This window comes from Anticarsia gemmatalis, chromosome Z (genome assembly GCF_050436995.1).
Source record: "Anticarsia gemmatalis isolate Benzon Research Colony breed Stoneville strain chromosome Z, ilAntGemm2 primary, whole genome shotgun sequence".
Lineage (NCBI taxonomy): Eukaryota > Metazoa > Arthropoda > Insecta > Lepidoptera > Erebidae > Anticarsia > Anticarsia gemmatalis.
The window spans coordinates 3,465,604-3,596,811 of record NC_134776.1 but is presented as its reverse complement, the minus strand read 5'-3'; the positions used below and the strand labels follow the sequence as shown (position 1 = coordinate 3,596,811).

At 34.7% G+C, this 131,208-nt stretch overlaps 1 protein-coding gene across 2 annotated transcripts; it reads left to right on the top strand.

Moving 5' to 3' along the window:
* The first annotated feature begins 12,588 nt into the window (after positions 1–12,588).
* Positions 12,589–130,978, top strand: LOC142986291 (ecdysone-induced protein 78C-like). Of its 2 annotated transcripts, XM_076134715.1 has the most exons (9): positions 12,589–12,668; positions 18,103–18,149; positions 103,955–104,067; positions 117,416–117,557; positions 118,717–118,989; positions 122,745–122,923; positions 124,106–124,219; positions 126,462–126,641; positions 127,603–130,978. In XM_076134715.1, the coding sequence occupies exons 1-9, from the start codon at positions 12,610–12,612 to the stop codon at positions 127,945–127,947; spliced, it is 1,452 nt and encodes a 483-aa protein (XP_075990830.1). In that variant the 5' UTR covers positions 12,589–12,609; the 3' UTR covers positions 127,948–130,978. The 2 variants fall into 2 exon arrangements, with proteins under 2 accessions (XP_075990830.1, XP_075990829.1); XM_076134714.1 differs by lacking the exons at positions 12,589–12,668; positions 18,103–18,149 and adding an exon at positions 30,599–30,824.
* The last annotated feature ends 230 nt before the right edge of the window (positions 130,979–131,208 follow it).

The following is a 131,208-nucleotide window of genomic DNA, read 5'->3' as shown; positions in this document are numbered from 1 at the left end:
TACCTATTTCTATTTGTGTGTTACTTTATTTTCATTTGCCATTGTCATATTTCCTTAAAAGATCATCTTGATAAATCTAGGTTCGAGTAAGTAGATACCTATTAAGACGTATAACCTATCAGCAAAGGAATAGAATTTTACAATGTTGACACATTGTTAGGATAATTATTTCTCGTTTTATCAATAAAATAAATAGGTGCGTCTGTATGTTTATCTGTTGAAGATGTACTATCGAACAAACTGAATCATGACCCACCATGTGCTCATTTTCTAAAACACGTCTATATACGCGTAGGTCGAAATTGGCTTGAACCTACGTTTCCTTGGTGATGAATTTGTTATCTGTCATTATTGCGACAAATCTTTGTGCGTCAATATAATAATGCTTTGCTACCATTTTCAACAGGTTCCGTGGCGTAGTGGGTTGATGTTACGACTGTGAAGCGTCAGGAGTGGATTCGATACCCACTCAGGACATGGTTTATTCGGACATTGTAGGAAAAAATGTCATTGTAACTATAAAAATTAAAATAATATAGGGTAACCAGCATAGTTATTACCCGGTTAAGGATTTGATACACAATTTTGGTCAATAGTATCTTTACCTAGTTATGCGTCCCAGTCCCATACATCATACGATACTAGTAAACTGAAACGCATCACGCCACTCGCCATAGCAACGCAAGCTGATCCATTTCTCAATAACTAATAAGACAAATAAACATTCGATTCTTGCTACTGGTCATATTGCCTCTTAACTAATAAAACTAATAAACATTCGATTCTGGCTAATGGTCATGAGACTCCATGAGGTGAGGTCTCACCGATACACACATGTAAAGCTCGTAATCGAATATAAGTGCATGTCATTTAGACCTAAGGGTTCTGTTCCGCATCTCACGTTCGACTGTACACTCGTTTAGTATTAAGATATTTTAAATAAAGTATTTTTTATTAAGAAACGCGAGTGTTAATATTTGACTGGCGCAGTCGGTAGGATTGTTAAAGTCGCGAAAAGTCGTCGTTTAACGTACACACGAATCGGTCGTAACGTCGTTCTGATCGCATAGACTACAGTCCGTATAAGAATCTACAAATTAGTCAAAAACGCAAGGCGAGCAGCGGCAGCACCGGCATGAGATCGAGCGGTATATTGTGAGTAGACCCTTTATTCACTCCGTTCCCATGTCTATCCATCCATACGTTTAACTGGACTGAAAATTGCCATAAACGTATTTTTAAGTGAAGTTCTGCCCAAATCGCGAGCTTTCACTATTAGAGTAAGTTCATAAATATATTTCCAATATCATATTTATTTATTTGCCTTATTATTTTTGTGTGTGTATAATTTTGTGTGTTTTTGTGTAATATTATTGTGTAAAATGGCTCAACAAATTACACTTATCCCTAAGGAAATTCAATGCATTATTCCACGATATGATGGAGATGAGAAACTATTGAATCTTTTTATTAACAAATGTGAGTACGTTATAAGGAGCTTTAGGGGAGAAAACAATCCCGTTCAGGCAACTTATTTATACCACTGCGTAACGAGTAGGTTAGTAGGCAAAGCAGCTATTTTAGTTAGTGAACGAGAAAATATCTCCACTTGGGAGGAATTAAAAGATCTATTAATTCAACATTTCGGGGATCCTAGATCCGAGGCTTGTATCGCCATAGAATTAGAAAATATTAAAATAAAACCAGGGGAATCTTACATCGATTTCTGTCATAGGATACAAAATGTTAGGAGTTCTTTAATATCTAAAGTGAATCTTTTAACAGACGAAGGCATTAAAGCCGCTAAATATATAATATATAATAACACGGCATTAAACGTTTTCATTTATAACCTGCCCGAAGATTTACTTAAATTTGTAAGATTAAATAAATGCACAACACTAGAATCCGCGCTAAGTGTTGTCACTGAGGAAGTTAATTTCCAAATGAGATATAATTGTAAAAACAAAATAAAACCTTCTAACAGTTTTCAGGCACAACCTTCCAGTAGTAATAATTTAAATCAGCCTAATTTTAAGGTAAACCCCCAACAAACTAATTTTAAGTTTGGAATCCCACAAACCTCGTTTAAACCTCAAACGAGACCTTCTTTTATTCCACAAAAGCCTAATTTTAATAACAATCAAAGGTTTGGTATGCAGCCAGCTTTTAGCCCTAGGCCAAACTTTAATAGGCCACAATTTCCAAATCAACAACAGCAGTTTCCTAGGACAGTAAATAACTATAAGCAATCGGGTTTCTTTAAGCCGAACCCGAACAACCAATTTAGATTTGGTTTAAATAATAATCAAGCGCAGTATAAGCCTAATACTGACGCAACTATGCGCACCGTGCGAAATAATATGTTAGGTGAACCGGAAGAATCTTATTTTGTACCGGAACAATATCGGAATAACAATTCTTATGAAAATTTTCAGGAGGAAGGCCCTCCAGAGGACGTGAAATAATAAAAATCAATTATTGCGACGCGTTACGTTTACCACATATTGGATTACCGGAGTTAGACGTAATTAAGGTAGAATACGATAAATGTTCTTTAAATAAGTTAGATAGTAGTATAAATTATGAACAAATATTAGAGGAAAAATCGAGCATAACCAATCTATGCACCGAATTTAAAGATGTTGTCCATTGTGATAAAATCCCTCTATCATTTTCCAACCAAACTAAACACACTATTTCTAAGGACGGTTTAAAACCTAATAACGATAAGATTAAAGCAGTATTGCAGTTTCCATTACCTAAAACTACAACGGAAATAAAAAGTTTTCTAGGTTTAGTAGGATATTATAGAAAATTCATTAAAGATTTCTCGAAAATAACGCAACCGCTAACCAATTGTCTTAAGAAAAAGAATAAGATAGTTATTAATAAAGAGTATATAGATGCATTTGAAAAGTGCAAGGAAATTCTTACGAATGCACCGTTATTGCAATTTCCCGATTTTACAAAACCATTTTTACTCACTACAGACGCTTCGAACTATGCGTTAGGCGCAGTGTTATCACAGGGACCTGTAGGCAGTGATAAACCAATCGCTTTCGCTAGCAGAACGTTAAATGACGCTGAAACGCGGTATAGTACCATAGAAAAAGAATTATTAGCCATTGTTTGGGCATGTAAGCATTTTAGGCCTTATTTATACGGTAACAAATTTACAGTTTTAAGTGATCATAGGCCACTAGCGTGGATGAACTCTTTTAAGGAACCAGGCAGCCGACTAACGAGGTGGCGCCTTAGGTTAGCCGAATATAATTTCGACATTCAATATAAGCCCGGAAAACAAAATAATAATGCGGATGCTCTCTCTAGAATTAAAATAAACGCTTTAGAGGAAACGTCATCTATGATTGTCAATACGGGACAACGAGACGACACTATAATTATCTCATCGGACGATGAGACGCGTTCGGTTCGATCAATCGAATCACAGTATCCCGTACCTTCTATAAGTAGTGGTACACTTACGGCATCTGAAAAACCAGATTCACAAATTATAACAGTTCATTCTGAAGAAAATATGGACTCATCGGATATACCGATATTACACGAGGCTATCGATACAAAGCCGAATCAAATTCTAGTATTCACTTGGAATAAAAACGAATGTTTTGTTAAAAAGTTATCAAGAGATAAACAAAAGATTTTAGAAGTTCATTTACCAATAAATAATACAGATTTAATAAAACAATTCTTAAAGGAATATATTCGACCAAAAATTACATATTTTATTTATTTTGAGGATAAGAAACATCGCGAACAGTTTTCTAATATTGTAACAAATATATTTAAAAAGGACTCTATTAAAATTCGCGAATGTACGGAACGAGTAATTTACGTTGAAGATGAAAATGAACAACGCGATATAGTATTAAAATACCATCAGGGAAAAACCTGCCATCGCGGAATTAAGGAAACAATCGCGCACCTTAAACGGACATTCTGTTGGAATAATCTAGATTCAACTGTCTCTAGTATAATTAATTCGTGTGAAACTTGTAAAAAGATGAAGTACGATAGAAAACCCTTAAAACCGGAATTACAACTAACACAAACTCAATCAAAACCTTTTGAGGAAATTTTCATTGATTTGTTTTCAATAGAAGGTAAATACTTCTTAACAGTAGTCGACGCATTCAGCAAATTAGGACAGGCGTTTGAAGTATCTAATAGATCCACACCGGAGATTATTAGAGCATTAATAAAATACTTTTCAATTTACGGCATTCCAACCAAAATAAGCGCTGACCCAGGTAGCGAATTCAACAATAATTTATTAAAGGAAATGTTAACGTTTTACAAAATTAATCTTCATATAGGGACACCTCATAACCCTAATTCTGTGGGAATTGTAGAAAGGTTCCATTCTACTATTATAGAGATTTATAGACTCGCGAAATATGATAGGAAAATTACGGACGCAGCAACCGTAATGACTTATTCCATAATGTCTTACAATCAATCAATACATTCAACAACGGGACTTACACCATTTGAAGTCGTGTTTGGTCACACCGAATCGTCTTCTATGTTTAACGTAGATTTTAACAAAAGTTATACGCAACAGTTAGTTAAGGAACATGTTAAGAGAACCAAATATTTGTATAATTACCTCCATGATAAAATGCTACAATCCAAGCAGAAAATAAAGGAAAAACGAGGCGGTGAAACTAAATTTAGCATTAAAAAAGGAGATAACGTGTTTATTAAAGGTGTTAATACCAGACGGAGCAAAGACAAACCCCGTTATCAACCCGCGAAAATAATCAACGAAATGAATAGGAACACAGTCACTGTTCAAACGCAAAACCGTACGCATAAAGTTCCTATTAAAGATATAAAACGTCCTTCGCAGGTACGTCCTGTGGATGATGACCCATGTAGCCCTAAGCCAGGCCCTTCAACTGCAGCAAGTTGAGGACAATCCCGGCATCCTTCCCGTGAAGGAAGGTCAAGCTTCGCTTAGTCTTTACGACTGGAATATCATTAAGAAATTAGACTTAGAACTAGTAAGTAGTAGTTTGAAATATAACGTAGAAAGATATCACCAATTAATTACTTATATAAACGATAAGTTAGCTTTATACACATTAGATGGTAGTATTGTAGATGCTCATTTACAAACCGAATATCTTATGAATTTAACTATAGACAAATATAACCAGTTAGTTCCTAGTGTTAGAATAAAACGAGGATTGATTAACCCCATTGGCTCACTTATAAAAGCTATAACAGGTAACTTAGATCACCAAGATGCTTTAAGATACGATCATTTGTTAAATAAAATAGAATCAAAGCAAAATGCACTTGTTAACAAAATTACTCTTATTTCCGAAATAGTTGATACTTTCGTAAATACCACAAATTCCACAAGGAATAACTTCATAATTCTTGATAAGACTATACAGGAAATAGAAGAAATTTTTAATGCGACTCAATTCCAAAGGAGTAAGAATTTAGTCTTAAACACTTTTAATTTGTTGGTACCTACATAACTTCGAAATATTACTTGTGCGTTTAGACGAGGTAGAAACAGCCATAGCATTTAGTAGACTGAATGTACTGCATCAATCGATATTAGACTCAGACGAATTATATAATGTTTTAAAGGATATTGAGAGCACAGATAAGTTGATTTTCCCAGTAACTAAGGAAAACTTAATTAAGTTAGAAAATTGTATAAATATTAAAGGTTATGTGAAAGGCAAACAAATAATTTTTATAATGACAGTTCCTACAGTTCAGTTAGATGTGTGCAGTTATTATAAACTATATCCATTCCCTATGTATAATCCTCACATAAACCTTACCTTCCTGCTTACCTCCAAACATTCCTTCATCCTAACAAAAGGGTCGAAAGTATTACCACTCTCTCAGCCATGCAGAGAAGTCGACGATGGAAAGTTTCTATGCTATGAAACTTACATATCACCTGAAGCAGATAGCCAGTGCATCGAAGACTTAATGAAATTCACAACGCCGATTACATCGTGTTCTCCATTATGTGTCGAAACATCCGACATTAAGATAAAATCGATTCAACCAGATTCTTGGATCATATACACAGGTTCGCATACAGTTCTCACGGAAATCTGTGAAAACGACATGAGTCAACACGTCATCATGGGCACTTATCTCTTAAGCCTCAACAACGCTTGTGAAGTTAAAATAGGCAAGCTCACACTACGGAAACGTCGTGTTCAAACAGGCGAATCAGTCTTCAGCAGTACACCAAAGATACATCTGCCAAAGATCACCACGCCGCAAGACATCACGCATAAGAAGTCAATCAACTTGGACCAGATCGATTTAGAAAATCTTCAGTTCCTGACACATGTGTTGAAAGACAAAAGTGCAGTGCTAAATAGTGAAAAACAATTTGTGAATGTGCATAGTATAAGTTTAGGAACTATAATAATTTACCTCATTTTAATCATTGTATTAATTATTTCTGTGTATCGTTATAAGAATGTATTATTGTGTCAAAATCGTCGTCCTAAAGAACGTGATTTTGAACTTACGGAGGGAGGAGTTATGCGTCCCAGTCCCATACATCATACGATACTAGTAAACTGAAACGCATCACGCCACTCGCCATAGCAACGCAAGCTGATCCATTTCTCAATAACTAATAAGACAAATAAACATTCGATTCTTGCTACTGGTCATATTGCCTCTTAACTAATAAAACTAATAAACATTCGATTCTGGCTAATGGTCATGAGACTCCATGAGGTGAGGTCTCACCGATACACACATGTAAAGCTCGTAATCGAATATAAGTGCATGTCATTTAGACCTAAGGGTTCTGTTCCGCATCTCACGTTCGACTGTACACTCGTTTAGTATTAAGATATTTTAAATAAAGTATTTTTTATTAAGAAACGCGAGTGTTAATATTTGACTACCTATTTAGTAAAACATTGACTTAAACTTTGTTATAAACGCAACTTAAATATTCTTTCTAAAAGAACATCAGTCGTTTGTTTCAATAACTTTATACTAATTCAATATAAAACACTTAAATACAAGAAATACTAGTGAATACTGTTAATTCAAATGTGTTATCCTTAACAAATATTGCAACAAACTTATTTTTCTTTTCGAACTACATACCTGTCGCACAAACGTCGGACATGAGTTCTATAAATTAAAAGTGTTACCAATATTCTAAAAGTGACATATATCGCAATTAATTTGAACTGGTTACTTTAGAAATTAAAATAAACGTATTATTCCTTAACATTGGCAATCACTGTATGATGGGCAATAACTATAGTGGTTACCCTAATCGTTTCACAGATTTCTAAATGACGTGCTATTTGATATTTGTCATATTTGACACAAATAGGTTTTTTCGTAGTGAAAAGAGTTTATACTATTTACATTCTAGATTCAAATGAAGAGTGATTCATCGAAAACGTATCTACGTACTGTAATAACAAAGGTTAAAATTGTCTGTAGTCGTAATACATCATAACACAGTCGTATGCATGTTTAAAATGTCCTAAGTGCAACTTTGACAATAGAGATGAAATTCTTACTGTTTTGACGGTGTTAAGCGAATTGTCGGCAAAATGGGTCATGATTCAGTTGGTTCGATAGTACATCCGGTGTTACAATAGATTTTTTTTTCATTCGCATACAAATTTCAATTGCACAATATTTTTGCGCAGTTTGATTTAGTTTTTTTGAACTAAGGCAAAGAATTTCTGAGACAAGCATAGATGACTATTCAATATTATTATTAGTTATTTAAAGGATAGGTTTGACGCAATTATGCGTAAGTTCTTGACGTGTCGGCCGGGTACGATCGTAAAAAAGTAGTTCTGACTTCAGCTAGAGACTTTCTTCTTATACCTATTCTTTCTTTTTATGAGCAAAAGCTTCTCCTAAAAAGTTAAAGTAAAGTGTTTAACAGAAGCGTCTACTGCAGTCAGGACTTACGTTTGATTAGTGATTTTAGACCAACGCAGAGAGTCTAGCAACGACGTATTGTAGTCCATTTTGAACTGGCTGTCAGCGTGTCCTGTGCTTATTGTACGCCATTCCAATTAGTAAGCTACCCCCTATTGTAACGTCGTGGTATTGAGGAACGACGGGCAACGTGACGTCATAATTGGATAGGTGATCATTGTGATGAGCAGAGCGAGAGAAGGCACACTAACATAACCGTATCTGGTAATTCAGTAAACTCTCATTTTGGATGGGGATTATAACTTTTCTTTTCTTTCAACTTTTGCGTTGCATGCTTTGGAACGCCCGTCGATTGCCTGACAACCTTTTTCTTTGCATCACGAAAATGCATTTCTGTATGACCTGCTTCAGGGAGAAAGCGGGGCTCCGTCGGGCTCTCCCGCCGTCTAGACGTTCTGGCTTTAAATTTGGGCATACCGTACCGACTAAAAACCTGACGGTGTTCCTTCAACATACATCATGGTGAGCCCATACCCAGTTGCGCTCACCGGTCGGTAAACGATCTGTGAGTTAAGCAAACCTTGGCGCGGTTATTCTATGGATGGTTGACCGTATAGTGGTATTTGAGCTAGGCGTCTCCGTGCTTCGGAGGGCACGTAAAAAGTCGGTCCCGGTTGTTGTCAATTAAGATAACAGTCGTTAAGCCACGTCAAAAGCCTTCAGGCGGCTTGAACAACTTTGACACTAGGTTGACCACTAACCATACGATATGATGATGAACAGTCACAGGTGGTCAGGACGCGGTACCTTCAATTGTATACTCAGCGTCCCGGAACGTCTTCTGCATTACCTGACAGCCGCCAGAGTAATCAGGTAAAATGCGTGTTCGCGTTAAGTGGTGTTATTCCCTTCTCCTAGAGTAACAGATAGCAGTAATATTAGAAAATTTTGATCATAGTTTTTTGATGTTATGCCTTAGTGTATTTACGACACAAAGGCCTCTTCTTTTAGATACTAGGTAGAAAAAAGCTTTTTTTATATTTAACTAGCCAGGATAACCAAACTATGTTAATAGATAATTTGGTAGGTTTTCTATCTACTCTAGGAAGAGTACTCTTGCTCCTAGAAACCATTTAACTACTAAACCCACCACTTCTATCCAGCTCGGCATCTATTAAAAGCGAGTCTAAAACTAATCTCCTTGGATGTCAAACCCACTGACCCAATAGCGGAAGGTTCTTGAAGCTATGAAGTCTGAAACATCCTTAATATAGAATTATTCAGATCGCACCCTCGACCTGTATTTAAAATCGACAACCTTAGAATAGTAGGGTCAATAAACTAGGCCTAGGTCTATTTTTGATATTATTAATATGACTGTATGAATTGATTGAGATATATGGGCCGGAGACATTGATACAGTTTGCATTTTTTTGCAATTACGATTACAAAGTTATTTCTTACTACTTTGGTACCTACACAAAATGTAGTAGAAAAGCGTGATCAGAAGTATTGATCATGCAAAACAGGGGTCAGTTATACACTCATAAGTTTCGGAAGCCTATGAAAAAGCAATATGGGTCCACCCAGTTATAGGTTTGTTCCTTGCCTGAATGTACTTAGATTAGGGTTATTCCACTTAACTCCAAAAAAACGTTCCACTTTAACTCCAAAACAGTTTTAATAAATATTTTATTTAAATATAATTCATTCCACTTTAACTCCAAGAAATCAGCAGAAGCAGAGTCAGCAGCTTAAAATATTTAGCCATACGGATGAAATTTATTTATTTATTTCTATAAATTTAGTGGAAGCATGGCACCGAAGGCTCAATAATGAAATAAAAAAAAACCTAGGCTGCTAGAGCTTTTGTACAAATTAATGGAAGAAGCACAATACTTCGACAATTATCGCAAACCAGTCCTTCGTAAGCGCCAATCAATAAATAGAGATTTGAAATTAGAAATTGAAATTAAAAAATACGAAACGGGTAATTCAAATTTGATTGAGATCATTAATAACTTAAAAAACATATGAAATATAAAAACCCGTGATTTATATTACTTTAGCTAAGTAAAAAATTCTGATTAGAAGTTGTAATAATACATTTAATATTAGAATATAGGTATATTATGTTAAAAAACTTATATCTTATACATTAAAACCTGCGCTATTTATTTTATGTTAACTTAGCTAAGTAAGAAATTTAATTTTTATTTAGAACTTTATTCTAATATAACAGCTTAATCCCGTCCTTGACTTTCAATCTTTTCACCAGGATAGCACTTTTGATCCTACGGTGTTCGTTTTTTAGGACGATGAACTGACTAACCTAATTATAATAACTTAAATCAAAATTACTGGTTTGTGAAAAATTACTAGGACGTTTGGTATATGGGCTTACACCAAAATATCGTCAAGATATAATTTTTGCTGCTGACTCTACAAAAACTCTTTTGGAGTTAAGTGGAATTGATGTAGGGAAATATTTCTATCTGTAATTTTTTTTTTTTATTGCTTTGGAGTCAAAGTGGAAATAATGTATGGGATGTTAAAGTTTAGAGAACAATGGATTTGGAGTTAAGTGGCATAACCCTTAGATTAATAACGGTATATAAAGGTCCAGAGAAAGAAAGGCGTCTACCAAGAAAAAGTACACTCATAATACATCATCAGACTACGGGCAAGCGTCCTGGCTTTTGGATAGCTGTTTTAATACCTATCCAATATGTGAACTGACAGCAAATACACGAAGACAACTGCCAAGATTCTACTAAATTAACTAACCGATACTTATTTGCCAGTAGTACTATAGTACTTATTATTCTGTGCCAGTAGTGAAACCAGGACTAAGGTATCTAAAGATCATTTAGTAATTCAGAGGAACTGCTCAAAATCGTCCAATTTTTGCGCTGTTTAGCTTGAAATCCATACAAAAAATGGGTCAGATGTGTAGTTACGTGTACGTGCGGCAGAATGACCTAGAAGTCAGGTGACAGCGGCGCACCACTTGCCCGTGAACCAGGAAGTATTATTCAGGGTCAAAGTGGGGCATGCGCGGCTCGCACCCCTGCCACTTGACATAACATTGTACGAACGGCCACCCCTTCAAGGTCACATCGTATTTTCTTAGAGTTTTCTTAAAAATGTTGTAATTTTAAAAGTCTATAAGCGTGGGTGCTTAATTGTGTTATGTCTGCTTTTATGAATTTACAATGGCGTTTGAAGTTTAGGAGTTCAGTAGTACGAAAATACAACCTGTACTCACGACCAACATACAACGTAACGAAAACGCCACGGAGTCATAGCTTCTTAAGCGTCACATAATAGGTTCTGCACTTGCTTTCTTCTATGCCTTTGCCTTTTTCTGGTATTGCTGTTGAAGTAGGCATACGTATATTGAAAAGCTACAGTACGGTAGGAGATGATAGCAGGATTGAACATGGCATTAATATTCAATAAGTGCCTAGGTGGTGTAATAGAAGGGAACAAATCTACGGATACCATTAATACTATTAGAGGGATCTGACGGACAGCATCGTAATTCCAAATATAAAGATTTAATTCAACAAAAGTTAAGGGCAACATCTAAACTGAGGTTCTTCTTATAGGAAATAAATAATAAATAGGTTTAAAGGGGTCGAAAACGGCACGAGCGTGGTCCACGGGGTTGCAGGCGACGGTAGCCGTTTACTATCAGGCGGACTATGAGCTGGTATGCCACCAGTGTTGTATAGAACAAAACAACCGCGGTATTGGAAAACCAACCAACTAAGTACTAAATAGAGCTCACAGCTATCCGTATCTAAGCTCAATTAAGATTTTTCTGATTGATCTTCAAAATCATGACTATAACATTTTCAATAGAACTGTTCGAAATCCTATTTCCGTATCCTGATAAGTAGTAATATAAAGATTCTAAAAAAATGTATTCCAAGACCCGCGTACCAGCCTACATAGATTAAACATAGACAAGGTCTATGTCATCATGTTCTCGACTATTTCTTAACTGGAACTTACAGTCGCCGATTTTCCCATCACCATTAGAACTAATTACACACATAAAATAATCGTCTCACAGGTTTTAAGATTCATAGAAAAACTAAATATCTGAATTAAGTGCAAAAACTAAAAATACTGCAAAATAAAAGCCTTATGGAAAATGACACTGCCTATATTGGTACCTATTTTAAAATTTTCGATTTTTCGTCACCATAATGATGATGATAATTCCTTAAAATCATCATCAACCTAGGTTTTCTTCCAACTATGCTGGAATCGGCTTCTAGTCTCACAGAAAGCTGATGAATACCAGTATTTTTCACGGAGCGACTGCCTATCAGACTTCCGCAACCCGCATATTATAACACGATATTATACCCATTGGTTATTCCTAGTCAAGTCTTTAAAAGTAGGACCACTCATTGTGAAACAAAAGGAAACCTCGGACGCCGTACAAAGTCACACAGCCCGTCACATTCGTGTTTCTAATACTTATACAGATTTGAACAGCCACAGCCTATTCTATTCAGTAATGGAAAAAAGACCTTTCTACTCACACAATGTACATAATATTAGCTAACGTTCAATATATTTTATAGTCAATTTTGTATATATTATTATATAGTTTTAATAGATGTAATTATATAAAGGTGCTATTAAATTATCGCAATGAGTTCGTTGTTGACGGAAGCAACGAGTTCGTCTAATTCCGAAGATGATTTGTATACGTAAGTATTTATTAATATATTTTTATTTATAATTATTATAATTATCTGCATATAGTATATAATAAGATTTAAGTTCATGGTAAAGGTATAAGCTTATTTTTATTTTAAATATTCTTATTTTAATAATTATTAAGTCATATTTATGAAAATAAATTGGTTATGTTGGCAAAACTGCTCTCTCTTTTCAACCATATGTGCTAGAAATTCACATTTTTGAACGAAAATAAATACAACATAACTAAAACAAACGTTTTAGTTAAATTGTATTTATTTTCGTCAATAAATACTGCTTTACACATATATTATTAGCTTCTCAAATAATTTTGCTGCTAAGCGAAAGGTCTTTATTAACAAGCTTTGCGAACTTTTTTCTATAACGTCATAATACAAAGAACTACTGAAATACACCCACATACACCTTTCATAGTATTTCACGAACAATATTGTAGGTAGTGTATAGCGTATGTTAAGTCCAATTTGTTATACTTATGTAGTAAATCTTTTTAGTATAGAAATACTGACGTTATGACGTTACAATTATAGTATTTTCATCGGTAGGGTTCACAGGTTTCCGTCTTTAAGAATTAAAAAAAAATATATATATATAAATAGATAATTTAACATACTTTCAGCATTAAGGATGTACATCTATACATTTTTCGATGTCTCAGTAACATGTCCTGTTGTTTTATTTTTGTTAAGTTGAATTTTGCAACACGGTTGCTTAGCAGTAGAAATAGTACGACTTATTTTTTTGTTATTGACATAATTCGGCATGAAGCTAGGTACTAACTACAATATTTCAATGTCCATTGCTGTATATAACACATACATAGGTATAACAGTGGCCTTTAGACCGTCCTTGAAAACTGCGCTTTATGTTTTCAATCGTTGTTAAACAGAACCGCTTAGTTTCGCAAGTTGGTTTATTTATGTATTCAATTCCTTTATGTAACATGCTCGTAACTATGTTCAAGAATAGTTTATTATTTTTGCTAAACGGTCTTTGAGAAATGCTATCTATCTTTACTGCTGTAACACGAAAGATAGATGGATTGAAACTTAAAATTTGGTCACGACTTTTGTCAACATTGATGACAGTCGGAAAGCCAAGTTAACAGGATCTTAATTACTGGTAAAAAATAAGAGAGAAAAACTTTGTAACATAAATTACATTTAGTATTAATCGCACTAGCAATTGATCGTACAAAATACTGTAAATGTCGTTAGATTATTGAAAAAAGAATGAAAATTTGGAACATCTAAAAAAAAATTTTGGTTTTGGTTCATTTCTTAATGAAAATCTTAACGAACTTTTCCATCACGGCTGTGAGTATATATAAAAAAGACATCATGAAAAATCAGTTATCACGAAACACGCCAGGGGTGCTAAACAGTTTTTCATACAACTCTTCGATAGCAAGCTACTCAATTGTCGATAGTTGTAGGAAATCCTCAGACCCTTAAGTACCAACTGAGCCTAGACGCGATCGTTCAAACAATGAACAAAATATTTTGAAAAATTCCCGTAATCTCCTAACTCTGCCTACGTCCTTATAAACGCTTCACCTAGTTATGTAGGTGTTCTTACATTCGCAACCTCATTCTGAGCATCCACAAAATCGATGTTGTCCTTGAAACGCGGGAGTTAGGCTGCTCTTATACTGAGAATGAACGAACTTACGAGACGAGAGCTAAGCTGAGCTGCGAAAGTTGGAAACAAGCTAAAAACACAAAGAAGGTGTGCTTTTCCCGATTTTCATACAGGACGCTATTTATATAAACATATTATAATATAAACAATGGCAACTTACTTTATGATTTGTTGATTCGCCGAGCTCCTCTATTGTTTTTTAATGTTTCTTTAAGATTACAACACCAAGAAATTTAGCAATTTTTCGAAGGCAATTTCTTTAGTTTACCTCAACTTACTAACGTCACCACCTTCAATATAGCTTTTTTAGCACTACCTTTTTACCAACGCTGTACATATGATTTTTGTTTAAAAGAAAAGTATGAGTGCTATCATTTAAAGCCACATTCAATATTCAGTACAGGCCTTTCTTCTGACTAAGGTCTTATATTTCTGTATTCACCGATCTTGAATCATCCTCTGAAACTACGAGTAAATAAAATTTAATACAGCCCATTTATTCTCTGTCCCACTGCTGGGCAGCGACTGCTTCCGGAGAGCAGCGATGTTTTGAGTCCATAATGTCTCTTCAAATGCTGGTTTAGGAAAAAAAATCTATGACTTTAGGAAAATCAAACAGTTATGTTAGTTTTCGTTTTCTCGTACATCTCCAATGTAAATACAGCCTTATAACATATCTACCTACGTACAGAAAACCCGAACATTTATAAAATGGCTCGTTTCCTAGCAAATGGGTGTGATTTGTCGCCATTATTTATTGGTTGGTTTATAACAGCCTTACTAAGAACAGCTGGGATTATGGGTTAAGGTTAATTTAATGAATACAGATCAAATTATATAAAGGAATGTAGACGGGGGTTACAGATGGTTCATTTATCTAGCTTTATAAATAATATTTCACCGGTTATAGCCGAAGACACTGGGCAGAGATGCATGAGAAAACATTCACTTTTCATCATCTGCAGTTTAAGTCTTATAAAAAGGGGAACCTCTTGCCATACACCAGACCACTCATTAAAAATAGTCGAGTAGAATTTTGAAGTACATTGTTAGCCCGCCCCGGCAAACAAACCTGCGACCTCGCGATCAGAAATCATATACACTGACGCCCAGACCACAAAGGCATAGAAGAAATATTTTCTTACTAGCTGACCCGCGCAACTTCGCTTGCGTCCAATAAGAGAGAATGGGTGAAATTTTTCCCCGTTTTTGTAACATTAATTACTGGTACTCTGCTCCTTAACCGTTAACTGATGATAACGTGATGATATATAGCCTATGTCCTTTCTCGGGTATCAAAATATCTTCATACCAAATTTCGTGCAAATTGGTTCAGTAGTTTAGGCGTGATTGAGTAGCAGGCAGACAGACAGACAGACAGAGTTACTTTCGCATTTATAATATTAGTATGGATTACTAAATAACGACTAAATTATTGCATCTAAGACAGTTACTATGCAATAACAATTACAAATCGTGACGTCATAATGCTGACGTCATGCTTGCGTTACTGATGCTGATGTATCTAGACGAGTATTCGATAAGCTACAAGGCTAGGTCATCCATTAATAAACAGACAATTGACGTGTTCACAACTTTCCCTCACACGTGTATTCAGCTGTGAATAACGTTTAAGGTTCGGTTCTCGGGCTGAGTTAAATGGGTCTTGGTAAGGGATTTTTCAGTCGCTGTTCGAAGATTTCTTGATTTAACGGTAAATAATAATATTATTATGTGTTCGTGTTAAAAAATTGTTTTGTTTATTTGTGCTTTTTAAGTATTGATGTAGTATATCGAGATTCAATTAAATTTTATAATGTTATTATAATTAATTTGAGTCTTTTTACGCTGTAAATAACCAGCAATACTTTGCTGGTTATTTACTGCGTAAAAAGACTCTAAGTTATTATAAAATATATTGGTTTTAGCCATTACTTTTTAAAAGGGATTTTCCGGTATCCGTCTACTTGACTTACCTAAAGCCTAGATTCACCCATTCCCTTTATCTCTATGTCAAGATATGTTATTGAGACCAGCTGTTTATTAGTCAAGTTCAAAGCTAACTCAATCTTTATCAAACAAAAAACCGTTTACAATGTACCGTTCATACAAAATATCACGAAACACGTCTATTTCGGCCATTTGTTATTGTAATTCTCGCCAGAGGTCGCGACGATCGCATAAAAGATTTTTGTCATTTCACTTTGAAATTCAAATTTGTTGTTGGCACCCATCGTCTGCAACGCGACCGTCGAAAAACTTGAATAATAAGATGTCCTTGAAAGTACCTACGATGCCCAATAACCTAGTGCCCGTGATTATACGATGGGGGACAATAATACGACGAAAACAATGTACCTACTAGATCATACGACTATTTGTTATTGAAAAGTTTGAAAACTGACAGGATAAAAACCTAGTTTATAATAATTGACGTAATTATACGTCAGAGAGAATTTATAAAGTGGTGTTTATCGCCTTGAAATAATAAGTTTCTGAGAGATGACTTGGGTTAAAACGTACCCTATGACGTAATAATCAAGATTATTACCCGTAATAGCAATCCATTCCCCAGTTTTAACTTATTAGTACCAAATCGAAACAGTAATATTCTGGAAGCCATGTCTATCAGTTAAAGGAAATGGAATGCTTGGCCACAAGAAACAATTATCAGCCCTAAAGCCACAATTCGATAGCGTACTCCATCAAGGTGTAATAAGTTTTGTGGCATGCATGGGTGACTGCTAACTAGCCTGTATTGTGTACACAAATTGTAGATATGGCTTATTTGAGTGTTCAGTGGCAAGATTCTCTCCAGTCGGTGCTATTTAGTATCGTGAATTTGACATGAAAAATGTACTGCATAGTTCCTATGGCTCCCGCTAGAGGCGCTGAACAGAATTTCATATATAACTTTTTTTGATAGCTATCAATCGTGCTACTGGGTGTCGATTTGTTACTGCTGTCGAATAACCGACTAGTTTGGGAAAAGTGCCTCTAAGGGTGCCCTTGGAACTAATTTTAAGTGTCAAACTCTCGATACTGGATGGTATTGACAATAGAAAATTTCGCTACGGATGTCATTATACTGACTTAGGATTGATTGTTTTCGGAAAAAACTTTGTTTAGTAAATAACGTTGTTGATTTGAAAAATGTAAAATGTGTGTAATAACGGATGTGTACATATTTGATATTAATTTATCTTGTTATACCTATAATTACATAATGATTTACTTTTTGCGCAGCTAAGTAAACAGATTTCTCTTGTACTAATGATTTAGTTATTGCGTAGTTTAACATATTTCTCGTACAATACACACTAATGAAAATTGCTGTTTTTCTTCTTTAGGAACTATATCGCATAACATTCCTATACATTAACTACTAATGAATGTAATTATTTGATACTTTATGTTATTTTACAATTTGTAAGTAGTTAATGAGTAAAAGGTTCCCTTTTTTTTGTTTTCAAAACTTATCGGTACTGGTCTTTTATTGGTATACTCTAATTTACAATAGAATTTTTGTATTGTAGCCCGGCGGTTGGTAATGTACCCGATAAATAGCAATAAGTTCGCCCCCTATTGCATAGGACTTACAATGTTAATGGCGAAACTTGGGTGTATTTCATGCACCTCTGCCTAAACCTTGTGGTATAAAAGGCATGATAATATAATGTATGTATGTACAGCATAAATCTCATGACGCATACTGTAAAAAATGTATGAAAAAAAAGTAAAGTATGAAAACTGCCCTTCATAATGTTTAATTTTTTTCAGGTTTAAGGAAGAGCCATGTTCTCCCGCTGCAAGGAGTTCGGCTACAGGTAAGCAGATTTTATTACCTGACTTTAAAAGAGGCGTTCTGAGATTGAACTGTATGTTTGATGGTCCGCGATTATATTATTGAGAAAATGAGTCAAAATTTTCCTCGTTTTTGTAACATTTTTATTGGTAGGTGCTCTGCTCCTATTGGTCGTAGCGTGATGATATATAGCCTAGAGCCTTCCTCGATAAATGGACTATCTAAGACTGAAAGATTTTTTCAAATCAGACCTGTAGTTCCTGAGGTTAGCGCGTTCAAACAAACAAAGACTTTATAATATTAATATAGACTAGCTGACCCGTGCAACTTCGCTTGCGTCACATAAGAGAATTATAATTTTCCCCGTTTTTGTAGCATTTTTCACTGGTACTCTGCTCTTATTGGTCGTAGTGTGATGATATATAGCCTATAGCCTTCCTCGATAAATGGGCTATCTAACACTGAAATATTTTTTCAAATCAGACCTGTAGTTCCTGAGATTAGCGCGTTCAAGCAAACAAAGAAACATACAATCAAAGAATTAAACAAACTTTATAATATTAGTATAGATTCAGACGAGAGTACCTATAGACCGGCTATGACGCAAACTGAAGGTGTTAGCAGGTCACTATGTACTCTAATGACACTTAATTAATTAATTTTCTTAAGATGTATAGTTTTGTACTTGTTAAGGTCAGACGATAAAGATCATAGGTTTGCAATGGAGTATTACTGCCCCCAACTAGGCTCTGAAACTACTCGTAAGGGTTGCTGGTGCAAAGACTTATTATAACTATAAAAAATTATGTAAAGTAAAGAGTATAACTTTTACGTACAGGGGGATTATTTCAATTGTAGAAAGCGGTGGTCCGCAAATGGTTCAAATAGATCAATATTCAAATTTTGACGTGGTATGATTCCTTATTATTCCTCTTTTGACATAAAGCATGTCAAAAGAGGAATAATACCTAATAAATGTTTTCTATCCAGCCTTTGCCGCATGTTTTGAAACTATATTGTTATAAATGTATTATTTTAGTTCACGTTTTAGGTGTTATATTTCGATGATTATAAAATGTTTGCGGTACCTTGTTTATAATTGCGTCACATTGTAGTAAATTGATGACATATAGGATTGGTCGATATGTCGAAGTACTACGCTCACATTTCATACAAATATGAAAAGGTATGGGAAAGTATTTGTTATTTTATTTAGATACTAGATTGTTTGTATTTCCTTTCACATACGTTAAAATCAAGATTCAGCAGTAATGCATGAAAAAGCTATAGATACCAGAAATGAAAATTTTGGGAAAGTATTTTTTTAAATACAGGTCATGTTCATAAAAAAACATTAAATAATCTTGAAAGGTTAGATGCTTTGTTTATATGTTTGTAATTTTCTCCGGTCACTACCAACCCCAATGGGAAAAAGGCGTGATTTTATGGATATATTATTATATTATGTGTACGTATATATCCGCGCTCACTAATTGCCCTACTCCAATGATCCATATTCACTACAGACCCACTATCGCACATATAAACAAAGTTACAAACATAATGTTCAATGTAACACATCCAAAATATCGACAGATCGTGCGACATGCGCCACAGGGGTAATTAGAGCGATCAAACACTAACTGAGCACTAAAAGCATTCATGTACTAACTATACGCTAATGTTAACTATGAGATTAGTAGGTTATGCAAGCGGTAACTAAACGTTTATTTACGTGAAATGTATATACAAAAAATCGCCAAAGACCATAGAACGCCACTTGGTACGATCCTTAGTGCTCATTCACGTTGACTCGCGGGCGCGGTGGCGGGCGCGGTCGCGAAATTTCAAACATATGGCGATGTACCGAAGTGTTCACGTACAAACCGTTCGCGCGGTCTAAGTCGCGGGCGAGCTAGCGGCGTCGCGCGCGGCCCGCGTGGCGCGCTCGCGCCAATATCAAACAAGTGAAGATGTTCGTGTGTGTTCACGTCGAACTAGCGGTGGCGGGCGCGATTCACTCGCGATGTCAAGTAAGATCAACCAGTTTGAGCCAGTTTGAGCCGAACGCCCGCCTGGCGGCCAACGTGAACACAAATCGCCACGTCCCCGCGCTCGCGACCGCCACCGCGCCCGCGAGTTCCAACGTGAACAAGCACTTACATGCTTCCCTCGCTACATTCATTCATATTCTTTGCAGTCGGACTGTCGAAAGTTTGACATTTAAAATGTACTGCCAAAATAGTTTCTGCGACGTCCGCTAGAGGCGCTGCTTATATTTTCATACAAAACTTCTCAATATCTAGTCGGTTGTCGGTACTCGACAGTTGTACAGAATGAATCGCGCTAGATCATAAAGGGCCGCCAGTTACGATACTAACTCTGTAGGCAATGGCAATATGGAGTCTGTAAGACAAAAAAGGCTTTGCCAAATCGAACACCTTTGACTACGGTTACGATTCTCAGACCTACAACGAATGGATGATTATGAAATAAAACATATTTTATAATATACACACACATGATATACAAACATATCTTATGTTTGTATTGTTACTCGAACAAGAAACAAGGCAAGGTACTATTATAGAATTATGTAAATCTCGTTGGAAAATTCACAAGACAATCGGAGGTAGCGTGCCCGGTATAAGGCCACATACTTGTCCCTATTATACCAAAATAGCACCAAGCAATTTGCAATAATTTCAATATGTATAGCTTTTGAAGGAGCTCGTGGCTGAGTTAACAACAACCACGAGCCGAAATTGTTTTTGTGGATGGGTGACCATCTTATAAATTTCGAGTTCCTCCGTGTTTCGGAAAGCACGTTAAATTGTAATTCCCAGCAAAGATCTTTGACACTCGTCAACAATAAAGTCTGACAACCAGTCTTATAGAATATCAGAGTATCATATTATAACCCAGGTAACTGGGTTGTGGAAGTCCGATAGGCAGTCGCTCCATGTTAAATCAAACATTTGACGTTTAAGGCGTATGAGTAGGATTTTTGATAGAAAAGTTCAGAGAAGCGTATGTTGAAAATATTATTCTAATTATCTGGTAAAAATTGCGAACTTATGTAACAGTTTGATATTCGGTATTGTAACAATTAATAGCAGTAGGCTCTCTTTCCAATTTTTTGCTTTGTGCTTCTTTATTCCTAAATGTTGGACCTCGTTTTCTTCGTATTAAAGAAGAAATACTAAATAATAGTTTTACAAGGTGCATTCTCTAGTGCGGTTTCCGATAGTCGATACAATTAGCGAGATAGCCGCATAATTATCTACGGTCTACAGTTTTAAAAGGGGATTGAGTTTTAAATTAAAAATTAGTTCCTACGCCTCACGCTAGGGGCGCTGATCAGTTTTAAAAACTCGATAGCTTCTCAGTAAGTGTAACTGTTGCTCGATTCTCTACCACTATCGACTAGCGATAACCGGCTAGCTATAGAAACTTAGTTTGAATTAAATTTCGTTGTAGGAACTAAAATATTTTGGCAGTACATTTTAAATGTCAAACTTTCGATACTCGACAGTACCGACGCCACTGTAGAGAATCGCGCTACTTACCTTATAGATATATAATGCACATTATTTAACTAGAATTATTATTCCATAGTGAAATTAATAACACTCTCAGCTTGTTATTTATCGATTAACGTAACAAGACAGGAACTTGTCGATTATAGGCTGAACATCACAAGTAGATAATTCTTAATCTTTCGATTAGAAAATATCTTATGAATAAAATATATTTTATGCCTATTATAGGCGTTAATAGAGAGCTGTATTACCGGGTAATAATCAGAAAGTTAAGCAGCCTTTCACACCCTCTAACTAGTAGTTTGGGTGTCCATTGACACTTAGTAGTTATATTCAAAACTTGTCGACCATTCGTTGAGATATTTTTATACCACCGGATTCCATTTTGCTTTAAGCTACTAACTAGTTAACGAAACCTAACTCACCCAGGAATCTAAACCAAGAACTATGGAAATAACATTATTTTTTCTCAAAAAAAGAGCTTTCAAATTTTCTTTTAGCAAATACACAACGTAAAAATAGGTCTTCAAGCCAATTTTACGAAGGTTTTTTAAAGTCCAAGGTTTTACAAAAAACGGGCACCTCCGTTTTAAACGTATTGGGGTAAAAAATAAATTATACTGCACATTAGTTCATGTTTCCCCTCCCTCGTATGCAACGTTTTTATCATTTATTCCGTTGCATATGGAGTGCAGCTCGCCCTTGACCTGATACTAAAGAAGCAAATCAATTCAGACCTTTGGGACTCAATAACCATATTGTGTGCAAAGAAGGGTGTATGTTAAATGAAAATAAGTCTACTTATGTTCTTTTTGTACTAAGATAGTTGTTGAAAAGCAACGATATTTTCATTGAAATCTTCGAAGCCAAACCCTGAAACAGATTTTACAGATTCGAAAACATGTTCATAAAATATTTTATTTTGTGTGGTAATGCAAAATATTTCGCAGTTCCTAAAATCTTAAACAGATAATGCGCACTTTTTACTTGTACTATCTTCATTAATACTAATATGTGTAAAAATCTTTCTGTCTCTTTAGATTTCACAGCTAAACTGCCTAACTTATTTCATGAGCAAGAACATTTATTTATAAATGTAATGATTATGTGTATATAATCTGTGGTACAATTGGGGCCTATTAAATCCATGTACAATTTGCTTGAACAGATAACTTAGCAGTTATTTAACCCATTCGTATCCCACTGCTGGGCAAGGGTCTATTCCCGATCACTCTTGAAACTCTCACGCCAAGTGCGGGTTGGGACTGTGTACCCTCAAGAAATGCGTTAAACAACTTTAGGACATCGTTTCACCATTACGTTTTCGTTCACCGTTAAAACAATTATCTCTGTAAATTTGTATGTCACTGAACTTCTCTTAAACGACTGGACCGATTTTGATGAATTTTTTTGTGTGTGTTCAAGGGGATCTGAGAATGGTTTAGATTCACAATTTTGTCCGCTGGACAATGTTTTTTTATTTAATTTTTATGGCAAAACAACGTTTACCGGGTCAGCTAGTTAGTATATAAAATAATATTACGATCATTTTTCAACCTCAAAGATGTAAGATGGGCCTCTTACAGCAAAATGGCTTAGGATATTTAGGTCGACTGTGCGCTGTTGGTGACAGTCAATTTAGAATAATAGCTCTACAATAATGTTTAGCAGCCTTGGATAGATATTGAATTTGTAATAATACTTATAATATACAAAACATTATTTTTATTTTAATATTGGCTTACTGGCTTTAATAATGGGAGTTAAATGCAACTCCCATTTGATGACGATAAGCGACAATGAAGATGAAAATGCTATCTGCCTATTCAAGAGAGTTCCTCGTGGATTTGTATCATACATTATGGCATTATATTGTGAACACAGGGGGCGCCCGTAGCCTGTTGCGCTCACCGGTCAGTAAACGATCTGTGGGTTAAGCAAACCTTGGCGCGGTCATTCCATGGATGGGCGACCGCATAGTGGTATTTGAACAGGGCGTCTCCGTGCTTCGGAGGGCACGTAAAAAGTCGGTCTCGGTTGTTGTCAATTAAGATAACAGTCGTTAGGCCACCTCAAAGGCCTTCGGGCGGCTTGAACAACTTTGACACTAGGTTAACCACTAACCATACGATAAGATAAGAAGAAGAATTGTGAACACAAGCTTTTCAGCTATACCGTTGGGGTTATGGTTAAAGCTAGATTTCTAAACCATGCTTGCAATATTAAAAAAACACATTATTTAAAAACCACTATTTATGTTAGACCAATGTAATAATCCTATTGCAAAATACAGGGCACGTTAGAAAAATAATTGCTACTCTATTGAGATATCTAATATATAAAATTCTCGCGTCACAGTTTTCGTTACCGTACTCTTCCGAAACGGCTTGATCGATTCTCATGAAATTTTGTGAGCATATTGAGTAGGACTGAGAATTTTTCATGCCCCTAAGTGACACGTTTTGTTTTTAAATTTTTATGGCAAAACAACGTTTGCCGGGTCAGCTGGTTTTTTCCTCATGGTCATGAAAAACTTTTGTAAGTTTCGAAAACTTTGTGAGCTATATTGGTTTCACAAGAAATGTTCTGTTTATTTACCGACCTTTAAGAAAGAGAAAGTTCTCGTGTCGTCTGAACTTCTTTTTACTACTACTACTTGGTTTTCCTAAGTGGAGTCTTACTTAGAGATAATATTATCCCATCGCATATTATTTATCAAAACGGGTACAGTAATTTAGCCATGACCATTACTTAGAAAGTAATAACATTATTAGTTATTCGGTAATAATTAAGTAGGTACTTACGGACATTAATGAGTACAATGAAACTTCCGTAACATTTTATTAATTCCTCAGTAATACGAGAGATGTCGCTAGTGAATTGTTATGGATTCTCATTATGAAATAATATGAAACTCTTCTGTTATTGAGTGACTCACTGACTGACCCTCGGTTTCTGAGGTACGTTTAGCGGTAGTTTATCTATTCAATAGCGTTAAAACTCATATAAAAACGCTATTGAAACTACCGCTAAATGTATTCAGAAACCGGGGTTCACGGATGGACAATGCACAGCAGAAACGATTGAACGTAGAAAGTTGACATTTGTTACGAAGATTCCTTATAAAGTGTAGAGGAGCACAAAGTGAGCATTTTTGGAAATTCCTCTCCGAAGAGGGTAAAAAAGGGTAAGAATTTTATATGTAAGATCAGCAATAAAAGTGTTGTGAAATAGGTAAAGTTAAAGTCCACGCCTAGTGCCTATATATAGTAATATATAAGTGCAGTACAGCAAGATAAGATTGCATAAACATCACATGCGTAGACAGCCCTAATGCTTAGCAAACTCTCTCGAGCGTGCATAATGCCGAGATAACGTGTGTTCCCTTCCGGTTTTTATGTTGAGATTCTACATAAATACTAACCCGCAGGAATCATGTATCTTGTACATCTAAGCTAAAACCAATGATAGTAAATAAGAACTGTGAAAATTGTATTCAATACATGAATAGCTGAACAATACACTTTCGACAAGTGATCGAGGAATAAGTACCTTGGCAAAATCGTATTGAACTTTTAAATTACTTAAGTTAGTTTTGCATGTCTTTGAAATAATCATCACTTGCTTCAATAGTGCACAATAGTGGAACACTGTGATGAAACATTCCCAGACTATGGCCCTTTGATTTGATAGTGACGGTAAACATCGTGACGAATCGCCTGCCTGACTGTTTATTGACAGTTCTTAAAATAACTCTAAACCCAGCAAGCACTTTGCAGACGGGGTGCACCCAAAGCTAAACATTTCTTTCGGTTATTTTGGAGACCGTACCCAGTAATGAGACAGTCATCGAGATGTGCTCAGGCAATATCTTCTGATCTTATTAATTCATCAAGATCTATTTAAAGTACATCCAGAAATAAAATTTCGTGAAGCAGTTTTTCTAATCGCGGTTTTGGAATGTGATCAAGTCTCCAGTTTGAACCCGATCTCCTGTACTCGAAATACTTAAATGATGAAATCATTTGATACCTTCATTACTAATTGTAAGCTTACAGCTTTTTCCTTTTCAAGGCAACTTCTACGTTTAAAACAATTATGCCATTTACATCCAAGGGTCTAAGCAGAGATTTAGAAAAATCACTCGCCAATTATAGGTAAATAATTTTAGTCGCATGAAACAGGACCAAGCCTATTGTCATATACCAGGCTCGTTATCGTACTCCACTACTATTGATAAATATTCGTTTAGTTTTTGATTGAAACCTAAAACCTTTCTTTATTATTTTCTAAATCTAAATCTACTGTAGTCATGATTATCTCATTAATATTCTAAGTCAAAATAAATCTAGCATTATTTTTGAGTGAGAAGATTTCAAGATTCCATTATTTTCTTTAACTAAATAAAGCGTTTGGTGACGTGTGCTTAGAAAACAAAATCATTGAACTATCGATGAAGACACCTTACCACCAATAACTAATTCAGAAGTTGATCCCGGGTACTTCTCAACAAATCTTATGAGACACCCGGCCTATCTGGTAATGGCACTGCTTTGCAAAACCTTTACACGTACCACAAACAAAAACCAACCATAGCTCTTGGTATTAAACTACAAACTCCCTTAACAACGTAAAACATGTTTGATTAGATGCTAACACTCACAAGTTCTAACACAGCATTAGAAACTCCACCTTCACTTTTGTAATTTAAGGTGGATATTTGCTTGTTATCAGGTATTTCGCAGAAATTCCCGGTTCATTGACCTGAGAAAGGTTGGATTGCGCGAGCGCCGCTCGGACTGATATCGTCGTGTTGCTAAACCTTCCTACTGCACTTCAACTGATATTTTAATGACTATGTTATTGTTACTGCTTTAGAGACTTTTATTAACATCTAGAATATAGTATGATATCATTTGTATAACGGTTTTGTAGGTACAAAAAGGGCATTACACTTTAATCCCTGGATAAGTATGAGATAACTTATCAAATGGAAAACATTGCACTACATAAATTTCTGATATTTGCAGTCCCTTTATCTAGTAGATAGGTCATCTGACAGAATTTGTTAGGTATGAAACGGGTTCTAAGTCAAACAGATGTAGGTATTGAAATAAGAAACCATTTTCAGTTAAGAGATTTTTTACTAAACAAAGACGAGTTCGATTTGATTGTTTTGGTAGTCTATGCGACTGCATATCGTAGAGCTTTTGGTACATGTGTCAAACAAAGCCGGTCTAGGTGAACTAAATGTCCTAAGTTGGTGAATGTGGTTGTGATTGGAGATTTACAATTGGCTGTGATTCACTTTCATAACTTTTACTTTGTTAATAATTATTTTAGTTCTAGCTAATTTTATATAAATTCTTACTGATTTCCCTTCTTTGTTTTAACATTTCGAGGCATATACTGACGTGACCGCTGTCACGCCTGTAGTTCTTTGAGTTATTTGAACATAACTCTAACTTAAACACATCATATAACTTCAAAAACGCAACTCAAGTTAAAAAAACAAGTTATGGAATAATGTAGAATAACTTTTCCTAGGGGAGGCCATCGATCAATGATCTAAGCAAAAAGTTAACGTTCCCTCTCTTTCACACCCGTCTATTTGGACAGAGATAGCGACAATAATTACTGTATGCATCATTTAAACGAGCAGACGTGCTTTTATTTATACTTATCACGTTAAAAGAAATGTGTAAAAGAATTGTTAGTTTTGCTTCAGTTCCTTTGACTTACAGAATTTTTTAAGCGTAGAAATTGCGATTGAAATGTATGTAATGAATAGCATAGAACTGGGTGCATGGTGATTCGTAAATTCAGAATACAAAGTCGAGAACTTCGATATACTTGGAGCCGATTGCAGAGCTATATAATTATTTTCGTCGTCTTCATGTTTTAGCTAATTTTATCATAAACCTTAACGAATGTTACCCTAGATTGACGTACATACACAGCGATGAACTCTGGTTTATACATTCGCAAGATTCAAATCCGCTTGTGGCCAGCGTGATTGACTTGCCCTGTTTGTTATTTTGCAAGAGGACTGTTTTTTTATTATTATTTTTACTTTAGTTTAACAATGTGCCTGACTAATTTTATACGTAAGCACCTTACGCTATTATCAGGTCGTCAAGGCGGCCCTCTAACTTAACATTTTTCAAACTGCTTAGTGTCTCGGAGAGGCTTTTCTTTTGATTCCTATTTTTACAAAGCCATCTGGTACGTAGAAGTACTATGCTGCTTAAATATCTCTCCTTTTCTTATTTTGATGAGGTTTTTTGACAATTTAGTTTTTCAGGCAACGAAGAATATGAGTCTGCTTTAAATAAATGAATTTTACCAAAAAAAAATGGGGAAAAATGGGTGGAAAAAAATTATGGAAGATGGAGGTAAACTACTGAAAACATTGATAGATCTTAATTTACTAAAAGGAAACGTGCATTTATGACTGAAAATAAATAAACTGGCATTCGAAGATTTTTAATGAAGTTGAGTAACCAGTGTTTTTCTTCTTCTAAAAATCCTTATATTCAAATTCCAAGCCTTAAAACTACAATTATAGTAATCTCAACAATCAGATGTCGAATAAAACGTACCCAAAAAGTATTGTGTCACCGTAAAATCGGATAACGATTGGGAACATTCAAAATATACGACAAGCATAACAACATATGTATAAAATAGGTGAATAAATTTATAATACTTACATAAACAATGAGAACTGTTTTCATTACGTTTTTGGAAATCGGTCAAGTGCAAGTGGGAATATTCGGAGTTAGAACAATTCGCGAGAACATCTTTTATGGTATAAGCTATTCATAAAAATTGTGATATTTACAGTTGATAGGTCGGGTATTTGCATCTCTTGTTTTGTGCTTCAGTGGTGAATTTTAGAAAAATAGCATGTAGCAAAGCACGTAATATTAAAATTTATTGGTTTAGCAACTTAACCATATGAGCTTCACGGGAGGATGCAGATTTTTTGTTTATAACTACTTATACTAAAATTAAATACTAAACTAAAACAGCTAATAACTAAAACGCTTTAGGAGCATCATGTAATTCACACACAACTTTTAAAACTCTGAAAGTGTAAGTAGTTGTTACAATCAAATACAAGTAACAAAAACATTTATTTCTTTGAAGGTAATAAAAAGTTGTAATAAAATACGTTATTTTTTAATCACTATTTAATAATATTATACTGCAAGATACATAATAAAAGGATAAAATATCAGGCTGACAACTGTAACACTTCAATTCTTTCGTCGTAAAGATATGGTTTGAAAAAAAAAACCACATTTTTACATTCTTTTAATTATGTGCTAGCAATTAAAAGAAGATAAATGCTGCTTTTATTTTCTTTTAACTGTCTCTTTTTTTAACCCATTAATGTCCCACTGCAGGGCAAAGGTCTCCTCCCAAGGCCAAACGAGGATTTAGGCCTTGAGTCCACCACACTGACGAAGTGCGGGTTGGGGAAAGTCCCCATGCATGCCCGCAATAAATGTATTAAACCAATTTTAGGTTTCATCACGACGTTTTCCTTCACCGTTAGAGCAAGTGATAATTGTTTCTAATACAGACATAACTTCGAAAAGTCATTGGTGTATTACCTCGGGCTAGAACCTGCAACCACTTGCGTGGGAGGTGCCAACTTCACTTGGCTATCACTGCTTTTTATCTGTCAATAACTTTTAATAGTGATGGGAAACATAGTGTGTGGTACAAGGTCGTGCAATTATGACAGATCGATGTGATCTTCAAGGCAACAACCCATGACGCGTGGCTGTCATGTGCGAAGTCCCACTGTCACAATAATTGTTGTAATTATACGACGGAACTTCCGATGTGTAGTGTTACCAATATGAAGGGTTCGTGATGATAACTGTATTATTTATTCACTCATTTATCGCTTTTGTATCGAGTGTTTTATATTGAATTGTTTGAAATGATATGGCAGTTTTTGTATGTGATAGGAGCTCGACCTTTTTGTAGAAAATTTGCCAAAAATAGTGCGATAGTTAATCTGGGGCATTTTAAAAGATATGAAAGAAGCATTATGAGCTTACAATTTATTTTATTTTGAAGTCGTGTATTTTATTTTGGGTTGCCGGAGTCCGATGGATGAGGGCGGCCCAGGACCGGTCCTATTGGCGCTCGATGGGGGAGGCCTTTGTCCAGCAGTGGACGATTCCCGGCTGAGATGATGATAAGTATGTTTGCAAAATAGTGGTGAACTATTTCCTTGGAACACGATTGAAATAAGAAAAAATATGATACTACCACAGACAGCAAAATTGATATTTGCAGGAGAACATGAAAGAAAGGATTTTGTATAACCTTTGATCATTTGCGAAATAGAAAAATAAGTACATATCTACTCTTTTCAATTGCGAAATGATTAACTGTAGTACCTATTTGACAGACACCTAATTGATGACCTGCATCCAATAATTGAGCAGATGCAGTGACGCGTGAACACATTCTGTCAATTGAAAGCAAATTGGAGGGTTCTAAAGTGCAAACATCGAAGGCCTGCAATTTAACAAAGGAATACTTCTCTATAGTGCGGGTGCTTTAGCTTCGTCAACTTGTGATTTTATAGGATTTAATATGGATGAAAGGAATCAGGCTCTGGAACTGTTTTGTTTAAAAAAACTACTACAGATATTCAGAGCTCGAGTGTTGATAATATGTACTCTTTTGTAGTACAGAATTGGGCCATCTCATTACACCGCGGCCGTCAATCGACTATCACGCTCTCAGTAATATATCCCATGATTTTCCGCAAAGAGCGTGAACACATCTTATTTTTATGTATTTATGCGGCAAAAAACACACCAAGACGAATCCAAAAAACTCTCACTGCTCCGTTTAGCGGTGCGGTGCGCGGGCGCCGGTAGCGAAGTGCTGTGAAGGCACCAGTCAAGCTTGGGAAAGCTCAGTGCGCGGATCGAACCGAGGGCCGGCGGACGCGAGCCGACGACACCCGAAGCACGGCGGACATGTACGGACTATGGACGTGTGGAGCGGTCGACCGCCCGCGGCATGCGCGCGCGCATCGCCGCCCCACGATATAGACACCACCGACAAATTCGCACTCACATTTTTTGAGAGCAAGCCATCACCCCAGCTTCCTAAACAAGGTGTGTTGTCATTACTTTACCATTATGTATTAGCGATGCAGGGATGGACGCGACCATGCATCTATACTTGTATGGCCGGGCTGCGCGCTGTCCGTGGTCACAGGCGGAATGGTCAGGGAGCAGTGCTCATCGCACGATGACTGCATTGTACTTATTCATCACACTCGACAATTATATGCCTTTGTTAGCTCAATATTTAGTCCAGGTTGCATTAGTTTCAAACCTGATTGGTCAGCAAATAGAGTAGGTATGCGTGATTGCGTTAATCCCCGTGTCGTATTACGCATAATCATAACTTTAGCGTTAGCGTTTCATGTTTAATATAATATGATACAGGAATTGACGCATTATTTTACGTTTGACGCTTGCACCCGTGGGCCCAAGATTTGTCATCAATTTAAATTGCACGCTCGCGATAATTCCTGTACCGTATTATACATTAAAATGTGTTTACTTTATGCCTGTAGCGATGAAAATACACGTCATCTTGTATGCGAATGTACCATTCCTTTTTTTGTTCGATAGCGTTTAGTTGAGCTTTGTTCGGATGCAGCAATGGATTGTCAATTGTTTATGCTAACCAGAGATTGAAAGTGATTACCATATTCGTATTCGCCTTTGGTATTGTTTTCGTTGCCGGTGTTTCTTACATTTACATTGGGACGGTTTATTACATATTCTGCAACTTAATGTGAACGAAACTGTGGGATAACATGCTACAAAATAGCGGAAAATAAAATGCTTTTAAATGAGTATGCTTATCTTGAATATATTTTGTGTAACGATAAATTCGATCGCTCTTTTTACTCTTAAATAACAATAGTGGCTAATGAAAAGAAAAGTCTTAGCGAAATCGCAATAAGAAGAAAACGAAATTCCTTCCGCGTTCAATACGACTATCTAGATGTTCATTTGAAACTTGTGAAAGTAATGTTATTTTTAAAATGAAACTGTAACTGATGATTATTTCTGAGAATATATTTCTTCGAAAATCGTAAAAACTACTTTTGACTAACTTAGAACTTTAGTCTGCTACAGATTTATAGTCGAAATGAAACTATTGTTTATCAGAGAAACATATTCAGAGTAACATTATCTTAAAATGTCTGTATTTCCTAATTTAACAAGTTATTAAGATCCGTACAATTCACGTAGTGTTATGTTTTGTAGTTCGGTGTCAATGAATATCTACATACATAACAATAATTTAATGCATTATAAAATGAATATGTTTGTCTGCTTTTACTGGATTAACATTTTCTTTGACGATAAGGAAAACATTACAATTGTGTTAGAAAGGATATTGAAAAATCCTTGTTATAACTTGATGACAGAATAAATCAATCTGCAAATAAGCAAAATAAAAATCAAACTTTTACTCCTTTAACATTTTCTTTTACGATAAGGAAAACTGTACAATAGTATTAGAAGGGATATTAAAAACCTTGTTTTAATTTAATGACGGAAGAAATCAATCAAAAATAAGTAAAAATCAAAGTAAAGTACAATATAAGTTATTTTTATAAATAAGAGGATACAAAAACAAGATGTTATGAGATTCTCAAGTCCAAACGCCTCACGTCACTACCGTTAGGCATTTAGATACAGTCCGCTATCACTATACAATGCAAATTTTACGACGTTCCAACTTATTTTGTATACATTGCTCGTTTAAAACAGTAACGCGTTAATGTAGTCACGAGACTGCCTTACATAATTTGCAGTGGACACGAAAATGAGGTAAAGGTCGGTTATTTATGATGCCCGTGGTCGAAGTGATTCGACGTTGTTTTAGCTTATTTATCCAAGTATAATTTGAGAGTGTTATTTCTCAGAATTTGAGTGTGAACTGTATTGGAGTTTTCATTGATAGGCGTAATATGAAATGTTCATTGTCTTTCAATAGGTATATCGGATATATGAAGCTTAGGAATGGTGTTTTATAGCGAAGAAAGTACTAGAATAAACTAAGTTATAGGAAAAGAGATGGCGATATTGAAATAGCATGAAAGACTATTAACCAATAATCTAATAAATTAGGATAGGTTGAGTAAGATGGAAAAAATACAAATTATTGCCTACGACAGACTATAAAAAGCAATAAGAAAGCTTTAAGAAATTAACTTATAATAGCTAGAACATTTTTATAAATGTTCTAGCTATTATAAGTTACTTGTGATTCACTTTTAAAAATATGTGTTCATTTACTTTTTCTTCTGAAATATGCAGTTGACATAACTTTAATTGACAAAAGAATCCACGTGCAATGGCACTGGAGTCGATAACCTTATCAATTGTGCGACACAACCGCATTTAACTAAGTTATGAAATAATTCGTTCAACAGCTGATTTCTGACGCATCTCTTACTTGATCTTTGTATTCAAAACCGTGATTTTTAATAACTTCTCAGATAGACAGAAAAACAATTATGTATTGCAGATTTGGTATCAGTATCCGTTTTTTAACATCCCCCCATTGCTTTTTCCTTAATTTTAAATTATATATTATATTAAGTGTACAGAATTGACCTCTCTACAGATTTATTTTTAGTATAGATATATAATCACCCTTTGCTTTATTTACCTAAAATACTTGAATCGATTGGCCCTCATTTTTACCCGATGTTTAGAAAGAGTCAGGCCGTGCTTTAAAGTTTTAAATTCTAACGTTAACTGTGTTCAATTTTAAGGACTATAAAGTAACTTATTCATTTTAAGGATTATCAATATTTATTCCTTCAAAGAAAGCCGATGTTTCCAAGTCTATTCGCGTTCAACAAGTGAGACGAGGCTGCGACTAACATTCGTTCTGAACTCGGAAGTAACTGCAACGCCTTGCCTAGGCTGTGTTCATCAGTGTTTAAACCTTTTATATCCAAAACCAGTAGTCAAAGGGCAAGGTAAAAGTTCTAACCAAAGCTTTTTAATGTGTTCGCCAGACGTATATATTTTGACCACTAAAATACATTTTGTTCCTGTGCCGTTATTGGCCCCTTTGTTGACCATAATGTCTTCGGTAGTCTGCGACTTACTAAGTACAAAAATAGCATTTTGTTTTCGGGGAAAATAAATCTCTTGTCAAACTCAAAATACAGGCAGAGATGAGTTACCGAATGTCTTATAATACCGCATAATATTAATACAATTTTAAGATTAAATTCAATTTGTACATTCCGCGTATATTTTATCGAATTCGACTGTTGTTAAAATAACTATGCAAAGAACTATCTTTATTTTCCCGTAACAACTTTAAAAGTATTCAAATCAACTTCGAATAACATAAAGTGATCGTTACACTTAAACTTTCTCTAAACACAAATCTGAGATCCAGTATCAAATAACAGAAGTCATTGACCTTAAAAAAACCTTCATCAAATTATAACAACAAAAAATAACACGAGAATAAAATCGGAAGTATAAAGAACAGCTGATGTATAAATATTCATGTTTTAAGGCTTGTTTGTACACGTCCTATGGCGTTAAGGAGGGAGATGATCGCGGAGGGGAAGAGGGGGTTGTGGGGAGGGGGGCAATGCCTCTGCCCGCTGCCCCTCGCTGGCCAATGACCCCACATGTTATGCAATGCCACTGCCGTAAGACATAATACAGTGATAAAGACTCTCATAAGACAGTTCCGCACCGGCCGGTTTTCTAGCTCCGAGTTTGAAAGTTATGTTTTTTAGAAACACGTAAGGGTGTAAGTTAAAAAGTCGTGTGGGAAAATGTGAAGAAAGGTGTAATAGTAGTTGAGAACTAGGAGTTATTTATTGCATAGAACATTATTTATTTTGATGTATTTACTCGTATTGCGTGATAATAAATACGCTAATAAAAATAGTGTTTTTGTAACATTATAATAATTTATTATCCTTTTTTATACCATAATTCCGCAACTAAATTATTTGAATTCAAATAATATAACTATAAAAAGCTAAAAATAGGAAACTAACTACATACTAAAAAGCACTTAACTTCACTTATGTACATAACTTTCAATCTAGATAGTAATTATTGTATAAAAGTTCCCCTTTGTCACTAATACAACTAGTATATGCCCTTGAATGATAAAGAATTGTTATCAGTAGAGTCAAGGCTAAGTTTGCCTTCAAGGAGGTCAAGTTTATCACAATGCAACTCACACACAGCATCAGCTGACTTTTTATAACCGTCACTACAAGTGTCTACTACTGTGGTTAGAAGATCGACTTGCGATATCAGACACTTGGGTTGGAGTCTGTTTTGTTTAATAAACAGTTAATTCCTGTCATGATTTTTTTTTGTTAAAGCGTTCGGCGGAAAAGTTTTTAATAAATTATTACAATGTTTGATTAAATCTGACCTTGTTTTTTGTTATATGCATGTTAGTTATTTTTATAGTGCGATAAATGCATTACATTATGGCGTCCATAATCTAGTCATGGGAATTAAATGCAATTTTTTTTTTAAATTCGGGAATTGTCTAGGTCTTTTAATTTTTTTTATGTTTGTATATAATTAATGTTTTAATTTTGACAATTATTCTTCGCAAAAAATTGACTAGGCATGTTTACAAAGTAAACATTTGAAAGCTATTTTAATAGAAAACAAACACCATGAGTAGTAATTTCCAAGAAGTCACTAATTGGCATGTTTATCAGACACTCCCACCAGTTTCTCGAAAATATTACAAACAAAATGATGAAAGCATATTGACAGACAATTTCATGGTGTCCCATATACATTAGAACCATCGTAACAGTCACCAGTAACCATTTTTCACGAACGTTCAAAGATGCGTCGTAATTTTTGCTATGTTCTTAACTATGTCTTCAAGAACAAACAGAAGTAAAAATAAGTGGGCTGTTTCTCTACATTACACATACCACTTTATGTTTTGGTGTTTTTCTGTCCGTCTGAAGTCACAGTTTTAAATGCTATTGAGCTTATACTAATAATAATTTTGCTGTGCAACGACCAAGAGTTTTATACGTGGGAGCAATATAATAGTCATGAAAAGAGATTTCTATGATTCGGATACAATCATTAAGAAGTTACTAAATAAATGTTTGAAAGCTTAGGCAAACATATTATAAACTCTGTATTTTCTGTTTTTTTGGAGCAAGTGATAATATTTTTTTAACTTTCTAAGCATTAACTTAAATACATCATGCTCTAATGCAGCGGTCGTGAAATACGTTCTATGCCTCTACGATCCCGACCAAACCTGAAAATGGTCCCACTTGCCCTGTTGGACCATTTATAGAAACATTTTCAAGGACCCCAAAAATAACCAAAAAGAGTTACTCTACTTTAAAGGTATGAAGACCACTGCTCTAATGTATACTCCAGTTTCGCAATGACAGGATTTCCGGTTCTCTGAAATACTCCAGACGTCATTGTTATGATATATCGTTTGATATCTTTTCACATGTGCCATTAGCTTTGACACCTCTGTCCTTTATAACCTATGTTTTGGTTGTATGGCGTTCTAGGAGCCTCTAATGAGAAGATTTTAGTGGTTCTATGTAATGATTAATTAGTATTGATATATGCATGTTTTGTGTAGAATGACATTGTAGAAGAAGTGTTGTGAAAATTTTTCTTGTGAGAAAAGTATGTCTACATATTACAACATGCATTATATTGTGTACTGATACTAATTTATCAAGTAAGAATCAAGACTTAACATTTTTGGATAGATGATTCGGTACAGATTGTGGATTTCGTAAGTTCAGTTACTTTATAAGATGAGTAAAAAGAGACGTTTTTCTGGAAAACAATTTATCTATGTTTTGTCTATATTATTGTTTGCTAGAACGTTAAACTTATTCATTAAATAAATTTATCTAACCACAGAAAAGGCAACTCAGTAAATTAATACACATACATATTTGCACACATAATAATATTTTGGAGGACTAAAACGCAATAATCTTTTAAGTTTATTTAACTCTACTGTATTTTATAAACCTAAGTTTGTTATTGAAAAAGCATCTAAAACCTAGAGAAAGCTATAGGGTCAGCGCAGACCAAGAGGAGCGCAGCGGAGAGGATTTTTTTAACGCACTTGAAAATCAACTTTAAATTAATTAAAATAAAGTGCATAATTGCTTGAACCTGACAAAAAATGCTCGGCGTCCTCGAGGATGCGCGGGTATCCCCGCGCAAACTCGAGGACGCGCGAGCATCGTACGAAAAATTTCAATGTTGTTACTGAGTTTAAAGAGAGAGAACGTCATTTTTATTCTTCTTCAGTCAAAAGAGCAATTATAATCATGGCCCAGTCTACCATCGTTGACGAATTTTCACGAAAACTGGCCTGTTTAATGAAGAATGGTAACCTAGAAAGTTTTCCTCGCGCAGGCCTTAGGCTCAGCGCAGACAGACCGGAATAATCCTCGCGCGGTCTCGAGCTTTTTCTTTACGACTCGCGGATGCTCGAGCATGCTCGCGACTGCTCGAGCCTGCGCGAGGAAAACTTTCTAGGTTACCATTCTTCATTAAACAGGCCAGTTTTCGTGAAAATTCGTCAACGATGGTAGACTGAGCCATGATTATAATTGCTCTTTTGACTGAAGAAGAATAAAAATGACGTTCTCTCTCTTTAAACTCAGTAACAACATTGAATTTTTTCGTACGATGCTCGCGCGTCCTCGAGTATGCGCGGGGATACCCGCGCATCCTCGAGGACGCGCGAGCATTTTTTGTCAGGTTCAAGCAATTATGCACTTTATTTTAATTACTTTAAAGTTGATTTTCAAGTGCGTTAAAAAAATCCTCTCCGCTGCGCTCCTCTTGGTCTGCGCTGACCCTTATAGAAGTACTCAATATTCATATTCATTCACGTTCATGAACGTGCACTATTTGTGACACATGCGTTGTTCGTCACGTACCTCCGTGATACGCGACACTGACAATAGATGGCGTTACACGTTGTTTTGTACTGTGCAGTACAGTTTTACTGAATTTCAAGTGATCTTTGGCAATGGAATTGAAAGCAAAGCTTACGTATGCTTCGAGTTAAACTCCCTGATTGATGAAAAGTAATAGATAGATATTAATAAAATAATAGTTGTTTCGGATACTGTCTTGTGCTTTGAATCTATTTTTTATGTTTAAAAGATTATACAGACCTTAAAGAAATTTCAGAAAGACTTGATGAGATAAATATTTATATCATCTAAGTACATATATTATGTTTCGTAATACAGTCACTCATTATTAAATTACTTCTAAAATTTCATAGTGCTTAAAAATAACTACCACAATTTACTCGTAAATTCAACCTTAAATCCCTTACAAAGAAATAGCCAATACAATATAATAAGCATTGCCATTCAACGTGGCAATGCTGCCAGCCTTCTGGGCACGTTACCCGAGGACGGCGATGCGGAGATATTTTATGATGCCTTATTTTAATTTTATTTATGTTTAATTCCTTTATTATTATTTTTTTCGTTTGTACATATAAAATTATTATTTAATATATTAATTTAATGTTTAGTTTTAATTATTATTGTTAAAATAGATTATACTTTACAATTTATTCACTGTTATTAAAAATCGTTATACAATATCATAATAATACATTATTTCCCAACCCGTATACAGAAATTTCACAATCAGCGACACCTTACACTTCCGGCGGGACCTTGAAAACACACAATAAATGCAAAATTAACACATTTTATCAACAAACATCATTTCTACAATATCGTATTAAATTTCCTATACACACAAAATAGTTTATGTCGCCTTAGTACTACGCCTTTGTTATAGTCAGGTGTTACAAACACGAGGCTCGCAATATAAGCGGATTGGTTGCTAAGAAAATATACTAAGAATTTAAAACTATTTCTTATTTGTTATCAAGAAACTAAGCTTAGAAGATGGGACTATTTCTAATGTGTAGTTATAATTTAGGTAAAATTGAGATGTAATAAAATTGCTTCGTATTTATTCTTATGGAGCAAAAAAAAATATTTTAGTTTTATGTGTAATGTATGTAAATATCCATTTTAGTTTCAAAGATTAAGATTTTTTTGTTACAAATTAAATGGAGCAGAATGTGTGTCAGCTTGTTTTAATCCAAAATACATTCGCTTGGAAGCAAAGTACCTAGAAGATAATCTCGTAAAGCTTTAAGTTTATTTTCAAGTAACTACACAAGTCAACAAATATACTGGAACAAACCATATCACATACTAAGTTATCTTTCAGAATAAAATATTTACCCAACAGTTGATAACACCTGACTTTAAACGATTTACCTATATTGTAAAATACGATACCTTATTACGAAAGACAAAACGATCGGCGCACGAAATCGCAGCCTTTACCAATGACGCACTCTTATAGACCTAATTTGATATTGCATCACAGTACAAGCAAGCTTTAAATATAAATCTAACCCATTATAGGCCCACTGCTGGGCACCGGTCTCCTATTAAACAGGGATAGGTTAGCCCTTGAGTCCACCACGCTGGTCATGTGCGGCTTAGACTTTGCATGTCTTCAAGAAATGTTAAGTTAATGAATTGTAAGATTGTAATGTTAAGAAATCAATTAACTTTTAGTTCATGTTCAATTTATGTTCAATTTATTCAAATAAATTAATGCATACAGTTTAACATAAGTCTTATAGTTAGAATATTAGGTAGGTACATAATAAAAACATTAGTATGCAAGGTTTAGGAAGGAATGGGAATTTGTTTATCTATCACAGTCACACTGCATTAGAACATTAAACTTTCACGTTTAGCGCAGTGGTTGAAGTAGTCACAAGGGTAGCATCGCGTGTGCTGGGTTCGAATCCCTGCCGAGACAAATCTTTGTGTGATACGCACGTGTATTTGTTCTGAGCCTGGTTGTCAATTTATCTATATAAGTATGTATTTAGAAGTTATTTGGTTACCATAGTACAACGTTTTGCTTAGGTTGGATTCAAATAAGCGCGTGCGAGTTGTAAAATGATATTAATTTATTATTTATTTAGATCTATATAATATTCTTATATAAGTCTCTACCAGGCCTCAAACCGCACACTGCCTACTCCTAACCAACACAATGAACCACCGATATTAATAACCTATCTATAATACCTCCTCTAACCCGATAATGTTTCTCAAAGGGGTATATTGCATGATAAGCGTATTACATGTCTAATTACAGTACCATACATACATACACACACTTACAAACTGCTTATGTTATTGACAGATGGTAATTAATTTGATGTTCCTAAGCTTGTTACCGCTAAGAGCTGATCGGGGACCGCTGGTGCATCTAGAAGTGTCGTACAAAAATAGTCCTTAGAGTGTGTGAAAATTATTATACGTTACAACGAGTTTCGTCAGCTTTTAAATATTTTCTCGTGTGAAAATGTTGTTTTTTAATTCATGGTTATAAACTATGTGTAGGTTAAATCGTATGAAGAAGTTTTTGCGTAAAAAGATCCATAGTACTTAACAAAGTTTTGCATTTATCATATAACTACGAATTAAATGGTTAATGTCGCGTTTACATTTTGTTTTCAATCTTTATATAATAATACTTCTGTAAGTGTGTATGTCACTGAACTTCTCTTAAACGACTGGACCGATTTTGATGAAATTTTTTGTATGTGTTCAAGGAGATCGAAGAATAGTTTAGATTCACAATTTTGTCCGCTGGACAATATTTTTTAAATTAATTTTTAATTTATTAGACAGGACAACGTCTGTCGGGTCCACTAGTATAATAATATAAACGTAGTGATCGTAGAATCTCACGCATATAGTGATCTAAAACAGATCCTTGTCCACATGTATTTAATCTAACTATTTGCCTTACTTCTATCCATTTACGCACAAAGCTTCCTTTGGATACGACACTTTGTTTATCAAACCAACGTTGAAAACGTTACAAACAACTTCATTTTTAGGTTACAATACACGTACATCTATAAACTTAATACATAGAGGCGATATCCCGCCACAATCCACTACCAACAACAAAATAACTATCGACAAAATTATGAAAAACTGTTCACTGACTTCATTTCACAAAATAATAACTATCGTTCTCTTCAAGTTTTGGTAAATATTTAACGCTCGTTGGACGATGGCGTTTATAACCATCTGTAGAAACTAACATTATAGCCTTATCAGCTAGATTTGGGAAGCATAGTGCACTGTCACAATAGTGACGTCACTAGTCCCCTCATACACAGAGTCGAGACCCCCCATGGAACAGTAATTAAATGCTAGTTTGTCAACGTTCGTAGCCTCGTCACGAAGGTGGTCGAAACGCCTAGGCTTTCTGAATCCTATACAAACAAATTTTGTATGAAACATAAGAAATATTTGTTCATAATATATATTTCGTTCTTACTGTGTTTTTTGTATAGGTCCCTGTAGCAAAAAAATCATTTAATTCTTAGACCTAGAGGAGACCTTAGTGAATACGAAATTAAGACAGACTATTGTAGTGTAGTAGAAATGAAATGAAGACAATATTATGTATATATAGACGCACACACTTTAATCATCACGTCGCAAATAAATTATTTTAACTAAACACTACAAAAACACGCACCTCATTTTGTAAAACAAGTCTGTCTTAAGTCAGTCTTGATTGACCGCGATCGGCGCTAAGTCTATTTCACAAGTCGAAGGTTTAAGATAAGATAAAAAAACGTATTGAAAAATAGACGTCAATAAGGGTTAGCTAATACATCTCAATTTATCGCTTTATAACAAGAGTCAACACATACCTAACTATAGTAACTCTACCTTTACTAACGATAGGTTATTGACTCCGGCCGTTAATACGAAAGGCCTGAACATCCCATCTGAAATCTGCACACAAAATTGCGGATAGATACGTATTTGAGCTAAGCAAACGCTTTTCAAAGGCTGGTTACAAACTCAACCGTTCAATGGGAATCGATCCTAAGGGTGTATTTATGCACCAGTGCACATTTGGTGAATTACAACACTCGTTAGAAGGTGAAATGAGGTCACATTCTGACCACCACGGACCTGGGAAATTAGACTGCAGCAAATGGGAAATTTTATTGTCGATGGTAAAAAGTAGGTACGATCGCTAACTTCAGATTTTAATTGAGTGTTATTAATTAACTTGAAGTTAGAAATGTTTGTATGACAGGGGAATTTATCGGATTAAAACAAGTAAAATAATTTATTTGCTCAAATGTGGTGTACATAAATAAATGAAAAAGCGCATATTCTGCCACATTTAACGTGCTAATATTTATACATATTATTATAACAATTATTACATTACCTACTTACTTTCCCCATTTGATGCTTCAAATATACAGTGGTGAGCTTGGTACACAAACTAAGACCCCAATTGACTTAGACTAACTCAGTTTGCATGATTAGATCTATTAAACTAACACATATTGCTAGCTAAAACATCTTATATGTAACATATACTGAACTCGTTTCCTAAATAAATTGAGTTAAGTATGTAGTTACCAATTAAATATTAGCAAAAAAATTACCCCAATCAAATTTATTAATAAAATTTATTCTCAATTTATTATATTATTAAGACTTTTTCAGCGTTGCTTAGTATTGACTCCGGACAAAGACAAAATAACATAGCCCTACTTAAAAATACGTAAGAACCTCGTAATACGCCAGTCCTTTAGTACAATTGCGGCCTAAAGGCTACATTCAAAGTTTGATTTGCACTTGATTGGTTAGTTAAAGGCCTATCACATGTCAAAGGCTGTGATTAAACACCCTCTGATGACGATCAATGGTTGTATAGAATTGTTAGCTCATGATTACAGGTACGATGTCTGTGTAGTAATTTCCCGAATCCCATAGTAATGCTAATGGTAATAATGTAAATATAACCGTTTAGTGGTCTTTGTTTTACAACAAAACGACAAAAAAAATCGTCTTTGAAAATTTGACAGAGTTGAAGATGAAATAATATACTAGGTGCTAAGATACATAAAAATAAATCAATAATTTTAATTTCAAGAACAACATAATAATTCGCGTGAACTAGTTGGTTATTAATATTTTCTGTAATAAACTTTACAGTGCGGCACTACCTACTTAAATAATATAACAATCATCATTTCGTCAAATGTATTTTATTATTATCTGTTTATTATCTGAAAGTATAACAGAACGCAGTGTTTAAGGTCCTTTACGTGGTGCCTTGAATTCGACTCCCGACTCGACAAAAAATCTTTCAGGTTTCGATCTTTGTATCCAACGCTTGTTTGTATGTTTGTTAAAGTCTCGCTCCACAAGAACGCAAGATTTACTCCTAACACCGGAGTACTTTATTAAACAATGTTGTCTTATAAATAACTCATAAAGCCTGTTCTTATCACACTCCTGTTATCAAGCGTCTCAGTATCAAGCCCAACTAGATTAGCTCTAGGATCTGTCTTTAACGAAGAGCCCGACATAATACAACCGCAGCCCGAAGGGATTACTTCTATTCTAAGAATATGTTGTTTTATAAACGTTCAGAATCTCTTGGAAAGAGAAAAATGAGACATGTCTTTAAAGTACACCTTGAGAGCTTCTAAGAGATGAAGAAAACTATACATAGTTTTCTTTTAAAATTAGGAAGTTTTAAAACTAAAACTAATTATGTTAACATATTTTTATATTAAAGGGGATTTCTACTGCGTAGTAGTTAATGCGATCGCCATATCGCTCCTATTACATATTGCAGTCGAATTTTACATGTATTTGTGTCTCAAGGAACAATTTAACAATTTTTGGCTTTGTGAGTTGTGTTTATTGATCGCGTGTCTGTTAGTGCCTCTACGACACAAGATTTATTCCGGTGTGGGCTAAGTCTTTTGAAAACCACAGAATATATTGTGGATTACGTAAATATTTCGCTACGAGAAGGAATCGAACTTGAGGCCTTAGTAGATTAATTCTGATCACCGGTTACATTATCAAAGGGCTAGTTTTATGGCTTATAGATAAGATTCAGTTAACGTATCCGACACATAAGGTGATTACAAATGTATGGAAACAATTATACCACGTGAATTTTTGACAGTTTTATGCTAATATTTATTTAAAGTCTTAAATTTTATCTCTGTTATCCTATGAACAAAATAATAAAGTTGTTTTTAAAAGCTTTTCTGCATTTTTCATTGTTAGAGTATTACGCATGACGCGGCTCCTCAATACAATATTTTACTAAACTGGTCTACAATAGAACTAATAAGGTCTCCTATAGTAAACGTTAAACCTATTATGAAGCATGAGGTGAAATTAAAAAATATGATAAAGGACTTTTGTCTATGAGTTGTTCCGTAGTACTAAGCAAGCATTTGTTTCTTTTCTATTGCGAAAAGGATTTCTTATAGGTTCGTGGTTGTAAAGGGGTAATACTGGGAATACTTATCGCCTTCGTATCAAGTAACTAGTAACATTTCTTTAAAAACAGTTCAATCTAAATTTACTAAGAACTCAGTTCTATTGTATTTTGTTTTTCTTAACTTCACTTGTTTTTCGCAACAGACTGTCTTTTATTTTTACCACAGACAAGCAAGAGAAGATCGTTTTACGCTCATATCAAATAGGTTTAATATTTTGTTATCAAGTTGCTAATTCATTTATAACATACTAGCTTTTACCCGCGACTTCGACCGCCATTTTTCCTTGGTAATGCGTCATTTTCTAGGGGGAAAAGTAGCCTATGTCCTTTCTCGGGTATCAAAATATCTCCATACCAAATTTCATGCAAATTGGTTTAATAGTTTAGGCGTGATTGAGTTACAGACAGACACAGACAGAATTACTTTCGCATTTATAATATTAGTATGGATTGTTTACAAAACATTTCCGAACAGGTACTCGGAAGCTGTATAATAATAACAAAATCTGCTTCGATAGTGCTAGGAAATTGTCTACCTTTAGGTGTCTGTTCCACAAACCGTTGTCATGACAACGCACGTCAACTGAGACCCAAGAACTGAGGGTAGGTTCCTTAGAATATTGTTATAAGATTCTGTTAAATCTGTGACTGACAGGGTGATAGACAACTGACTCTGAATTCAAGAATTGTTTGTAGGAGACTTCTGCAAAAGATCAGTAGTAGTGTGTAGTACTAACTGGCGGTCCTGTATGACAAGATTTATGGATGTTCATGAAACAAGTAAAGTTTGTGAGGATAATTCCAAGTGGCGTTTTTCTGGTGCCGGCTCGCTCCTATGGGAAAAAAGCGTGATTTTATGTCAAAGTATTTTGTGGTGTGGTCAATATTTTAGGTGAAAGTATTTTGTGGCAAAAGCTACTTCAATGATTGCTAAAGTAGTTAAATCGATAACTACTGATATTTTATATGATATTTTGTCTTACTTAGTATGTTTAATTGGTACATAATTCCCGTGTAAAAAATCGTCGACCGCCCGACTAACTTGTGTATAGTCTCGCACTATAGGGAGTATCTGAAGTCTCTGTACGACTAAAGCTTTTTAGAAAGTTGAGTCAGTAAAGATTTGTAGTGTAACAGTTTTGCATGTTAAATTTTTATAACAAAGTTTTATTACACAAGTATTCCTTAAACTTTTAAATATCATGTCATACGCATCATGAATTATTACAAATTTTGTGCATTTCGTGTTTTCGTTTTGTGGGTAAATAGTACAAAGAAATCCGAAATACGTATTAATGGGTCACCCCTATCCCAAAACGCGAATCAAATTGACGACCCTTTGATGCAGATAAAACGGTTTAACGTTCACTGTAACCATAGTACCTAACGAGTGCAATAGAATATCGATCATTAGGGTTCAAAATCTAATCAAAGTCCCGTATGTAAATGACAACGGCTCTCTTTGAAACGTAGTTTCATTATGATGAAATAATGTATTAGCGCAGTCTCCTAGCCGCTCAATAAAGGCCTAAATCAGGAGTCAAATTAAATGTCCAGTCAAAGCTAAAATGTGGTTGGCCAGTGGCTCTCAAACTTTCTAAAAAATATTCTAAATCATCTTTAATATTTCGTTGTTTTGACTAATAACATGATCTTAAAATATATTATTTATTTTGCTTGCTTGATTTACCTATTTTTCAGGTAGCAATAGCTAATAGAAGTTAACTGACAACAGGCTCGAGACAGTGGCTTTATATGTATAACTAAATGAGAAATCAAAATATTTCGCAGGACCCAAAAAATCCACGAAAAGAAACGTCTATACAGTGTTTTTGAGTAAAGAGGATGGGATCTACATATTATTATTTGGAGTTTTGCCTCATTCAATGCATTCTGTACTCAGTTTGAAAATTCTGTCATCTTGTTTAATAAGGTTGCTGAAATCATAATATAAAAATACTTAGACAGTTTATGTGTTCGTACATTTACGTTTAATTTTTTTCAATGCTTGGCAATGGTCAGCTCCCGAATTACAGAGAACTTCACAGTCTCACGAACCTTAGGGAGAAAGCCTCAAGTCCAACATGACTCCAAAAATGTGTTGAAGAACTATTAGGCGTCCAACTTTTTCGTCACGATGTTTTTCCGTTTCGTTAGAGCAAGTGTTAACTAGGTGTTTATAATCCTAGGTTTATATTTTAACTTTTAGAACCACTGTACCAGAGGGACAAAATTCGAAATTCATTATTGCACCTCCGTTGTTCAGTTTGTGAATATTTACTCAAAGCCTAGTCACCCTCTCATACACACACACACACACACACACATACATACAGATGGCTACATTTGTTATATACTGTACTTTATCAATGTGTTTGAAATTGTGGAATTTGGCTATCAACAGTGACTATGGTGTAAAGGATAACAATAAAAGTGACGGTGCTTTAATACTCATGATTTCGGAATTAATGATAGGAATGATGTGGAAAGTTACATTTTTATTTAAGTTTGTTTATGGATATTTTTTTTCAAAAAGTTACATTTTGATTTTGAGTTACTTCGTAACGCAACTTGGAAGTTATTCGGACAGTAATTAAGACATCGATATTATTTTATGCCAACGTTTAGCATCCTGGATATAGAATCTGTCTCTTTCTCACAAGAAGATGAAGAAGAGAAGATCTAAAGCCATAAGTTACATAAAATATGATGTGGGTATCAAAAACTTTCAGAGTGCCTTGGGCATCGCTCTTAATTCATAGCTTTGTTAATAAGCCTATTTTTGTGTCTCCCTCTATCCCGTACGTATGTGTTTATTGTTTTTATAAACATATTTGAGTTTGAAAAGACGGAGCTTCCAAACTCCATGCTTTCAGTTCTAAACATTTGCCTGGCCCTCACGGATTATTATTAACTTTCTCTTGCAATGAGCTTCGCTGCAATCACGATTCACTGTCGCTAAATACAAAATATTGAAGAAAATATGACACTCATATTTTACCTCTAAAGGTTAGACAGTATAATGATAGAAATGCCACGATTTATAACTTCTATTAACTTTACGTGAGACTGGAATAGTAGTTTTCTACTGTCTTACTTATAAACAGCGTGTAATCTATGATTTGTTTGTTAAACAGTGTTTTGTCACTTTCAATCAATTTTGAAACGCTATATGATGAAACGGTGAAGATGACAAAACGATTCTTTGTGCGGAAGTCGTCTTAAAAATAGTAAAATAGCACTAAGAAGTGTACTTCTGTATTTGGTTTAAAATAGGCACTAAATTTTAATTTATTTTTGTAACAATTGACTTTTTTGCCTGAACCTCTAGGACGATATAAAAAAACCAGGGAGAGCGAGTTTCTTCTACTATGTGGAATAGACTTATATCAAAATAAACAAGATTCATTTCCATCCCACAATTTATACTTTAAAATACGGTCATTGTATTAATAAGTAAATCTATTTGAGTACATAATCTCCGAGGATAATTCAGTCGTCGTGTTCCATTTCAGCTTAATCCCTAAAGCATCGGGCTATCATTGAAAATAATAAAATATTTCCAATAAATACGGTGCAAAGGTTTCCTTTGTTTATATTTAGTACTAGCAAGAGGCGGCTATAGTCAGTTGGTTTGTAAATATAAATAACATGTGGATAAGCAATACTTGGCGCGGTTATAAGGACAGATGGGTCTGACTGGTCAGTGCTATTTGATGTGAGCATCTACGACTAGTTGCTCGACAAAGGTCGGTCCCGATTGTTGTCTACTAATACGAGTATAAGAGTCGTTAACTGTTTTGACACTAAGTCGACTACTACACGTACGATAAAATAAAAAAAGAAATAAATTAGCGGCCGCCCACGACTTTGTCTATGTGCACCTTAGTTTTGCTCTTTTCATAATATATTTTTTTATTTCTGCTCTATTCCTATTAGTCTTAACGTATGAAGCCTATAGTCTTCCATGTTTTGTGATCTTAATATGTTTAGCAATAGCTAATATCTCAAATAGAGGTTAGTGCGTTCAAACAAACAAACAATCTTTTCAGTTTTATACACTCAGCGGCAGAAAAAGTGGCCCAAAGTGAAACTACGATAAAACTTTTTATCATAACAATACATGGTTATTATTTTGGCTATAACTATTAGTTAAACAGTTTATACACAAGTTTAGTTATAATTTACACTAAATAGTCGTAATTTTTTATCAAAAATGGGAAAAATTAAAAAATACAGGTTTTTTCGTAATCGTTTATTAAAAGTTTTCGCAAAAATCTAATTCTGCACCAAAGAAAAATCAAGTTTATACCGCGTGTTAACTTCTCTAGCATTTATGGTGACCTGCATGCGTTCTGGCATGCTTTGGAGGATGTTTTAATTACTTCTTGAAGAATTTTATCCCACACTCTGACTAGAGCGGATCTTAGCTCACCAAGTGATTCTGGTGGGTTGGGCAGTGCACGTACACTGTTTTTTAGCATGTGTCAGACATGTTCTACGGGGCTGATGTCTGGGCTGCGAGCAGGCTAAGCCAGTTTTTGAATCCCGATATCAGCAAGGTACGACTCCACAACGCGGGCGCTACGAGCGCGCGCATTAAACTGCATTAGAGTTAATCCTCCCGACCAATGAAATCCATAAGTGGTACAACATGGTCTTGGAGGATTTCTTCAATGTACTTGGCTGCTGTTAGGCTCTGATCTACGATGACAAGCTCCGTACGTGCCTCCAAACATACACCTCCCCACACCATAACAGACCCACCTTTGTAACTGACCGTCTGACGTGTTGTGTTGGGAAGAAACCGTTCTTAGTGGCGTTTGTACACTCTCTCACGACCATTTGGTGCTCTTAATGCTATTCAGCACTCATAGGTAAACAAGAACTTGCTCCATTGGTCGATGGACCAATTCACATGTTTACGAGCAAATCGTAATCGCGCAACTTGATGGTGTCTCTCGAGTTCTGGTACTCGGGCTGGTCTTCCTGCCCGTAAATTACGTTCTCTTATCCTTTGCCTTATCTTCCGTTCACTAAGAATGACTCCGCGTTCCGCTTGAAGCCTCTAGTGAATCTCAAACGCTGTCGGAAAGCTGTTTCTCAGCACCTCGAGGTTAACAAATCGGTCATCTCTTGCGGATGTACATCGTGTTCGTCCACTTCCTCGTCGCCGCGTGTAGAGAACAGTCTCACGATACCTCCTAATCGCAGACCTTAAAGTGGTACGCGATACATTGAAAAATGCAGCCACCTCTCAATGGTAATGGCCCTGATCGGACAACAAGACCACCTAAGCCACTTGTTCAGCAGTAAGTGGCATCTTCAAATCTTTTCTAAAATCTAAATAGACCAGTCATCAATAAAAATCATACAAAAAATCGTTTCCGTGCAGCAATATTTCAAAATACAGAATTCAACTGACCTCTCGAATCATCACCGAATTCAGTTCTAACACACATTGTTAGAAAAAGTCATCCGTCACTTAAATTAATCTCAAATTAAACACTTTATAACACTAAACAGATCACTTCGCAACTACTTACAACAATATATCTTTCATATATTACTTAATTTGTTTACAAATTCATGTGTTTATATCTAGCGGGGCCCCCTTAGCTAGAGCGATGAAAGTGATAAGAGCGGTTAGCTCGTTCAATGTACCTACCAAATATAATGAAATGGTCCAATGTACCTCCGTTGTATCCACAGAAATGACCTCTGAAGTTGATGTCCATCCAGCGGGGCCCTTCGTCGTTATCAGGCCGAGATACTTAAAAGTGATGTCAGACGAAACTTGGCCCAATGTACCGTTCTAGTCATGTATTTGTTCTTAAAAGTTTGTGATGATATACCAGAAATTAAGTTTCAAAGTTTTGTCTAGCCAGCAGGGCCCTTTGTTATTTGTATTAACATATGCATAAAATGCAGACCATTCTTATGTCTTCCCAATGTACCTCACAGTTATTCACTATTTACCAAATTTTTCGCGGTGTTTTTTTACCTAAACAAAAAAATAAACTTTTCATACAAAATAGTCTGTTTGTGCAACACGGGGCAACCACAAAAGTATGGTCAGCAGATTCAAAATTAATTGTTATTTTGTATATCGGTAGCAATGGTATGTAAACAGAAAAAACTTTTTTGATATTAGGAACATAGCGTTTTTATTATTTCGAACCATATTGTGTAATATCAGATATAAAGAAAATAAGATAACAATAAAAAAATATAGTCAAAACAATTATATTATAATAATCAACGTACTTGATACTACAACGTACTGTAATTATTGCAATGATATTATTAATTATATGTTACATGAACTATTGTCTCACATATATTAAGCAATGCGCTACGATTTTCCGTTTATCATTATTTACTTTAACAGTTGAATTTAAATTATCGAAAGATTCCCATTTGCCATTTTTTATTCGTAAGCAATGAGCTTTGTAATGGCCTATACCACCAGGACAATACTCAATCACAGATGTCAATTTATAGGAGTCCTTTTGTCTCAAAAACAACATGTTAGGAATTTCCGACAAATATATTTTATTGATACCATTAACATCAAGTGCTATGATATTATTTAATGTATATGATAGTCTACGAACACCAGTACATCCACTGTACTTACAGTTATTGTATTTTTCTGTTTACATACCATTGCTACCGATATACAAAATAACAATTAATTTTGAATTTGCTGACCATACTTTTGTGGTTGCCCCGTGTTGCACAAACAGACTATTTTGTATGAAAAGTTTATTTTTTTGTTTAGGTAGAAAAACCGCGAAAAATTTGGTAAACAGTGAATAACTGTGAGGTACATTGGGAAGACATAAGAATGGTCTGCATTTTATGCATATGTTAATACAAATAACAAAGGGCCCTGCTGGCTAGACAAAACTTTGAAACTTAATTTCTGGTATATCATCACAAACTTTTAAGAACAAATACATGACTAGAAAGGTACATTGGGCCAAGTTTCGTCTGACATCACTTTTAAGTATCTCGGCCTGATAACGACGAAGGGCCCCGCTGGATGGACATCAACTTCAGAGGTCATTTCTGTGGATACAACGGAGGTACATTGGACCATTTCATTATATTTGGTAGGTACATTGAACGAGCTAACCGCTCTTATCACTTTCATCGCTCTAGCTAAGGGGGCCCCGCTAGATATAAACACATTACAAATTCAGGATAAGCGCTTGGGCCACTTTTTCTGCCGCTGAGTGTATTATTGCTATCTGACCCGCGTAACTTCGTTTGTGTTACATAGAAAAATAATGGGTAATAATTTTCCCCGTTTTTGTAACATTTTCTACTGGTACTCTGTTCCTATTGGTCATAGCGTAATGATATATACCTTATAGTCTTCCCCAATAAATAGGCTATCCAACTGTAAATATATTTTTAGGATAACCAGAAGTGGAAGCAAATAAAAGAAAATACTAAACACATAGAACAGTTTTACTATAAGTCACAATCTTTAGCAAATTAACAAGCTCTTTACACATACAAACTGAATCACTTCAAAAATCAATTACAGACAAATTAATAATGAGAAAAATACAGCGTGACCATTCAAACGGGCAGAGGTACCCCTTAGCTAGTGAATCCTATGGAAAAGAGAGCTCAGAATGAGCTCGCAGCCCTTTTATGGACTCGATCACGTGACCAACGTCACATTTCTTTTACTTCCTCTAATATATATGGCATTTCTTTTTCTTCCTCTAACACGGCCTCTCCTGACAGGAGGACGTTCTCGGACTCCTCTTAGATTCCGCAGGGGCACCGCAGGGGCTCCGCAGGGGCTCCGCAGGGGCTCCGCAGGGGCTCCGCAGGGGCTCCGCAGGGGCTCCGCAGGGGCTTCGCAGCTACGGAGGTGCTAAACATAGGCCTAGTCAATCTCTCGTACGTGGCAGCTAGCCCAGACGTTGATTTCAGGTCACCTTGACATCATCTGAGAACATAACACCAGTTGTAAAACAATGAAGACAAAATCTATTTTGTTTTAGACATAGTTATACACAATAAAGTCGTACACAAAGTCGTACACAAAGTCGTACACAAAGCCGTACACAAAGCCGTACACAAAGCCAAACACAAAGCCACACAAAGCCAAACACAAAGCCAAACACAAAGCCAAACACAAAGTCATATACAAAGTCATAAAGTCATACATAATAAAGTCAATAAAGTCACACACAAAGTCTATAAAGTCAAAACAAACCACAGAGAAGAAGCACTGCGTTCGCTATCTCCGGTGTGAGAAATAGAGGCCACTCGCATATTTCTCACCAACACCAACTACTGGTTACCACCTCAGGTCATCACACCGAGGGAAGATATAGACAGAGGCACGACGTTCGCTTTCACACAACAACAGCAAACGTAGACAGCAGCCAAACGCCAACATGCCGTGTCATCCGGGAAACCGCTTCGGCCAGCCACTCGCAACCACCAATGCGAGGAAAGCACTTTTCATCAGGTCATCTAGAACGCCGCATCGGCCATCCACTCGCAACCACCATTGCGAGACAAACACGTTGTCACTCCAGTCATCACGAGGCGAGCCAGCTGCGCTCACTGGTCGGTAAACGATCTGTAGGTCAAACAAACCTTGGCGCAGTCATTCTATAGATGATGAAATCCTACTCGTAGCACAGTAGGTATCAAACTAAGAGAGTAGCTTTAAATAAACTGTAGCCATAATTATTTACCATCATTACCAGAATACCTCATACCTTACCATTACTTACATTACCTCCGTTAATGGCAATGGCATTGGCTCTTTACCAGAAAAAACCATGACTTTTATCATCTGTGGTATTGACAAAAAGTATAGCGTCGATCAGTCGCTCAACCAAGCTAGCATCGTGTACAGTGACGACACTCACACAACCTACGAACGAAGACAGAGCCGCATAACCGCAATTAGCCACTCCACCTCGGTTTGCACTGACCGCCTGGGCCACACAGGCAGCACGGTCCAAAAGGCCTGCAAGGACCGCAGGGGGCGCACGGCCCACACGGTGCCGCAAGGACAGCCGCCACACGGACACCCATCTTTCTTACGCTGGACTGCCACGGTACGTGGTTCTCTGGATCACTCACAGCCGACGACCACAGACGGTAACGCACACAGACAGGGCTCTTTCAACGGTACGCGTTGGTCTGTGTAAATCTTCATTCCAAAATGAAAGTACATATCGTCGCAGCAACTGCGGCTGTAATAATAATTAACAATTACTAAATTATTATGCGTTCCAACAAAAGTAAAACGAAACCTTGTTTGATCACAGTAGATAACATTCCCTGTTCTGTGATCCTTCCAGTGAGATCATGGAGAAGTTCGGAAAATCTTATCATAATATGAGACACACTCGGATCCCGTCGCACCACACCTTTGAAGTTACTGCCTCGCGACAGATACCGGCGCACAGCCACAGACGATCTGCGCTACCACGGACAAGACCCTTCCCATGGAGTTTCGTGGGCGAGCTGGTCCGCGTCCGTCCGTGATGGATATGAACGCGATGGACTAGTTATCCTACTGAGTTCTTTTTTAAAAGACAACTCCCGCATTAAGAATTACTTTTGTGTCACGGGGATTTTTGCAAACATTCAAACAACGGTCACAAAGTATAACTGGACTCAAAACCACTAATCGTGCATAGCACAAATAATTGTTCTGTGTGGGGATTGAACTCACAATCTCTCGTCACAATGATAGCGGCGTGGCGACCATAGCCACTGCGCCACGGAGACAGTTAAAACTGCTACTATACACATACAGTTGTTGACACTCTCTTATTTGCTGATGATGCAGCGTTTGTCTCTTTCACACCAGAAGAACTACAGAACATTGTGGACAAATTTTCAAATGCATGCCAAATTTTCTCTATGTCTATCAACGCAAAAAAAGGACTGTCGTGATGGCACAAGGCGTTACCAAAAAACCTACCATCTATTTAAACGGCACGCTAGAGGTTGTAGATACATTCTGTTACCTAGGTTCCGTAGTATCAGGCAATGTCCCTCTCGATGATGAGATTAACATCCCTATAGGCAAGGCTTCTACGAGCAACAAACATCTGACAAATCGCACAAAAATGCTTGTTTACCAAGCTTGCGTCTTAGGCATACTCTTGTACGGAGCTGAGACGTGGACATCATATGCTAAGCAGGAACGAAAGCTCAATAACTTTCACATGCGCTGTCTTCGCAAAATCTTGGGCAATAAATGGGAGGATAAGGTTACAAACGGCAAGGTACTTGCTATCGCTAAGCTACCTAGTGTCATGGCTTTACTAAAACAAAGACACCTTCGTTGGCTAGGACACGTGCATCGGATGGACGTTTCTCGTTTGCCTAGAAAAATATCGCTCGGTGAAATAGCTGACGCTAAAAGGCCGTCCCATATGACATTTTAAACTGACAAGCTGAAGACAGCACCAAACGCGACATGGCATCACTTGGCATTGATCACTTGACCTGGGAGAGCCAAGCTAAGGAACATAATGCATGGAAAAGGACACTAGCTGACGGCGTCACTATTCACGACAGCATCTGGCTCAACAAATTAGCAAATATACGGACACTACGGCATTTATGTGCCTCCAACCCACCATCGACCTCGGTTGTCACTCCCGCATAGATCTTTTAAGTCACGAACGAAGATGTTCCCTCATTACTAATTCATTCCTCTATCTGACGCCACCTGAATCATCTGCAATAGATGCACACAGGCCAATGATGACACATACTGCCCTATTTTTTAAACACTAATAACTCAATCCATAGCCATAGCAAGTCTTTTGTCAACAAAACCTCACAACGAACCGCGTTGATCTCCATCGCACAGGAGGCTCGTCCGCCCCTCGTCCCACGACAGACCGGGTATGGAGCCCGTCGCGTCATGTGATATTGCTGTAGGGTTCTTTACTTTCGTCGCAGTAGCTAAGGATCAACATGTCTGCCCACTCATCTCGACGATAATTACAATGTTTACGATCACGTTCAGTAACGTTCAACGACAAAGTTGTACCTGCCTGTTTAAATGATGCATCTCCGGTATAATGACATATGAATCGTTACCTAACTCAACAAATTTCGAAAACACTGAACTCTGAAACATTCTACCACAGTCTGTTACTATTAATTCTGGTGTACCGAATAAAGAAACAGCATTTGTAAAGAGTCGCTTTAACTCACTAGTGCCTTGACCAAGCACAGGACACAGCGAATAATATTTTTTAAGAACCGGCTATATTATTATACAAATCCGAATCGCGCAAGAAAATATTATAAACGCGAAAGTTTGTGAGAATGCCTGTATGTATGCATGTACGTATGAACGTATGTATGCATGTTTGTTACTCTTTCACACAAATACTTCTGATCTAATTACGAGATACTGCCAGGAGACAGATAGACAGCGGAGGCTTCACAATAGGGTCCCGTTTTACCCTTTGGGTATAGAACCCTAAAAAGCATCTATTACAATCAGAACATATCGATAACCATTTGATTGAGGTAGAGGACCTAATACATCTGCATGAACTATGTATGTCTAAGAGACATAAGGTTTATACCAAGAGTGTATTGGTTGTTGTGGAGCACTCGGTACCTTTCTATGCGTTTAACAAATAAGACAATAATTTGTGTATTTCCGCACAAATGATCTTAAGCAAGGGAATCAAAAATGATTTCTAACAATCTCCAAAGTCCATGTTCATCGTGGAAGATTCTAAGAAGACTAAACATTAACTGGATTACGACTAAAATAGTCTGCGCGTGACATTCATGTCCTTTACCCTTACGGTACTCCAGGGTTAAGTTAAAATCATGTAAATACATCCACTATCCGGCAACACGTAGCAATAGATTTATTTTTCTGTTGCGTGAACTTAAGTGCATTACGGTCAGTAACCACTTTGAAGAGAATACAGCCTAAATAATGTCTGTAGTGCTGCAAGATCTTAACAGCTGCTAGCGTCTCGAGCTCACACGAATGATATCAAGACTCTGCGCCCTAAATTCGCTTACTAAAATAGCCAACCGCTCGCTTGAGTCCGTTTTCATGAACTTGAAGAAGCACCGCACCACACCCAACCGTGCTTGCGTCATGCACACGCGCTGCCGCAGCCGCGGTGATTGCAGCGATGGAGTTGCATGTGACACATTGGCAGCCGCCGGCTCGCAAGGCGTACGCTGTTGTTCCCCAACCATCATAGACATCGACAAACGATCTAGAACATGTTAAATTTGTTGAATTAGTAGGTGGATTAGAGAAACATATGGTCTGCCATTGAATTATGACAGCCGCAACACGTATCGCGACTTCTAGAACAGAACTCGCTATTTCTGGAGCGTAAATCACGCCAATGACAACGCAACTCGGGTCTTCCAGGGCGGCTCCTGCTTTCACAACCGTTATTGGGCATATTTACAACATTTTTCTTTATAACCAAGCAAGCGAAAGTTTAGGACATTTAGCTTCAATAGCGATGTTGTGCACAAGAATAAGTTTGGAACACTCACCAGATCTCACGGAGGTACACGATACTTACATGTAAATCAATAACTCACGTAATCCGTATTTATAACAATAAAATACGCTTTTGTAAAATCTCATAACCGAAAATGTCAAAAGAAATGTCAAACTGCCGTATTCAATGGTCAGAGCGGAATAGAAGGCGTTAGGCGTATGGTGTATCCCACTTCTGATTTTAGGATAACCAGAAGTGGAAGCAAATAAAAGAAAATACTAAACACATAGAACAGTTTTACTATAAGTCACAATCTTTAGCAAATTAACAAGCTCTTTACACATACAAACTGAATCACTTCAAAAATCAATTACAGACAAATTAATAATGAGAAAAATACAGCGTGACCATTCAAACGGGCAGAGGTACCCCTTAGCTAGTGAATCCTATGGAAAAGAGAGCTCAGAATGAGCTCGCAGCCCTTTTATGGACTCGATCACGTGACCAACGTCACATTTCTTTTACTTCCTCTAATACATATGGCATTTCTTTTTCTTCCTCTAACAATATATTATACTAGCTGACCCGCGCAATTTCGCTTGCGTCACATAAGAGAGAATGCAGGCTCATAATTTTCCCCGTTTTTGTAACATTTTTCGTTGCTACTCCGCTCTTAATGGCCGTATCATGATGTTATATAGCTTATAACCTTCCTCGATAAATGGGGTATCTAACACTGAAAGATTTTTTCAAATCGGATAGGTAGATCCTGAGATTAGCGCGTTGAAACAAACAAACAAACAAACAAACTCTTCAGCTTTATAATATTAGTATAGATTTTCAATTCGCACCAGTTCTTGAGATTAGCGCGTCCAAACAAACAAACAAACAGACGAACAAACTCTACAATATTATAATAAAGTATAGATTAAAGAGGAAAAACTTGAATTGTTGTGTGGCATGCAATTAGCAAGGATAAAAGTTTGTAGTACATGCTGTAAGATCGCTTACTAGATACACTGATGTATCGATCTTCTGTTATCTCTGTGTTACTTTCTTGATAGTGCATTTTACTAGAATATCGAAGTCTGCTGTGATTATGATAGTTTTGAATAATGGTGTAAGGAAATATTTAGGTCAAGAGGGAGCGATGGATTAGAGAGGGTTTTAGATAAGTATAAGAACTTTATTAATTTCTTCCATTTTTAAACATAATGCATGCATACATGTACATAATAACATAACGTAAACGAGTGTATCTCGCCAACAAGCTGTGTAGCTTGGCGAGGAGAATACATGCAAAACAATATTTTGTATTTTATATGAATAAATGACTTAAAAAAAAAGAGTAAGTTATTAGAAATATTGTCGTTTTTCGGTATGACTGAGATTATCATTTAACTTAACGATAATTAATTTGGTGATGGTTACATTCAGTTCAACATGGTCCGTAAGCTTCTTCCATCGTTTTATTTTAAGACTTAAGTGTATCATTTTCTTGCGGTAGATACAATAATTGTAACGCCTTTTATGAGTGTCAGTGTTGACCCAAAATAATCAATGATTTGGCTGGCTTCACTTGCCTAAAATTAAATTGGAAATTGGTAGTGTAGCAAGTCCTTTATAAATATTGATTACGGAAATGATTGAATGTTTTCGTGAAAATAAGTGCATTTCGCAAGATTGTGTAAAGGCGATCGATACACTTGCGAAATTACTGCGTGTACAATTTTGTACCACGTGTGTGCAATTAATTTGAACACAATGATGATGGCCTTTTTACAGACAAAAAATGTATTTGTAAAAGCCATAATCTCAAACAAAACCTGTAAAATAGTCATGTAATGAAATACCTTTTGACTTTTACGTACCTTTATGCATTACGCCAGTTATACCCAAAGGCGTAGGAAGAGGTGAATCAAATACAACCACGGTTTTAACTGAAATAAATAATATACTTATTAACTTCACTTTAACCAGCTCTTAATCAAGCGCTAGATTGGAATGTAAGACGATTTTTACATAAGCCCGCATCTGACGCGAAAGTATTAACTTGATTCTAATTCGAGTGTCGAGGCTAAACCAATATTTTGCATACAATCCTTAATAGTTCGCGGCAAATATTTCGCTTTCGTCCACATCTATGTTCGATCAAATACTAAGTTCGCCATTAGTTAGTTTGCTCTAACTCTTTAAGACTTATTAGAGTAGTTCAATATTCTGTTAGAAGTATGTTCTAATGTAAATTAACTGCCTTTTAGTAAGTGGTTTTAACGTATTCTCTAAGTACAGTCAGCTCCAAAAGTAGCTGAACAACTTCTTATTTTCAAAACCTCTGTGTTACGTAACCTAAGTAAATAACTGATCAAAATGTTTAAGTCTAACTCATTCTGAGTTAGAATTAAACATGTCAATCAATGGCAAATGTTTTTTCCATGGAATAATGAGCACTCACTTCAGTATATAGGGTTTCAAAAGATTGAGTATGATCAGCTACTTTTGGAGCTGTCTGTACCCTTATATACGTTGGTTATGAAATTTTTTTTCATAGTACCGTACTATGAGTGTAGAAAGGATTTTTATAATGTCTTTATCATATTGGTTCTGCTATTCGTCTGACAGAGGGCTTTATCTATAAAAAAAAATGATTTCAAATTATTTTTAACTTGGTTCAGAAAATTACAATTACCTGCAACTTCCTTTAATAGTTTCATTGAGACTCTTCTTTTAACAATATTTTTTTAACCGATTTCTATCTCACTGCTATGTCAAGACATTTATGTTTAGCTATAGCAAAGCATCAGTATACTCGTAAATATGTAGGTATATATTTCAGCAGCCGCTTTAAACAAATAGGTATTCAGAAAGCCGAAACACCTGTTAAAAGTGTTAAATGTTGTTACGTAGTACAGAAAATTAGTCGCGTTCATGCCAAAAGGGTTAGCAGAGTTGTAACATTATACAATATAATAAGATCCCATTTTACATTCAAATTACACACACTTTATTCTTTACAACGCCTTGCTCAACTAATCGAATCCGGAAAGCTTATTCCGGTCTTTAAATAATATCGCAAAAAGCAGTTGAAAAGAAATTTGGGAAGGTTTTAAAATTACTCTCATTAGTTTGATTGTAACATTCGCTTGCCATATGTCTGTTGCGTCATTTGCGCAAGGTATTAGGTTCGATTTCGCTGACTGGTATCCTGTAATGCTACACGGGAAGTGCCGCGGCAACTGCCGATAGGCTGTAATGTGATCTCTGAAATGTGGTTGTGATTTACGTCAATGTAATGTAGGTTGCGATTTACAGTTTTATAATCACTTTGTTTAAATTACGCGTATTTTGACATATACTGCGTAAATACGTTTTTCGGGTGCGAAATCAATCTTTTCGATATAACCACGATTTTATGTAAAGATGTGTATAAAATTGTAAGTAACTATTAATAAAATGAAATGAAAACTCAAAACTTAAAAAAGCTATAAGCTAAACCAATATGTTTTCACCATTATTTATTTATCGCCAACTAAACTATAAATAGTTATTTCTTACTAGCTGACCCGCGCAACTTCGCTTGCGTCACATAAGAGAAAATAAATCAATTTTTTTTTACTGCTGCTCTGCTCCTATTAGTCGTAGCATGTATTATATAGCCTATAACCTTCCCCGATAAATGAGCTATCTAACATTGAAAGAATTTTCCAAATCGGATCAGTAGTTCCTGAGATTAGCGCGTTCAAACAAACAAACAAACAAACTCTTCAGCTTTATAATATTAGTAAGTATAGATGAAAAAGGCTTAAAAAATCTTAGGACATATTTATTGTCCGTTGATTTATTTTTCTTAATTCACTTTCCAGCGTGTCAGTCTAAAAACTTAAGCTTCTTAGAAGAGGAGCAGTTGCCCAGCAATGGGAAAGAACTGCTTTATTTGTTAGAATTAGCCGTTCATCTACAACCAGAGAAAATTGTAGAAAGTTAGCTCTGGCATTTATATTTGCGAACGAAACGAATTATAGTTAAGTAAATATATTTTCTTCGTTAATTACTATCGTGATAGTAGTCCTTAATACATAGTACATATATACATCAAACAACGCCTTTAACGCATAAGAGTATGCAGAGACTAGAGAAAATTACAGTCCTTAATATTCTGCAAAAAAGTTTTAAGGACTTATCATTGTAGCGAAGCCGATAATACTGCTCCTTACCTTATTATGAATTTTACCTTAGCTTATAACTTAGCTAATGAGGTTTAAGATGTTAGTCTATTAGTAAATAGTTACAACATTGGTATCTTAGTTCAAATGTCTCAAATAACAGATCTCTGATAAACACTAGTACTTTCGTGATTGTGTAAGAAAGGCCATAATGTTAACTTAAGGCTTGTTTGTTCCCATAAAATCTAGGTAGTATTTGCATTACGAAAATTTACCGTTTAAATTATTATTTCGATTTCGTGGTAAAATAAAAAAATGTATTATGATGGTGGCAAAGTAACTGACGTATTCGTCACGTTGTGGACATTATAACTGAAGACGAAGATGGTATCGTTAATTCAATTATGAAATAATAAATATTATAGTCCAATATCTTCTTTCTATAATTATTTTTTTTTTACAGTTTTATATGTTTACTATGGTTTAACTAAATCTATTAGAATAAAACTTAACTATAAATAACTTTTAACAACTAAACTAAACTAGAAATAATAAAAAAAAACAAAATATTTACAATAAAATATTAAAATATGGATACAAAAGGAGTGCGTCACGCGTCGTAGAATTTCTAAACATATAAATAAAAAATAATAATAATTTAGTATAGTACAATACAAATTAAATATAATACAAGTTTCAGTAATAGTAGGTATGAAAGTCCTTATAACAAGCTTCATTTTTAGTGTAGCGGCTGTCTTAAAAAAACTGACAACTTAAAAGTAAACCGGACTCAAACAAAATCCTGCCTGTGTACCGAAAAAGTAGGTAACCTCTTTCCAAAAGTATGTTTAAAATCATAAAAAATTCCTCCTTCCGCCTTTAAACTGTCAGTCTCATTTGATAAGGGTTTAATAAGGTAAGATTTTGATGAGGTTTGTTATTTGGCAAAGGAAACTACAGGTGTATCTTTAAACCAATTAACAGTGGGTATTTAACGTTTCGTAAAGCAAACTTTAAAACAATAATAACGCAAGTTGAACGCAACAGTACCTCGATTCTCTACCACTATCGACTACCGACAACCGGCTAGCTATCGAAATCTTGACATTTAGAATGTACTGCCAAAAAGTTTCCTACGACACCCGTCAGAGGCGCTGATCAGATTTTCATACAAAATTTCTCGATGACAGTTCGGTTGTCGGTAGTCGATAGTAGTAGAGAATCGAGGCACAGAATGCTATTAAGTGGAAACAACGAAAGTAACATTGCTCCCAGTTTTTATCACCGTTCCGGCTTACTACCTCTTACAGATGTTGTGTTATATCTATCATGTTACTGCGAAATGTGAAGTAACTTTGGCGTGCTGATTTGTGGATGGGTAGCCGAGTAATTGAAATCAAAATCAAATATTAAAATAAATGAACCCATTGTCTCCTCCCGTAATGAGGGAAGGATTAGGCCTTGAGTCCACCACGCTTGGGGTCAAATATTATCCTGAAAAAATATCAAACTATAAGTGTGTGTATGTGTCCAAAATTGTTTGATTTTAATTTTGTTTGTATAAACCTGTTTATTAGGTAACTGTATCCGGACTTTCTTTATCTCTTTTTTATTTAAGGAGTATCTTTTGTCTAAGGCCAATTTATTGTGAAATTTTAAAATACAAATAAAGAAGGATATTTCTGCTTTATTAGGTCTAAGTTTACCGTGATTGTTAAAATAGTAACCTCTCCAATAATATAAAGATTGCATCACAGAGATTCGATTCCCATCCAAGGTACAACACATGTAAATTGTATTAATTAAGCAGCAAAACTGTCTTCACAAAACTGATTGAAGGTTCACAAATTTTGGAACAACAAATAATTGAATTAATCTGTATCGAACCCGGATCTTTGCTATCGGTAACTGAGTGAACTATGCACCCAAACTTTGAGTCATGTCGGGTAAAACTTCCACATATGTTGGTAAGTTATTCAGCCATTGTCTAACTTTAAACTTATACTAAATAATGATGTTTAGTTTTGAGTAGATGGTTCCTTGTTACATTTTGAAAGGTATAATATATACTAGATGGCGCAGTGATTTAGATCGCAACGCCGATACCACTGCAACGGGAATAATTGCTCCGTGTGGGAATCGTGGGTTCGACTCCCACACGGAGCAATTATTTGTGCGATCCACAAATAATTGATTCGGGTCTGGTTGTGCTTTCTGGGTGTCCGTTGTTTGTATGTTTGTAAAAGTCCCCGCGACACAAGAGCAATTCTTAGTGCGGGAGTAAAAACGAAAAAAAGACTATCAGTTACGTTTTATTTCCCTTTGCTACAGTTAGTATCATTTAATTGGGACCAATAAGCCCCTAGAGTAAATTCAGTGATGCAAACGCCCCAATACCAAAACGATCGTGGGACGAGTTGCCTACTATCGAGTCCGAAAAGGTGGAATTTGTCCCAGGTCCGAGTTTCAAAGTGAACGATTTGCCCCCCAACCCTTTCGAAAGAAGAAGGTTGACTAAAGAAGGATGGTGAGATATAAGAATCTATAGCGCGATGCTGTACAATCGGTACTGTCGAGTATCGAAAGTTTGACATTTACCCTCTTATTCATAAACACACTATAAACCTACTTTAGTTAAAACACTACTAAAATATGTTTTCTCTTTTTTATTTCGCTAAGGAGTAAAAGAAACAAAGCACTTTATAAGCCTTTCATAACTTCATATATTTTTTTAAATAAGAGGGTTAGAATGTAGTGCCAAAATAGTACCTACGTCGCCCGTCAGAGACGCTGATCAGATTTTTAAACAAAATCTCTCGATGGCAGGCCAGTTGTCGGTAGTCGATAATAGTAGAGGATCGAGCTTCTAGTTTGGACTGGTTCCTACAGGTTGGTACCATTCGTGGCTACATCATGAGAATCTCGTATCCCGGCGAGGCAATAAAGGGTATTTGAAAAGCATTTAGATTGGACTTCACTGAAAACTGACTGGCGATTTTTGCTCTCTGCCTTCCCTGTGGCAAAAAAGCGTGATATTATGTATGTGTGTAATATATCACTGTTAATAAAAATTAACGATCTTATTTCCGAAATTGAAAGTTTAATGTGTTATGACCCTTATACGTATCATTAGAGAAGCATGTCAAAACTTACGAACTTTCAATACAATAGGATCGAGTTCGTCTAAACATCGAATGTTTGACGTTTGACATTTGTTCGTTTTGGTACTAGTTGACGACATGGTTAGATATCAGATAGCATTGCAAATGGAATTGAAAAAGTTGTTTCCATATATTTTTATCTAGCAGATAGACCTGACAATTATTTCTGAACTCTTAAACTGGGGCTATAAGTTATACAATATCTTAGGAGAGCCCATATTATTATGATATAACATACAATAATTCAAGATGCCTACTTATGATAGAATTACTACTGATTTTAATATTACTTTTCTTCGAAATCAATAGCCAAAGACATTTTATTAAATTAGATACTAGTCTACTGCTACATAAAGGACTTCACATTACTGTACAGACAGAACAACAAAACCTAATTAATCGTATTTTCACTTAAAACCATTATATCGAACTATGTTACGACTAAAGTTGTTAAAAAACACAACGAACAACAACAGAGCAGGAAAAGTCAGGCCCGGTTAAGTGTTAGCAAAAAAACATTGAATATTTTGCTATGTTTAATACATGAAAGTAAAGAGAATGGACGCGAGTTTGATTAGCGCTTGTTCTTACATCCACGTACATCGCTCGCCTAAACAGAGAGATTTCCTTTCCCACTACACAATACCGTCAATGGATACTATCTAGAAAGGTATATGGCACCGGTGAGTGAGACGGAAGATGATGCCGCCGTGAGTGCGAGCGAGAGGTGTTAACGGTTAGTGCTGGTTCAATGATCTACTCTTGCGCAGTTTGTTGAACTGCAATCATTGCTTTGGAAAATTGCTAGGGCTGGCAAAAAGTGTTTAGAACATTATTTATGATCGAATCGTAGTATTTAACAAGGCCCTGCTTTCTTTTGTAATTAAAAATTGTAATTATTGTTCTGTGTAAGACAGTAGGCTTTTTGTTTGTCTGTCTGTGTTATTTTATGATGTTTACTACATAATTGTGAAGTAGCGAGAATTAAAGAAATTAAAAGGTACTTTATGAAATACTGTTAAATATTTATCTATATTGAATATCATCTGAAGAACACTGGTAAAGATGGTCGCCATGCCACTTACCTCTACGTAATTTTTTTTTTCTTATCAGACATTATACATTTTAATAATCTTGTGATTTCATAATAATGTTTGGATCCGGATACTTATAATTTACGTATTCGAAAAGTCCATACAAACTTATTTTAACCGAGCTATAATTTATCCGTATCCAGTTAATCGTGGTGGTAAAATATGAACTTGCTTAAACGCACCATCGATCCTTATGCCCATGGGAGTAGACACTAAAGAACACAATTTTTCTAGATAAGTCCCTTGTTACTTAAGTTAGTATTTCAAGTTAATATAAAAAAATAAGTTTATACTCTGATAGATAGAATATGATAGTAATCACTATAATAAAATTTATGACTTCGTTATACTAGTGCGTATGAGTGTTAAGTAAAGTATTATTTATTAATATAAATAATGACGACATTTTTTTTTTAAAGTAGAGCCGTTAATATTTTTTTTTTAAACTATATTGAATGACTCCTGAGGCATACTTATTAGTCTGAGAATTATTAAAGTATTATAGTTTATTGGAAAAATAGCCCTAGCTGGTTGCGGGTTGGCTGGTTGTATTCCTTTAAGAACTGTGTTAAAAAACTCTTAGGTTTACAAGGTTGAATCACGATGTTTTCATTTAACATTGGAACTATTGATTATTATTTCTAATATATTATTATACTTCCAAAAAGTAATTGGAGTTTGACCACTTTTCACTACAGTTTAACTTGATACGTTTGATAAAAAGATCAGCCGACATGTTACGGGATGTCAGTGACTTCCCCTTTAGGGACGGTTCATATCTGACGGAAGATGCGTCGGGCGTAGCCTAAATAGCAGAGAGAGACGCATCATCGGTTGAGTGTGAAAGGTCAAGTGTTTTTCTATACATTTGTCTGTTTTGACGTTACGCGACCGATAATACGCGACGCATGTTCCGTCAGATATGAACCTTCTATTAAACCTAGTGTATAGGTTGTGAGTCCATTCAGCGCATCGTTTGAGGATCTCGTAAAGTTTGTTTTGAATTAGACTATCAGTTCCTCGTACCACTGTAGTGCCTAAGTAGAAACTAAGCTACTTGTGACACTATAATATACCTGCCTTTGCGTCAGCAAAGTAACGGCTTTTGAGAACTGACACTACTTAGTTCTTAAATTCTGTTGAAGTCAAGCTAGAATTTAGAGTTTTGAAAGCATCTGTGTACCTACGTATTAAATGTCGTTAATATAAGATAAATTAGAAATCGACCAATCCCCGGTTTCTGAGGTACATTCAGCGGTAGTTTATCTATTCAATAGCATTTAAGCTTATATAAAAAGCAGTTTGGAAAGTTAAACTACGGCTAAATGTGCCCCAAAAACCGGGAATAAGTCTAGCGTTATACTCAAAAAAGGGATAAGTGCTTATTTTTTAAAAATGGCCATATCTATGATGTAACGTAGATGACCACGAGCAAACCTACTCAAAAACACTACTAATGTTATAATTAGCTAAAATGACGATATTCTACATGTAAGAAACAAAATATATAAAAATTACATGGATTACTACATTACATTTTATGTAAATTGAAATTGCAATTGCGTGAGCTAAACCTTCTGTTATAAAAGACTACTTCAATTACATTAATTACTATTTTCTTTTCCAATGTCATACCTATTAAAAGTCATAAATGTAACCCATTAGTGTCACCCTGTACTCTCGGAAGGAGGGAGGACACGCCGGCCAAGTGAGGCTTGGGGACTTTACGTGCTCAAACAATAAACTGAAATTCAAAACAACTATTTACAGATAACACATATAAAATTACCGAAACCACTTACTTAACTAATATGCAATACAAATCAAGTCTTAAAAATCGTGATAAATCACCTCCTTATTTAATGTATAATAGAATACGGGAATTAACGCGAACACGCATTTTATATTTTTATTCTATTATACATTAAACATGAAACGCGAGAGTTTAAAAGTTATCACTTCCTTATTATTTAGTAGCAGCCCTATAAAGTCGAGACGAAGCGTGCGACATGTCTCTCCCGCGCTCTTTGATACTGCGACTTACGTAACCGTTCTATACAATATACAATCAGGACTGCATCCACGTTATTGTACTTTAACATGTTTCATTAATAACCTATGCACTTATGTATCACCAAACACATCCCACGTCAAATCCTCTTATTCATAAACACACTATAAACCTATTTTAGTTATAAACTACTACAATATGTTTTCTCTTTTTCATTTCACTAAGGAGTGGGAGAAACAACTCTTTATAAGCCATATATTTATATGAATAAGAGGGTTAGTAGAAAGCCTTGTATGAGAAGAACGCGGCTGGCGGAAGTATACAAAATTCAAAATTTAATACTTAAGTGACATTAGTGATCCGCTGGTTTAAGCAGTTGCCAGAATGATTAGTTTTTTTTTCAACCCATTACTATCGCACTGCATGGAAAGGGTCTCCTCCCAAATGAGGGAGGGGTTAGGCCTTGAGTCCACCACGCTAGCCGAGTGCGGGTTGAGGACTTTGCATGCCCTCAAGAAATGTATTAAACAAAAGGCATGCAAAGTTTCATCACGATGTTTTCCTTCATCGTTAGAGCAAGTGATAATTATTTCTATTACACACACAACTTCGAAAAGTTGTTGGGGTGTTGCCTCGGGTTTGAACCTGCGACCACTTGAGTGGGGGGTGCCAACTTAAACCACTCGGCTATCACTGCTTATTATTAGTTATAACCTAAAAAAATCGAGCATCGACAATTGCCACTTCGTCTTGTAAAGTTGTATGAATATTGCTTTAAAAAAAAAACTGTTAAGCGCCCCTAGCGTATTTATTAGGCACTAGTTTCGCCCATGAATTCGAAATATCAATTGCTTGCTAGTCGATAGTACCTAGGTACTAAGTGGTACCTACTAAGTATATTTAAAATTGTGTACGGTCCATGAGTCTACAAAGCTTTTTTAATTGGCGATAGTTTTGACTGTAGCACCTGCTGTAGAGCGATTAAATACAACTATTTACATTAACTATACAGAAAAAAACTGTAATGAAAAACCCATATCTGATTACTTTTCCATCATAGTTATTTCCTTCAGTTTTCCACAAAATACTATTAATCACTCAGTTACTGTAGAAACAAAACTTGAAGACAATTTATATCATAAAATAACCAGACTTAAGACTCGAACCAGTTTCTCGGCATAAGGTTAGTTTTATAGTAAAGGTGGAGAGTGTGTAGTGCAGATTCTATTCCGGTTCTATGCCTGACATTTTACTTTACTTTCCCAATACCACTGCAAGCTCCAACATTATCCCGATTTTCAAACTTCCTTAGAACTGATGGCAGAAGATTTTTATATTATTACCTACCTGGGTAAGGGTCTCCTTCCGAATTGAGGAGGCAACTAAACATAATGTTTTATTAATATCCGTAAATAAAATATTGAGCTGAGACATGTATTACTGACGGCTTTTTTAGGCATCATTACATCAAACGTCGCGAGGTCGGTTCCCATAGATAACATTGAATCGTACAAACATGATAAGACACAAAAAAGCTACTTTTAATATAAATCTACTACCTTTTAATAGAATTCTCCTAATCTACTCTTGGATTAAACTCAAAAACATTATAAATTTTGGATTAAATCATAAATAAATATTAAGCCACCGCAATACGAAAATATTTTACACGTCAAAAGACATGACAGCAAAAACAAAGACCTAAACATTCGTATGATACACAGAATTTTGTTTCAATACTAGCTATTCGTAGTCGGTAAAGCGTTCCAGGAAACCAAATATTTGCACACAAATTCAAAAAAGAAAGAATCGGATTCACTACGCAAAAGTACTGGATACTTTAACTACTGCGCGATGCGTATAGTCACAATTATTTTTCAATTTTCAAAAACCTTCTAAACCCGCAGTACGGCGCGGAGTTCATTCGAAATTGAGAAGAGTTTCACCCCACATACCAGACGCAATTAAGTTAGACTGGCGCAAAAAATTGCAACGAGCGAGAATAGAACCTGCTACATGGTGTACAATTAAGTAACTATTACCTACCGCTGTACGGACATGTTCAGTAGAGTTTGAGTTTGTGACTTATATTTCCTTTAGTTACAAAATAAGTTTTATACTTTCTATAAAATAGTTGCGAAGATGTCAAAGATTACCATAATTAAACAATAAGATCAATTTAATTTCCTCATACATACAACTCTCTATTAAGTAATAATTTTTTTTTTTTAAATGATTAATCAAAAATGATTTCTTTCCTTCTGCAGTCTATCTAATTTTAAACAATAATAATTGAAACTATATGTACATTAAATTAATACATTAAATAATAATTTTATATGTAGAAACGAAAAAAAACGACATGACTTTTAAACGTCTAATAATACTGCAGTTTATTGCAAACTAAAAGTAACATGCTTGTTTAATAGTCGTCCAGTTTTATTAAACAAACTTTTCGTAAATTATCCTCAACGGTAAAAAATCAAAACGCTTTTACAAAGGTGTAACTCCACACCTGATAAAAATGACACCAAAAACACACAAGCACACGAAATTGAAGCTTTATAAAATTTTCAACAAGTTCTACGTATTCTCAGGAAAATTTGCCTTTAAATAATAGCATACATTATAGCCAGTGAAACTGTAATAATGCAAGCCTCCCTTTGTTCATTCACGTCTGACACGCATTACACGGTGTAACGGCTATCAAAGGGGACCCAGCAAGGGATGAAATATACTGCCACGGCGATTGTCAAAGACCAGTTTGCCACCTTTGGCTTCGTTATGATCAATTAAGTTTAGCAGATTTATTTCCTGCATGTAGCTCGTGTTTTGTGCGTGGCTGGATCAATCGCTGTGTCGATGTGCTTGTATTGGTACTTCGTGGGCAATTGTGGGCTAATTCGTATGGGGTCTGATCCAAATTGCCCATTCTTTTGTAAGAAAAGCTATGGAAGTTATATGTATAATAGATTTTAGTGTCACTTCATTCATATATTAGAAGGGGCCTAGAGTAAGAAAAGAAAAAACATGTAATAGAGCAGTTTTAAATTGTTAATTCGGTCATTTAATTTTGAAAATTTCGATCTTCATCATAAGAGTTACAGAAAAACAATTTCTTTGATTTTATAACATTGTGAAAAAGTGGTACGATCTTAAGATCTTTCTTACGGCATTCCACTACATAGTTTCAAAAAGTTAATACTTCTACAGTGAAAGTCGATTACATTTTGATATTACAGCTGTCTATCACATTCAAAACGGAATCTAATTACACCACTCGATTGGTAACGTGTAGTGTCGAGTGGCATATTGCGAGGGGTAAACTTTGGCTTTTCGTTTTTTGTCTGTGACTTTAACAACATAAATATCAATATTCCATCTATCTGCGTTCTATATTTACACTAGTAATTTACTGAACTAATTTAGATGCTTTTTGGCGAAAGTCTAGCTCGTGCCACTAAAAACTAAGAACCTTTTTGAAATAAAATAAAAAGTTAGATTTTTAAGAATAAAGATTAGGTCATAAAAACAGGATTAGGTAGTGAAGTGTAAAAAAAAGAGGAATTTGAAGTATTAAAAAGGATTATGAAGTAGCTCTGCTTTTAGTATATAATATATATGTACAACATATTTTTAGCCTTGAAATCCTTGACCAACAGACATAGTAACTTTTAAACCGTTTCATGTATGTTATTTAGTATTGTACGGGAATTAGGTAACACGAACATATATTTTACCTTGGATTTATGTTTTGTATATCAGATGGAATAGCTTTTAGAATAATTATTGTGCTGTAGAATATATCAATAATTAGATAATTAATTTCTATAAATGTGATATTGTAACGACCTACGAATCATCGATAGGCCTTTTTATAAAACTGCATTTGTGTCTCGGTTGAAGTGTGAACTATTTAACCATTTAGATAAAAAATAAGAAAAATATCTTGATGCTAAATACAAAAGTCTATTTTTTGTTTTGTTACTTTGGAAACTTCTACATTAGGAGGACTTCCACGTCGTTATTGAAGTCGCTTACAACTCAAGGATCTTATGGCTTTCCTATACATATATTTGTATCAACGGACAAAGTTATACATCTCCCTTCTACAACTCAATTTTGACCGACAATCCTTCAAAACGTGAAGTTAAAAGCTGGTCGAAAACGATCGTGTTTTACCGAGTGCTTCGGACCGTGTGGGCATTCCCATTAGTTAGGGACCGGGAGCAAAATACGATTGCTATTAGTGCAGCCTCTGTGCCAGTCTCTCCTGTTACACGGTTGTAATATTGTGATATTGACACGTTCACACGTGAAGGAGATTTTGTAGAACGAAAGAGTCATTTAGACTTGATTGGAAATTGCAGTTCAATTGGCGGGTTTGTATGAAAAGATGTATGAATGAGAATGCAGGAAAATAAGTTTGTAGAGATCGTAACAAGTGACATTCTTTGCTGTCATCCTATGCGTGAAATCTAGTGATTTATTTATTTATTTTGGCTTCCGGTTTCGATTAAAATAATCAAATACTATTTCAAACATATTTTAGACTGCCCAAATTGAGATTGTCATCTTTGACAACTGTCACCTTTATAGAATATAAAAACGTGTTTTTTTTAAAGAGGTTGAGGTTTAAGTATCTACCTACTTTACTTCATTAGCCCCTTGCTAGCCTGTGTTTGACCATTGTATATAGGAGACATAGGAAACGATGTAGAAGCTACATACACTTTGGAATGAGTGAACCCCTACTTTTAAGGAGCTTCAATATTCAAACTAGTGCTATTATACTTGAGTGTCTCTGGCTGGATGAGATGTGCAAGCCATAAACAATGACAAAAAGTTTTTTCGTATTGAGCGACAATCCTCGATAGTTTGTACATTTGGCTAGCACATCTCTAATCTTTTCGTTAGTCACATCACTTTTCGTCATTGTAGAATTAAAAAATGGCACTTTCATACATTTTGACAGATTCATTTCTACTTTCTCCAGGAGAGAAATGTAACATGGCAAGGCCCCCAGGAGTATTTATGAGGTATTTAGATTTGTAAGAATGTTTCAGTTACTCGGTTACTAGTTAAATTAAAAAGCTGAATGTCATTTAATTCTGTTAATTTTAATTAAAGGTGTGACAAAAAAACTAAGTCTAATCAACAAATTATCAATTTCAGATAATACTAATAATTCCTAGTAATATTATTGAACATTTTAGTTACTTTCACAATTATTTACCCCTTACACGCAAGACTTAAGTTAAAAAAAACTTAATAGTCTAACAAACATTTTCAATTATGTAGGAAAGCACAAATAAATCCTATTCGTGAGGTTCGAAAGTTTTACCAAAGTTTCGTTTTACAAGTCACGCAGTCGTGTGACGGTTGTTTTGTGTTACGATACTGACCTACGACAACAGTTTACAAATTAAACCTTTTACTTAGCGTGTTGCTAATGAAATTATTTTGTAAAGGGATGGTTTGTAATGTTTGTTTGAAGGGTTTTCGAGATATGGTTAGAAAGTTATGGATTCTGTTCCTATTAAAAGCTAGCACATCTGTCACTGGCTTCAAACGTTGTTTTTATTTGACTCCGTGGTGCACTGGTTTAAGTGGTGTACGTGATAAGTTACGTTATACCACAAGGCGAGGGTTTGAATCCACGCAATAATATGACGTGTATTGTATTTCTGAGCGTAAGTCCAATGTGTATCCTTAAATAATAATTGTGAAGAACAAGTATCGTAATAATTTCCAGAGAGCTAATTATTTTCAAACTTATTTTATGTCTTATCACGGTCCCTACAGTAATGTTGCATAAGGTTGGTGTGTCACGAAAAAAAACTTGTAAGTAGCTTAACTACTAGATAACAATAATTATAGTCTACTAAAAAAAAGTTCTCATAACACCAGAAAGACAGCGTTCAACGCAGGATTCAATCTATTTTGATTTCCACGTTTCGAAATGTCAGAGGTGAATGACCTCGGTTAGAACCTGAATATCTCGCGTGGGACGTTTACTTACTTCCGTTACACGACTTTCCTTTACGTAAAGCCTAACACACGATTGATATTCGGAGATATCGTACTATGCCTACTGTCACAAGGCGTGGTTTTATGTACCTCTAATCTTGCATCTTGACTGGCTCTGTGGCGTAGTCGGCAGTACATGCGATTGCCGCTCGAGAGGTTTTGGTTTCAAATCCCGGGGCGGGCTAAAAAGCTTTTTCTGAATCTTTTGTAAAAAAAATCTCAGCGATTGCCCAGAGTTGAGGTTGTCGATCTCCGTGCCTCGGAGAGCACGTAAAGCCGTCGCGTTGGTCCTGTGCGTGATCTCCCTCTGGTCCTGTCAACTAAGCCATCCGACCAGACTATGAGAGCAAATGAATAGAGAGTATACCTGTGTATTGTGTTCACATAGACACATAGCCACTTTAAACAAAGTCCTGCACAGTTGACTGGTTTCAAGTGGTTTCAATGAAAGTGGCCACCGCAGCCGAAATCGGCCAGGACGACATAATCTCTTAGAGTAAACTTCTAGAAGCACTAAGAATAGCTCTTGTATTGCAAAGACTTTGTGAAATATACAAAAAAAAGATGACTAGAAATAATTATTGATCCCACGACCCCCCAACGCTATGGAGCGCTTTTATCATGGCGACCACCTTAACCTCTAAGCCTCGGAGTCCGTCGAATGTATAATACCCTAGAGTTTATTACTTTGGAATAAGTTACCAATGAGGTTCAGTGTTTTGTGTCACTGCTCTGGCTGCCCTAGGTTTGATTCCTACACGGGACAGTTATTATTTTATCCACAATTCACGTCTGTATTTCATCATATCATATTTTTACGCGGACGCAGGCCAAAATGGGTTATTTCGACATCAAAATCATCGATTCGAAATTATTTTGCAAACTATTGTTATATGACACTATGGTAGGCGCAGTATTTTACGCAAGTATTGCAAAATAACTGACACTGCACAAATATGGACAAACAAGTATCGAATTTCACTTACATCCAATCTATAGTCATTAGACGTATGTAGAAATGTTTAGCAATATTAGATTACCCAGCTAGTAGGGAAGCTAAATGTGTTAATAATTTTATATTTCATAGTTTTAAGAAGATAACTTTAACTTTGTAGCGCTTTTTTATTATGCGGCTAACTTAAGCTCGTAGAATTAAAAGCCTTTATTAAATAAAGATTAAATAAAAACCGGCCAAATGCCAAAATACATTATTTGTGAAAATTTCAGCTATCACTGTTTATGAGATACAGCTTGGAGAAAGACAGACAGTGGAGGCTTAGATACAGGGTCCCATTTTACCCTTTGGGTACGGAATCCCAAAAAGAAAAAAAAAACAATCTATAGTCAATTTTTCATTAAAATGTAGTTCATAGCAATATTTTATTTATATCTATACATATATCCACTGAACAAAATTCTCATAGATATCAAATCGAGCGCAGTATTGTTGAAGAATCAGTCAGTCGTAGCATTTTAAGTGAAGTTAATCTGAAGAGCGTATGGTCTGATATGAAAAATATTTCCGTTATTCCTGCCGGTCTTTAAAAATCCGTCTGTTGAAAGGATTGCGAGTTACTAGATAACGTATTCGATTCTCGTGTAAGATAAGGTTTTTAGGACTTTTCTAAAGATAAATAGGTGCTTAGGCCCCTGTAACACGTATATTGGGCAGCCGTGCACTTTACAAACAGAAAAATATAGTCATGAATGTATAATAGAATACAAAAAATTAGCGCGAACACGCATTTATTTCCCGTATTCTATTATACATTAAACATGCCACGCGAGAGTTTAAAGTTATGAATATAGTCATTGATACAAATAGGAATATGAGACATTCTTAGTAAATAAGATATTATAATAACATAATTGATAATAGCCGAGACTTCTTTGTACTTGCCCTCAGAAGCACAGAGAAGAAGTCGATAGAAAGTCAGTAGGGTAGTACCTAGTTTAGGTGGTTGCAACAACACTATCAGTGCCTCCGAAAGACGCGAGTTCGATTCCGACACGGAACTGTAGCTCAATTCTTTATTACTATCGACTACCAACAACTGACCTGGGGGGCTATCACGTATCTCAGTTGACATTTACTTGAAAGCCACTATGCTGTACATTGTTTTCTCTCTTAGAATAGAGTGATTAACACGTTACATCAAAGCAGCAATGTACTAAATAGCGACCATCAATTTGACTTACACTAGCTGTCAACTTAGATACGTGATAAGGCCGCTGTCATCGAGAAATTTCGTATGAAAATATGATCAGCGCCTCTGACGGGCGTCGTAGAAACTTTTTTGACAGTACATTTTAAATGTCAAAATGTCTATAGCTAGCCGGTTGTCGGTAGTCGATAGTGGTAGAGAATCGAGGTACTGTATTAAATATTTGTGCTATTTTGTTTCGGGTCCTGTCGTCCTTTGTTTCCGTTGCTTGTATGTTTGCAGTTCCCGCAACACGAGAGTAATTCCTAGCGGGGAAGTTAACTTTTTTGAAAAAAAATATGGCGATAAGATAATTAACATCAAGCTAATAACCACGAGAGCAGAGTAGACCGCTAGTTTTTATATTAAACAGTATATTTACAGTAGGAAGCTAAAAAGTAAAATATCCTTTGAAGAATGTAAACTTCGCCGCAGCGCAACTAATTACCACTATGTACATAAAAATATTAGGACCATATTTGCATGAGTATTAAAACTTGTATGTTATGCTACAATTTGTAATTAAGCACATATCTTCTTTGCCTTCCCGATGTGAGTACTTTTAAAACATTTTCTGTTGGACGGTAATTATATGGAGTAAAAATATGTTAGGGTAAAGTATCCAGTTTTCGGCCCTTAAACGGAACAATATCTACAAAACGTTCAATATTTTGGATAAATGTTAGTGTACATTTATTAATGTCATTGTTTATTGAATTGAATGTGACAGAAATATATATATGTTACTGTAAAAGCCCGAACGGTGGTAAATCCTAAGATTTTCCGGTATAACCTAAGATTTACCAACTCGCAATGGTAAAAGTCCGAACAATTATTTTATTTAGAACTTTTACCTATATTCACTTGATGACGTCGAGATGTCGCCGGAGCCCCGCTTCGCGGGGCTCCTCCTTCTGGGTGGTTAAAAAAAAATAACCACGAAGGCTAAGGTGCCTTAGCCTTCTAACCTAACCTACCCATGTCGCTTTGCCCAAAACTCCTTCTTTATAACTATGTCACAGTATATAATTATACCGTGAAATAGTTATAAACATAGTTATGAAGGAGGATTTTTTTATATATCGTAACATAGTTTTTAAACTCCAGCTTGTTCGGACTTTTACCATTGAGAGTTGGTAAATCTTAGGTTTTACCGGAAAATCTTAGGATTTACCACAGTTCGAACTTTTACAGTAACATATACATACATTACTTTGTCTTACCTGTGTATAACGGTTAAATACGTTTTTATTTTGCAAACACACGCTGATACTAACAACTAAATAATTTTAAAACGAATTTCACGTTTTCAATTTTAAGTTTAAAATGCCAATAATGAAAGGAGTGCCAGCAATAGGGTACTTTACCCTTTGTTTGCAGAAATTAAAAATCTTCATATCTTGTTTCCGTCCGTCAAAGGCTTGGCTCAGACCGTCTACAAAGATTAGTTATATTATGAGGCGCCCATAGCCAGTTGCGCTCACCGGTCGGTAAACGATCTGTGGGTTAAGCAACTGTTGGCATACGGTGGTCATTCCATAGATAGGTGACCGAATAGTGGTATTTGAACTAGACGTTTCCGTGCTTCGGAGGGTACGGTAAAAGTCAGTCCAGGTTGTTGTCTGCTAAGATAACAGTCGTTAAGCCACGACAAAGGCCTCTCGGGCCGCTTGAAGAACTTTGACACTAGGTTGACCGCTAACCATACGACAAACAAACAAATAGTTATATTTTTTACAGAATTCCTTCAACTAATGGTTTTCCAAATTGTTATTATACAGTAGCATAAATGAATGATTTCTATACTCTATTTATTTTCACCTAAGCCGTGGTCGTCTATTAGCTGTAGCACGATTTTTTACAATGGGTATTAACGAGTATCGAGGGTTTGTCATTTAGCATGTGTAACAAAAATTATTGCTACGGTGTCCGCTGGAGGCGCTGATCAGATTTTCATACAAAATTTATCGAAAGCCAATAGTAATAGAAATTCGCTGATCTGATTCTAATGATAAAAGTAAAACTTTAAAACTCCCACAAAGTCATTGGTTAATTAGAAACCGGGCATCGGTAAATTGAGACGGAAGATTTCAGCAACTTTTGCACTAGATTTCTAGCTAAACAGGTAAATAGAAGCACTAAGATATACTACTAATTAGTGAGAAAGCAAATTGTAACGAAACACCTCCGATCCTCGTAGTTTCGTGTTGTATTTGTGTGCTCTAAACTAAGAACACTGTCTTGTAAGATTTTATATAGTTAACAGTTGCACACGTGCAGCACTAGTTATTTGTATTTATTTGTACCTAATTCAAAGAAAACAGAAACTTACTCACTGCAAAAAAAAAAAATTATGAGATCCTCTTGGTCGATATTCGGCTGCGTCGGCCAATTTTATTGTACCCGGTCAATTGAGCACGATTCTGTATAGTTAGTACTTTCCAGCATCGAGAGCTTAACGTTAGAAATGTACTGCAAGAATAGTTTCTACGACGCTCGTTATAGGCGCTCTATGGATTGTCATACATAGCTTTTCAACGGTAGTCAATAGTGGTAGAGAATCAAGGTACAGGATTTTGCTTATAGTGTCTAAATTACAAGTCCACTTCGACATCTCTATTCCCTTACACTCGTAGCCCGGTGGGATGGCTAAATTGACACGACTAGTGATTGGTTCAGGCGCAGGCTCGAAGACTTTACGTGCGGAGGTCTACAACTACAACTTCCTAAACTCAGGCTGAATATTTTAAAGAAAAATTATAAAAAAAACTTTGCTTCGGCCAAGAATCTGAACCTGAGACCTCTGCGCGACTTTTGCATACATTACCAAATGTGTCATAGAGACAGTCATATTTTTTTATTTACATCTTGTCATACAGAACATGTAACTTCCTAATTATATACGTACGTACTACATATAACTTAAATATCACTGAAATATGGTATGAGGCTCTTATGCCTTAGAAATTAAATTTCTGCGTAAATTCTGTAACGTTTCGTAAAAGATTTATATTTACAATTGGCTCCTCTAGGTGGCGCTGTAGTCGCGCTATAAAATATGAACTCAAAGTCTGAGAGCGGAGCACTAAACCGGGACATATTGCGATACGTGTAGCATACTTGACAATCTTAAATCTATATATACATATAAAAGAAAGTCGGGTTTGTTAGAACACTTATAACTCGAGATCGGCTGAACCAATTTTCATGGTTATTGATTCGTTGGATTTGTCTCCGCCCCGAATATCAGAATACATCTAAAAAAACAATGAAATCTCGATATGTGTTATGGATGTCTAGTCATTTCAATAAATGCTCATTTATACAATTACATGTCAACCATTTTGTTGTCAAATCGTTGCGTGCGGTGCGTTCAAAAAATTATTTTGTGTAAAATGTCTCGAAAGTTTAAGACATTAATTTGTGTAAATTATTTATTTACACAAAATAAATATAAAAGTATTTTATTATAATGAATGATGATGAATACCATACAGAATGACAATAAAAAAAAGTACTTCAAACATATGTCAGAAAAAAAATATTGAAAACTATGTTGTGCAGATTGGTATACACTCGGATTAATTTATTAATCGGATTATTACTATTAATAACAATGCCGCGTGCTAGAAGATCTAATTGCCATTATTGTTCCCGCCACCAGAGCCATTGCGTTCCCTGCTTTATGGGGAAACACTAGAGTCACGACATTTTCTAGCGAACACTCAAAAATACAATGTCTATTTCCAATTGACTTCATTTGGGGCGGAAATCATAGAAGATATAATCCGACATTTGAGTATTTGAGGTTATTTACGTTAAAATCTTTATTTTCTATGATTGTAAAAGAAATCTCATATGTGGTTTGTTGGATTTCTGTATTTGTCTCTAAAACAAAAATCGCATGTTATTATTATAAAAAGTGTGTGTAAATCTATACATATAATAAAATTTTTATAACAACCTCATGTCTGTACATTATAGATATTAAAGAAAAACTAAGATGGACGATCTTCATACAACCAATAGAAGCCAAAAATATGATTTAGTTCTTTTTTGTCTGTCTGTTTGTTGTTTGCTTTTCACGCAAAAGCAGTCCTCGTTAACATATAGGCTATTTTCTTCGGAAAATCGCTCTTTAAGGAGGCTTCTTTAAGCTAATTCGTTTAACATTAATATTTGGCTATATGGTTAGATATTAAGAATGACGCAATAAGGATTTTTGGAAATTCTGCCTTAACGGAGGTGAAAAAGGGGGGGTAAGTTTCTATGAAACTCCGTCAGTTTTGAAGCTAAATCTATAAAAATTAAAGTTGTTTAGCAAGCAAGTAGTCATGATCTCCTGGTAACTGTGAAAAGGTTTATAGAGAGTTAAAAAAGCGTGAGCGACGCTACGCGGGTCAGCTAGTTTATTATAAATACGGCTTAGCCTTTGTACCTGGGAGCACTTTGGCTCCTCATTTGCAACACCCTAAAGCAATGAAGTCTGAGCCTGCACTATGTACTGTGTAGTTAAGCTGACGTTGGTGCGGTTAAACCAAAGATTGGTGACCGCTTTTTTACTTGTTGTTATAATTTGTGCTTTGAATCTATCGTAAGGACTGGAAGTTTTTTTAAAAAGGTAATTTTTTTTTAAATAACTATAATGTTTTACTGTTGACAACTATTTGAAAGCGACTTTGTTGTGTATTGTTTTCTCCTTTAGATTATAGTGATTATCATGTTACGCCAAAGCAGCAATGTACTGAATAGTGACCATCAATTTGTACGCTCCATGCACCGACAACCATTGTTCAATATTTCGAACATTCATAAAATTATACACATTCTTTCACTTTCGATATAATTTGAAATAGCTAACCTTAACAAAAGTTTATCAATGAAATTTTACAAAGATACTTATTTATTTCCATATTCTCACTCTCTTTTATTTTTATCATCCCTAGTTTCTACGGAAATAGGTGGAATAATCAACGCTTTTTTACCAAAGTCTACGACAATTTTTTTCTCTTATCTGCTTGCGAATCTAACTTGACATCGAATTGCTAATTACTTTAAAGTACATTTATAATTTCACATTTCATTTCATTGGTTCCTCTCTTAGATAAAAGTAATAAACACGTTACGTTAAAGCAGCAATGTACTGAATACTGACCATCAATAAAATTTGAGGTACACTAGTTGTCGTAACAGATAACTTGACTGTTAGTTACTTACTAATAGTCGTTGACATAACGTAATACGCATACAGCAGCTCCATTCTACAATCGACTACTGACATCCGGCTAGCTATCGAAAAAGTTTGCATGAAAATGTGATCAGCGCCTCTGGTGGGCTCCGTATGAACTATTTTGGCAGTACGTTTTATATATCAAACTCTCGATACTCGACAATAAAGAATTGCGCTACTGGTCATAGGTTGCAAGTATTCAAATATCTAAACTGGACTTAATACTCCAAATTTCTGTCTAATGTAAAAGTGCGCTATCAACAAATCAAATAGCCGTTTATGAACATGAAATGAGATTTAAACTAATCCGGTGAAACAGATTTTGTCAAAGGCCGCCGCCGCCTAATGTGATGCACACTACAAGCGTTTACGTCAATGATGGAGTAAGCTTTGTGCGATGTGCTGATTAGCCTATGTATCAGGTATAGTATGTTGTTTGTTACTATGGGCGATAATAGTGGGTATAACAATGGTCTTTAATATTAAATATGATAAAAATAATATTATAAATAGGTAGTCTTTATATACAGGGGTTGAGCTGGTTTTTATACATTACTCTCTGACAAAACTTAAACACGTATTTTTTTATTCGTGTAAAGTTTCATAGTATGTCTGATTATGATTAATTTGCGTTACCCAAAAACCATGCCTTTTGGCGGCAGTTCATCTGACTAGAAATAGAATTAACATTGGCTAGTATAAAAATTCTGTATGAAAATCTGCTCAGCGCCTCCCAGCGGACATCGCAGAAACCATTTTTGCAGTACATTTTAATTGTCAAACTCTCTACACTCAATAGTACCGACTGTACAGAATCGCGCCGCTGGTGCTGCTGCCGACGTGTACAAACTGTAGGATTACTCATCAGAACCTGAGGCATGTGTTTGAACAAACCGCAAACAGTTCACCTCCCTTTGGCTTTGTGGCGTATCGAGATTGTAGTGTGGGCACTTTGCTAGGTCCGGTATAGAAATCAAATTGTTTTATTAAAAATCTTAATCTATATAAATAAAAATGGATTACCGAAATGTAACATTATTTTTTTATATATATTATATTTATTACTGTCAATGTTTGTATGGGATCGATGGGATCAAAATTGGTACGAGAATGGAATCAACGGGCTGAAATCGTACTATAACTGGACGAAGCCGAGCCAGCACGCTAGTTTGAAATAAAATCATTATCAGATAGATAGAACTAAATGGCAAGAGCGAAGTGTCAGATCCTAAATTCAACTGTAAGTGGAATTTTATCTTAAGGATCATGTTTTTAATAACAATACAAATAAACCACAATTTACCACCCCCTAGAAATATTGCTTTAACAACTAACCTCTTGCATAGAGGTCTTTGACCTCAAACTTATCCAATTGTGCAGGTGAATAATAAAGTCTGTATTTTCTCATATTTTCCGAGAACTGCGTGAATGGGCAGAGGACTTAAATAAATCTGTCTAGTAGACGGCTCAGTCTTCGATAGGGGGGTCAGATACTAAGCCCTGTCGAGAAAATGTAGTAAATGACTCAAGTATCAAAGATAATAATAATTATTGTATTTGTGATACGAATACTTTCAAACGATTTTACTCAAAAGATTCATAATATAAATTAGCACAATAAATTCTCAATAGGGTAGGTAGAATACGTTTTTTTTTTGCGATTTACTAAACTGTTCATATAATTTTTAACGATCATTAACACTTTATTTTGTTGCAGTAAACAATTTATTAGTAATAAGCAGATAATAATATTCCTATTTAATAGACGGGACACTCTCTTACCAAGTACACATGCTTAGGTTTTTTATAGGAGATATTACATCTGGTGGATATCTAATTAACTATGAATTTGAAGTAGATATTAAATGCCCAAATCTCGTCACGATCTTCAACATACATATTTCACACATATTCATACATGTTTCCATACATACTTTGATACACGCGTCGCTTTAATAAAATACCCGTTGTCTTTGTAGACGTCAATTTAAACATATTTTAATGTTTAAGGGCCCTTTGTGCCTTCACGGAAGCTTTTCAAAACACTTTATATTGTCAAAGCACGTATTATTCACTTAGAACGCCAATTTTATTATTCTTTCCAATACTAAGATATTGAAGAAGAATACTTTATAAGAAAATGAGTAAATTTACTAAAGGCATTTGTCTAAAAGTTGATTATGGTAGATGACTTCAGCTATTAAAATAATTTGTGATTTAAAAGCAAAGATTTTTCAAACATTTTAAATTGGCTATGATGTTGTTTCTTAGGCGCTGTCTCCACGGGCGAGAGAATCGCGACGAGTCCGCCCTCGTATCGTCGGACAATCTCCACGAACGAGCGATAATTCCGCCGCGTATCGTCGCGAGTCGTAACGGAATCGCAGAGATTCCGCGGCGACTCGTAACGGTATCCCCGCGTTTTCCTTGTTTAGCTTCTCGAAATAAGAGGCAACATTGAAAATAAATGACGCTGCATTTGACAGCGCGCTCGCTGCGCGCTCGTCGCGATCGCGCGGCGGACCCGTTGCTTGTCGCGGCCGACTAGCGACGATGTATTGAGGTTTCGCACGCTCGTTGCCACTCGTCGTATCGCGGCGATATTATCGCCGTGTGGAGACGGTTCCATAGAGAGTGTATAGAAATATGTGGCACGACGATAATATCGCCGCGATTCTCTCGCTCGTGGAGACAGCGCCTTAAAGTGTTCTCGATTTAGGAAATCAAAATTGTGATGTGTATGTTTAGTCATTTAAGTATAACTTTATCTAAGCAAGTATACTTTAATTGATTCAAAAGATCTTAATAAATAAGTAAGTACATCGGGCACAACATTTTTAAAAAATATCTGAAATCTTGTTGAAATATAAAAGTACCCAATTTTGTTTCAATTCTAATGAGGATTGTTAAACAAATAATATAATGTTTCTGTTGCTCTTTTTTAATATCATCCCTAGTATCCACAGGGGCATGTAGACTAATCAACACCTTCAACAGGATCTCCATACATACATGATTCTTTTTCCCAAAAATTTGCTAGGTCTCTATGCTAGGTTTCAATCTCACACCTTGCTTGCCTTTTTTAAAGCAATCACTTCGAAAATATCATATTCACTTCACAAAATTAAAAAATAACACATCACAAGTTGTCAAGTACAAAGTGTGCATGGTCTTTGTAGGATAATACGGAATAAAAGAAAAAGGCATACAATTTTTGCTTTGTGTAATTTTCTTCTCAGACCGACGGAGTATATTTCCTTTAGGTGTAAGGTGAATGAACTTTTGACCATCGTTATAACACGCCTGAATTACATAGGGTCGCGAATGTTTGCTTGTAGCAATTCTAAGTTGAACCCAAGAGATTAGAGAATAGAGGAATGTTCTGGATCTTTTTCTATCGCGTAAAAAATAATTTGATAATATAGTAATGGACTAGTTTTGAGAGGATAGAAAAGATGACATGGTTGATACCTTGGTTAAGGCTCATTTTCACCATTTCTGGATATCTATCAGACGGCTTATTAGCACGCATTTTTATCACTTCATTTTGCAGATATCTGTGAAACTAGCGCTTAGCCAGCTACGTGCTGCCCGAGTACTCATATACTCATCCACTACATTTCTCGTACTTGTAATTCTAAATTGACCATCAGTTAATAAGTATTTGTTTCTAATTAACTCGTTTTAAAGTAAGGCTGAGGGATGTTTACGTCCAAGAATTTTGTTCTTTCACTTTCTTAAAACTCATAAAAATTGGCCATAGTTAAACGGAAAGGATCAAACCCACACTATGGGTAAAATGAGTTATGTATACCAAAACACTCCTTGAAGTTAAAATTTTAATATCACGAAAACAATCCAAGTAAAATTCAAACCCACCATGAAGTCCTGAGTTAGTCCTAAAGTTAAAGTGATCTAACTTAAAAGTTAAATATCTCGAAACTACGTCTGTGTGGGTTGGATCGTTTCCGTTTAACTATGGCCAATTATAACAGACGTACCAAGTGCTCAAACCTTAAGTATCACAACGTCGAACATTCTTAGAAATGTTACACTACGATATCATATATGTTTTCGCTGCTTTAAATCTCTTAACAAAAGATTTTCATGTCTACAGCTCTGCTCGACCACCTCTTAAACAAATACAGTATTTTATGTGAATAAGAATATATTTTCAGTACATTTTCAATGTATTGTATTGTATGACGTTGTTGTATAATGTTTTAAGTATCAAAAAGTTTAAGTAAACGGATTATTTTATGTATATATTTTAGTTTTTTAACTACGAGATCAAAGAAAAGCTGGCGTGACGACCTAGATGCCTTTGATAGGGATTCTTTCTCTGTCAAAATAAAATAAAAAAAACGTAGCGAACTCCTACAAATTGATATTGAAATTTGATTTTAATAATCATAGTACTACCCTCTCACCGCACAGCCTCTGTAAAGTAGACTTGTATGCCGTTGCCATGGTAACAACATACATCTACGTGGAATACTAATCACTAGTAGAGTCGAAACAATTGCTTGTAGATCAGTGTGTTGGGCCGGGATTCAAACCTGGGGCTCCACATGCTCTGCATTTGATGAGGCAGTTTTACTATGCCTGCGCCTATGTGATTGGGTTACGAGTAATCAGATCTAGCTGGAGCCCGTACCGTCCGTATAGAATATTTATCTTTGAAACAATCTTGTGCCTTCTCGTCTGACTATTGCCTTTGCCATGATGCAACCAGTCAGGCATAAACACAGATCAGATTTATTTATAAAAAATATATTTTGATAACATTGCGAATCCAAAACAACAAACCGTGAGTGCCGCTTCTTCGCACGAGCAACAAGTTTTAAAAAAAAAATATATATATATACGATTTTTTCTAATACTTCGTACAAAGTTTAAAAATAAAGGATACTTTGAGTTTGTATTTGAGCGACTTTGTAACCACACCTGACAAATGATAGATGTTTTTTAAAAATTACAATTTTCGGTAGACTCAGGATTTGAAGCCGAGACTTCTGCGTAGCAGTCATAGACTGCTAATACACTATGGGTGAGTAGCAATTACTCTACTGCCACTCAAGGACTCTGTAGCTCCTAAGACGTGAGAACATATTGAAACATACAACTAACTAACAACAAATATTACACATGTAAGTGCTTCGAAGATCTTTGAATTCGCGAATCAATGCAGTTGCTCAAAGAAGCCGTTCTGTCAGATGCATACAAATCCAACTGCGGTTGGTACAAATGTAGACAGAGTCTATCAGGCAGTGTATGTTTCTAGAAATATACTTACATCAGCGCGGTTTCACTCGCGTGGAGTTTTGATAGTTTGTGTCAAAAAATCTACGCTTGGTTATAATCTGAGTTGTATGTTGCTAATAACGCTAAGCCTAGTCAGTGTATAGATAAACATAAATATAAAATCACCCCATTTGCCCATGTGAGTAGGCAGAGACCAAACAACGACTAATTCAAAATTATTTTCTTTCCTCCGTTAAGTCGCGAAAGGGTCAAAGACCGGTATAAAGAATTTAGTATTTTTAATGTTATTTTGAATTTAGAATTTCGCAATAATAATAACTATAACTTTTTCAGCCACAACCATTTCGTTGTTATATCTTAGTTACTGATTAAGTCAGATCAGTTTAAAAAAATATATGATATATGTTTTCTACTTGGTTGTGTTTAAAAATAAACATTATTCTTGGAATAAAGCTTATTTTTAATATTCAGTATCTCCTCTGTTAAAACAAAAACAATAAAAGTGGAATATATTTTACTGAAATATGAAAGTCAATGTTTACTAGAGAACTCACACATGGAGTATTTAATGAGTTTTAATCCTGCAGTAAAATAAATACGATACCATTTTCATTCTGAATTTAAAACTATGTTTCATATCAATTTTCCCAAATGACTCTTTAACTTTTCCGTAAAATTCAATTAAAATAAACTTTATATTCGCCCTCAATAACTAATAAGGTAGGTATTTCAAAAACTTACCTATATTTTAAAATGCGAGGTTTGTTTGTCAATCATGACGTAACTAGTGTACAAACTTGGTAAATAATTGTAATATTAAAATTTGGTACCCAAATATTTTACAACCTGGATAAGTGGATAACATAGAAATCTTTTTAACCTGCCTTTTTAGCCTTTGCCGGACATTGGAGGTTAAAAAAAGCAACTAGGCAAAGTCGCGGGCCTAACTTACAGAAACATAAACTCAGTCTAAGGTTTCTATCTATCTGTATAAAACTGTTTCCCTTCGGTTTTGCTGAGTGACAGCTAACGTACTGCCAATACGACTGCGTCGGTAAGCAAGGAGTTTGGAAGATTAAAAACCGACATGGGTTCGCTATGCCGATTTTTAATTTTTCAAACTCCTTGCTTTTTCAACAAACAAAAGTGAAAGATTGGGAAAGTAAAATAAAGGTGATATATTTATAATGGGCATTAAAAAAATATCTAAACAAGAACTACACTATACTTTTTAAAAGTATTTAAATACATTTATGATTGATGTTCATTGTTATAGTTTTATGTTCCTCAATTACTAAACCTACCAGTGATGGAACATCATAATTTTATAAATTAAAACTTAACATTGCGAGATTCGTTACAAGTTTCAATAACATTTAGTAATTATAACTATAAAACATCTCAAAGTAAGTCTAAGAATCAGTTGCATTAACTTCAAATACGAATGAACTAACATCACGTACAAATCTTGCTATAACTAACAAATAAATAACTCTAAAACATGACGTATAAAGCGACAAATATCAAAACGCCAGATTTAGAGCCGATTAATACAAACAATTTGACACGAACACCGCATGTTATAAACAGTTTCCCGAAACTCTCCAAACCGATTCAAAGGGAAAACATATTATAAATGTGATCAACAATTTGTTTCAATACATTGAAATGATATTTAACGGGAAACCGGGAGACCACTAGCCTCCCCCTCTACCCCCCTTCTCCCCCTACCACCCCTCTTTAGTGTATAATTATTTGAAATGCGTCAACAGACAAAGGAATACGCGTACGTCGCTGTCAAATCAATAGTTCGAATGCAAAATGCTGTAATTGTAGCTCAAATGATAATTTATTTACAGCCCTACCTTCGTATCGGCATTAGTCTTTGTACAGAATATTTTATTGTTTTTTTTAGGGCTGTGTGTCCGAAGGAAAGTTTCTTTAATGTTTTCTAAAGAGAGACTTTTAAAGCCTTTTTTCAACATTTTGTTAAATACATAGAAAGAAGCTTCGAAAATTGGTTTAAGTAAAATAATATATCTATATATCTTTATATATATAATTCTTCTGTAAGTGTGTATGTCACTGAACTTCTCTTAAACGACGGGACCGATTTTGATGAAATTTTTTGTGTGTGTTCAAGGGGATCTGAGAATGGTTTAGATACACAAAAAAATGAAATTTTGTGAGCATACTGAGTAGGTTTGAGAATCGGCCAACATCTATTTTTCATACCCCTAAGTGACAATATATTTTTTTAAATTTACATGGCAAAAAAACGTTTGCCGGGTCAGCTAGTTTCTATGTAAAATTCTAACTCGTTAACAATTTAAGTGATAGTTGAATTAGTTGGTACCTAATTGTAACACACTTGTCTTTTATAATGTCCTAAATAAATTGAAAAACGTATTTCAAAATCAGCAATTCGGTTTGAGCGACGACAAGGCCGATTAAAACATCCAGACTAAAATCGATTATAATGGCATTTTTCCATACTCCAACCTATAAGGGGTCCCTAATAGGTTATTCCAGGTAGATGCCGATCCAAATTTTAGGGAGCTAATCGAAATTTCCTGAAATAATAACCAATTGGATTGCAATATCCGCGCATCGAACCAGAGACTGTCCGTCATACAGATTTTCAAATCAATTCATGTCTACTTACAATTTACACATTTTAAAGATTTTTAACTCAAAACCTAATACATAAAGTACCTACTTACTTCTTTTTTACGTTGCATGACCCATAGGTTGACTGAAAGAAAATGAACCGTTGCATTGAGTAGCCTAGTAGTTGGTATAAAGTTTTAAACACAAAAAAAAACAATACTACTGTTGTACCGACGGTGTAGGTAGAATTGTATGAAATACATACATATTCCACCTTACACCATATTAACTTTAATCATATAATAATATATGTAATGGTCGAGTCTATTGCCATATACATACATATTATAAATAAACATAAATTAATAATAATGAGTAAATATAATACCTCTTCATAACCCTCCAAATTTATATAACGAGTAGTAGACTAATCTGCCTATTCAAATCAAAACCACAGAAAGCAATACAAACTATAAACCATTATTTATTCATTCAATGACTTAATAATCAATCATCGATATTATATACTAGCTGACCCGCGCAACTTCGCTTGCGTCGCTGAGAAAATGGGTCATAATTTTCCCCGTTTCTGTAACATTTTTCGTTGCTACTCCTCTCCTAATAGTTGTAGCGTGATGTTATATAACCTACAGCCTTCCTCGATAAATAGGCTAGCCAACAATAAAAGTTTTTATCAGGTCGCACCAGTAGTTTCTCCGATTAGCGCGTTAAAACAAACAAACAAACTCTTCAGCTTTATAATATTAGTATAGAAATATAGATAAATACCCAAACATGAGCTGCTAGAATTTACTAAATTTCATTGTAATTACTAGTCTCCGTTTGCACAAATTGGGATACAATATGATACTTCAATTATGCATGTAGCTATATTATTTGGAACATAGAACCTCAACACTAATATATTTTCTTAAAATTTGGAACGTTAAATGAAATAACTCTTCTTATAATTAATTCACTGCCTAGTATACTTTAATTACATTTACATGCAAGAAGAAAAAGACTGGACTATTAATTATATTAAGTATTACTAAAATCTTTTCATTAGTATCTAAGCACCTATCTATACACTTACTTACAGTGGAAAAAAAATATCACTTTTATAGAATACTCCAAAAAAGTACACATGGATAAGTTAACACTAGATTAAAATATAAGAAACTTTTTAATCCCAACAATTATTCTACACAAACCAAGTCGCGAGCGGAAGCTAGCGGCCAATAAATACCACAATCTATAAGCGTTTCAGACTAATTACATCATAATTATAATATTGAATCAACCGCAAACCGCTGCTGGTACGAGCCTCTCGATCAACTCAGGGTAGACTATACATCAACAGAAACGTCAGGTATATTTAAGTCAATTTCTTTCAAATGTAAGTATTTATTGCTTAAAATGTGGCCACAGTGATCATAACGTACTTAAAAGTGTTATACATTGTGTTATCATTTGACAAGCAGTATAATATTTTTAGTTCCTTTTTAAATTATCGTTTACTTAAGAATTAGTTTTTTTGAAAACGGACGAATAATTCATACATAATTGCATTATTTATTCATTCTAAATATTGATTATAAAACAGTAAGAAAGTGTCTATAACTTCAGGCACCCAATTTTATGACTGTAATAAAGGCTCTGTAACACAACAAAAACAAAATTAAAAAAACCTCTAGCTCATACATAAATTATCAATTTCATCATCATCTTAATGGTCAATGGATAAAAATCTAAAACCTATCGTACACGCAAAACCAAATCTACAAACACAAATCTTCCCATCTAATACAAAAATAACTTTAAGCATTTCAAAGTAGGTCACTAAAGAAACCCTTTGGAGTCAGCCCTATCGCGGCGGGGTGGCAGTGCATATTCTACCCTCTGTCTGCATAGTAGTCTGTCGGGTCTTACGCCATGTGGTCCCTACGCGAATACATTGACGATTACGTGTCAAACACCTTGCTTTTCCTTCGGTATTTTTATCCGATTTTCATCCGTAAGTAAAATTGTATATTTTTATTTTTTGGCTAGACATAGCACGAAAAGGTTTAAAAAGCACTAATTATGATTATTTATTTCTTATTGTATACTAGTTTATTTTTAACTAATCTTGAATTAAAATCCAGGAATAGAAGCCGCAAAGGGTCTTAACTCTAACACGTAGACAAACTGTTAAAATAATATACTATGTTAGACTGATTATCCCTTGTATTAGTGGTGAAAAAGCGCGAAAAACAATGTGTTTTATTATATGTAGTTTAAAAGTGTTTAAATGGTTGACAAGGATTTTCTTTTGGTTGTTGTAGTGAGGTTAGATTAATATGTCGTTGTTTCGCGGCGGTGCTAAAACGCCGACGGCGGAAGATTTTCTCGACGCGCGTCGTATTAGGCTCATTTTTCTAATGGCATTTTTCTAAAGAATAGGATATATTTATAGAATAAATTTATGTTTATTTGAATAAAATTTGTGTTATTTGTGCACAATGTTTCAAAGTTTATTGAACCTCGTGATTTAAGAATTGTTTATAAGACACGTTTAATTATCGTTTCGATAATTATATTATTAACTGTCAATTAATATATGTATTAAATTTTAATTACTAATGCATTATTTAGTAGGTATATAATGGCCAATTAAAGCCATAGAACACTACAACACAAAATTCAATAGCAGTCTAATCTTTTTACTTACGACAACACGACGAAATTTAGTACTTTTTTAAAATCTGTTAACGCTTGTAGTAAGCCTTATTATTTCTTTCACGCCCTTAATTAGGCTAACAAAGGAAATCGGAAATTAATGACCATTCATATTTTTAAAAGTTACCCCCAACATTTCATAACACAAACATCATTATAACTTTTTATACCATCAAACATATTCAGCATTCATTGTTACTGAACATTTTTGATAGGTTAATCAAAAATTGAAAACTGCAACTCAGCCAACTTCCTCACAAACTGTATAAAAGTACATATATCAGTCATATATAATTTTATATATCAGTGATATTTTTAAACATAATTTCATAGCATATATGTTATATGCTATGAAATTATGTTTAAAAATATCACTGATATATAAAATTATATTGTTAAATTAGCAGTAAAATTCGACGTCATTATAGCAAGTCATAATCTCATCAATCGAATTTTCGAGCTTGCAAAAATATATATCAATAAATTAACTAATCACAAATAAAATCTACCTACGTAGTAAAAAAAATTAGAACATCATTGATTGACAAATCTTTATTAAGACTGCATTCATTGCATTAAAAAGTGATATTAGATATGAAAAGCCTTTCTATTAATTATATTCGTGAACAGTTAGTACAGGGCGTCTCGCGTTCGAGTGCACGTCGTTGCGGATGCTGTAGTGTGCGTTTGTAACCAGATGTAAGGGTTGCACTGGTATGCACCTGTAGCGCCCCGCGTAGCCTCGCGTTCATCCCCGTAACTCATTCAAACTACCGACGTGACAGCCTCCATTATGGCAGACAAACCGCTCCCGCCGTTTTTCGAAACATTTCATGAATTTCTCCCTTATGATATATTTTGTTCAGCTTTTACGCATCGCGAGGGTGACCGTGAGTGTAAAAAAATATTAGTGATTTGTTTCTCGGTTCATATTGATTTTTACTTTATTTTACCGATTTTTGAAGGTGAGATTTTTTTTGTTATTTTTTTTGAGTTTGTAATTCGGTTTGAATTTTATTTTAGTTCATTTGTTTTTTTATTAGTGGAATTATTTTGTGTTAATTTTTTACTGTCTTAATATCTGGTAAGGAAAATAAGTGTGACTTAAAATTTCGGTGTTAGAAAATTTGGTGATACAACGTCTTAAAATTAATGAGTGATTAAAATTTTTCGGTTGCGATATCCTAAAATTAAATGCCTATATATTAAAATTCGTTGTAACTATGGCGCCACGGCCAAAGTTTCTAAAACAAATTAAAGTGTAGTGACTATATTTTATAATAGAAAAATTATAAATATAGAGAATAAAAATTTTGGAAATCAGGGATTCGATTTTTTATGTGATAGTTAATAATTAAATTAAAAATAAAATAAGAGAAGATCAAAACAATTAAATACGTTTAAAAATCTTAAGCACAACTACTTTGCAAAATCAAATATTTAAAAATACATTTTATAACCAACCAAATTAAAACGATAATTCTAATCGTACAAAAACAACAAAAAGCGGCTGCTCGTTGATGTCTTTTGTTGGCAGCAGTTTTCTTTTACAAGCGTTCGAATTACGTGATAAAATGGTATTTACCGCGTATTATTGTACATGAACATTTCACACGGACGTAGAACACGTGTTAGTTGTAGCTGCGGAAGAGCGCAGAGCGAACGCGTCACAAAATAAATGTAGCGCCCGTCGCGTCGGGAAAATCGTTCGAAACGCGGCGAAATTCGTTAAAACGCGAAATTTACGTAGTTCTAAGTGCTTTCCTTGGAGGATCCATGTAAGTACTTTTTACGCATTTTTTATGTAGAATGTGATTTTATTTGCATTATTTTAGACCGTATTTTTCATATATTTATGCAGGGGTTGGTTTTTCGCGCTGTCAGATTTTTTCCTAAGCAAAATCCTGTATGATTTTTGCAGGTCAAAGTTTGACCCGTTAAAATTATTTTCTGAAAGTGTACTGTAAAGATATATTTTATGGCCAAAAATCCGTTATTAACAGCCTATAAATGTTCTATATTTAATTTACCATATCTTGAATTATGAAAAAAGTTAATTGTTTAAAGTGACTGATTTTTCTTTAAAAATCTCCCAAGAATCAGAAATTTGTCATAAAATGTTTGTAAATTATAATCTATAACTCATCCATAATTAATTTTCCAAGACCAAAACATTTCACAATAAGGTGCGTTTTGATATAAAATACTGTAATAGACGTAATACTAAAATACAGGAGAAAAAGATAAATTAAACTTGCAAACCCTCTTTCAGTTTCAAACAACATATAACTATTGGTTCAAGCTTAAAAACTATGATATAAAGGTGTAACATGTGTACGATGCAAAATTCTATAAATAATAAATAAACATTCATTTACTATCTTATTTCATTGCTTAATAAATCCATACAAATTCCCGAAAGAATGGGTAATGCAAAGTTCTATGAATTCCACATATAATAACTTATATTTCATATTTAAATGCTTAAAAACTACCTTCGACAACCTAAAATAGCTCAGCTAAAAACTAACAACACGCTATTTTTTTTATATACGTATAAGGCATAAAATATATCTCTACACCACTTCAAAAATCCAAGCATGATTCTTCCTATTATTATTTTCCGTAGCGCAATTATAATCCACAATATTTCTTGAAAATAACTATTCCTATTTACAAAACCTACAATTACAATATTTATTACAATCAAATATGTATGCAAAAGTAGTGTGATAATCAATATCCTATCTAATCTATCAAAATCTTGTAAACTTTGCTAAAATATAACGCGAAATCTGTGTTCAATTTCAAATGTAATTCAGGGGCACTAAAAACAAGCAAATTCTTCATAATAATATTTCCTAATGTTTTCCTGTTCCCGACGGTAACCATGACCGTATGATTACTTTATTTTTCTTGAACATGTAGTAGGTGGTGACAAATTAATCCTCTATCTTAATTAATTGATATATTTCTAACTCAGCGAGTCCTTTTCTTCGTATTAGAAAAAAGACGCGTTTCTGTATGAATGTATTTACCACCCAGAATAATTTATTTTAGTTTTGTATTACATGCTGTAACTGTTTTAAAAATCCTTTTATTGGGATTACGTACATTAATTACATAGGGAAATGTATAGGTATGTTGTGTGTTTTATAAAAGGTAAATGAATGTGTAAAATGTATGATCATCGAGCGAAGGATTTGTAAATTGTATGGATGTGTATTTTATTCTAGTACGTCCAACTGGCCAATGTGATTTTGATGTTAGTATATGACGAAAATAATATATGTGTTGTGGGTTCAATTCCTCCGACAAAATAATGATTTTGCTACGTTTAATTTGTGTTGCTAACAAAAACAGTAAATTTTCCATCATGGGTGAACCCATTATGGAAAGGCGAACGGCAGGTTTATATGAAGAATTCGTACAGCTTATAAAATGTCATGTTTAGGTTTACTTTTTGTTTTAATTGGTAGCTAATATGATAGACAAGCTTATTTTAAAATTCTTATATTTTTAAAAGTTGGGAGGTAAAAGTTGTGTTCATTTTTAGAAGCCCCGATAGTTCGCTAAATTGCTCAGATGCTGTCAAAACCACAATTCAAAACAACAGCAAATTGGCGGATGCGTAGACGTCAGACGAAAAGTGACGTCTCATGAGATTTTCTTTTTCTTTAGTTGTCAACAAATATAAGCCATGGACCAAAAATTATTATTTAAATAAACAAATACTTTCTAATTAATCCGGACTTCTAAAAATAATACTCCCAAATAAAAATAAGTGACTTAGTCCCCTTAATAAGTGGTACAAATTCTGTTACGAAACAACACAAACTTTAAGCTGTACGAAATCTGCCGATCTCCTTTCTGAAAAATCCTATGCGGAAAATCTATTAAAATTGCGACCGTCTTTCATAAAGTTAAATTATTTGGCTACAACGTATTTCATCTTAATTCTAGCGAGTAAAAAACAGCTCTAATAATATTGTAATATGTATAAAATAATTTTCCATCCCAAATACGTACAGAGTCTACGATTAGTAGATTTGCAAAAATCTGCGTTGCAAGATGTAATCTTAATGCCCGAGTTGTCTTTTATAATCATAAAGAGAAAAGTAGGAAATTTATGATTGTATGCATAAAGTTGCGTGTGTGATAGATAATTAGTAATTGATAACGCTATACTATTGTTTAATAGCGTTCCGATGAGTGAGACTGTTTGTTATTTATAAAAAACGCCTGTAAAGATATAGATGTTCCTAAACTTATTTTGTATCATATTAGAGGACTGGACTTCGGCCGGATATAGTACCATTCTATCCCGTTGATTTCATGTACGTGGGAATTTTGATCCCATGGATCCCATACTAACTTAGTCCCAACAGTTACAAATATATTTGAAAAAATGCAATTCAGTTTAGTTGTTTCAAAGTTATGCGCTTACATATATTTTGGTAATTTATAATTGTTCCTTATGGAAAATATGTATGAGGCCGCCATAGTATTATATTGGCTAAAGGTCTCGTCGGTAAAATTATAAAAAAAATAAGATTCAATAAAGCAAAGGATGTGTTTAAAACCATAAAAAATGATGTTATTTAGTTTAAAAGCAATTATTGATATGTACATTTTTAACAAGATAAATCTGCTTTGAAAATCTAAGAAAAATATCTGCGTAGTATGTTATTAGTGAAAAGAAAATACCTATATATTTTTAGCATTCCGCTCCTTAAAATCAATTCCTTGAGATTTTTCCTTGTAAATGCCATAAAATATTCTATTGTATACTTTGTGCATGATTTGTATGTTTGTATAATTATTTGCATAACAAAAAAATACAATAGGCCGTAGCTAGTTGAAGACATATGAATATATTTTTAAAGAAAATCTTCGTATATAGTAAAATGTGCCTTATTGAGCCTCCCTAAGGTTTTTGCTTGCTATTCCTTTTTTTTCTAAAACGCTGATTGGTGCATTTGCATTGGCCAATGTCATGGGGGTTAGTGGAGGGGATATAAATGATAAATACCACTGATTTTCATCATTTCGAAACCAGCCCGGGTCCGAGACACTCGTGTCACCTGGATAAGTCCGCGTTTTCTTATTTTTGTTCTAAATAGTGACTTGTGGTATTCCTGAGAATATTTTTTTCAGTAAGTTTTTTTTTTATATTTTTTATTTTATTTTCCTTTCTTCCAGTGTTACGATTTCTTATTTACTGTTGTATACAGTAGGTATAGTAGTTTATCCTATTTATTTTATACTCTTGTTTATTTTAGTTTATTTACAAATGCTTTATTTTTTCAATTACTTTCTTATGATTTTTTTTATTTTTGCCTATATATTTTATAAATTAGAAATTCCCAGTTTTACTACATATTTTAAATTTTATCTAATCTTTATCTATTCTACTATTTAAATCAAATGTAAGAAAACCACATTTTAGGAAATATATATACTTTTTACATAATATATTAACTAAAACATTCCTATCCGTTATTGCACTGAATAGTATTTGTTGTACATAACAACAAATACTATTCAGTGCAATAACATTAACTCAAAAATTTCACATAAACATTCACTTCCGAATTTTATATGAAAATACCGCGTAATACAAAACTCATTATGAAACATTCCTTAGTTTTAATAAATCAGTAGTCAGTAATAACGCGAACACCACTACGTAAATCGAGTATCGAGTTGTATCACATTTCACGAACGATATTACAATCGAGTTTAATGACTCGATAATATCGAGTACATTTTAAAGTAATTAATGTACTGTGTAAACGAAACAATAAATTAACGAAGATTGATATTAAATAGTTTTGCAAATTAATTTTTGTATTACGCTGGCTTTTTACTGAGAGTCTATGTATGTAGGTTTTATAGTAGCAGTCGTTCCGCGAGATAAAATCTTTCAAGTAATGATTTAGCAAAATTTCCTTTCAATAAAATAATCACACAATCACTATTCTAACCTCTCAGATGTTAGGGAAGAAATTTTAGGTGTCACTTAGTTTGCTAACCCTTCAGTAACTTAGTTTTTTCTAAACTTATTAAAATGGTGTATTTACTCAATTAAAAGTAAATTCTGTAACTGAAACTTTGACAACTAAACGCACTAACATTTGACCATAACTAAAAAATAATTCGTCTAAGATTCTTTTTACACCCTCTTGAAATATCTAGTAAGCACAAAATTATAACATTTTCAAGTTCCTATTTTTAACAAAACTTCAATATCGTAAAATGTAGGATCTATATTTCGAAATCTCTAACAGGTTTAGTGTTCTGTCACTATGTCGAGACTCTTATAAAAGATTAGCGGAGAAAATAGTTTTCATGCAGTATTTGTATAGCGGCGTCGATTCCCACGATGTGTACCGGAAAATAGAGCGGTTGGAAAACTTTGATATAATAGTCAGTTTCGATTATGATGTACATAGATTGTATATGAGATAATGCAGTTTCCTATTACAGAGAGATTACAATTATAGCTGACAATAGTTTCATAGTACGAAATTCGAAAATCTTGTAACCTAATTAGTAGCCATTAAATTCAGGTTAGTTTGCGACGAAATTTCGTGACAAATAATTATTTCTTAGAGTTCATATTGTTTTGAATTTAATGGCTTTGCTCAGGTCACATTGAGTACACCCTAACAAATTATATACTAAAATCTTTTACGAGAAACACTCTATCTATTAGTGAAAATCGCTTCAGTAGATTAGGTTTATCTCGAATAGACAGAGAGATTCATTATCATTGTTCTGTATACATCTATCGAAATGATTAAGGTAGCGTCACGTAGAATAAGTGCACTTTAGTTCGTGGTATAATTAGGTATCATATTAGGAAAAAAATCTTGCTTTGATAACCGTTATTTCTCAACAACTATATATATGCTATTCTCATCTTAATACGCATCAATAAAAAAAACGCCTGTCCATCTTGAAGGAATCGTAGGAAACAGAATCACAGACGAAACGAATCATTTATTTGTATCATGACCGTATATTCCACGTTCATCCTGTCGCCATATATTTTCCCGGAATGTTTCATAATATGTGTTGATTAAAACGTTCAATAGCTCTTATTACCTCCGTGTACAAAGGGACATGCCAGTATCATATAACTGCAAACGTATTTCAGTGTTGATTCCACTCTAGGGCTGTAAAATAACCCTGTGAAAATGCGTTGTACCAAAAAAGACAATCGTTGGAACGTTATTATATGGGATGCATTGAAAAATCATGATTCAATTCAATTTTGCTGTCCGATTTTCGTTTTAATGCTGTTCCACAAGGTACATTACAATAACTTTTTCTTCGTATCTTATTCAATATTTAGTGCTGCCTGTAGAATTTTCTATATGGTCGTCTGAATTAAAGTAAATTATTATATCGTAATGAAATCGGTTTCATTTACATTTTAGGTATTTCAGTCTTATCTACATTAAAGGTCCTTAATAACTTAAAACCTGCGTTACATACAAAAAACTGCTTAGCAACTTGTAGATAAGTACTTGATAGTATAACAGATAAAGTAACTTAACTGATAGCTAAACCACAGATAATACAATATACAGAGAGGACTCTTTACATCAAGCTCATATAAGTCTAAATAATAAATATGAAAACAACAAAATCCTTTCGGCAACTTAACCCATACTTAAACAGCAACGCAAGCCGTGAATCCTTAATTTCACATACGACTGGCAAACAGGGACAAACAAACCTTACATTAGGCAAATTGAAAGCTGCAACTCTTTTTCTCTCTCTTTAAAGCTTCAGGCATGTATCAAGAACAATTTTAATAGCTCGCGAACATTTTCACTTCACAAATATTAGGAGTAAATAAAACAATTTTTTTTAAACGTTTTCGGTTCGCAAAGGGAAATATGTTTTAATTTAGCATCGAAAATTTAATATTTGTATGTGAATGCTATTTGCTTTTTATCTAAGTTTTGTTATGTAGTAGCGTTTTTGAGCAGTATTTTGTATGTTTGTTAAAATTCGATTTCGGGCTTTTGTTGTTTTGGTTGAAGTATTGTAGGTAGTTTGATATCGTGCTCCGTATATACCGAAAGGCTCACCCGCTATTACATATGTAGAGAGTGAAATTTAACTCATCTGTCTACACTTTCGAGTATAACAGGCGTGATGATATAAATAAAATCGACAACTGAAAAGGTTTTAATAATAAATTTAACATTTTCACATTTCTTTAATAAAAAAACATAATCATCCGATTATTTCGCGCAGTTAAAAATAGCTCCGAACATTTTAAAGAAATAAACTTTAACAATAAGAAAGAAGTTATAAGACGGGATTATGTTTCAAGCAAACTTGACCTTACGGGCGTTGAAACTGAAATAATACTTTTCAGTTGGAGTAAACTAAAACCAAAAATATGAACCTAAAAACATTTGTTATTTAGAGGTATAATATCACTAGTATATGCCCCCGTGAAACGATTCTCTAAAAAGATTCTATTCTATGTACTCATGCAGATAATAATCTATCTGTATAACACATTTCATCAAAATCTGTTCAGTATTGTCGCAGTTAGACGAACATCCATCCAAAAATCTAAACCTTCACATTTAAAACAATAGTATCATTGTACAAAAACTACTATTCTCGTTGCCTCAAATGGACATCAAACTGAAAACCTTAACAAATAACTTATTAGGACTAAATGCAGTCGTCAACTAGCACGTGAACATTTTAACTGAATCACATACAGCCTTATTCTACAACTAGTTTTAATAGATCTCAGAGTCGCGTGTCAGAACTTATACGAAACTTAGATTTAAACTGATTTACCTGTAAACTATGTTGTATGATAATTTGATGGGATGGTAACTTGTTTGTGGTAAATAGAAGTATTGTTTTTCCTATTAAAGGATTTGTCATATTGTATAGAGTATATTATAATGTGACTCTAATTTTACAAACACCGCTGTGGTTAGAATAAGCGCACCGTCTTCACGGTTCATGAGTTCAATTCCCATTATGAAATAAAATTAATGTTTTACATATTTATAATCATCTTCAGTAAAGGTTTTTTTCTAAGCTTTAGTTATGTGGTCGTAAATTTCTCTCATTTTTTGGTAGTAGGTTCGATTCCCGTGCGATTCACAACTCTAATTCTACGAATGTCTTTAATCTAGTTGTGCTATTTTCTCTCATTATTTGGTAGGCAGTACGTTCGATTCAGAACATAATCTCCAGTCTATTTATTACTCTCTTAAGTCTCTCGTGACACAAAATTAATTTCGAGAGCAGACGTTTTCAAAAAAAGTAGGTATGTAAAATCCGATATTAATTTAAGTTTCATGATTGTAATACCGTCTTAAGTCACAAGCCTTTTTTCAAGTCGTTTTTCTTGCTTATTGTTGGGAGTCTTGTCAAAGTATAAAATGAAGTAAGATTGTCTCACTAAGAAGACTCTCGGCGGCTAATTGGGAAGCCACTATCACCGGCTTAACCGACTAATTGGTTTGAGAAAACTTTGAAGCGGTTTGTGCAAAGTATTTCATATTTTAGGATATTTCCGTAGGCCTGATATTAGCGCTATTAATGATTGTAAGTTAATTTTATATCAGTTGTTTGTTTGCTTGTTTTCTGATTATCAACGTGAGAATTAAGTGGAAGCCGTTTTGCGACTCACAGATAAGTGTAGGATAGCTTGCTCGGAAGATTTAGTATCAGATAATAATTATTAAAAGTATGTGAAATAGTTCTTTAAGAATCTTCTTTAGCTAGTTTTTTTCACTAAGATTTATACTGAAATAGATAGATCCATAAGATGTTTTAGATAAATCGTTTCTTTATAGCGTTTAAGATCTTATTCAGATTTATTTTTCAGTCTTTTATAGAAGAATAGGGCATAAATAAACACCTTATTTTCTTAATCCCATCAAACACTTACTAATCTGTTAAAAGACTTACACAAAAGTTTAAAAAAAAACCCTCAATATTTCCAACCAATTTCGCTTTCGTAGATTGAAAAATTCTTTGTGGACTGTCAATAATACATTTCATAAACTGCAGTCACCTGAAATGACGATACTGTTTCATTAACCAACGCGTAAAACATTTTTGTTTAATTATCGACAAAAGCGCACTAATTAGTATCACCGACTGTAATATCGAAAAAAGACTTTAATTGGACGGTATGATTTTCGTTCGGTTCATTGAAAATACCTTTTGTTTTTCCCGACGAATGAGACGCATCAAAAAAGAATATTTTTTACGCAAAATACACGCTTTTTCGTCATTTCAAACCTCCATTAAAGGCTTTAGTAGTTGGTGGTCTTTTACATTTTGTACACGATGGGAAAATAATATCTTTTATTCCGATTACAATTTTTTATTTAGGTCATATAGGAAACCTTTGATAGCATTACAAATTCGACAGTTTTACACGTAAACTTTTGTTGCTCGAACCAAAGGTAGTGATAATCTTTACATTAGAATGAGTCAGTAATTCGTTATCACCACTCAACGGCGTACTTTCGACTTCTCATCGTTCGTCACTAAACTCCCATGTGCATAAAATCTACTATTACCTTTCCCATGGATTCTCTCTTAGCGTTTTGTTTTCCCATCTCTTTACAAAACTGCAATGTAATGTGTACATTGTGTACAATCTGAGTAACTCGAGTCGGTTTGTCAACGTCACTATAATTACATTTATAGACAAAGGTATTTCATTACAGTAGAACTGAAATGTTGTTTAATATCCTGGGGCACTGATAGCAGTGCTTTCTTGGAAACACTGATAGACTGTAAGCTGGTTAGACATAATACCGAGATGTCTCAGCATAAAGATAAAAAGAATCTGTTTATTTCAACTTCGTATAGTCTTGCATTTTTTTCCGTTTTGCGTTCTTTAAGATAGAAACATGAGACATGTAACTAACACAGGTCGTGTAAGGCCTGATAAGTTATATGGTATTTTGTATTTTTCACTCATATAAAGTTTCAAAATTGATTGTAAGTAACCAAATACTGTTCCTAATCAGAGATTCCTCGACGTTTGTTGGTTAGGAAGAATGTAAACTGTTTATTTTTCTATTTCGTCCTACCGTTGATTATTGGGCTCCCTTTCATCTCGCACTGCGCGGGGTCGGTCGCATACTCTACGGGTCTATACGATTTTGGATAATATTGTTGGCATCGGTCCAGCCGGGGATCGTTCCTCTGATTTTCGCCCGCTTCATAGCCGCTAATCAGTCTCACTTTCAGCTTATTTCATCCTAGATAAAGAGGGCTACATTATCATAGACCAGCAACTTAGTAAAGAGCCTTGGTAGTTTATTTATCTAGATTGTAATGACCAACTCTGAGTATTTCCAAAAGCTGAATGAAACAAACCACCGTCAAATGCAAAAGCTTGCAGGTCACAGAAAGAAGTATTCGAATCTAATTTTTGTATAACATGTCCATCCTTAAGTGTTGCAAAGGCACTCCACTAAGTTATCGGGCTATAGGTGGTCTGGTTTTGAACCTATTTCCCATGTAAAGGGTTTATTATTACACGTTATCGTTAGTACTCCTTCACAAATAACTACGTATGCCAAAATTAAGTTGTCTTGTCAATGGAGAATGTTACTAGGTATGCCAAATCGCTTGAAATTTTGACTCAGTAAAGCCTGTACATGTACATGAAAACTAGTTTTTGTTTTAGTCAAAAATACCAAGTAGTTTTGATTTTACAAGCATTCAAAGTTTCAAAAAATATCGAGTCCCGCTAACAGCGTGACGTCATAGTACACCATGCCGCGCGGGCCGCGTCCCGCTTAATATCAGGTCTCCAGCCGTAGATGTAATAGCTTATGCAGTATTTTGTTGTGTTTTCGTCTGCTTATTACATTTAAAGTGTAATAATAGTAAATATTATTAAAAAAGACTATGTGAGCCAGACTTAGCGTAATGTACAATGACGTCACACCGATTCGCGCGGTTACTACTTGTTTTACTTATAAATCAGAAACTAATTGACGTATCAAAGTAATTCTTTCACTAGTATTTTTTATTTTTAACAGAGAATATGGAGAGCTAATAATCCAAATTTGTTAACATTCTCCATTGTCGCAAAATTATTGCAATAAAAGTGGCCATTAACAAGTGTAACAAAGCGGAAAAATATAGATGCGACACTCGCGAATTGTGTATACAGATTCCTTTATGAAAGGTATTATTTTGATGGGAATATTTCTTTGTTCAAGGGTGAGTGAAGGCTATAATTTTTGTAGTTATTCGAGGGTGTAAGTAGTGCTTACTATGTTGGGACGATGGGAAAATTGTGGAGTGTTCGACTTACGACTTTTTGTCGGCGGGATGTTTATTGATTTTATTATGATGTTGTCTCGTAATGCGGATATTGTTTGAGGGGAGACGTTAAAGTATTTTGTGATTTTAATTGTTATAATGTTAAGATGAGTTACGATTAGGATAGGATTGGGTTTTTATTCGTGGGGACGATTCGGATTATGACAGTTTGTTTTCCGTCAAAGTCTTATCTTACAAAAGATTACTATCTGTTATCTAACTAGTCGTTCGTGCGCTTTAACGACAATTTATAATACTACAATAAGGATATTAATCAATCCTTAAAACAAAACACTAAACTTAAAAACTAACTACACAAAAAAATACTTAAAAATAAAACACAATTGCACACTAAACTCTTCTGCCGTGTTATACCGATGCAAGACTTTTCCCACGTCTATCTGGCAGTTATCTAACAGATACATTTGTTACAGAGTACCCGGTGGATAGCTCGAGCTCCGGTCAGAAGGCCGCCACGCCTTGCAAGGTGTGCGGCGACAAGGCCTCCGGGTATCACTACGGAGTTACCTCCTGCGAAGGGTGCAAAGTAAGACACATGTTTATATTATTATTGTTTATCATCAGTGAAAGAATATAACCGCCTACAAATAAAAAATAAATTTAACCCATCAATGTCCCACTGCTGGGCAAGGGTCTCCTCTCGTAATGAGGGAAGGGTTAGGCCTTGAGTCCACCATACTGGCCAAGTGCCGGTTGGGTTAGGTCACCTACAAATAACTATTATTTAATTTTTCACGCCTTATTCCCTTAGGGGTTAGTTAGAGAGCAGAAAGCCACTAGGAATTACACTCAAATTTATCTATATTTTATTATTTATGCGAGTTTCTTTGCAGATGGACGGATGTTTATTCGTTTTTCATAAATTAACAAAGTTTGATGAATCTTTGCAACCATATGATTTTAAATCAATAATTACCAGTTCAGTATAACAAAATTTAACATTATTTCTATGACAATCCCACTAGGCGCACGGGATCGGGGCCACCAACAAATATTAAATATTGGTTCCGGGTGGGAATCGAACCCACTACACGCGGCGCTACGGTTGTTGCAGAGACCACGTTAACCACTGCGTCAAACGTACAGTATATTATATAGACTTATGCAAATACCATTATTTTTAAAGACCGGATAAAAATACAATTGTCGGCCGCGTTTTCTAGCTTACACTTACTTAAAAAAATAGCTAATTATATTACTTCAATTTGAAAGAAACTAGTTGATTATATAAAAGTTTCATTTGCAAGTAATAGTTGTATAGTCCCAATCAATCAATTAGTGCTAATCAATTTTTCAACATAAATCATTCTATATAGCATTCGCGAAGGGTTGCAACAGCCCCCCTGGTTTTATAAAAGGTATTTGCTGTTACGGCCGAGTGATTAATTTGATTGTCTACGTGGATGGTTTCAGGTGAATATTGTGTGTATGTCCGAGGTTCGAGCCCTGGTTGAATATAGTTGAGTTGTTTATGAAGAGAATGAATGTTTTTTATTGTTTATTTTTAGGAAGGTTTGGAAGTTGCGCAGTACGTAAGAGATAGTTTATCTTTATATAAGAGATTTCTAAAATTGATTCAGCAGTTTTCGAGATTATTCTCGGCAGACATTAACGACCTTCGTGGTGTAGTGATTAACGTGGTCACCCTGCCACTACCAGTGCGTCTAGAGGTCATGGGTTCGATACCCACACGGAACAATGATTAGTGCAATATGTTTCAGGTCTGGTTGTACTTTGTGTCCGTTGTTTGTATGTTTCTAACAGTCCTCGCGATACAAGTGCAATTCCTAGTGCGGGAGTTGTATTTTAAAAGAAAGATATAATTTTAAAGATGCCTTTAGGTAAACAGTACCATTCCTTCCTTAAATTATATTACAAATAATGAAGCAATAATGTTTTTATGTCAAGATGATAATATTTTTTGTCAAACAGAAAGAAATAGCTGGTAACTATTCACATGATTTATAAAGCCAGTGTTTTTACAACGAGGAATTATTCTACGCAAATGCAATTAATCTCTCATAGTAATCAACTTATAATTGCAAATTGTTAGTATAATTTAGTACGATCATAAACAAATGGGTGGTTAAATTCTTTAACTGTATTTTCTATACGTTTATAGATTACTTTCCTCGTGCATTTATTTAAGTCGCGTATCGGACATCAGCGAGTATTTCCTTGAAATCGCAACGTTACGCACGAAGGGTCAATGAACTTCACGGTAGTTACGGCGCCGTGGCTAGAATGGTCACTAGGATTGTAGTAGGATGAGGTGGTTGTGGGTTCGATTTAAAACTGTTTTATAAATGAATAGGTGTTTTGAATTTAGGCTTTGTTGTATTTGTATGTGTAAGGATTTTTTTTTCTTTAATACAGGAATTTATGTATCGTTGTTCTTATGGAAAGCGAATCGTTTTACGATTATCTACCGCTAGTTTCGTCTCGCAGCTTTGCTTGTGTTGTTTACTCAGCTTACAGGTCACCGTAATGTTAATTCCAACATTCGCTTTAAATATTTCTATATTTCATAAATAATATTATTTACCAATTTCACATAATTCCGACATTATAGAATTCAATTTATTTATCAGCCACATGAAAATGAAATACTTCTCGGAAAAATAATTAACGGACATTGGACATTTCTAGTCGATTAATTACCAAAACATTGCATTAAATACATATTACAAAAATAATACATGATTTTCAGACCATACAATTCATAGAAAAGCGTTGTAATTCTAGAATTATATTCATATTGTTCTCGTAAATAATGTCGATGCGACGAAACCAAAATTATTTTCAATCAAACCATACGCACAAAAAGGGTATTTCGAGCTTACTATTAAGCTCATTACCGGAGCTTAAATTATGAGTGAATGAGTATAATTTTTATATTTAAAATTGAGATAAAAGCTCATGACAAATACGAGAAAGGGCTGTATGTAGCCTTACATGGAGAATGGCAATGGTGAATAATTAACGGGGAAAATTTCATATATTTTTATAAAGTTCCATGTACAATTTTCGTGTATGAAACTAATTTAATTAGTAGGTAAAAGTAAAATAAGGAAGCAATCCTTATGAGAATTTCGTTTGTAAATATGACTGTATGAAGATACACGAGCTTATTTAAAAATGGCTTTAAAATAATTCAGTCGTTAACACTTCATCTCAATAAAATTTCATAAGAATATTATTTCCAAAGATTTTTCTGCACGTGCTTTATCATTATGCCAGCTACTTTTGCCTACATAATAATAAAAACCATGTTTCATTAAAACTTATCTGCATCTATACCTACAAGCAGTACCTTTCCTACATTTTATTGGTTACTATACATAATAGGAATTATGTTTCTTTTTCTTACTACACTTAAAAAGACAAACGCACCATGCAATGTTCCCGAGTAGGTATAGCAAATCGAACCATCTGAAAGGTACGCACAAACATACCGTAAAATAAGTCCAAAACTAGTTTTGTCTTTCCTTAGTTTACGTTAAGTATCGAGTTTCTTTAAAGTTAAGATCAGATATTATGCAGTCTCAGAGAGTAATATAAATGCAAAATCAGTTTCATTTTTACTCCATTTACATTCAAAATATCATACAAATTCTTATATATCTATTGACTATCAAAAATGTCAGCATTTGACCTAAATGAATAAATGAATTTATTCGATTGATTTTGATTTTAAGAAAAAAGAAACGCTAAAACAAAACATCTGAAAATATGGTTCAGGTTCTCAAATTTTAGGAACAGCATCGAAAATGTAGTTTTGTAATTGATCTAGGTCTGAGCCTCCCTGAATCGACGTTCAATTTAGATTGGTTTCCTTTGTAAGGGCCTAACAGATAGTCATTGTTCACTGACAAAAGATATTATCAAGCCATATTAACTTACATAGGACCTCTGGGCTTTTCGCCTCGGCTCTTACCTTGGATTATTGCACTATAACTACAGGCTTGAGCAATATCGTTGTCTTTTGTGTATCATGGATGTAGAGAGTTAGTGCTTAGATGGACTGGTAGTTCGTTTTGAGCGTTTAAAAATATTTGTTAGTCAAATTGGTTTTAATCTGCGAAAAGAAAAGTATTTTATTATTTTAACGTATAAGGTATTTAATATTAAATCTAGGTAAATCCTAGGATGTCTATGGTCGTAGTATTTAATAAAAATCTATTATGGAAGTCCAAGCTATGTTACAAACAAAGAAAAGTAACGCAAAAGCGACCTCTTAATTTTGAAGCAAATTTCGTTCATAATTACATGACCCCTCAACAATTTAAAATCACTTAAACAGTACGTACTACAACCGTCAAGAAACAACTATCAATTAAAAATACAACATTAATTATACGTTACAAATCGAACCCACGACCATCGGTGCAAAGGCAACCGCATAACCATCCCCTGCACCGTTACACTTATTCCACAACAAAACCTTGATTGTTGATTATATTGTCCTATCCAAGGATGTTATTGTCATCTAAATTACACATTTGACATAATTCTTGGTGTACTCAAGGATGTAATTGTCCTGACAAATTGCTTCGTATTTGTCTTTTACAAATTGCATACAACGATGTCCTGTTTGTCATATTAAGTTAGTTATGTCATTAGTGTTCATGTAATGTCGCCTATTAAATTGATGGGTAGTTAGTTATAGAATAACAAGTAATTTTTTCAAGGGAAAATTTTCAATCCATGCGTAATAAGTGCTAATTCTTCCTATTACGTTTATAATTCCCAACCGCTTAAACTTCTGCACAATCGAAAAAATCCTTCTTCTAGTTAGAAAAGATACTCTTAAACTGGATTTGTGTAAATATATAAGGGGATATAAAATTTCATTGTAGACTTAAATGAGACCACTTTTAGCAAATGATTTGAATTTAATTGTGACTTTATGTTATTATAGGTATCAGAAAGGGTGTTTGTCAAAATTAAATCGCAGTAGTTGCTCGTAAAGTTTAGTTGTAAACATTAAGAAATTAACTATATTTATATTACGCCAATTTGAGACAGCTGTAATAAAAGTATTGATATAGGTAAAAAGTTCAAAAAAAAAAATTCATAAAAAATAGTTATCGAGAAAACATTCTAACGGTTCCCACCACCCGGCTCCCAGAATTATAATTGCGGTTTCTTTTAATTAAAGCCAAAATTATTACCTCAGGTACTTTTTCATATCAGACGTTAATGCATCAATGCGGGGCCCTAATTAATTGAGTTGCATATCTGTAATTACGTAACATACAGCCCACAAAGGGCTGTCAGGACTGCATTTGTAATTGATCTGAAATGGGCCCTTGCTCCCTTCAAATTGATTGTCATAACATTGACATGCGTAGATTTCAAACAGCTTTGTCACTGAAACTATTCGATTTAGGAATTACAGTTCGACAACACAATTTTGTTTTCGAAGTTCGGGGTAGGTGGTGGTACACCAATTTCAAAATGTAGAACGTCCGTAACCCGCAGGCTTATCCAGATGATGGTGGTCGGTTTACTATAGCTACTTGGAAATACACAGAATTTTATTATACTCGTCTCTTTTTTCGGGATAAAATAATATATATTCTATGTCTTTTCTCAAATCTCAAAGTGTCTCTTTGAAGTAGTTTAACATTTTTGTCTTAATCTTCTCAGCTTTCGTTTTGCATGTTCAGATTCAGTTTACCTTTTTTAGGAAACAGACCGTCCGTCTAGATTATCGATCGATTTTCGACATTAAAATCTATCCACAACTTTTTGCAAATCCAAAGTTACAAATGAAAATACTATCAACCTATCTTGTCCATATCTTTTCACACCTACCACAGTTGAAAGTAACAATGTATCATTCAAGAAACCACCTGAAGACAAGAAAGCTTATTTTCAAGCGTTAATTAATACGTAATTTTAGTGCAAAAGGCAGTATTTCAGACAAAGGCAATTCAGTTCATTGTGATCCCGGAATGACATACAAAGAGGCGTGAATAGTGCTCGCTGTTTGGCTGCCGACAAATATAATACACATTCGCGCACTACAATATAATAATAGGGATTCCTATAATATTTTACCAAGTATTTTTAATCGTATGTATTGTAAATGCGAAAGTTTGGATAGGTATTTGGATGTTTGTTTTCCAATCACGCCAATTGGATCCAATTGAAATTTGATGCGCGTAGTATTTTGTAACCGTAGTAGGCCTTCTGGATGAATACATAAGATACTTTTTATTTAACTTGAGGCACCTAGCTGCCAGTTTGGCTCACCGGTCTGTAAACGATCTGTAGGTAAAGCCATCCTTGGCGCGGTCATTCAATGGATGAGTAAACGCTCGGCGGTATTTTAGCTAGACGTCTGGTTGCTTCGGGGACGTCCAGCTAAAATTAAAATCTAAGGAGCCGTTAAGCCATATCAAAGGCCTTGGGCGACTTGTACAACTTTGACACTAGGTTAACCACTAACCATGCAATAAAATAAAGTATAGAAGAATACCCGGGAAATCGCGGACAAAGTCACGGGAAAAACTAGTGGTATATTTCAATTGGTGCGCTTTTCGGAATAAATGTTTTAACGAGAATCGTTTTGTTGTGTCTACGGTTCTTTCAAACGAGATAAAATGCGGATTTGTTTTTAGAAATTAATATTGACAAATAACTAGGCTTTTTATTTATAAAATGGTTGTGAAAACATTTTATTTTGTTTACATTTGGATTTGGTAAAACTAGAGATTAAAGTAGGATTTGCGGTATAGAATTAGGTAGTTAGGTAGTAGGTAGGTTAGGTAGAATTAAAGGGCTTTAATTAATAGTTCTAGTGAAACTAAAACAAAAATATATGAACAATGTGATATATTATAAAATATTCTACTACATTTTCGTAATATATTAAAATTTAATGAATACTTGCTCAAGATGTAACTGGATTTAAAGTGCCCGGATAAAAGTCCTACACTCATTCTACACGAATATGAAAATTGCGGTCTCACAGGGATGTCAATTTTTGGGTATAACTAGACGGCTTGTGAAATCAAATATGATTGCAAAGGTCTTCACAATGCCGAATATCTTAGCTTTGATCTCTCAATAAAACCAACCTAGCAGATAGGTTATCTGACACTTCATAAACTGTGAAATCAGCCATAAGCATATTATAGCGTTAAAAACTATTCCGTGGAAAAAGTTTCCTATGTGCTAATGTAGGTTTTAAACTAACCGCGTCTCCAATTTCATTAAAATCCATTAAGCTGTATTTTGGTGATAGAGTAGCAATCACACGTACATTCACCCTCACAAACTTTCGCATTTATAATATTAAGTTGGACAATATGTTCTCATTGGGCATTAGTAGTTCCTAAAGTCACACTCGCAATTTTTTCTTAGTTAGATATACAGTAAGTAAATAAAGTCTTTCGTCATGCATTACCACTTTTGTGTAAGGGCGCGTTCACATATAACGTCAGTTTTACAGGTCCGTTTAAACGTGTGTGTTATTAGCGTATGTAGTTGTATGAGCCAGTACACACATAATACAGTATTCCGTATCCAGTAAAAAATACCGATTCGACAAAATAACAGCAATCCACGGATTCGTAAAACGGATCCTGTTAAAACGGACGTTATATGTGAACGCGCCCTTACGCAGTTTTGCCTACGGGAAATGCTATTTAAATTTCAATACAAAATGTCTGAAAATATACAATATTAGCATCCAAATATCGCAAATAGCCTTGTTCAATGTCAATAGGTAATCTGATAAAATCTTGTAGAAAATAAGTCGGAATAGATTTTTCTATTGTTCATGCACATTGTGAATGAAATGCAATGATATTATCTTGTTAAGGAAGTGACTTTCTGAAAGAGATTATGTTAAGATAGGAAACGAGACAAGAATAGAAATTAAAATAGATTTTCTTTTGAAAATAATAATTGTTTGATATTTTGCACACGGCCATCTAGTGCCAAGATTGGTGGAGTCTCAACTGATGGACTTAATTAAGTACTTACATATTAAATATATATAGAAAAAGTAACATTACTGACAACTTAGAACAGCTATTTGACTTAATTATAATTATGAATTCTTCTTTACTGTCCCACTGCTGGGCAAAGGTCTCTGAGTTTTCCGAACGAGGAAGGGGTTAGGCCTTCAGTTACCCACGCTGTTCAATTGCGGGTTCGGTACTTTGCGTGCCTTCAAGAAATGTATTAAACAATACGGTTCGAGACTAACAATCGAAAAAGTGAACCATTGCGCTGTATGTAGGCCACAAAGCTTCGTTTGAATAATATTTTTGTTTAAACATAGGCTAATAAACTAATTAGGCTAATAAAAGCGTAACGTTACAACACCTCAAATTGACGCTAACGTGAAAGGATTTCCGAAAAACGAAAATTGAATTGTACACCGCGGGCGCGGCGCGAAAATTGTAGTGATTTAACATTCGCGATAGTGGCTCCACCTCGCGGCCGGCTCTTTGACACAATGTTGTCGCACCCATATCAATTACTACAGGCCTGAATCGAATTACTTCGTCCGAAATAATAATATTTTAAGCAAAATATATGAAATTTTGAAGCTTCGAGTGGTGAACTGATAATAAGGTTTGCATTCATCTCAATTAATTTGGGTGTAAATTGGTTTTTACTTGATGAAATGCATATTTTATTAAGAGTATTCGCTGGAGTGAATTGTGGAATTTTACAAACACAAATACTGGTGTAGTCTGCCAATGGTTTGTACTTTTTAGGTCAGTGAAAAAAGCTCTTGACCACGAATCAGAGTGACGCGCGGTACATTGGCTTAAAAGTGCGGTGACCTATCAAAGCTTCAACAAAATTTTACATATGCACAGAACAAAAAAAATCCTGTAGAATCCCGTATTTTATCCGCCCGAGTTAGATGAAATGAAACCATTGATAGATGTATTTTATTATTCCATCACTACCATACACTAGTAAATGAAATTGTATGTTTTATAATATTGTTAAAACATCAGAAAACATTTTTAGAAGCGGTTCAAATCAAATAATAATCTGAAAATTTGTGCCTTCTAGAAATTCATGTGACATCCTCGTTTACATTGGGACTTACCATGAGGTGAGGCGAAAGACAAATGACTAATCCCATGATTTAAAAAAAAATGGTCCATCCGTCACAACTCCATAACGAAAAAAACATTTGAGCCAAGAGCTTTCTCTTTGAAACCCTCATTCTTAACCCTATGATCAAGTCTCAAATAGCTTTAAACAATTACCATTGAATCAAAGACTCTACAAGCAGTATATTAATCGTTTAGTAGACGGTACTCGATAACGAGATGGATTATGATGTTCAGTTAATTGGCCTTAGCGTATCGTTACGTTGCTGGCGTATCGCGGCGTATTGTATCGTGGTTAGTAGTTGAAGTTACAACCGGTAGCTCGATTCTCTACTACTATGGTTAGTATTACAACCGGCTAGTTAGTCGAGAAATATTGTATAAAAATCGAATCAGCGCCTCTAGTGAGCGGCGTAGAAACTATTTTTGCAGTAGATTTAAAATGTCAAATTTTCGATACTCCTTGGGTACGGGTGCTTTGGTTGAAAGTTTTCTCTCGGCTGTAGTAGTAATGTCTTTCTTTGTTGCTTTGATTGTATAATTTATTGTTAGTCACTGCGGGTTGCGGTATTACCTGCAATTGACGAATGATTTGAATCGACGTTTGTGTGACCGCGCGTGTGTCGCGAGCATGATGTTCAATTTTCAATTCGTTACCTATATTTAAATAAACAAATGTGAGTTTCGTAAATCGCGTTGTGTTAAATATTGTTAATATTATTTAACATTTATTCTTTGTTTGTGAGAAGGCTTTGATTTAGATATATTTACCGGTGATCAAAAAATATAGTTTTTTTTTGCCAAAGGTGAGAACAAAAGTTTTAGTCAAAACTAAAAAGTTCATGAAATAATACTAGATATTCTACAATATTCTATTATAAACAAGCTAAAGTAATATCACACCATACTCGCATAGAAAACACAGACACATTGTATTAAAATCCCTACAAACGCATTTCGCTTCATCCACGTTCATACATATCTGCTACATACATTTTTTATCATAAGATAATATAAAAATGACTCTATCATCGTAATTTGAACATGTTATCGTAACATTTCATAACTGGTGACGAGTCAGTCTAAAGCGCTGATTAGAAAAAAATATGATATTTTCCATGTGTATCAGTAGACTTTTGTGTAATATAAACTAGGATGATTGTTGCAAAAAGAAAAGAACTTTACTATCTTTAACTTTAGCATCTCCCCTAACAAACTTGATCAACATCAATGTGTATAAAATGATATTTTTTTAAGAATATCTCAAAAACTACAGGTCTAATCTGGAGCATATAATATTTCGAATGGGACTCGAATAGAAGCATTACCTTTCAAATAAAAAAAGAACCATGAAAATCAGCCCATTCGACAAAAAGTTATATTAAATAACAAACAAAAAAAAACAGACAAATTGATAATCTTCCTTGTAAAGTAGGTTAAAGCTTTGACACAGTTGTGTTTGGAAGAGGCCTTTCGGCAAAATATAAATATTATCAAAACAAATAAGCTACATGTATTCACTAGCCAATCGATCATATTTTGATGTATGTAAAATTAAAAAAAAAAACAATATTAAATTGAACAAATAACAGATTTTGGCTTATGGACTTCACACAATAAACCTTAGGCACATCAATAAGTCGTTGTTAACTCTTGATATGAAATGTATCGAACAAAGTCGTACTAAAAAAATAGAGAAAAAACTAATAAATTAACGTTGATTGGTATGTTTTAAATACATTTGTAAATAGATAAAATTTGGCCTAAAATAAACATAATAAAGTAGACTGTTTTGTAAAATATGCTGATTTAAAAAATAAAAAAACGAATTATTTTTTCTTTAAAAATATCAAGAGACAAACTGAATACGTCATAATGACAACACATGCACATTAGGTATTGTGCTATTATAATTATTTGTGACCAATAATACTTACGCTGCTAAAAAAAGCTCTTCAAAAATATATTATTACACCTTTCTTGGCTGTATAAGCAGAGTTTAATGATATGTCGCCAATATGGTTTAAAAAGGAAAGTCACTTACCAAAACTCAATTACATGTATTAAATATCAGGTACTCGTAAACTAAAAAACTGCTTTTTATACGAAATTTAGTTCCCCTTGTTCACCTTTTTTGCTAAGGTTAAAAAAAAATACTTTAAAAAAATTTTACAACTCAGAAGTTTTTTATACTAACTTAAAAACCTCAAATTTAGTATATTAAGTAGTTACATCTGTCAGTTGATGCTAAATAGCCGAACCAAATGATATAATATTTAATTTACATTTCAAAGAAACGATGAATCAATTTTCACTCACTTAAGCAAATCAAACATTAATTCGAAAGCCTCAAAACCGCATCTTAATTTAATTAAAATATAATAGTTAAATTACATGTCAATATTAGATTTTTAAAAGTTGCAAACACACGTGTCACTTGTATTTATTCGCCGTCTCCCGTTTCGACATGTGTTAAGAAAGTTCAGCTTAAATAAAAAATATCCTGTGTAATTGTTTCAAAGTTTGTTATTATCATGTTTGAAGGGTTTCTGCGAGCACCACGTGGCTCAGGTGGCCGAAGCTGTAAAAATTAAAACGTGAGGCGAACCCTTCCGCGATTTGATTTTGCAATCAAGGAAGTAATGAGACATTTTCAAGTACTTTCTTGAGGAAGGTCTGAGCTGGGTTCAGTCGCTCTCTCGACGCGGCCCACGACTCATCTCTTTAGTCAAGACAGGCTCCCAGTCATATCCTCGCATTCACTTTCAATAAAGCGTTCAAAATGTTAGGCGACCGCATTAGGCTCGTAAATCACGGCTCATAAAATAATCGTGCAGTGTTTAAGCGAGTTTTCTCGTAATACGATCCCCTTGGAAAAGTTTTCACCCAACTTTTTTCGACAATTGTTTCACCTCGTTTCTTTTCGTTGAAAAAAATATTTCTGTGGATAATAATTGTTGCAATTCAGGTATCAAGTAGAGTTATGGGATATTTTAATAACCGTTTCGTAGTTTTCGAAATAACGTTGTAGATATCGCTGTGCGGTTGTTTTTGGATGTAATTTTGAATACGTTTTGGTGGAAAAACTAAGTTATTTTAAAACCATGATTTATTATTTGTATCTTCTTCAGTCAATGCCAGACAAGGCGTATTATTTGCTTGTAGTGCGCGTTAGCGAAAATAAAACTCATATAGATTTACTTGGCATCGAATTTAGTTACAACTGACAAAATGTCGTATCCGACAAGCTTTTCCTATAAATATGTTTATTCTTTGCGCGATTGGCGTTCCCATTTCTTTATCTAGGTATAAAAATACGAATTTATTAATGAAATATGTAAAAATTATTATATTCATATTGACATTTGTGTAGATTTTTAAAGCTTTATGTGTATATTTTCTTTTTAATTCCTTTTAATGCAAAAGTGTTTATTCACGCATATGTAATATACAAGTCTAATACCGTTTTAGTCATGGAGATTATAATAATACTTGTTACCAGTCGTAAACACCGCAAAATAATTTTCCTTAATTTTCCAACCACTATAAAAGTATTTATTCAAAGAATAATGTAGCTTTAAAAAAATATTTTAGTAACTTATTTAATACTTAAAGCCCTACAAATAAGTAAGTTAACCTAAACCCTACAAATAAAGTAAATTAACCTAATTTCAAATTTAGCATACGCAACAGTAAAAAAAATAAGCCGTTAATATATCAATAGTCTAAATAACGTTAATAGCCGTTATTGTCATAACGTTATCGTTATGTAACTTTATCGATGGTACAATTTGTTCTATGTTGAGGTAGGTTAGTTATGCGCAGTACGGGCTCCGGTATGAATGAATAAAGAATGGGTTTTACTACGCGGTACCCTAGTTTGAGGCTTAGTAGCGGAGTAGCGATCGACACAACACTTTGTTTCAAGCGACGACGCGAAGGGGTAGGCTCGCAATTCTTCCTTCAAAAAAATAATATTACAAATTTTAGTTTTTCTTTAAAGAGTAGTAGGGCTTATATGGGTAAGTTCAAGCGCGCCTGTAAATATTTACAAGGTAAGTTTACGCAGTGAATTTTATTACAGGAAATATTTTCTTTGTCTTAAGCATATAGTTAGAATTTACTTTTGATTTATTTTTGTTGTCTAATTGATTTTCTGTATGTTATCCGTTAAAAAGGGAAAAAATAAAATTTCCAAAAAAAAATTCACGAGTAAAAATTTCTTCCCAAGTTCTTTCGGTTAAGTTTAAATATCATATCCGTTTATTCTTTATATTATTGTTTGCTTATTGTAATAAATTCTAAGCAATTGAAAGTGCTACGCGATAATTGTATCAAAGTGCTTTGTGTCGTAATTGACGCAATAAAAGTCGGTGACAAGAATCAGACGTAATACATGGCCCTTTTGAGATAAATATTTGAAATGAATTATTTTCACAATCGTTTTTTGATATTGCGATAGTTTTTTATTTCAAAATTACTTTAATAAATAATTTAAGAGAAGGTTTCGCTTTTCTATTCAAGTTCGTTTCCCGAGTTGTGCATTTTTACCTAGAAATACGGTTTTAGGCGTTATAAGCTATTAGTTAAGGCTTATTAAAACTATTGAACTTACCAAAAATCTGAAAGTTATATTTTTACCTCAACATGCCTTATTTTTTTCAGTAATTATCGAATTGATAATAACTGAAATAGGAAATCCGAATCCGGCAAATCTTCAAAAACGATCTCTCCTGTTTACAATAAAAATATAACAAAATTAACACTAACATTTGTTCCCAGGGCTTCTTCCGCCGCAGCATCCAGAAGCAGATCGAATACCGCTGCCTCCGCGACGGCAAGTGCTTGGTGATCCGTCTGAACAGGAACCGGTGCCAATTCTGCCGCTTTAAGAAGTGCTTAGCTGTCGGTATGAGCCGTGACTGTGAGTACTATTTACTTTTTATATTTAAAAACTTCAAGAACATATACTACGTGAGTAATTTTTGAAATATTTTTTTAGCAAGAACACGTATTTTCGAGTATTTTCTCGTCTGTAAACTACGTAAAAATGTGTCAAAACTTCTGCTAACATAAAAAATCACGGAAAATAATTTATATGTATTTTCTTCAGAATGTAAAAATATACCCCTACGACTTAAACTCGATCAAACACAACTCGAATAAACCGTTGACGTCGATCAAAACACGAACTATTAATCGTCGCCATCATTTGATGTAGCGCTTGTGTTTATCACCTTTTATATAACACAATATAAGCTACCCATAAACTTTCTAAAAAAATATATTTTGCCTAACAAAATGTATTTTTTATACCTAATTTAACACCAACAAAATAACCCAAAATCGCCGAAACAAAACAGAAAACTTCCACAGAAAAATCATAATTATCTACACCTTAAAAAGATAAAAAAAATCACCCAAAAAAGTCATTTTCGAACGTGTAAAATCAAAAAACTAAGCCTAAATCGATGCACTGTCGAAAATAGGTCAAATAATCATCTCGTTACACAGAACAGTTCTCACGTTGCGTAAGGCTCTAGAACTTTAAACTAATCGCAGGAAACTCTAGTTGTGCCTATCCGTCGGTAATTGAATCTGAAAAATCAAAATTAATCAACAACAGGATATCGCAATCGGCGCTCCACAGTTGAAACAGTGCGGTGTCAATGTGCGAATAGTCACACTTATTTTCCAATTGCCGGTCGTAGTTTGTACGAGTGCATTGTGCCGGGTGTTATGCACCGACCTATTTATTACACACCTTAGTCCAAAGGCGAGCGCTGATGTGACAGCATCGCACGCATCGGACGGAACGCATTGCTCTACATCCAGTTACATTTTGAAGACTATTGGAAAAACTATTTGAATATTAGCAGTTTCAAATCAAATTTACTGCTATTTGAAATCAGTTATAACTTCAATTCAAGTTTTGGATTCACTTTTTTGTATCTACAACTAGAAGACTTTTCTCCTAAATGGAGGATATCAAGATATTTGATTTAAATATCCATCCTAAATCCAGTTGATGCGCTCCGTCCGATAGTTTAAAACAGAAAGTAAAATGGAGCCTTCTAATTCAGCCGTGAGGTATGGCCGCGTACCGAAGCGCACCCGGGAGCCGGTTCCGTCCGAGAGCCAGCCCCTGCCGCCTAAGGTCCCCGCGGTCGCGAGCTCCACCTCACTCGCGGCCGCTAAAGATTTGGAGGTGGAAAGCCTGCAGCCCGACGTCAACGTCGAGTTGGTTAAGTCGATTACGGTCGCACATTATAACAACAACTCGTACACGGAAGATCTTAAGTTGACTCTGCAGCAGCGCAACATTGTCCTCACACACGGCGAATCTGATAACGAAAGTACGTATTTGTATTTTTTTTTGTTTATGTTTTTTATGACCGGTTTCTGAAGCACATTCAGCGGTAGTTTATCTATTCAAACTGCCATGTTCATGTCAGTTTAAAAGCTATTGAATAGATAAACTGCCCCTAAATGTACCCCAGAAACTGGGCAAAAGTTCCTGATTTTTTGTTATTTTTGCGTCCAGAAAGTGTACCGGATTTTTACTGACCGTTTATAAAAACCGCAAAGTTCTGTCGATTTTCTCATAAAAAATTACTTATTTCCATACGGTAATTAAAATTAGTTTATTATTTTCAAAGTTTACAGCCTATAAAGTAGTCTTGGAAATTTAAAGAATTCTAAGCTTCATTTCCCAGACTTTTAATACATAATCTTCATGTTAATTTATTCATGAGTCGCCATTGCAATCAGTTTTTCCGTGAAACTTTCGCTTCCCCATTTAAGTCACTCGATACCAATAATTATATAAAACTAGGGATCTCTAGCTATTGCAATTCCATATTAAAAAGACTCAAATAAAATATTGAATACCCTCTACCGCACATTTAAAAAACTATCATATACAGGTATTTACGCGATCATTTATTTTCTTTGTTTCCTAATTAATTCGACCAAGCGGCAATTCCTGCAAAAAATTGGAAATGTCAAACGCATAACAAACTTTGCCTACACGGTTAAAAATTGAGTTTTCACCAATTGTTCTACGCGAGCCTATTATAAAAGCCTTCGAGCTTAAAGGATAAAAAGGTGTTAGGAAAAAAATCTCGACACGACTCTGGAAAGTTCGTTTCCGCCATTTTGAGTCAACGTATTGTATTTGTAAAATGTGCGTTTTCCGTGTAGTTTAAATAGGCCATTGCAGATCTGAATTCAAACGACGACTAATGATTGCAGGATATCTGAACAGCAGTCGGACCGTTATCTGCCGCATCTTATTAAAATAGATACAACTTAACTAGAACCCACACCCATTTGTCGTAGAGGTGTGACTTCAGATCACTGAAGTACTGAAACTGAAAACTTTTAAGTTATAACTCTTAGTAAAGGAAAGATTAACTTTTCTGTAGTTAGCTGTTAAGAAAGCGTCCCTTTTAAATCTAAAGAGGTAGAAGTAGGCGATACTAGGTAACAAGTGACATTTTGTACATCTTTTAAAAAAAATATATTCCTATTTAAAATGGTTTCGCAATTATTTTTTTTTAAATTATCTAAGGTATCATTTAATTAGTCCTACATCTAGTTTCATAATTATAAATGTCCTTTATAAAACTTCTAGGAAATACTTTATAAACAAAACACAATATCCTTTATGCTCTTCCAAGTAAAAGTAAAACATTCGCGACTTAATCGAACGTACAATTTCACCGTCGCTGTCATAGAACGGTATTCTATGAATTACTTATAAGTAACTCAACGGGTGCAGTTGAACTATAATCTGAAATCAATAACTTTATAAATGATGCTACCCTGACATCATTCTTATCCATGCTACTACTATAATCTAACAATACACTTCATGCAGTAGCGCGATTCTAAACAGCCGGCAGTATCGAATATCGAGAGTTTGACATAATGTACTGCGCAAATTTAGCCTTGCTTGGTACTTCTTACGACACCCGCTAGAGCTACTAATCAGTAGCTCGATTCCCTACCAGCATAGACTATTGACAACGGCCATCTATCGAGAAAATTTGCATAAAAATCTGATCAGCGCCATCGGGCTCCGTAGGAACTATTTAGGTTGTCGATAGCCGATAGTAATAAAAAATCGCGTTTGTATGGTTATTCGTGTTCCTATACAGAATTTAGAACAAAATTTACCTGCACGCTTATGCAACTGATGGTGACCTGTTTGATACAGCAACTTTATTTTGAAAATACATAGAATTATGAATTCTAATCTAGATTAATCGTACATGCAAAGGCTCTGTACTAGGTTGTGGTACTATATAATTACTGAATTGATATCGATCTACAACTACCGCATGTGTAACGACAATTATTGCAAGGCTTTACGCGAAGGATAGGCTTGTGGAAACTTTGTCATTGACCAGTAAAAACGAACAGAAAAAAACTGCTGTCAAAAAAATGTCTTGAGAACTTTATATTTGGTTAAATTCTCAAGTCGCAGTCCTAGCATCTGACTTGTACTTTACTATTTGGATAACTAATGTCCAATATACTTAAATATATTGTGTTAGCAATTCTTATGACCATATGAGAGAGATGCGGTTACTAGTCTAGTCTCCAAAAAAATCTTCGAAACATTGAGTAGATCTAGTGAATTGTACACAGTATAATTTCACTTATGAGGCTTCTTCAACTTTCATAGAAATGACAAACTTTACTTTAAACGAATCCTGCTGTTTTTATGTAACAGTCTTCGCAACACATAAGCTTAGTATATAACAGTCTGTAATATCAAAGTCGATCGTTCCATGAAAACCGTATTACACATTAGACCTTCATTATACATAATAAATACACAGTTTTTCCAAGTAACCCAGTAATTAGGTCAAGAAAAGAACAAAAGCATTGAACGTAATCGTTGAATTAAACTAATTTATGTTGATACGGAGGCCTGTCTTTATACAAGTGCAATTGGCTACATAATGTCAACTCGCGTTCTATGTAATAATGAAAGGTAACCAATAGTTTGATATTTATGAAGTGAATTTCACCGTGTGTTTCTTAACGTTTATTCTCACGAACACTTTTACGACACGGTTTAAATAATTATATGACTATTTTAAAGACTGTCGTCATTTGCCTAGATTTTAATTTAACTATGTTAGAGTCGGCTTCCATTCTCAACGGATTATTTTAAAGACGTATACAAAATAAATATTTTGATTTCAAAGTACAGTCAGGAAATTAATATTGAAACATTTTTTTAATTCTTGATACTTTTGTGGTAGTGAAGAATGTCGTTACACTTTCTGGGTTTTATTTTAAGTTTTCCTAATTTTGATTCCTTCTTAACAAGCATACAATAATAGACACATAGGAGGAGAATTGTGTCTGTGGATGACACAAATATTTGTCCCATAATATATATTATGTATTTATAATATTAATATTGCTACATATAATAATTCCTATATTGTGATTGTGCTTTTTGTGTGTTTTTGCAGTAGTAATTAGGTTCTTCTTTTATAAGTTTTAATTTCGTAATATTTGTGTATCATTTAATTTTTTAACGTAGCAGATAGACTTGGTTGGTATCGTGTTGAAATGTTAGAAAAAATATTTCCGCTTTTTAAAAGAAAAACCTAAATGTCCTTTAGTTTTTTAAAAGATACACTCATGAACATAGACATAAAACTACCACATTTTAAACTGACTTTTATGAATGAAAACAGAAGCCGTATTGTCTCAAGTGCGCAATTAAAATTTGGTATTAATTTTCATATTTTCATTCACAAAATAAATTTTAAAATGTGCCGGTATCCGCCGTCCAACACGAAAACTTTATCTCTCATCAATTTTACCGATGAAAAAATAAATTTTCGTTAAAATCATATTTAATTTTCCTTGATGATTAAATAGTAATAAGCGAAACAGTTTGCCTCAGGTATTTTGTTAACTTGCTACCGTAATACCGGACAATGTACTTTTGTATTTATTTTAACCATTAATTAAATTTTGACGTAAATATTTTTTGGTAAACTTGATGGAGGATGGAGTGGGATGTTTGATGTGTGTCTGTGTTCGTGAGTGTACTAGCGTGGTTTTTGTTTGTGGTGTGCAGCCAGCAGCGGCGAAGAAGTAGCTAGCTCCACCACCGACCGCATCCACGACATCCGCTCAGTCCTATGGTACAACGTCGCGACTCGCATGACCCCAGCTGTCCAACAGGTTGTCGAATTCGCTAAGCACTTACCAGATTTTCATAGGCTAGCCCAGGATGATCAATTGATATTGATCAAGGTAATAATATTCGCTGGCGATAAGCCTTGCAATTATTTTTTGTTTTTATTTTGCATTGTCGTTATCTGACAGTGAGAGATGACATCACAGAAATGTATTAATTCAACAGCCCCCTTTATCACGATATTCTACTAAGTTTTACAAACTATCGTTATTTGTTCCCGTTGCCATGGTTACAGCGACAAACATCTATTTATAACCTACGTTTTCATAGTACCGTCATCTCTCGCTGCAAGATTGCTTGTTTTTTTTATTTTGATGAGCACAATCAGCGTGCACATCGAGACATTAAGTATTGCATGCAATGTCACTTAGGCGCTAAAGCATTTCAGTTTTTGAATGACTTATAATCCCCCTTTTAATTTTATATTACCCTATGATATTTAAATATATTTTTCCCCCTAAATACATTTCGTCTCTAAAACAGGAGGCGATATTTTCGATGTTGCGTTGCAGCCTACCCATCTCGAGATTTTTTGGACTAAAAAAAAAAACTTAAATAAAACATCGCGACATAAAACCTTAAATCAAATAGACTGACAAACAAATTATTAAGGAACTACAAACTTTACTAACTAAATAATCTTGTAAACTTGAATAGGGACTAACTAAACTAATAATAAAATCGAAATCCGGACTGACTGACCATTGAAAGTTAACGTCAAAACTCTATCTAATGAAATCTTACACGTAATTAAGTTAAGAGAAACTTGCATTCACAGATCTGTGCATCTTCATATCCTTTTCTTACATACACCTAATTTGATAAGTGTGAGCGAGATGCGTATATCTATGAATGTGTCTTAAGCGAATACAAAGCTCGCTAGCCGTTTGCGATTTTCTCATCTCATCATCATCATTTTTGCTGTGCATTATTAATTATAATAGAAATGTTGACTGTATTTTACCCGTCAAATAGATCATAAAGAATGTTATCGAAATTTTCCTGAACAATCAAAAAAATACAGTATATAATTTTTTATTGAATTGAAATGACGGCACTATTAATTGCAAAAGTATTACGTCATTTACCAAACTTTAATTCATTTTATTTAAGTAATGTTTACTTTATTTGGAAAACAAAAAAATACATGTCAAATATTTTTTCATTGTCTATCTGACGGGTAGATTATTGTTGTCTTCTGTCAACATTTCTGTGAGCATGTATTCTTCTGCCAACAGCTGGGCTTCTTCGAGGTCTGGCTGACAAGGATTAGCCGCCTTTCCAACGCACAGTGCTTAGTATTCGACGACGGAGTCGCGATCACACATGGACAGCTGGGGGTCATCTACGACGTAAGTACCTTGTATTTTGTACACTTTTTAGACCTTTCTCTTTTAAGCAACTGCTGCTGGAGATATGAAAGCTGTTTAAGGTCAACTGTATGTCTCGATGCTTCTCGATTCAAATAGTTCTGTTTTGCTCCCGAATTTTAATAAAATTGCTTAAATCTTAAGTTATTTTGAATTGTGTTAGATCCATGCTAGGGATTTCATACGCAAGTGGCAGGTTACGTTTTAATTTTAAGTCTTGCCATGACAGTTTCTAAGGAAATCTATAGTTTCAAATCAATTAAAACAAACAAACAAAATAAAAATGATGATCCAGGTCTTAATCATATCTTTACTAGATATACCATCTTACCAAGTAGTTTGATACAAACTGTATCCCGCTTCTCTTTGAATCTATTCATTCAAACATTTGCAAATATCTTTGAAAGTTATAGAACTCATCCATGTGTCGTTAGTCGGACCATTCGTTCACTTATTGCTCTAACAAGCTAACTCCGTAACTTTACTGCACGTTATGAAGTTTTTCCTCACATTTATCTTAACTTTAAATACTTGGCAAGATTATGAGAAAAACTAAACGTGCGAATGATTAATTCCTATTTAGAATATTAGATTAGCAAGAGACTTAACGCTACTTTAAATGCCAATGGATATAGCCAATCCGAATAACATTTCGAGAACTTCAATATTTTTTCAATTTGACTTTTAGTAGGAATGTCATGTTTAGTTTGCCATCGTTAGTTATTGTAAGCCTGACTCAAAGTTTAAGTGTTAATTCGCATTGCTATCAAATAGCTTCAATATTTTATATGATCTGAGTAACTTCGCGACATACAAAGCATTGCAATTTTCACACATACGTAACGTAACACTCAATTCCCATGGGTTAAAGACAGATCCCAGAGACTGTATCCTGCAAGGATTCCATCAATCTTAAAGTTGCACACATTTTCAAAGAAATAAATTTTAAAAGCATTTGAAACAAAACTGCAACAATAAAATATTAACGTAATTGTTTTCAAGTAGTTCACTGATTGTATTGACCAATGGGAATAAATACAAACATGGTCGCAATATAGAACAAACTAAAGTTCCTCAGTGACCCTGAAACCAGTTCCACGAGGAACAATCTAGTTTTTCTTGATATTATTTCAGTCAATAGTTAAAAACATCTTGATGAAAGCTTGCCTCCTCAAAAAGTTCTGTACACATTTCTTGACGGCATGTAACGTCCCAATCCCGCATTTGTCCATCGTGCTGAACTCAAGGCCTAACCGCTCTCTTGTTCGGGAGGAAACCTTTACCTAGCAGTGGGACAGTTAAAAAACAAGGTTTTAAATGTAGGGGCAAATTGTTGACATTTCCATGCACGTGTTGACTCGTTTGAATTCAGCTTTGAAATATGATGTGGCGTTTTGTTTCCCGTGTTCCAACTGGGGTTATTTGTTTTCTAAATTACAGTTTGATGTTGGTAATTGGGTCCCTTGCTATTATTTACGCTAGATTCAAAATGCAAGTAAAATTGTAACTGCTGTTTAAAAATTAACAATTCAACATATTTCATTTTAGGAGTCTGAATAAAGCCGTTGGCTTATAGACGCAAAGTAGCTAAAGTATAGTGTGCCTTATCGGCAGGTTATTGAAATTGGCTAGGCCAATTTCTGAAGCGATAAATAGTCGGAAGAGATGTAGACGAGAGAAGCGTCGCAAACATTGAGTTTGGACAAGACTAATAGTTTGATATTTTGATATATATAGTATAATAGTTTGATATTTCAGCTTAGGCTATATTATCAGACAGTCTGATTCATATCAATGATTGTTAACGATATAAGATGTACTGTAATTTTATTTAGCAAACTTATTATCCAATATCATTTTAGGTCTAATTAGTTCTACCCAATTATAGTCCGACCACTTACTAGAGAGCCTTAGACAGGATGGTTGCCTATTTGCTACGGCTACCAACTTTCGGATATACAACAATATCATAAATGTGCACTAGATGAATCGTGCATTCCAAGGCATATATTCTTTACTAATGCCCGGTTTCTAAAGCATATTTAGCGGTAGCATATTTATCTATTCAAATTGTAATTTTGAGCTATGGTCTATGCGCTTAATTAAACGCTGGTGAATAGATAAACTACCGCTAAATGTACCTCAGAAACCGGGGGCTAGTAGTCGGACTATACAACTACGCACCTCGTCCTCGCTTGGGTCTCATACCACCTATTTTTTACAGGAACCATTTGCGGCGGCAATTTTAAATTATGTTTGGAATATAGCACGGCTTCAATTAACTGAAGAAGAGATGGCGTTGTACACAGCTTCCCTTCTCATTTGTCCCCATCGCTCTGGACTTAGTGATCCAGAGCATATCGGTGCGTTACAGCACACACTGTTGGATGCTCTTCAGACCGTCGTAAGTAATACTTTATTAACTATTATTTTACTTTTTAGTTTAGGCGATTAAGGCGCTTAACACACTGCCCCGCACCACGCAGCGTAGCGCGTGAATGCGTGTTCGAACGTTGCTTGAAAACACGCATAGTCTAACACACAGAAAATGCATCCACGCGCGTTCATGCGGATCACGCGCGTTCGTGCGTTTTCCATACAAACGGAGATACTTACAAGCAACGTTCGAACACGCATTCACGCGCTACGCTGCGTGGTGCGGGGCAGTTTGTTAATCGCCTAACACACTGCCCCGCATCATGCTGCATATTGCGTGTCGACGCACCTATGCGCGTTCCTGCGGGAGTGCAGATCTGCATCATCGTGCGGGTTTTTTGCGCACTCACGCGCGTAGGTGTGTTTTGTAGATTCACGCACGGCGGCTCTCATTTATTCGCCGTTCTCGGTGGTCGTGCAGTACTGAGCATCACGATAGTCTTGATAAAAATCACGCGCGGCACTGCGGGATTCGGTGTGCCATACCTTGCGTCTCGCCCCGCACCTACGCGCGGGGGTGCATGTTTCTCCGCGTGTATGCGCGTGATCCGCATGAACGCGCGAGGATGCATTTTCTGTGTGTTAGACTGTGCGTGTTTTCCATACAAACGGAGATACTTACAAGCAACGTTCGAACACGCATTCACGCGCTACGCTGCGTGGTGCGGGGCAGTGTGTTAAGCGCCTTAGGGTTTTCTGTTAAATATTCACCGTTACCTTTTCCTCGGGCGATAATCTAAATGTTACACATCATAGTATGCTTTTCTATATCGTTTAAACATACTGTTGGTGATTCGCGTGACGTAAATTCAAATGCAACGCACAATTTAATGCTAATAATCTATCAAATATAGTAGCTAATTTTGAATAAACACAGTACCATATCTTGCGTCTATAGGTAGATGCTATAGCTATTTCTTTGTCTATAGGCCTTCAATGGCGGTGTAGCTGAATCATCCTTGGCAGCGCGCGCGCGGCTCGAGGCACTCACAGCCGCCAGGAACGAGGTGAGGATACTAGGCAGTCGCCACCACGTCCTTCTTAACTGGTGCAGAGAGTTCTGGCCTCGCCTTCTCCTCCCCGCATTGTTCTCCGAGATCTTCGACATCCCCAAGACCGAGGAAGACGATGCCACTACCAGCGCGGCTGCACAACCACCCCCACTCCCCAACCCTAATCAAATCCCAAACCCAACCCCTAGCGTCAGTCAAAACCCTAACTTAAACCAACCCAGTCAAAGTATCAACCCCAACCCTTGCCCACAAACTGGTTAATTTATTCCTTCAGTGATATTTTATTTGTAATCGAAGTGAAGCTGCGTACAAGGACTTTTTTATTTTAAGCCTAGATTATCTTGACACGAAACACGTGTTGTTTTAAAGTATTTACGTAACTGTAAGTAGGAAATAGTCATAATGTAGTTATGTCTTTGTTGATCGGACAGTGTTTGACGGAGAAACATAATGTCCGGTACAATAAACGCATCCATGAGTGTAAACTGTTCCAAGCTTTACTCTCCTCTGACACACTTTCTGCAGAAATCTTCTAGATATAACCAGTGTTTAGTTACTGTTCCTTAGCTAATTGTCTGGTACACTCTACGATCAATATGACTCGAATTTATATAAATAATTACGTTTATTTACTTTTGTTTAGTTTGTTACAAAATCACGAATTTATTTTCAAATCAAACCTCAAGAAGAATTTAGTTAATATTAAATTGTTGATTGATTTAAGGTAGGTAGGAAGTCTGCGGCGGTATGTGCTTAGGGCGCTAAGCGTCACCTCGTTTAAGTATCTTGATTATAATATTCGATCGCGTAAACCTTTGAGGTAATGTCTAAAGTAATTATAATTATTTGAACCGTCTCTTTAACGGAGAGGTTTCTAAGGCCACCGAAAATGTTCATTGCGTATTTTAGTTAGAGTCAGAATGATTAAGTACTTCTCATGTAGTCATCTTCTTAGCTGCTACTTTAGCCCTTTTCTTAGAGTTAGAACATTCTGATCTGAAGACATTATTGTGTTATTTGTAGGGCTTTATTGTATTAAGAATAAGATGCTTGTTCAACATTTGAATGAAGGCCTTCTGCCTTCCCCGTTACATCGTGGTATCATTTAACTTTGATCAAAATTGCAATGTTTAGACATTACACGCCGGAACTTCTAAAGACATTTATTTGAGTAACAAATGAACGTTTGTATGAAAGTAAATACACATATTTTAATATATTTTTGTGATCACTTGTTGTGATTTATTGAGATGATTAATTTAATCGTTTCGTGTGTTGGTTAGTTGTTTGTTTTTTTATAATTTTATTTCTCTCTAGAATGTTAGTGGAATTTTAAGGGTTTTCACAGAATCAATGACGACCGTTTTTAATGTTATACACAGAAAAATTCTAAAAGGCAGTCCAAAATTTTCGCTATTTATCGAATTCCGAGATAGATGTAGTAGCATCATAAAGCCGAAGCACAAAGCGGCAACGCGAAATTCAGACAGCAATTTTGGAGCCAATATTTTTTATTCACAAATCTAAATGAAGTCCGTTAAAAAATCTGTTTATTTTTTTATCAAACGGAACCAATATGCAGGTATAAAAAGTTCGCTTAAAGCACGGTTATTAATCCACAGTGCTGTGTTTGATGAGTGAGTGTATGGCGACATGACAGATTTAATTGGATATTACATCGCCAGACTCAAAGCTAAACGGATAGTCAATTACCTTTTTTTCAGTAGTCGGATGTCCGTCGATCGTCTGATTTCCCAAATATTTTTTATCTCATTTGCAAGCTATAAAGGATGTATGTTTTCGTAAATTTGTGTATTCCGTTTGTAGCAGAATCGTAGAGTCAACGTATTCTCATGAAAAAAAAATCGCGTTATTTCGGAACGGAGAGTAACTCATATAGATTTGATGTAGACTAAATAATGACAAAATTATGGTTTCAACCGGTTCGATCGTTCTGGTGATAACTATGTAACATGTATGTAACAAAATATTGTATGTTTCTTATATTAGTAAAATAAGAGGTAAAATATTAAAAACGGTGGTCGTACAAGAGACGGTAACTACGGCTGTGTGATATATAAATGTATAATTTCTTATAAAACCCGGGACTTCGGTTCATCTAGTTTCCTTTCTTATAAGTTTAGTTTTCATATATTTCGTTAGTGACAAAGGCATAATATATTATTTTTCTTATAATAGTATTATGTTTTCATAAAATTGGTTGTGTCATAAGACATACGCGATTTATTTTCGATTTGCTCAAAGGCTTGTTAGGGGGATGTAAAATGTACGGCTTTATAGTAAAACAGGTGACCATATTTACGTTACACAACGGAATAGGACAGAACATATTGAGATGGTCAGTTGTAACACACTGGAGATGATCTTTCTGTATCAGTGGGTTTAGTTAAAAGGGTATCGTTTATAAATGTAACTTGGAAACAAGCATAGTTGTGTGTCGTTGTTCGCAGACACAATGTGAGTCGCCTGTTTTTCAATCTAGCCCTTGCGTTGTAATTTTACCTTAACAATATGAAAGCCAGATGACGAATAAGACATGCATTATGTTAATATTAAGTTTAGTATCGCAATTGCATTTACTCAGCATTTGGTCGCCTTCGTGGGTTTTGTTAATAAATATAACTAATTTTAAGACGAATCAGTTTGTATATTATGTTCTTTATACACGTTGGTTAAGTGTTTAAGTTAAATTTTAATTTGATAAATTTACTTTTAGATATTTGAGAGAATGACTTGTTTCCTTTGACCGTTACTTGATTGGTCAATCAAAGTATATTTAGGTAGATCGAAGAACGGTCAAAATAATATGATTATTTGTGCACCATTGTCAAAGACTGTAAATTAATCAAGTAATGAGAAAAGGCTTAGAATAATTTTATTTAATTTAAATTTTTATTTTAACTTTGTTGTGTTGTAGATATAATAGATCTCATGAAGTCTGGGATGAGAAAGTGAGAATTTATTTTATCTTGGCTCATGGGCCTTTGAATTGTTTATTTAGGAATCCAGGCGAACAAATTTTGATTTGAGATTTTATATGACTGCTAAATTGTAAAAGTGTATGAAAATTTATGTAATTTAAATATGAATCCACTGTGTAACGAAATAAAATCTAAAATAAATGTGTATTCGTTTTCTATTCACTGTTCTGTATTCAAGTATGTGTTACAGTGGAAATCCACTTATAATTACATCTGTATTAATAAATGTATAAATATTTCATTTCAAATAAATGTATTAAATGTGACAAAATGAATTTTATTTAATATGCCCTTAGCTTATTTATAAGCCCAACACTAACACACACAAACCAAGGTAAAAACAAATATTACTCTTATATTTAAACTGATGCAATTACTGATCTATATATATAAAAGAAAGTCGTGTTAGTTACACCACTTATAACTCAAGAACGGCAGAACAGATTTGGCTGAAAATTGGTAGGTAGGCAGCTTAGAGCCAGGAGATGGACATAGGCTACTTTTTACCCCGGGAAAATGA

Coding starts and splice junctions, on each gene's coding strand:
- LOC142986291 (XM_076134714.1), top strand. CDS start 30,695: ATGGACGTGTGGAGCGGTCGACCGCCCGCGGCATGCGCGCGCGCATCG. Junction 117,558..118,716: donor TGTCGGTATGAGCCGTGACT/GTGAGTACTATT, acceptor CTTCTAATTCAG/CCGTGAGGTATGGCCGCGTA. Junction 118,990..122,744: donor CGGCGAATCTGATAACGAAA/GTACGTATTTGT, acceptor TGTGGTGTGCAG/CCAGCAGCGGCGAAGAAGTA.